Source organism: Theobroma cacao, chromosome 2 (genome assembly GCF_053813885.1).
Source record: "Theobroma cacao isolate CCN51 chromosome 2, ASM5381388v1, whole genome shotgun sequence".
NCBI lineage: Eukaryota > Viridiplantae > Streptophyta > Magnoliopsida > Malvales > Malvaceae > Theobroma > Theobroma cacao.
Genome location: NC_142640.1, coordinates 1,269,144 through 1,406,512, shown reverse-complemented (window position 1 = coordinate 1,406,512; position 137,369 = coordinate 1,269,144). Strand labels below are relative to the sequence as shown.

General features: G+C 34.7%; 8 protein-coding genes, 4 long non-coding RNA genes and 3 pseudogenes across 19 annotated transcripts; 4 read left to right on the top strand and 11 right to left on the bottom strand.

The window, feature by feature from the left end:
• Positions 1 to 2,186: 2,186 nt before the first annotated feature.
• LOC18607208 (uncharacterized) lies at positions 2,187 to 5,922 on the bottom strand. Of its 5 annotated transcripts, none has more exons than XR_001926858.2 (6): positions 5,483 to 5,915; positions 5,299 to 5,392; positions 4,726 to 4,846; positions 3,126 to 3,408; positions 2,903 to 3,020; positions 2,187 to 2,265 (listed from the first exon to the last, which is right to left on the bottom strand). It is a non-coding gene; the product is annotated as an uncharacterized LOC18607208 (long non-coding RNA). The 5 variants fall into 5 exon arrangements; XR_001926860.2 differs by having other exon boundaries at positions 5,627 to 5,915; XR_001926859.2 differs by having other exon boundaries at positions 4,691 to 4,846; positions 5,299 to 5,922.
• Positions 5,923 to 24,166: 18,244 nt separating this feature from the next.
• LOC108660590 (uncharacterized) lies at positions 24,167 to 25,515 on the top strand. Its single transcript, XR_001926381.2, has 2 exons — positions 24,167 to 24,952; positions 25,085 to 25,515. It is a non-coding gene; the product is annotated as an uncharacterized LOC108660590 (long non-coding RNA).
• Positions 25,516 to 34,284: 8,769 nt separating this feature from the next.
• Positions 34,285 to 36,085, top strand: LOC18607203 (uncharacterized). Its single transcript, XR_001926418.2, has 2 exons — positions 34,285 to 34,550; positions 35,721 to 36,085. It is a non-coding gene; the product is annotated as an uncharacterized LOC18607203 (long non-coding RNA).
• Positions 36,086 to 40,821: 4,736 nt separating this feature from the next.
• On the bottom strand, positions 40,822 to 44,061 carry LOC18607202 (uncharacterized protein At5g49945-like). Its single transcript, XM_018116354.2, has 3 exons — positions 42,958 to 44,061; positions 41,446 to 41,649; positions 40,822 to 41,342 (listed from the first exon to the last, which is right to left on the bottom strand). Exons 1-3 carry the CDS (start codon positions 43,957 to 43,959, stop codon positions 41,112 to 41,114), a joined length of 1,437 nt encoding a protein of 478 aa, XP_017971843.1. The 5' UTR covers positions 43,960 to 44,061; the 3' UTR covers positions 40,822 to 41,111.
• A 1,216-nt stretch (positions 44,062 to 45,277) lies between these two features.
• Positions 45,278 to 45,610, bottom strand: LOC148763902 (aspartate--tRNA ligase 2, cytoplasmic pseudogene; annotated as a pseudogene).
• Positions 45,611 to 45,644: 34 nt separating this feature from the next.
• Positions 45,645 to 47,182, bottom strand: LOC18607201 (aspartate--tRNA ligase 2, cytoplasmic pseudogene; annotated as a pseudogene).
• Positions 47,183 to 48,831: 1,649 nt separating this feature from the next.
• On the bottom strand, positions 48,832 to 49,901 carry LOC148763901 (uncharacterized; annotated as a pseudogene).
• Positions 49,902 to 52,974: 3,073 nt separating this feature from the next.
• LOC18607199 (uncharacterized) lies at positions 52,975 to 54,165 on the bottom strand. The gene is made up of 2 exons (XM_007041236.3): positions 53,641 to 54,165; positions 52,975 to 53,563 (listed from the first exon to the last, which is right to left on the bottom strand). Exons 1-2 carry the CDS (start codon positions 54,049 to 54,051, stop codon positions 53,066 to 53,068), a joined length of 909 nt encoding a protein of 302 aa, XP_007041298.2. The 5' UTR covers positions 54,052 to 54,165; the 3' UTR covers positions 52,975 to 53,065.
• Positions 54,166 to 55,018: 853 nt separating this feature from the next.
• On the bottom strand, positions 55,019 to 74,487 carry LOC18607198 (RNA helicase family protein). Of its 4 annotated transcripts, none has more exons than XM_018116018.2 (35): positions 74,116 to 74,484; positions 73,885 to 73,990; positions 73,602 to 73,792; positions 73,373 to 73,426; positions 72,622 to 72,772; positions 72,122 to 72,537; positions 71,633 to 71,851; positions 70,585 to 70,696; positions 70,082 to 70,273; positions 69,532 to 69,611; positions 68,640 to 68,762; positions 68,381 to 68,467; positions 67,644 to 67,744; positions 66,848 to 66,905; positions 66,434 to 66,499; positions 65,829 to 65,911; positions 65,507 to 65,690; positions 64,980 to 65,126; positions 64,797 to 64,898; positions 64,548 to 64,700; positions 64,343 to 64,447; positions 63,295 to 63,435; positions 63,085 to 63,174; positions 62,946 to 63,002; positions 61,758 to 61,841; positions 60,994 to 61,092; positions 60,762 to 60,902; positions 59,280 to 59,350; positions 58,515 to 58,584; positions 58,341 to 58,433; positions 57,371 to 57,577; positions 56,633 to 56,725; positions 55,964 to 56,086; positions 55,690 to 55,779; positions 55,019 to 55,492 (listed from the first exon to the last, which is right to left on the bottom strand). In XM_018116018.2, exons 1-34 carry the CDS (start codon positions 74,410 to 74,412, stop codon positions 55,699 to 55,701), a joined length of 4,377 nt encoding a protein of 1,458 aa, XP_017971507.1. In that variant the 5' UTR covers positions 74,413 to 74,484; the 3' UTR covers positions 55,019 to 55,492; positions 55,690 to 55,698. The 4 variants fall into 4 exon arrangements, with proteins under 4 accessions (XP_017971507.1, XP_017971508.1, XP_088659828.1 ...); XM_018116019.2 differs by having other exon boundaries at positions 55,019 to 55,351; XM_088803702.1 differs by having other exon boundaries at positions 55,019 to 55,351; positions 73,602 to 73,789.
• Positions 74,488 to 76,654: 2,167 nt separating this feature from the next.
• Positions 76,655 to 77,005, bottom strand: LOC148763900 (putative B3 domain-containing protein Os08g0157700). Its single transcript, XM_088803265.1, has one exon. It carries the CDS (start codon positions 77,003 to 77,005, stop codon positions 76,655 to 76,657), a length of 351 nt encoding a protein of 116 aa, XP_088659391.1.
• Positions 77,006 to 78,980: 1,975 nt separating this feature from the next.
• On the top strand, positions 78,981 to 79,941 carry LOC18607196 (WEB family protein). The gene has a single exon (XM_018115092.2). The coding sequence runs from the start codon at positions 79,085 to 79,087 to the stop codon at positions 79,796 to 79,798; it is 714 nt and encodes a 237-aa protein (XP_017970581.1). The 5' UTR covers positions 78,981 to 79,084; the 3' UTR covers positions 79,799 to 79,941.
• A 1,055-nt stretch (positions 79,942 to 80,996) lies between these two features.
• NFU2 (NIFU-like protein 2) lies at positions 80,997 to 83,805 on the top strand. The gene is made up of 4 exons (XM_007041228.3): positions 80,997 to 81,295; positions 81,375 to 81,486; positions 81,982 to 82,292; positions 83,438 to 83,805. Exons 1-4 carry the CDS (start codon positions 81,209 to 81,211, stop codon positions 83,624 to 83,626), a joined length of 699 nt encoding a protein of 232 aa, XP_007041290.2. The 5' UTR covers positions 80,997 to 81,208; the 3' UTR covers positions 83,627 to 83,805.
• A 15,536-nt stretch (positions 83,806 to 99,341) lies between these two features.
• On the bottom strand, positions 99,342 to 104,951 carry LOC148763899 (uncharacterized). The gene is made up of 2 exons (XR_016024772.1): positions 103,443 to 104,951; positions 99,342 to 100,330 (listed from the first exon to the last, which is right to left on the bottom strand). It is a non-coding gene; the product is annotated as an uncharacterized LOC148763899 (long non-coding RNA).
• Positions 104,952 to 105,031: 80 nt separating this feature from the next.
• On the bottom strand, positions 105,032 to 106,373 carry LOC148763898 (uncharacterized). The gene has a single exon (XM_088803851.1). It carries the CDS (start codon positions 106,335 to 106,337, stop codon positions 105,324 to 105,326), a length of 1,014 nt encoding a protein of 337 aa, XP_088659977.1. The 5' UTR covers positions 106,338 to 106,373; the 3' UTR covers positions 105,032 to 105,323.
• A 14,282-nt stretch (positions 106,374 to 120,655) lies between these two features.
• LOC148763897 (uncharacterized) lies at positions 120,656 to 122,839 on the bottom strand. The gene has a single exon (XM_088803920.1). It carries the CDS (start codon positions 122,828 to 122,830, stop codon positions 121,913 to 121,915), a length of 918 nt encoding a protein of 305 aa, XP_088660046.1. The 5' UTR covers positions 122,831 to 122,839; the 3' UTR covers positions 120,656 to 121,912.
• Positions 122,840 to 137,369: the final 14,530 nt, after the last annotated feature.

Sequence of the window (137,369 nt, the reverse complement as noted above, 5' to 3'; positions counted from 1 at the left end):
GGAGAAAACATTTAGTCTCTGATTAAGGTACAACCATTAGAAAGGTAAGAACAAGTTAATGGGTTTTCTAGAAAGTTTCTGTTGATATTAACAGGTTGCAGAAAATAGTTGATGAAGTGAGATATAAGTAGATTTATAGGGAGATTAATCACTTTGTGGATGTACTCGTTAAAAATAAGTGTGAATTAATTGAATATGTTCAATGTATGTGGATTAATAGTTCAAATATAGATATTATCAGACTTGACATGATCACGGAGTTTGGATGATGGGACGCATTTTTCATTTAAGCCTTTTGCAGACTATGTGTATGGCCAACCCCATTTTTTTTCTCTACCATTTTGCCCCCAAATCTAATGAGGGCTGGAGAGGGCCCAAAGCAGGTTCAAGACAGATTAAAATGATAATGACGTCACCTCAAACAAATGAAACAGACGTACAAGGCTCTTGCAAGTCAAAGGAAGATAATGCAACCACTAGTCAAGACCCGATGATCAAGAATAGAAAATGCATTTGCCTTCTGACTAAGATACAGATATAGTACGAAGGGTAAGAACAAGAATAAGAATCAATAAAATTCAACAAATCAAAATAAAATCCTTAAACTGTAATTTGTTATAACACGTTGATATTTAAATTAACTTTTCATCTTTGTATTTCGTCACATATAAATAAAATTTTTATAAATATGTTTCATTATTTCTCTCTCTGCCTGTCGCCTTGAGTGAAGAGACACTTATTTTCAATCGTGGTATACATCGAATGTTATATATCAAAGTACCTTTGCAGCCTTTTAGACAGTACCGACCATATCCGATCTTGATGTGACAAAACATTAAGGAGTCGGTGATGTTGTCGTGCTTTAAATCGCGCGTTCACGTTCGTAGCTCGCTCGAGTCTATCGTTTTTGAGGTCAAAAAGAGTCAGAGAAAGTACCCAGTACCCTGCTTCCCTACCCCTCTCCCTCTTCCGGTTAAAAACCTTCATATATTCTAGTTGAATATATCTAATTGAAATAAAATTATCTTAAATATAAAATATTTAAATAATTTTGATTATATAAAAAAAAATATTAATCTTATATATTATTTTTATTTATTTATATTTTACAAATTATATTTTTATATTTAATTTCATATTTCTATTATCAATATTTTTATTGTTAATTGAATTTAATATATTAGATTTTTAAAATTTTTAACTCTTATTCTTCTATATTTAGCCCTCTTAACAAAATTTGACTAACTCCGCCCTTGGTATTAGCATTCACCAACTGTTGAAATAATCTTATTGTAAAATAGTTGTATACATTATTTATCCATACTAGATTAAAAAAAAAGGGGTAAAAATTTTAGAATTATTTCTTGAGTTGGTAAAAAAAGTTGCCTTAAAAAGACAAAAGAGGTTAATTCACGTGAACATTCTATATGGGCCCAACCCCGAAAGCTTTACTATTTGGACCAAACTAAGACAGTGGGGCCTAATCAGGTTTTACGTGTTTGGATCAATTTAGGAACATTCATGTATCTTGATTAATTCTTTTACCGTTGGACGTAAAATTAAGTTATAATGTTTGAAATCTTTTGTGAATTATTTTAAAAAAATTAAATAAATATTTATTTTTATTGTATTTGTTGTTGTATTTTTTAAAATAAAATAAATTTTTATGATTAATAACTGATTAATTAATTGTAATTAATGAAAATATCTTTTGTTACTTTATACTCACATAATGATAACACACTACAACATTTTTCACCTTTGGCTGCAAAAAAAATTGCAGCTATTGGTGAAAAATGTGCAGCCTTAGGTTAAGGCTGCACATTTTCTAAGTGCAGCCTTAGCCAATGCATGGAAAAGTATGGCTGCACTTATTTATGGGATTCAACAGCAAAATTAAAGTGTAGCTGTATACTATATGACTACAATCTTAAATCATATGGTAGCATATAAAATGTGTTTAGCTATAAAATAGAGACACATATAACCTTCTAATATGCAATAAGTTTTATGATAGAAACAAAATGCTCACAAACCATAAAGTGTCTCTAAAATCAAATTGCAGCAACTAATACCTCAAACGTCAAATGTCTCAAAAACCATTTTCAACTTGGAACATGGACCCTCAAGGTCTTTACAACGTGTACAATATGGGGTAATCTCTCTTTCTCTCTTTTTCTCTCCAATTTCTCTTTGTACATATTTGTTTGTCCCTTCTCCAACCTAATAAAACCATCTGACATTGCAGTTCCCAACCTTCCTTACCTGTAAAGATTAATTTGCAAGATAATATTAATTTGCAAGTAATTCATAATGTAATATGAGACAAAGCATACTCACTGACCAACGAACAAAAATTTATTTGTGCTCTTTGATTTGATTTGATTTGATTTGAAAACAAAGCAAAAAATGGAGAAAAAAAAGAACATAGAAAACTGCTAAAATTATAAAAGATTCATTATTTGTTCTCTTTCATATCTAACTCTCTTCTAGCATGGTACTACACAAGTTTCAAATGATGCATAGTTTAACATTGGAGATTGGAAAGCAAAAAAGGTGTCTTATGTTTTAACATCTACGATAAGGCCTCCTATGAATCAAATATAGCTTGAATGCATGCTATCTCAATGATTCTAGAGTAACTATACTAGATATCCTATAAATCCAGCTTACACATAGGAGCCCTTAACTCCAAGTTTTAACATCACATTGCCATTAGTTTTAAACTTCTAAAATTGTTACTTTTCTAAAACAAAAATTAAAAAAAAAATCCAAAACTCCATTCATGTATAAATTATGCAACACTTTAAGAATTTTAATTAAATAATAATTCAAAAAGCAGCACAAAAATCCTAATATGTCTAGCCATGAACAATCAATTAATTAACATAAAATGACTTACAGGATTCATCAAGAGTAGCATTTGGAATCAATTCTTCCAAGTATCTTGTTAGGCTCATTTGTTCAAAGTTGTGCTTTTATTCTTCAAAGAGAAGTTGAGGAACATTGACTTCCACCATCTAAAAATAAATAAAAATGCAATCATAAATCGTAAATCTTAGATCATATGACAAATTAGAACCTCAAAATTGTAAAAACTCTTAAAGTGATTGCAAGTAACTAACCTTACAAATCTGATTTAGAGATATATTATCAAATATTTGGTGTTTGATTATTTGTTCCATTTCTTGGCAATCGATCAATGATGATCGATTAAGCTGTAAATTGTTATAATTAAGTAACTAAACTTGAGAATTGAAAGAAAATAAAAAATAGTTGCAATAGAAAATAAAAGTTTCCCTTTTGATGTCTACTCTTCAATGACTCCAAGGCCTTGTGAATGTCCTCCTAGAATCACAGTCTTTTATCACATGGTGAAAAGGCATCCATTTGAAGTGTCCCTTTTGACTGCAAAATCAATCAATTTCAAGATCTTTGATAAGTATTTAGATATTCCACCACAGTAATCTTAATTGTCCACAACAAACAATCATGAGATCAGGACGTTCAAGATAGTGGAACTTTTTCCATAAAGTGCTAAATGAATTGGCACTATTTATATCATTCGACATCAATATCCCAGCATTCAGTAAATCACCATATTTTCAAATTCCAGTCATATGTATCAAATAATTCAACAAGAAAACTTCTAAGACTCCTCAAGAATAGCATATTTAGTGTTTGTGCCTTAAAAATTATAGAGAGAATACCAGATGAAACAAGAAAAATTTGAGTGTAATACTCTAATATTGACCAGAGAAGAAGACATATCATGCTATTACATAGTTGCAACAATGCCTACTTATATTCAGCAAGCATATAAAACAGGTTGCAGTCACAACAATACTCAAAATGAAGACAAATTGACAAATTAACCTATGACCACTAATGTAAGTTCTCCTAAATAGATAAAAACAAGTTCTTTTGCGATGAAGGACAAAGAGGAACTGTAACTGCCATCTCCAAAGCAAGAAAGCAAAAGCAAAACCAAAAACAAAAACCCTCTTATTATCTCTCTAAAATCTAAATTAATAGCAATAAGGCATATCTTTTTTTTTTTTGAAAGATGAGTTTTTATTATAGATAAGCTGTAATGCCATGGGGAGTCTCAAACGTGGAGGCTCCTGTTAGCATAAAGCTATCTTGAGAAGAGCCTGTTCTGTACAATTACAAAAGTAGCAGCTGCTCAAGGAGCACTTGGTAGCATCTCAGCACGTATAATCTCAAAAAACAAGCATAGTTCTGAATAAAACCCCTAAACAAAAGTCTAATACTAGTAAAATTCAACCAGAGTGAAAAAAGGTGAGTAGCCTATGTGGCCCAGACCGACAAACTCCCTAATCGAACAAATGAATTATTCTAGTTGAAACCCCTGCGAGTCTTCAAAGGTAGGCAAACAGGGATAATGCCAAGAAGCCTCCAAGAGCAATCATCCCTCTATTGTTATAAGGCATATCTATTGTTATAAGTTGGACAAAACTCATTCACGAACCAATCTGGGTTTCAGCAGAAAAAAAAATCCATCGTAATTCATGGACTGAAAACACATACTTATTCCTTAAGGTCAGGTTTTACATGACAAATTCATGCCTTTAAAAGACAGTTATCGTAACACTTGATTGACACATGACTCAGTAAACATGCAATATAACAGACAATACACGGTACTTATATCTACAATATAACATACCAGAAAAAGGCGGAGGAAGAGAGAGAGAGTCATACATGAGGGCAATCATATCTGCAAGGCCATCAATAAAATTGTAAAGAACACCAATGTCATACGTTATGTTTTGAGTTGCTGGGTTGAGCTTTTTAAGTTTCCTTTCATATAGTCCACGTATACCTGCACACGGCAAATAATATATACTGTTAAAATTGTCAAATCTTTTAAATGATGGAAAGGAAGAAGAGAGGGGATTCCATCTAGTGCATCATATTGAAACCACACAAATTCATTTCCTCTTAATGCAACTCAGAAATATAAACAATTTTGGACATACATTCTTGAGAAAAAAAGACATATGCACAATCAAATCTAAAAATCATTCTCAACTCCACAAGCCAACTTCCAAAAGGTATAGTCCATTGCCTGCAATAGAAGCTATTTTCAAGAAAACTAATGCAATAGGAACTCTATAAAATGTATGAAATGTATATGTATCCTATCATAAAGCTCACTTTTGATTGCTTTGATTTCCACCTCCAAACCCCTATTCATAGCTTGACTGATAAAATCATAATATGAGCAACAACAAAAACAAAGATAATATAAGCAACAGTAAACAAAAAGCATACTGTCCATAGCTTGACTGATAGAATCATAATCCACAAACGTTCTAGGTGCTCTGTTCTGCGAAGTTTGCATCAAAACAATGGTGTGCCTGTTTGCCTAAATCATCACACAAAATAAAAAAATGGGATTAAAAAACACACAACTAACCATATCAATCCCATATCAATCCAATAAAAAAAATATTACGATTGAAATAGGTTCAATGTCATTAACATGCCAGCAAGAATCAAATCAATGAACAATCAAGTCCTACAAAAGAAATCTTAAATCGTGTAATAATAATTAAAAAAAAAAACAGAGATTTGAGAATCGAGTGCCCTGTTTTTGTACCAAAAGGGGTCACATTTGACAAAACCCTAGTTTCTTGGGGAAAAGAAGATAAGATTAAAAAGGTAAGATTTTTACAAGCAAAATTAGCTTAATTAGGAAAAGCAATGAACGAAGGAAGTAGAAAAGAAAAGAAAGAGGTTTTAGAGAGGAGAAGTGCGGCGAAGGAAAGGGAAAGATTTTGGAAGAAAAGAAAGAGGTGCAGAGAGATAGAAGGGAGACAGATGAAAAGAAAAAAATGTTTTATTCATTAATTTTCAAAAAATTTATTTTTGATAACAGGGAAGAAAAATTCGAAAACTAAAAAAAAAAAAAGGGGTGAGTAAAGGAAAAGAGAAAGAAAGAAAGATATTTTTCATTCTTTGTGTTTAGTATGAAAAGTGAAAAATAGAAAGAATCAAATAATTGATATTTTTTTAATTTAGAGAAAAAGAGAGATTGTAAGATGTAAGAGATAATTTTTTTAATTAAATTTTTTATGAGCTGCAAAATAAAAAATGCATCTAAATTTTAAAATCCAAATACTATGACAAATTCTTTAAATACAAAAATAAAAGTGCAGCTAAAATTGCGTAATTAAAATCGGTTTCTGTTGTAGTGACGTGACACAAATGTAGAAATTGAAAAAGGTCATATTATTGTATTATCATGCTATATTAATATTATTATAATAATATATTAACAAATTATATCAAGTGATATAAATTTGATAATTGATATCTTAACTAATATCGATTAGTTGAGCATTAATCATAATGGATTATTTAGATCAAAATAAAAATATAAAATCTTGATTGATCATAATAAAAAAATAAAAAAATTTTAAAATTTTTTTAAAAATTTATGCCTAAAATTAAAATCCACCAAAAGCTAAATTGTTTCTTTTCATGGTCTTTAGCATATGGAAAAAGGCATCAATACAGGCTAGTAATTCTTAGTAATACTGATGCCATTTTTTAAATAATTTGCGAGGCAGAAAGGAGCCTTAGTTCCTTCCTGCTATTTCTAGAATTGCAACTAATCCGAACGTTCTAAATGGGTTATCCTCCCTCGGGAAACGATTTGGAAGGTGTAATTGGACATGGGGGATGACCTTATGAACGGAAATCTCTTGTTATATTCATGTCACATCATTGAATTTTTTTAATTAATTGAAAAATTAAAATTTTATTAAATATTTATACAAAAAAGTAAATTTTTTTTAACGCAATTTTTTCTTTTAACAAATTTATCAGATAAAATGATAAAAAAGCCAATATATTGTCAAACTTTTTGAAAGATTACTATAACTTCCATAAAAATCTCATGAAATAAATTAATTTTTTCTTTGGCAATGTCAACCTAACATATTTTAACAAATATTTCCAACAAAGATTTCATCAAACAATTAGTCTCATCAATTTTTCTATAACATACAATTGGATAAACAGTAACTAAGAGAGTTCAAAATAAATAAATTAAATCTGCAAAAGAAAAATGAAACTTTAAAATCATGGGAAACTAGAATCAAATAGTATTAAAAACCAAATGAAGAGGTACAAAATAAAAAATAAAGACACCACATTTGCATAAAGAAATTCAAGTCAAAATGACTAGCAAAGTTGGGTGAGTTTTTAATTTTTGGTAATATTGAATTGTTGATGTGTTATTTTTTTTATCATATACCTATTCGAAAATTTTCAATAATTCATTTTTTTTATGTTTGATCCAAACATTTTATTTGTATTATTTATTTATTTTGTTAAATACATAGTAAAATGAAAAAAATAGTGTAACTTCTTTATTTATTTATTTGTATTTATGTGTTTTTTCCATGCGGGTCAAAAGCTGTTTTGTGAGAAGGAACGCAGGCAATTTCCGATGTGGCCGTCATAGGTCGAGTGCACGCGGTTATTTCATCCGAACAATGTTCGCTGGACGCGGCAACGACCAAAGTCAATAACTATGTCTGTCGATTCATAATTCAAATATAGATATTATCAGACTTGACATGGTCACGGAATTTGGATGATTGGATACATTTTTCTATTAGCCTTTTGCAGACTGTGTGTATGGGCCAACCCCATTTTTTATCTCTACCGTTTTGCCCCCAAATCTAATGAGGGTTGGAGAGGGCCCAAAGCAGGTTCAAGACAGATTTAAAATGAAAATGTCGTCACCTCAAACAAATGAAACATACGTACAAGGCTCTTGCAAGTCAAAGGAAGATAATGCAACCACTAGTCAAGACCCGATGATCAAGAATAGAAAATGCATTTACCTTCTGACTAAGATACAGATATAGTACGAAGGGTAAGAACAAGAATAAGAATCAATAAAATTCAACAAATCAAAATAAAATTCTTAAACTGTAATTTGTTATAACACGTTGATATTTAAATTAACTTTTCATCTTTGTTTTTCGTCACATATAAATAAAATTTTTATAAATATGTTTCATTATTTCTCTCTCTGCCTGTCGCCTTGAGTGAAGAGACACTTATTTTCAATCGTGGTATATATCGAATGTTATATATCAAAGCACCTTTGCAGCCTTTTAGACAGTACCGACCATATCCGATCTTGATGTGACAAAACATTAAGGAGTCGGTGATGTTGTCGTGCTTTAACTCGCGCGTTTCACGTTCGTAGCTCTCTCGAGTCTATCGTTTTTGAGGTCAAAAAGAGTAAGAGAAAGTACCCAGTACCCTGCTTCCCTACCCCTCTCCCTCTTCCGGTTAAATCGAAACCTTCATATATTCTTTGCTATAAAGCTGAAATTCAGCCTTCGACGACCGTAACGCAGCAAAACTGGAGAAGAAATAAAGCACTTCAATTTAGTGATTCAATCCTTGGGTTAACCAGTGACTGAGCTACGAATATGATGCAGTGTGATCAGAAGATGCTAATCGAGCAGCTCTTGGTGGGTCTGACAGTACTAGCGAAGCAAGTTGGCGAGGCGGTTGATCAGGCCAAATCGTTCAGGGTATACCGCGGGGAGATGGAAAAGCGAGTGGTTCAACTCTCGCAAATGCTAAACAACCTGCTCTGCTTCATCACCATGGATCCGATATTGTTTACTTTGAACGCAATTGATTGTGTTATCAGAGAGGTCTCCAAGATCCTTCAGGAGGCCTTAACCCTGGCCTGCAAGTGTAGACGCAAAACCATCGTTTGCCGACCCTTCACCGGCACGAAATCAAAATTAGCAATATTACGTGATATAAATTTGACAAATGATATCTTGACTAATATGAATTAGTTTAGCATTCATCATAATGGATTATTTAGATCAAAATTAAAATATAAAATCTTGATTAATCATAATAAAAAATAAAAATTTATTTAAGCATTTTTAAATAATTTAAATTTTTTCTAAAATACTATGCCTAAAATTAAAATCCACCAAAAGCTAAATTGTTTCTTTCCGTGGTTTTTAGCATCTGGAAAAAGGCATCAACACAGGCTAGTCATTCTTAGTAATACTGATGCCATTTTTTAAATAATTTGCGAGGCAGAAAGGAGCCTTAGTTCCTTCCTGCTATTTCTAGGATTGAAATTAATCCGAACGTTCTAAATGGGGTATCCTCCCTCGGGAAAAGATTTGGAAGATGTAATTGGAAATGGGGGATGATCATATGAACGGAAATCTCTTGTTATATTCATGTCACGTCATTAAATTTTTTTAATTAATTGAAAAATTAAAATTTTATTAAAGATTTATAAAAAAAAGTAAAATTTTTTTAAACGCAAATTTTTCTTTTAACAATTTTATCAGATAAAATGATAAAAAAACCAATATATTGTCAAAATTTTTGAAAGATTACTATAACTTCCATAAAAATCTCATGAAAAAAATTTATTCTTTTACAACTTCAACCTAACATATTTTAACAAATATTTCTAACAAAGTTTTCATCAAACAATTAGTCTCATCAATTTTTCTGTAACATACAATTGAATAAATGGTAACTAGGAGAGTTCAAAATAAGTTAATTAAACCTGCAAAAGAAAAATGAAACTTTAAAATCATGGGAAACTAGAATTAAATAGTATTAAAAACCAAATGAAGAGGTAAAAAAATATAAAAAAAAATAAAGATACCACATTTGGATAAAGAAATTCAAGTCAAAATGACTAGCAAAGTTGGGTGAGTTATTAATTTTTGATAATATTGAATTGTTGATGTGTTATTTTTTTATCATATACTTATTCGAAAATTTTCAATCATTCAATTTTTTTTATATTTCATCCAAACATTTTATTTGTGTTATTTATTTATTTTGTTAAATACATAGTAAAATGAAAAAAATAGTGCAACTCATTTATTTATTTTGTATTTATGTGCTTTTTTCCGTGCGGGTCAAAAGCTCTTTTGTGAGGAAGGAACGCAGGCAATTTCCGATCTTGCGGCATCGGTCGAGTGCACGCGGTTATTTCATCCGAACAATGTTTGCTTGACGCGGCAACGGCCAAAGTCAATAACTATGTATGTGGATTAATAATTCAAATATAGATATTATCAGACTTGACATGATCACGGAGTTTGGATGATTGGATACATTTTTCTTTCAGCCTTTCTCAGACTGTGCGTATGGCCCAACCCCATTTTTTGTCTCTACCGTTTTGCCCCCGAATCTAATGAGGGTTGGAGAGGGCCCAAAGCAGGTTCAAGACAGATTTAAAATGATAATGTCGTCACCTCAAACAAATGGAACATACGTACAAGGCTCTTGCAAGTCAAAAGAAGATAATGCAATCACTAGTCAAGCCTCGATGATCAAGAATAGAAAATGCATTTACCTTCTGACTAAGATACAGATGTAGTACGAACTACGAAGGGTAAGAACAAGAATAAGAATCAATAAAATTCAACAAATCAAAATAAAATCCTTAAATTGTAATTTGTTATAACACGTTGATATTCAAATTAACTTTTCATCTTTGTATTTCTTCACATATAAATAAAATTTTTATAAATATGTTTCATTATTTCTCTCTCTGCCTCTCGCCTGGGTGCAGAGACACTTATTTTCAGTCGGGGTACATATCGAACGTTATATATAAAAGTACCTTAGCCGCCTTTGAGACCGTACCGACCATTTCCAAGCTTGATGTGACGAAACACTAGCAACTGGTGATGGTTACTGTCTTGTCTTGCTTTAAATCGCGCGTTTCACGTTCGTAGCTCGCTCAAGTCTGTCGTTTTTGAGATCAAAAACAGAAAAGAGAAAGTAACCAATGCCCTGCTTTTCAACCCCTCCCCCTCTCTCGGTCAAATCGAAACCTTCATTCCTTCTTTGGCTATAAAAGCACAAATTCAGCCTTCGACGAACATAACCCAGCAAAACTGGAGTAGAAATAAAGCACTTAAATTTAGTTATTGAATCCTTGGGTTAACAGGTGAGTGAGCTACGAATATGATGCAGGCTGATCAGAAGATACTAATCGAGCAGCTCTTGGTGGGTCTGATAGTACTAGCGAGGCAAGTCGGCGAGGCGGTTGATCAGGCCAAATCGTTCAGGATATACCGCGGGGAGATGGAAAAGCGAGTGGTTCAGCTCTCGCAAATGCTAAACAACCTGGCCTGCTTCATCGCCATGAGTAAAATATTGTTTAACTTGAACCCAGTTGATTGTGTTATCAGAGAGGTCTGCAAGATGCTTCAGGAGGCCTTAACCCTGGCCTGCAAGTGTAGACGCAAAACCATTGTTTGTCGACTCTTCACCGGCACAAAATCAAAATTAGACACCACTCTCCACAAGCTCTACCACCTTTTAGACGTCTCTATCGAATCCATGAAGTGTCTTCTTATCTTGTACAACCCCGATTTCGGCAGCTCCTTTGATGAAATCTTTCTCTCGTTTCCTCAATTCCTCAGCAACGATTCATCTACTCTCTCGGCCTGGTCTTGCATGGTTGCAGAAAAATTGATTTGGCAGCTAGCCCCATTGCTGAGTGAAACTTCTCCACCTGAGCTGAAAATATGTTGTGCGGAAGCTTTATCGATGCTTAACGTTGGGAGTGTTCTAAATAGTAGTAGGATGATAGACGAGACAAAAAAATTAATGTTTTGCTTGGCTAAGTTGGTGGAAGCGGAGGATGGTGAATTCCAGTACAATTGCTTGATGATTATAGAGGAAATCACTGCCGCAGCCGAATCAGATCTCGATCTTCGATGCAAAACATTTAAGACCAGTTCTCGTGGTGCAAAGGCTATTGTTGAGCAGCTCTTAAGGGTGATTAAAGAATCAGAGGATCACCCTAAACTGCAAGTTCCTGCCATCAAATCGATCGGTTCCTTAGCGAGAATTTTCAAAGAAGGAGAAAGTCCTCATATGATTAGTGTTTTGGTGTCGCAGCTTGTCAATGTGCACCAAGAAGTGGCAACGGAAGCTATCGTTGCTTTACAAAAGTTTGCCTATCCAGGCAGTTATTTTTGCAAAGAGCATTCAAAGACAATGATCGAGTTCAACGCTGTAAAGCCTTTGATGAAATTGCTGAGCGATGGTGAAAGGACACAGCAGCTGCATGGATTGGTGCTTCTCTGCTACCTGGCCGTGAATACTGATTACAGCGCTGCTATGGAAGAAGCCAGGGTCAGGACTGTCATTCAACAATTAGTAACTAGAAAGGGGAGTCTGCACAGGTACGTAGTTTCACAGCGTCCCGAGTTGAAGGAATTGGTACGCAAGGCCTTGTGGTATCTGAGACTGTATTATAAATACTAAAGAGAATGTAGTTCATCAAACGTAGGCAGCATTAGTATTCACTTGTGTAAATATTAACAATATTATCGTATGATACGGATGCTTGTTAGTTGGTACTAAATTAAAGAAACTCCCCATTCCTGATAAGAATCCTAACGCCAAATCTCCACTGTAATCAGAAAGATCATCTCCTCCCCTGACAGTTTTAAGATCTCGTGGCATTTGTTACTACCATAATCCACTTCCCTTGGCATTTTATAATCCATCTCCCTCTTTCTGTATCTCCCCATATTAATGAGCAAAGCAGGGTCAAAGGACCAAGTACGTGAACCCAGATGATTACTGCTGCAACACCAGCATGTTTGAAACAAAGTCATCATCAACACAAAACTGAGCTAAGCTTGGTGTGGATAGCGATTCTATGTTCTCAACGTGGTGGTGACTTTCACTGTTGTGTTTTACAGTAGCTTAATGCCGTTGATTATACGTTCCCCTTCTTATGTATTTCGTTTGGCTTGGTTTAGATGGGATATATGAGCTTTACTGCTGTAATCATCAATATTTTGGCTTACTGTTGTGTGTGCCAATACGTGTTATCAGGTGCGATGACTGTGTGGGTAGCTATAAGCTATAACCATCACTGTATCTTTCAGTGCTTTATATACATAAAGTCCCACGTTTTGGCCGAGAAAAATAAAAAAAACACAAAACTGAGCCCACAATACTGCTTACACCAAGCCATTGGGAGCATACGATATCCGAGTGGTACTACTTAACTATTGACAAATCTGGTCAACTTCTTGCTTTTTGTGCTAAAAAGAAAAATAACGAGTACCCATGTTGTATAAATGTGAACCAAATTAGATTCCGGATACCTGTGCATATCCAAAGCTCCAATAATTTTCACCAAAGCGGGTAGGCGGTTGCGAGACGGATTTGACAAGGCGGTGTGATGACCTGAAAAATTATCTTACAACAAAGAATGTGGCCGACTTGGCCCTCAACGACAAGGAATGAGAACGTGAAAGACGCATGGCTTCCTAATGAATTTACAGTTTTATAACTAACGATATCAGGAAACAACCATTTCTGCATAGGATAAGTAGGCAAATTTCTAATAAACATGGGTCAACTTGTTGATGGGTTGAAGTTTACCAAGTACTTTCCTAGTTGAAAGAAAATCATTATACCTTGCTGCTGAGATTCAACTTCATGCTCAAATATAAAAAAAAAATAAGAACAAGATTTAAAGATTGACAAGTTACTCAATTAGTTCAATATAGCAGCCAAGAATATGAGAAATTTTAGGAACATGGCAATGGTAATCAGATCAGCCCACCCCCAAGTAAAATCATTTTGGTTTCTTTGCTTCTCAACTAGTTTCAAGTCTCAGTTGTATTAAATTATTTTATGATTTTGTTTATTTATGGTAAATTTTGGAAAAAAAATAAAAAGTGAATAGTAAAAATGATGTAACAAAAAATTTTCTTTTGTTTCATAGAAAATTTCCAAATTTAAGGTTGACGGATCATTGAGGGGCAAGCCTGGCGCTGCCAGCATCGAAGGCTGATATTGTTTTGTTGATTGTTCTTTAAGTCAATTGGCACTATGGACTCTAATCTTACAGAACTGCTCGTTAATCCAAATGCGGTTAACTGGATTTTACATGCACAGGCAATTCCATGGAGGATGAGGAATTTTATTCTTCAAGCCTTAAACTTCACAGCTGGAAAGATGGAAAATTGCCCACATTGTAAGCTCGGCAAACGAGATGGCAAACGACCTTGCCAAATCGGGAGTTCAACGATCACAAGATCTCTTGTGGGTCATTAGCTAACGTGACGGTCTTGCTTTTGCAGCTTTCTTGAGGACTGTCTGCTTTCTGTTCTGTTATAGATGAAAATCATTCAGAAAAGAGAATTGAGGAAATGGGGGGCTCAATACCAAAACTGAACTATACATGCATTGCCTTGCCTTTATCTAGCTCTGTCCTTCTATCTTATGATTGCCATTATAGATTTGTAGTTTATCCAGTTCTGTCCTCTGTCTTGCCTTGTATTGGACATCCCGGCTACATTTGATGACATAAGGATGAGCATATTCCAGGCCGAAGCAGAATGGATTGATGGCAAAGGTTAGTAACCATTTTGAGGAGCGGATGGCATTAACAAAGATAGCTCTTCTCAAATTATTTGCTTTGATTTGCTTCAGAATCTCTGAGTTTTGCAGACTTATTGCTTTTTTCTTTAGCTTTTAGGCTGCCTCTTTGCTGCCTTTGTTGGGAATGCCCTTAAGGTTACAGGAACGAATTGTACAATTTCTTGATTTTGTCTATGTACTGGGACTAACAGAATCAAGTGCAGCAGCCGCAGTCACAGTCAGAGTATCTAGTACACCAGACGCAAATGCTGCCAAGTCAACAGAACAAGTATCCAATGCAGCAATTGGTGCTTCTTGTGCTTTTCCACTGATAGAGAATAGGTGGGTGCTTCAGGCTTTGGAGCATGAAAATGAAAGGAAAAAAAACCAGAATACTGTGTTTTAATCATCTGTATACAATATGTATGATGCCAATATAGCAAGCAACTAGGAACCTGCTTGGTATTTCCCTATGAAAACAACAAGATCTGGCTGCAAACAAGAAATAATAGCAAATGCTAATTAGTTTACCACAAATCTACAGGGAGGCGAGGCAAACTTTTCCGCTGACTCTCTCGCAAAGATTGGAGTGGACAGATCGACCATGTTTTGCGCATGCTGGTGAGAAGGCCTTGAATTGCTGCAGCCACCAGTGAAGCTGATTTCACTGCCGACCTCTGTTTTGGAGATACCTCCTCTGCCCAGTTTTGTCAGAATTGCTGTGACTATCTTGTCCTCGCAATCCCGAGTGCTACGAGCAGGCCACCTTTTATTTATTTCTAGTAAATCAAAATGCTGTATTTATTCTTTCTTTTGAGTTCTGGTGTTTAGTGGCGATTGTAATGACAATTGTCCATTTCATTTCCTTGGTCTGTAAGGCTGCTTCAGCTTACTTTTATTAACAATATGAACTTGTTTCAGCCAAAAAAAAAAAAAGTTTACCACAAAAAAGAAAAAAAAAACTTGTATAAAGAACTCACTGATCTAGGATGAAATAACCAGATTAGCTGAATGGCAACAAGAATATAGTCAACTCAACAAAGAAAAAAAAAGACTAATCTCCTCAATTAATTAGCCTGTCCTATAGCAAAGTTGATCAAATTCCCTCCAAGGATACTGATGTTTTGTTAAACTAAAAATATTTATTAAGCAATCGAGATGTTACAAAACTAACAAATAGCCAGCAAATCAAAGAATAAAGTACAGGGATGAACTGATAAAACCGTCTAACATAAAGACCAAGCACCAAAGAACTACAACACAACCTCTACAATACTTGTCAAAAGTTACAATATAGCTCCCAAAAACTCCAGCTAAGATGTTGCAAAGAACGGAAGCAATCAGACCACATCAAAACCATCACAATATGGGGAGCATCCACCATATATTGATATATGTCTCTTATTAAATCTGCTGGGAGTAAAGTCCCAATTTCCTGAGGACGTAGATAACATAGTTTTTAAGAATGTTATGCTCTTTATGGTTCTAGCTATAATAAAACCAAAGAAAACCAGAGAAGAAGAGCTTGAGAAGACGATGAAGCAAGTCAGTGAATTGTAAACTGAATTTTTCATTAATGCAATCAATCATTACAAAGGTTTATATACAAAACCTCTCAACCAATAAAAAAGCTGATTTCTTAACTAACTATACAACTAACAACTAACTTGAAAAGTAATTTATAGCACAGTTAAACTTATTAGTAAACTGTGATTCTTAAAATTACACCGTCTTACATAAATATTACACGTGTATTGTCCTTCTTCCACTCTTCTAAACACAAGAGTTCTGATTCAACTAAGTCCTCAATACTCAGAAACTCTGTTTTATCAATCTGGACTTCAATAACGTCTTCAATGTTTAATACTTCCCCTCAAGTTGAACTGTGTATGTTATGCACATATGACTTGGTCATAAGTATGTGAAAAACTCTTGGCTATAGAGCCTTTGTGAACAAATTTGCAACTTGTAATACTGTGGACACATGAATAGGTTCAATCAATCCAGACTTGACTTCTCTTATGAAATGGCAATCCATTTCAATATGCTTAGTTCTCTCATGTAATACGGATTTTTGCATATATGAATGGCAGACTGGCTATCTATGTATAGTTTTATGGCTGTTGAATTTTCAATTCCAGAGTCAGAAAACAAATATTTCAGTCATATCACTTCACAACATGTAGCTACCATTGAGCGATACTCTGCTTCAGCAAAACTCCTTGCAACTACAGATTGTTTCTTACATTTCCAACTTACCAAAGAATCACTAAGAAAAACACAGAAACCTGTTATTGACTTTCTTGTGTCAGGATACCTGGCCCAATCACTATCCGAATAAGTAGAGAGTTGCAAATCAGATTTGGAGCTTAACAAAATTCCTTGTCTTGGTGACCCTTTTAAGTATTTCAACACTCTATATGCTGCCATAAGATGTACCTGACCTGGTTTATCCATAAACTGAGATAAGCTTCCTAATGAGTTGCCGATATAGTGTTGCATCTGCTAGTTGTTCATCATCAGTGGCCTTTTCTAATTTGTGATTATAATCAATAGGAGTTGAAACTGGTTTTACACCAAGAAGTCCATGCTCTTCCAACATATCCAAAGCATACTTTCTTTGGCAAATTGATATACCCTCAATTGACCTTGCTAATTCAAGTCCAAGAAAGTACTTAACTTCTCCAAGATCTTTTAGCTTAAAATGTGAACTTAGATAAGTTTTGACGTCCATTGATAACTGAAGATTATTGGAATCAATGATTATGTCATCAACATAAACCAGCAGTGTTACAAAACCACCATTATCTGTATTTAAAGTAAACAGAGAGTAGTATGATAAAGACTGGTTGAATACATACTCTGTTAATGCTGTAGTAAATTTTGCATTCTATTGCGTAGAGGCCTATTTTAATCCATACAAAGATTTGTGTAATTTACAAACTAACTTAGTATTAGGAAGATACTCCCTCTTGACTTGATAACCAAGTGGTAAAGACATATACATTTCTTCATCAAGGTCCCCATTAAGGAAGGCATTATTTATATCTAACGGAGACAAAAACCACCCTTGAGCTGCTAATAAGGCAAAAAAAAGCCTGATAGTTACCTGTTTAGCAATAGGACTAAAAGTCTCTTAATAATCAAAACCTTCAATTTGACTGTATCTTTTTGCAACCAAACGAGCCTTGAACCTTTCTGTACTACCATTTGCCTTCATTTTAGTTTTGAAAACCCATTTACAACCAATTGCATGAGAATCTACAAGCAGGGGAACTACACTCTATGTGCCATTATCCTCTAAGGCTGTTAGTTCAGCAGCCATAGCCTCTTTCCAATGATCATAGTGAATAACTTGATGATCAGTAGTAGGTTCATGAAGTTGAGATAAAGAAGCAGTGAAAGATTTGTGTTTGGAAGATAACTTGTTAGAAGATAAAAATTGTGCAATCGGATAAGATGTGACAGAATTTGAAGAAGAAGGCAAATGAACATCATAAATTTATAAGTATTTAGACAATTTCCTAGTTCTATCACTTTTTCTAGGAGGTATAGAATCAACATGAATAACAGAACAATAAGAAGAAACAGATTCAGAAAAGTAAATTGTAGAGTTAACATGTTTGCTGGAAACAGATTAATCAATTGGATTTGAAGGAATTTGAAGAATTTGAATTTTCAAGTATGTCTAAAGGATCAAGAGGAGAAGTTGAAGATGTGGAAGCATTCATAAGTGCATGGACAGAAGAAGGCATAGGAACAGTATCAAAAAAATAAAAATTAGACTCATACACATAAGATGTTTGATAAAATGCATGATCAAAAGAAGTCTGCTGATAAGAATGAAAAGGGAAAACATGTTCATGAAAAACTACATTTCTTGAAATGAAAACTTTGTTAGCATCAAGATCATAGACCTTATAGCCTTTGACATCATTAGGACATCTTAAGAAAATACACTTACTTGCCCATTTGTAAAGTTTTTTCCTATGTTGACTAGGAGTCAAAACAAAACATAAACTACTAAAAATTCTAAGGTGATCATAGGAAAAAGGTTTTTGGTACAACAATTCATATGGTGTGCAATTGTGAAGAGTTTCGCTAGGCATCTTATTTATAATATGGACAACAGTGAGAACTGCATAACCCTAAAAAATGAAGAGGAACTGGACACTGATGCAATAAAGCTCTTATGTCAATTGAGATGTGTTGATATATCCTTTCTACTCTACCATTCTGTTGAGGAGTTTCAACACAGGTTAAATGATGAACAATTCTTGTTTTTGCATAGAAATCAATAAGATCAAACTCCTTTCCATTGTCTGTTCTCAAAACTTTGATATAAGCATTGAATTGAGTTTTGACAAAGTTATAAAAATTTGAAATGATAGTTGAAACATCAAATTTACATTTCATCAAGAAAATCCAAGTAAAACGTGAGTAATCATCAACTAGGGTGAGAAAATATTTTTGATTAGAAACAATAGGTATTTCATAAAGACCCTATGTGTCTGCATGAACAATTTCAAAAGGTCTAACACTTGTTTGTGCATGCACAGGAAATGGTAATTTTCTCTATTTTGCCATAGAACTAATTTCACAAAGCAAATGCTTAGAACTATGAACATCAGAACAATGTTTGTTTATTACATTTATTCTTTTTATTGGTGCATGACTTGACCTGAAATGCCAAAGATCAAAGCTAGGATGCACAACTATACAATTGTGAATAGAAGAAACATTGATTAATGAAATGTTCTTGTCAATACTATGTTTTGACAGAGCTTGTTCATCTTCATTAATCTGCATGAAATACAACCCTGAAATGACCTTAGCTACCCCAATCACCTTCCATGAAACTAGATCATGAACAACACACAAATCATCAGTAAACCAAACACAATTCTTTTGTGAACCAGTAAGTTGACTTATTGAGAAGAGATCAAACCTCAAATTAGGAACACACAAAACATCTGTAAAGTAAGAAATGGTGTAAGTTGAATAGTTCCTACATAAGAGACAAAAGCTTTAGCTTTGTTTGAAAGTTCAACAAAGCAATTAGATACTGATGTTGTAAAAACAAAATTATCCAAGGTATAAGAAATATGATTTGTTGCTTTTGTGTCTACAATCCAAGAATTGTGTTTAATCATGAATTCTGTCACATTTTTGTATTTGGATGGAAGATTACTCTCAATGTTAAAGCAGACATGACCAAAGATAATACCTGAAAAAGCAGAGTTGACTAGAGAATGTTTGTTTTGTTGATTAGATGTAAAGGCGGATGCAGAAGTAGAACCATCCTTACCTTCATCATTACTTGTTGCCTAATGAGAGACATCTGAAACATTGTGCTATTTCCAACAACCTCATCTTTTTATGCAAATTGTTTTTTATCCATTATTGTAACACTATTCACTAACTTGCCTATCTTATAAACATTTTTACCTTTGTTGAACTTGAAATCCTTTGGAAAACCTATCAGTCTATAACACTTTTCTTTTGAATAACCCTTCTTATTACAATGTGAACAAATCACTTCCTTTTTTAATTTTTTCTTTTCATCAAACACTATTGTCATAGCAGCAAATTCCAAAACTAATTGACCTTGTATCAAAAGAGTTCTTTGTGTTTGCTCCCCTAAAACCAAGTTGTAAACTTTGTCCAAAGTAGGTAGATTATGTTTGGTTGGCGGAATAAACAGGAATAGAATAGAATAGTTATCATGTGAGAATAAAATGAGGTGGGAATAAAGTAGAATAGTTATTACTTAGTTTGGTACGACAAAGGGAATAGGACATGAATAAATATTATAACTTATTGTAATGTTTAATTGGTAACAATAATTTTGGAATAAGAAAGGAATAGAAAATAAAAAGACAAAAACACCTTTTATTATTTATATGACTATTTATTTTTATTAGATTTTTTTAAATATTAATAATCTAGAATTTAATTAAAATATTAATAATTAATAATTTAAATATTAATATTTAATTTAATTTAAATATTATTATGATTAATTTTTATTTATTTTATTTTTTAAATATTAATAATTGATAATTTATTTAAGATATTAATAATTGATAATTTAAATATTATTATTTTATTTATAATTTAATTTTTTATAATTTAAAAATATTAATATTTTATTTAATTTAAATATTATTATGATCAATTATTTTATTTTATTTTATTTTTAAATTAATAATTGATTATTTATTTAAAATATTAATAATAGATAATTTAAATATTAATATTTTATTTAGTTTAAATATTATTATGATTAATTTTTTATTTTATTTAGTTTTTTTAATATTAATAATTGGTATTGTATTTAAAATGTTAATAATTGATGATTTAATTATTAATATTGTTTATATAATTTAAATGATATTATGTTTATTTATTTTTAATTTATTTTGTTTTTAAATAGGAATAATTTATAATATATGTTATTAATAATTGATAATTTAAATATTAATATTTTATTTAAAATTTAATATTAATATTTTAAATATTAATACTTTATTAAAAGTTGGAATCGATGAGAGAAGGAGGAGAGAGAGAAAAATAATATTTTATACAAATAAAGTTGTAATTTTCAAACTTATAAAAGGTATTTTTGTCTTTATCATTTTTTGAGTTTATTCCTCAATCATGGAATAGCTAATACCATGGGAGAGGGTGGTATTAGCTATTCCTTAGTTTTGGATGATTTTGGAGAATAGTCATTCTTATGGAATGGCTATTCTATGGACTATTTTTCAACCAAACAAAGGAACCAAAATTCCTTGAGAATAAGTCATTCCCCTAACCAAACATGCTAGTATAGGATTTAGTATAATGATCTGTGACCTTCTAGCATAATAGGAATCATTAAGGCCATTTAAGAATCTAAAAACCATATATTTTTTATACTGATTTGAGTATTTCTTGAAGCAATTAGGATTGCATTTCCCACACTCACATTGTGGCAGTGGTTTACAGTTCTTCATCTCTGCCCAAATACTTTTCAATTCTATGAAATAATATCTGCATATATTGTTCCTTGAGTGGCATTCCCTAGAGTGAATTATGGGTTGCAGACCCTTGTGTCATCAGGTTGTAAGAAGTTTTTTTTTAGAATACTTCAAATTTTAGTAGCAGGATCCATATAAAATATGGTTGACGTTATTGGTAGAGTGACTGATTCTAGGATCTGGGCTACAATAAAATTGTTACATCTAGTCTATGAATCAAACAAAGGATCTGTTACAGTGGGCTTTCTAATGGTTTCATGGAGAAAACATAGCTTATTTCTAATCGAAATGGCTAAAACAAAAGATCAACTCCATGGAACATAATTGTTGGTACTAAGCTTAAGAGTAATAACCATTGAACTAGAATGATCTGATTGATGCAAAAAATAAGGTGATTGTGGATCTAGAGTCGGTGAAATTATAGTTTTAGAAACTGTAGATTCTTCCATCGAAATTAGAAATTTCAAGCTCAAAATTGAAATTCAACAGATATTCCTAAAAAATGGAAAACAAATCACTTACTGATTAAAGATGTGTAATGAGAAAATCAGAATCCCTAACCTAATTTTCTCTGATACCATGATAAAACCAAAGAAAACTAGAGAAGAAAAGCTTGAGAAGACGATGAAGCAAGTCAGTGAATTGTAAACTGAATTTTTTATTAATGAAATCAATCATTAAAAGGTTTAGATACAAATCTCTCAGCCAATAAAAAAGTTGATTTCTCAACTAACTATACAACTAACAACTAACTTGAAAAGTTATTTATAGCACAATAAAACTTATTAGTAAACTATAATTCTTAAAATTACACCATCTTACATAAATGTTACACGTGTACTATCCTTCATCCACTCTTCTAAACACAAGAGTTCTAATTCAACCAAATCTTCAATACTCAGAAACTCTGTTTTATCAATCTGGACTTGAATAACATCTTCAATGTTTAATAAGCTAGATAACTCACTTTAACATCCTTGGCGCCCACCATCCTACTAATCAAAGGCCCCACAAAAGATTGCAAGTTTCCAATGTTTGAACAATCGAATATAAAAGACTTTGGTTATATATGCCACTGGCAGTATTGAGCTAGTTTTCACCACCTCGCTTGTTGCTTTCTTCCATAATCATTTGAACTTTTCAAATGCTTGATAGGCCGTTGTGCTTGATAGTGCGTCATGCTTTGAACTTTTGGGCATGAAATGTTGTATAGATGTGAAGCAAATTAGAATCCGGTGGCACATCCAAAGCTCCAATATTAAACAACTAGAAGTCGTGATCATTGACTGCGAGGCTTATATACTTTCAATGTTTGATTCTAATGGGCTGTTTCAGTTTAGTGGGCGGTTTCAGCTTCACGGGCTGCATTGACAACGACAAACAGCATCGACGACGAGCTGGCGGGCGTCTACGTGGAATAAGCATGTGAAATACGCATAACGCTTTGTATTGAATTGATTCTACGCATTATTTATTAAGAAGAGAGGGGCAATTTTTTGGTGGGGGTGCACTTTCACACTTGGACCAACAGAAAACCAATGGACGTTGTTGCTGAGTGGAACATGAGTTATCGACGTGTCAATGAGTGGCTGTTGATTTCTGACAGCAGCGAACATAAGTATATAACCGATTTTACCGTTTTAGCCCTCAAACTTTTACACTTGGAGCAAAAGCTGTCTAATGGACGCTTATCTCGGAGAAGATAATTATTTTGTTAACGTAGAAAACTATGTCACTAGGTTTCCAATTTCCAGGCACCAAATGCTGATTCCCCCAATGGAAAACGTTTTACCATTTACCCTCGATCTCTTTTGGGATTTACAATGCTGGACGTAGCTCGTTTGTGTATCTATATGTAGCAGGATTCCTACCACTATCTCTTCCTAACCTAGAAGTACTAAAATTTTCAGACAGCCTTTTCCCACCAGCCACCATGCCTCAAGCAAAAAAGATGTTCTCAAAGTCACTGACTGACACTGACATAAAAAAAAGGTTGGCGATCCCGGTAAAAATCCTGCCTTCCTTACCAGATTTCAATAGAAGCCATGCCGTGACAATTCCCCTTATGTATGGCACAAAGATGTGGCCAATTGTCTGCTCTGTCCGCAAGAATGGGTACAAGAAACCTGTTTTCTCTCGTGGTTGGAGAAATTTTGTTATTTGCAATGATTTCCATGTTGGCGAGGAACTCACCGTGTACAAAGTGAAAGATGAAGCAGGCGCTTTCCACTATAGGGTTGAAGTGGAGAAGCCAGCCACACCATCCGCGGCCCTTTCTGCTGGGGCTCTTTCTTCAAATCATGAGATAGATAAAACCACTGGCACAAGCCGCACAAAAATCGGCAACTTTAGGCACAAGCAACAGCAACGTCGTAAGGCTGATGCACCAGTCAAACAGGAGGGAGCTTTCATGGAACTAGCCGATGCTGCAGCTGATGCACCGGTCCCTTTCGTTGATCATGTTATTGCCAAACCACCTGGAGGGATATTTGCCACTAGTGTGATTGATGAAGCGCCTAGTAACCCTCACTTCAAGCTTGAACATGAGACAGAAACGAAGTTGGGTATTTGCATTACCATGGTGCGTGAACCACCGCTCCATGCATGCTATATGACCAAAGAAGAGAGAGACATCAAGGCGCCCTTTGATCTCAATGGGGGTGGTTCACTGGCCGCCTATTGCACTAGTCAAGCTGTTGGAGAAGCATATTCCACAAGTACTGGAAGGGTTAGCTTGGACTTGGTTCTAGGACAACCCAGTCCATATGACGGAGTAGCGAATTTAGATCTGACTTTGGCACAGCCCGTTGCCGCTACGATAGACGGCAGTGTTTGCTCACTCAAAACCATGGTAGGAAGTTACGAGTTCAAAGAGAGATAGAACAGCAGTACGGGAGCTTCTCCAAGCCTGTCAAGGTGGAGGGTCATAGTCCAAAGTGAATTCTGCTGAATAAGGCCTTCTGTTGATCAGTCCAATTTCGTATTGTCTCGTCTTGTTTTATCTCCCGCTACCATTTAACTATAGTTTCTGGAGAATTGGGTTGTGGAGAATAATGAAGGAGTAATTTTAACATACTTTACATGCTTTTTAATCTTTTGGGTTCTGTTTTTTTGTTTTATTATGTTTTCCATGTTTATCGTATTATATAGTAATAATTGTAAACTTGTGAGTTAAGGATCTACAGTTTTGGTTTTTTCTAAGAGTTTTTGTTTTTGTTTTTTTTTTTTTTTTTGAAGATGATTGGTTTCTTTCTTTGCAGGTGGAGATGATCGATTAAAGTAGCTGTTTGATTTCATATTTTATGATTTTATTAGCCCTTAGGGGCATTGAAAAGTCCCATAAAGGACTTGGTTTTTTTTGTCTTTCTCAAGCCCAAGTCGTTGCCCACCCGTTGACCTGCTTTTAAAGCTCATCCCTTGATCCTTAAAGGGAGCCGGTGGATTAATCAGATCCAACATTATTGTCAGTTCGTCGGCCGGTAAAACTCAACCCTTTCAACAGGATATGGAGCTAACTATCTTGTTATTTCAGCCTACATCAGTGAGTTCTCCATACAAGTTCTTTTTTGTTGGTAAACTAATTAGCATTTGCTATTATTTCTTGGTTGCAGCCAGATCTTGTTGTTTTCATGGGGAAATACCTAGGTAGCCAAATACCTAGTTCCTTGCTCCAAAGCTTGAAGCACCCACGTATTCTGTATCAGAGGAAGAGCAGAAGAAGCACCAATTGGTGCTTCTTGTGCTTATCTTCTAACAATCTCATTCATCTTGCCAAATAAAAATTATGTAGCAGATTAATTACTAGTATAGTTTTGTTGAATGATCGAATTTCAATAGTTTCGCTTGTTGATGTTCAGTTCCATTTTTATTTTCCTTTTTTACTTTGAGTAATTTCCTAATTCTCATTGTGGTAATAGTGATTCTCTCATAAGCACAAGGCGGATCTAAAATTCATGGATTAGTATAAATATTGTATGCTTCAGCTGTTTTTATTTACTAGTACCTTTGTAATTTTAGATTAAAGATTCTGTAATTTTTGTTTGATTAATGCCTTTTTGCTACTTAATTTTTCATTATTTACTTTCTGGGTTTTCAAAATTTTCTACGGAACAAAAGAAAGAGGTAGTGGAAAACAAAATCATAACTCAAACAATTGACAATTGAAACAAGCAAGAAACCAAAACTTGACTCATGCTCCTGTTTTATCCAAAACTGTTGGAATTTGGTTTGATATGGCTTGTGTTTTAACAGAGTTTTCCCAAACAACAGTGTGTTTATAAACTGCCACTTGCTCTGTTCTATCTACATGACAACCTGTGTTGCTACCGCTGCCATCTTATGTTGTCTGCCCCTGTCAGTTTTATGTGCATTTTGAGAACATATTGATGCTGGTGTTATTTTCCGTGTGATCTACATTGTAACATTGTGCTGTTGCTGGCATCTTATTTCTGGCACTATGCTATGGGGCTTGCCCACTCTGTATTCTGGCTTCTGATCTTCTCCGGTATTTGGTGTACTTTGCTATTTTACCCGAACTCTGAAGGAGCTTGCTTGACTGCATGATAAGCTATCTCTCTAGCAGAAGCCTTCACCCCAGCAATGAAAGATGCTGTATGATTATTGCACTGCTGTATTCTTCCCAGGTGGCATTTTTATGATGTTTTATACACTCTCTGCCCGATGTTGGCTGTTACGTATTTCACTATTTCCAGGCAGCTATGTACCGGGGGATGCCTTCTCTTTCACTGATTCTTTGTTGATAAGTCTTATCAAATTTCTGGTACTCAATAAAATTCTACTGTTGACTCGGAAAAAAAAGAAAGCCCAAAATTTACTTGGCATGAGCTGATCTGATTACAATGCCATGTTCCTAAATTTTCTCTTATTTCTTGGTTGGTGATTTTGGGCTGATTGAGTACCTTGTCATGACTTTGTTGAATGTTCATCTTTACAGTAATTTTTTTTTAATTCTTCTTTTTTTTTATCAATTAGTTATGATGCACGAAGGGTTCTTCCTTCTCTTTTTTTTCTTTTTGTTTTTGGCTAAGCTATAACAAACTAAGTTTCCCATTAACATCAACTTTTATACATTTTAATTTTTTAAAGACGTCCAGTTGCTTCTTAATTCATAACAAGTAATTTTTTCTCAGCAATTCATAACAAGTAATTAGATCACAATTAGATAAATCATTAAGTTGGTAATTTAATAGATATAATAACCATAAAACTAAAATTAAATTGTGCAAATAACCGAATAAAACAAATATTACAGTTGAGGAGTGGAATTGGTGAAATGGATTTGAAAGCAACCGGGATTGGTTGCACTTGCGGTTAGTGCCCAATCATCAAACATGTTGAAAATGAACAAAACTGGTAAGGTACTTTGAACGGATTATTTGATGCAGTCCAATGATGGAAGTGTCTTTGTCTCCTTCTAGAAAGAAACTGATCGAAATGAATTTTTGATGACTAGATCGAAATGCCTTTCTAGAACAATGGTAAAAGCCTTTCGGGAAGTGTCATGTCTGCATTTCTGCTATGTTTTTACCCTGTGGAAAAATTAGATTCCAAGGGTATCAATTGCCACGAATCTAATTTGTCCATGCTAAACAGGGAAGAAATTTATATTTTAAAATATTATCACGTTATTATGTCAATATCACATAATATTATTATGTCAGCATGTTAAAATTTATCAAGTCAATGTTAATGCAATCACTTTTAATCATAAATATTAATGATATTAAAAAATTAAAATATTTTAATTTTCAAAATCGATAAATTAAATTGATTAAATTTTAAGTATACAGATTAAATTAATGAAAATACATGAATCAAAATTAATTATAAGCCAATGTTATTTAAAAAAAAGAGAAATTATAAGCAAATGGTGGAGTTTCTACTGTCCATATCAAACAACGCTGGTGGCACCAAGGTAACAGTACTTAGCTGACAAATTTATGCAACAAAGAGTCAAGTCGACTAGAGGCAACGTACTGGGTGTGAACACAATCTCAAAAACAAAAAGGTAACTTTGCTAGAGAAAGGTTCAATTGAGGTCAGAAAATCAAATAGTGGACTCAGAAAGCGACTGGAATACGTTGCCCGTGTGGCCGGTGCCCAATCAAAACCCACCTTGACTGTGGAATTGAACAAAAACTATCAACCACACGCATTGGTCAGGGCCTTTCCGGATGTCTGTCTTTCTGCTACGTTTGACCCTTTGAATAAGAAATTTGTCTTGGAGAAAATTAAATTGAACGGCATCATTACTATGAATCCTACGCCTAGCCCGAGCTATAAGTTTGCTTATGATCAATGGGTAATTGGAAAGAGATTACCATGAGTCTTGGGCTTCATTCCAGAATAATGCCAACCTTTTTTGCCTGGTTACTTAATTTGAACCAGGTGTTTGGACGATGAAAGAAAAAATGAATTAACCGGAGGAATAGTCTCATTCCATTTACAAGATACCAAAAATGACACGCAACTATAGGATTTGGCAATAAAATTTTTCGATGACAACACCAACATATCTGACCGCACACAAAAAAAAAAAAAAAAACAAGAGCAAAGTGAAGGGTTGAAACATTACTAGTTAGTCAGTTAGTCTTAATCTAGTCTAGAAAATTAGGAAAACTCATAACCAATCAAATTGCAGTAGTTGACTATTATGATTAATTCATAGTTTCTTAAGCAAAAAGGTAATATATAACTCCTTTTATAAAATTTTAGTTATGTTATGGTCTTGATGGTTCTAGATAAAAATAGAAAAGGTGCAGATGTCTTTAATTTTGGCATGGAAGCAGTTAGCCAAGTGAGAATCATCATCCTCACACGGCATCGTGAATAAAAAAATATTCCATATTTTACTATCAATTCAAAACGGTTGTCAGTTCGTTTTGGAAGTTTACGGAATTGAGCAACCGTTTATTTTGTTTCAAAGAGAGCAACCCTTTATTTAATGAAATCTAAAATGACTTATAAAAAAAAATCGAAATAAGTGCTAGAAATTTGAACCTGCTTGATTGATTTGGAACAATGGATATAGACAACGGTGGAGCTAGAATATGTTTAAAAAGGAGGCCAAACAGAAAAAAACACTAATAGTTAAAAAAAAAAACTTTTATATATTATTTAATTCTTAATTATCTAAAAAATTAAATAAAACTTACAAGACAATGAACATACAAAAAGATCTTTCAGGAGGCTTAACCCTGGCCTGCAAGTGTAGACGCAAAACCATCAGTTTGCCGACTCTTTACCGGCACAAAATCAAAATTAGCCACCACTATCCACAAGCTCTACCACCTTTTAGACGTTTCCATCGAATCCATGAAGTGTCTTCTTATCTTGTACAACCCCGATTTCGGCAGCGCCTTTGATGAAATCTTTCTCTCGTTGCCTCAATTCCTCGGCAACGATTCATCTACTCTTTCGGCCTGGTCTTGCATGGTTACAGAAAAATTGATTTGGCAGCTAGCCCCAATGCTGAGTGAAACTTCTCCACTTGAGCTGAAAATATGTTGTGCGGAAGCTTTATCGATGCTTAACGTTGGGAGCGTTCTAAATAGTAGTAGGATGATAGACGAGACAGAAGCATTAATGTTTTGCTTGGCTAAGTTGGTGGAAGCGGAGGATGGTGAATTCCAGTACAATTGCTTGATGACTATAATGGAAATCACTGCCGTAGCCGAATCGGATCTCGATCTTAGATGCAAAACATTTAAGACCAATTCTCCTCGTGCAGAAGCTATCGTTGAACAGCTCTTAAGGGTGATTAAAGAATTAGAGGATCACCCTAAACTGCAAGTTCCTGCCATCAAATCGATCGGTTCCTTAGCGAGAATTTTCAAAAAACGAGAAAGTCATCACGTGATTAGTGTTTTGGTGTCGCAGCTTGGCAATCTGCACCAAGAAGTGGCAACGGAAGCTATCGTTGCTTAACAAAAATTTGCCTATCCAGGCAATTATCTTTGCAAAGCGCATTCAAGGACAATGATCGAGTTCAACGCTGTAAAGCCTTTGATGAAATTGCTGAGAGATGGTGAAAGGACACAGCAGTTGCATGGATTGGTGCTTATCTGCTACCTTGCCGTGAATGCTGATTACAGCTGAGGCTATGGAAGAAGCCAGGGTCAGGACTGCCATACAACAATTATTAACTAGAAAGGGGATGCCGCACCGGCACGGTGTTTCACAGCATCCCGAGTTGAAGGAATTGGTATCCAAGGCCTTGTGGTATCTGACATTGTATTATAAATACTAAAGAGAATGTAGTTCATCAAACGTAGGCAGCATTAGTATTCACTTGTGTAAATATTAACAATATCATCGTCTAATACGTATACTTATTAATTGGTACTAAATTAAAGAAACTCCCCATTCCTGATAAGAATCCTGACGCCAAATCTCATCTGTAATCAGAAATATTATCTCCTCCCCTAACAGTTTCGAGATCTCACATCATTTGTTACTACATAATCCACTTCCCTTGGCATTTTATAATCCATCTCTCTCTTTCTGTATCTCCCCATATTAATGAGCAAAGCAGGGTCAAAGGACCAAGTCCGTGAACCCAGATGATTACTGTTGCAACACCAGCATGTTTGAAACAAAGTTATCATCAACACAAACTGAGCTAAGCTTGGTGTGGATAGCGATTCTATGTTCTCAACGTAGTGGTGACTTTCACTGTTGTGTTTTACAGTAGCTTAATGCCGTTGATTATAAGTTCCCCCCTTATGTATTTCATTTAGCTTGGTTTAGGTTCTTGAGGACTGTCTGCTTTCTGTTCTGTTATAGATGAAAATCATCCAGAAAAGAGAATTGAGGGAATGTGGACTCAATACGAAAACTGAACTATACATGCATTGCCTTGCCTTTATCCAGCTCTGTCCTTCTATCTTATAATTTCCATTGTAGATTTGTAGTTTATCCAGTTCTGTCCTCTATCTTGCCTTGTATTGGACATCCCGGCTACATTTGATGACATAACGATGAGCATATTCCAGGCCGAAGCAGAATGGATTGATGGCAATGGTTAGTAACCATTTTGAGGTGCGGATGGCATTAACAAGGACAGTTCTTCTCAAATTATTTGCTTTGATTTGCTTCAGGATCTCTGACTTTTGCAGACTTTTTGCTTGTTGCTTTAGCTTTTAGGCTGTCTCTTTGCTGCCTTAGTTGGGAATGCCCTTAAGGTTACGGAAACGAATTGTACAATTTCTTGATTTTGTCTATGTACTGGGACTAACAGAATCAGGTGCGGCAGCCGCAGTCACAGTCAGAGCATCTAGCACACCAGAAACAAATGCTGCTCAGTCAACAGAGCAAGTATCTAATCCAGCAATTCGTGCTTCTTGTGCTCTTCCACTGATAGAGAATAGGTGGGTGCTTCAGGTTTTGGAGCATGAAAATGAAAGAAAAAAGAAACCAGAATACTGTGTTTTAATCATCTATATACAATATGTATGATGCCAATATAGCAAGCAACTAGGAACTTGCTTGGTATTTCCCTATGAAAACAACAAGATCTGGCTGTAACCAAGAAATAATAGCGAATGCTAATTAGTTTACCGCAAATCTACAGGGAGGCAAACTTTTCCGCTGACTCTCACACAAAGATTGGAGTGGACAGATCGACTATGTTTTGCGCATGCTGGTGAGAAGGCCTTGAATTGCTGCAGCTACCACTGAAGCTGATTTCACTACCCACCTCTGTTTTGGAGCTACTGCCTCTGCCCAGTTTTGTCAGAATTGCTGTGACTATCTTCTCCTCGCAATCCCGAGTGTTACGAGCAGGCCACCTATTATTTATTTCTCGTAAAGTGGCATTATTTGATGATAAATCAAAACGCTGTATTTATTCTTTCTTCTGAGTTCTGGTGTTTAGTGGCGATTGTAATGACAATTGGCCGTTTCATTTCCTTGGACTGTGAGGCTATTTCAGCTTACTTTTATTCATAATATGAACCTGTTTGAGCAAAAAAGAAAAAAAAATGTATAAAGAGCTCACTGATCTAGGATGAAATAATCAGACAATTAGCTCCATATCGAGTTGAAATTAGCTGAATGGCAACAAGAATATTGTCAACTCAACAAAGAAAAAAAGACACTAATCTCCTCATTTAATTAGCCTGTCCTATAGCAAAGTTGATCAAATTCCCTCCAAGGATACTGATTTTTTGTTAAACTAAAAATATTTATTAAGCAATCGAGAGTTTACAAAACTAACAAATAGCCAGCAAAGCAAAGAATAAAGCACTGGGATGAACTGACAAAACCGTCTAACATAAAGACCAAGCACCAAAGAACTACAACACCACCTCTAGAACACTTGTCAAAAGTTACAATATAGCTCCCAAAAACTCCAGCTAAGATGTTGCATGCAATCAGACTATATCAAAACCATCACAATGGGGAGCATCCATCATATATACACCGTATTAAATCTGCTGGGAAGTAAAGTCCCAATTTCCTAAGGAAGTAGATAACTTAGTTGTTAAGTATGTTATGCTCTTAATGGTTCTTTCTAGATAACTTACTTTTTGGCAGGCAAACATCCTCGGTGCAAGCAACCTCTCTATACTAATCAAAGGCCCCACAAAAGATTACTAATTTCCAATGTTTGAAAAATCGAATATAAAAGACTTGATTATATATGCCACTGGTAGGGTTCAGCTAGCTTTCACCACCTTGCCTGTTGCTTTCTTCATAGTCATTTGAACTTTTCAAATGCTTGATAGGCCGTTGTGCATGATAGTGCGTTGTCCTTTGAACTTTTGGGCATGAAATGTTGTATAGATGTGAAGCAAATTAGATTCCGGGAGCACATCCAAAGCTCCCATATTAAATAACTAGAAGTCGTGATCATTTATTCCGTGGCTTATATAGTTTCAATGTTTGATTCTAACAGGCTGTTTCATTCTAGTGGGCGATTTCGTCTTCAGTGGGCTGCATTGACAACGACAACTAGTGCCCTTTGAAAAAAGAGATGAAAACGTCGCATCGACCACGAGCTGGCGGTCATCGACGTGGAATAAGCATGTGAAATATGCATAATGCTTTGAATTGAATTGAATCTACATTTTTGGTGGGGTGCACTTTCACACATGGACCAACAGATAACCAACGGACGTTGTTGATTTCTCAATGCAGCGACCACCAGTATAGAACCGATTTTACCGTTTTAGCCCTCAAACTTTCACACGTGGAGCAAAAACTGTCTAGTGGACGCTTATCTCGGAGAATATAATGATTTTATTCACGTAGAAAACTATGTTAGTATGTTCCAGTTTCCCAGCAGCAAATGCTGATTCAAGCAATGGAAACCGTTTTACCATTTTAGCCCTCGAAAGTGTTCCATCTCTTTTGGGATTTTCAACGTTGGACGCAGCTCGTTTGTGTCTCTATATACGGCAGGATTCCTATCACTATCTCTTCCTAAACTAGAAGTACTAAAATTTTCAGACAGCCTTCACCCACCGGCCACCATGCCTCCAGCAATAAAGATATTCTCAAAGTCACTGACTGACACTGACATCACAAAAAGGTTGGCGATCCCTGCAAAAATCTTGCCTTTCTTACCAGATTTTAATGGGAGCCATGCCGTGACAATTCCCCTTATGTATGGCACAAAGATGTGGCCAATTGTCTGCTCTGTCCGCAAGAATGGGTACAAGAAACCTGTTTTCTCCCGTGGTTGGAGAAATTTTGTTATTTGCAATGACTTCCATGTCGGCGAGGAACTCACCATGTACAAAGTGCAAGATGAAGCGGGCGCTTTCCACTATAGGGTTGAAGTGGAGAAGCCAGCCACACCATCCGTGGCTCTTTCTGCTCGGGCTCTCTCTTCGAATCATGAGATAGATGAAACCACTGGCACAAGCCGCACAAAAATCAGCAACTTTAGGCACAAGCAACAGCAACTTCGTAAGGCTAATGCACCAGTCAAACAGGAGGGAGCTTTCATGGAACTAGCCGATGCTGCAGCTGATGCGCCGGTCCCTTTCGTTGATCATGTTATTGCCAAACCACCTGGCGGGATATTTGCCACTAGTGTGATTGATGAAGCGACTAGTAACCCTCACTTCAAGCTTGAACTTGAGACAGAAACGAAGTTGGGTATTTGCATTACCATGCGTGAACCACCGCTCCATGCATGCTATAAGACCAAAGAAGAGAGAGACATCAAGGCGCCCTTTGATCTCAATGGGGGTGGTTCACTGGCCGCCTATTGCACTAGTCAAGCTGTTGGAGAAGCATATTCCACAAATACTGGAAGGGTTAGCTTGGACTTGGTTCTAGGACAACCCAGTCCATATGACGGAGTAGCGAATTTAGATTTGACTTTGGCACAGCCCGTTGCGGATATTCGATAGACGGCAGTATTTGCTCACTCAAAACCATGGTAGGAAGTTACGAGTTCAAAGAGAGATAGAACAGCAGCACGGGAGCTTCTCCAAGCCTGTCAAGGTGGAGGGTCATAGTCCAAAGGGAATTCTGCTGAACAAGGCCTTGTGTTGATCAGTCCAATTTCGTATTGTCTCGTCTTGTTTTATTTCCCGCTAGTATTGAACTATAGTTTCTGGAGAATTGGGTTGTGGAGAATACTGTAGGTGTAATTTTAATATATTGTATATGCTTTTTAATCTTTTGGGTTCTGTTTTTTTGTTTTATTATGTTTTCCATGTTTATCGTTTTATATAGTAATAATTATAAACTTGTGAGTTACGGGTCTACAGTTTTTGTTTTATTATTATTATTTTAAAGATGATTGATTTCTTTCTTTGCCAGTGGAGATGATTGATTAAAGTAGCTGTTTGATTTCATTTTGTATGGTTTGATTAGCCCTTAGGGGCATTGAAAAGTCCCATAAAGGACTTAGTTTTTTGGTCTTTCTCATGCCCAAGTCGTTGCCCTCCCGTTGACCTGCTTTACTGCCTCCTCCCTTGATCCTTAAAGGGTTCCGGTGGATTAAATAAAACCAACTTTAATGTCAGTTCGTCGGCCGGTGAAACTCAACCCTTTCAACAGGATATGGAGATAACTATCTGGTTATTTCAGCCTATATCAGTGAGTTCTCCATACAAGTTCTTTTTTGTTGGTAAACTAATTAGCATTTGCTATTATTTCTTGGTTGCAGCCAGATCTTGTTGTTTTCATGGGGAAATACCTAGGTAGTCAAATTCCTAGTTGCTTGTTATGGATGATTAAAACACTATATTCTGGTTTTTATTTTCATATCCTTGCTCCAAAGCTTGAAGCACCCACCTATTCTCTGTCAGAGGAAGAGCAGAAGAGGCACCAATTGCTGCATTAGATACTTGTTCTGCTGACTTAGCCGCATTTGTTTCTGGTGTGCTAGATGCTCTGACTTTGACTGCGGCTGCTGCAGTTGATTCTGTTAGTGCAGCAGCAATTGGTGCTTCCTGTGCTCTTCTTCTAACAATCTCATTCATCTTGCCAAATAAAAATTATGTAGCAGTATTAACTAATTAATTACTAGTATAGTTTTTTTGAATGAGCGAATTTCAATAGTTTCTCTTGTTCATGTTCAGTTCGATTTTTATTTTCCTTTTTTAATTTGAGTAATTTCCTAATTCTCATTGTGGTAATAGTGATTCTTTCATAAGCACAAGGCAGATCTAAAATTAGTGGATTTGTGTAAATATTGTATGCTTCTGTTGTTTTTATTTACTAGTACCTTTGTAATTTTAGATTAAAGATTCTGTAATTTTTGTTTGATTAATACCTTTTTGTTACTAATTTTTCGTTATTTACTTTATGGGTTTTCAAAATTTTCTACAGAACAAAAGAAAGAGGTAGTAGAAAACAAAATCATAACTCAAACAATTGACACTTGAAACAAGAAAGAAACCAAAAATTGACTCATGCTCCTGTTTTATCCAAAACTGTTGGAATTTGGTTTGATATGGCTTGTGTTTTAACAGAGTTTTCCCAACCAACAGTGTGTTTATAAACTGCCACTTGCTCTGTTCTATCTACATGACAACCTGTGTTGCTACCGCTGCCATCTTATGTTGTCTGCCTCTGTCAGTTTTATGTGCATTTTGAGAACATATTGATGCTGCTGTTATTTTCCGCGTGATCTACATTGTAACATTGTGCTGTTGCTGGCATCTTATTTCTGGCACTATGCTATGGGGCTTGCCCACTCTGTATTCTGGCTTCTGATCTTCTTGGGTATTTGGTGTACTTTGCTATTTTACTCAAACTCTGAAGGAGCTTGCTTGACTGCGTGATAAGCCACCTCTGTAGCAGGGGCCTTCACCCCAGCAATGAAAATTGCTGTATGATCATTGCACTGCTGTATTCTTCCCAGGTGGCATTTTCATGATGTTTTATACACTCTCTGCCCGACATTTGCTGTTATGTACCAGGCGATGCCTTCTCTTTCACTGATCCTTTGTTGATAAGTCTATCAAATTTCTGATACTCGATAAAATTCTACTGTTGACTGAGAAAAAAAGAAACCCAAAATTTACTTGGCATGAGCTGATCTGATTACAATGCCATGTTCCCAAATTTTCTTATCTCTTGGCTGGTGATTTTGGACTGATTGAGTACCTTGTCATGACTTTGTTGAATGTTCATCTTTATACTACCTTTTTTTTTAATTCTTCCGTTCTTTATTAATTAGTTATGATGCATGAAGGGTTCTTTTTTTTTTCTTTTTGCTAGGTTATAACAAACTAGGTTTCCCATTAACATCAATTTTTATACAATTTAATTTTTTAAAGACGTCAAGTTGCTTATTAATTCATAACAAGTAATTTTTTGCTCAGCAATTCATAGCAAGTAACTATATCATATTTAAATAAATAATTATGTTGGTAATTTAATCGATATAATAACCATAAAACTAATATTAAATTGTGCAAATAACCCAATAAAACTTTCACAAATTTGCTTCAAGTGAAAGAAAAAAACCAAGAAGTTAAAGCTGACGACAATTCGTACATACCATATATATCCAATGAACAAATATGTTTGAAAGAGAAATGAATAAGGCGTAAGCAGCAAGCCGAATGAGCTAAGCAAAGCTGGCAATCTCTTTAATTTATTTAATATTCAACTCTATCGGGCGATGGGCGTACGTGAACCCCAAAAAGACCCTTGCCTCTCGCGAGTCACCCACACCATCTGTCGATACATTCCCAGTTTGCACAAAACGATGGCACGCTCGGGCTGCTGATCAGGAATCTACTCTGCACCAAGTACGTAGTTAAACTCATCATTGGAAGCAAAGCAAAAATAGAAAAGAAAGAAGTTTCTAATCTTCTCCTTAACATCCGGCGCTTGTGGCAGAACATGTTTTTCTAGTAAAACACAAATTCATCATCCTGTATGTCTTATTTGATCGATGAATCTTAATCAACTGTACTGGTGGAGCCAAGAGTCAAATCTCAATTAACAGCAGAAAATTTTCAAATTTGTGCAGCAAAGGGTCAAGTCGACTAGAGGCACTTTTTCTGGATGTAATTGAATCTTCTGAGGTGAGGAAAGGCACTCACCTTTCCTAGACATTATCTTGGACCACAATTTCTTCTACATTGAGCATGGACAAATTGGATTCCTAGCTAAAATCGAAGTACCAACATTTATCTTAAACCTTTAACCCTTAAAAATTGAATTATATACGAAACTTAATAAATAATATAATTTATAAATAAAATAATTAAAATATATCGAAGAAATTCAAGGAGAGTACCACAACCACATGAATCAAAATTAATTATAAGCCAATGTTATTTCAGAAAAAAAAAAGAAGAGAAATTATAAGCAAATGGTGGCGTTTTCTACTGTCCACATCAAACAATGTTGGTGGCACCAAGGTCAAGTCTAAAAATTAACAGCACTTAGCTGACAAATTTGTGCTGCAATGAGTCAAGTCGACTAGAGGCAATTCACTGGGTGTAAACACAATCTCAATAACAAAAAAATAACTTTGCTAGAGAAAGGTACAACTGAGGTCAGAAAATCAAAATAATGGACTCAGAAAGCGACTGGAATACGTTGCACGTGTGGCCGGTGCCCAATCAAAGCCCACCTTGACTGTGGAATTGAACAAAAACTATCAACCACACGCATTGGTAAGGGCCTACCCGGATGTCCGTCTTTCTGCTATGCTTGAGCCTTTGGGATAAGAAATTTGTCTTGGAGAAAAATTAGATTGAACGGCATCATTACTACGAATCCTACGCCTAGCCCGAGCTATAAGTTTGCTTATGATCCATGGGTTATTGGAAAGAGATTACCATGATTCTTGGGCGTCATTCTAGAATAATACCAACTTTTTTGGCCTGGTTACTTAATTTGAACCAGGTGTTTGGACAATGAAAGAAAAAATGAGTTAACCAGAGGAATTGTCTCAATCCATTTACAAGATACCAAAAATGACATGCAACTATAGGATTTGGCAATAAAATTTTTCGATGAACACATCTGACCGCACAAAAAAAAAAAAAAAACAAGAGCAAAGTAAAGGTTAAAACATAAATAGATAGTCAGTTAGTCTTAATCTAGGCTAGAAAATTAAGAAAACTCATAACCCATCAAATTGCAGTAGTTGACTATTATGATTATAGTTTCTTGAGCAATAAGGTAACAGATAACTCCCTTTTTAAAATTTTAATTATGTTATGGTCTTGATGGTTCTAGATAAAAATAGAAAAGGTGCGGATGTCTTTTGATTTTGGCATGGAAGCAGTTAGCCAAGTGAGAATCATCATCCTCACACGGCATCGTGAATCAGAAAATATTCTATATTTTACTATCAATTCTAAACGTTCATCTGGAAAACTTTTGTTCTTTTAGGAGGTTTGCGGAATTGAGTAACTTTTTTTTTATTTTTTAAAAAGAGCAACCCTTTATTTAATGAAATCTACAACGACATATCAAAAAAATAATCGAAATAAATGATAGAAATTTGAACCTGCTTGGTTGATTCGAAACAATGGATATAGATTGATTGAAAAACTTTTGTTAAAGATTGTGGACTTGATCAACCCTCTGTTTAATGAAACCTACAATGATTTATCACAAAAAAAAATTGAAATAATCTATCATAATCTAAACATGGTTGATTGATTCAAAAGAGTCGATGTAGACTGATTGAAAAACTTTTGTTCCCTTTAGAGGGTTGTGGAATTGAGTAACCCCTTATTTAATAAAATCTACTATGATTTATATAAAAAAAAAATTCCGAAACAGCCCATAGAGATTTGAGCTCGGCTGATTAATTTGAAACAATCGCTGTCTCTTAGACGTGCCTCACTCCTCGATTCATTAATCTGAGCTGCGTCACATATTGCATTCAAAAAAGTCATTTTCACGTTCGAAGTAACACTTCGTGTTTGAACATACCAGTAAAAAATTTGCTAAGTTAAATAAATAAATATATACTATATAATAATCCAAAATCGATATTAGGATAACTACAAGATTAACTGCCTAATTTGATTTTTGTTGAATGATTGAATTTCAACAATTTCTCTTTGATCTTTTTCTGAATAAGTTAACTGCTCGTAGAGCTTATTTTATTTTAATGTCTTGTTGATGTTGATGTTCATATCCATTCCTTTTCCAATTTGAGGAATTTTTTTTTCTGGGTGTATAATTCTTTCAACCGTCAGAAATTATTTTGGAGATAGTATTAATAGAAAAGTCATCTGGTTCGTCAACAATTCAGGTAGTTAACCCAATATTGAAGCATCCTATGTATGTTGCCAATCACTTGCAGTATGGTGGGCTTACAGATGTTTCTCCATCTGTTCTTTTTTCTTTTCTTTTCCTTTTTTAACAATTGATTAAATCTGTTATCTTCTTAAACGCTTTGGTCAATTAGTTACTGATCTAAAATTGTTACACTCTCCGCTGAAAAATCAGAGATTCCTCTACTGTCAAGTCAAACTCGAAACCATAAGCAAACCAACACGAACCCAAAATCAACACCATGCAACCCACGTATCCATCTTGTCTACTCCCCTTTTTGCAATACGTTGGAAGTGTTTTCACAAGGATTAAGCAGATACTGAATAGTAACCATTTGGCTCAGAAGGATTGCAGTCATCTTGGACTCAAAGATGAGTTTCTTGGTGATTGGAAAACAGAATTTTCATGGACTACAGTTTGTTTGAACAGGAAGCCTTTGTCAGTCAATCTTGCCAAGGTTTGCCTTGAGACTTGAGTGCTTACATGCAATTGTTTCATATTCGGAGGGAAAAGGAGAATCCACTCTTCATCAGAAACAACACACAAGAGAAGAAGATCAGATGTTCTCCTTAACATCGTTCCGGCGCTTGTGGCTGAACATGTTTTGCTGGCTTCTTTTTTTAACTGATCACCAATAGTCAAAACAAAGTGATCATCCCTATTGGACTGGAGATATCTCAAACCAGTCAAAAGAATGGATTGGAAATGGTGGAATGGATTTGAAAGTGACGGGGGTTCATTGCACGTGAGGTCAGTGGCCAATCAAAACCTACAATATCGACTGTTGAAACTACACTCATTTGATTCAGTCCAATGATGGAAGTGTGTTTAATTTTCTCCTTCTAGAAAAGAAAACCATCGAAATGAATTCTTGATGATTCCATCGAGAGCCTTTCTAGAACAATTATCCCAATGGTAAGGGCCTTTCGGGAAGGGCAAGAAGGCTTTCTCAGAGAAAAAAAATTCAATTGAAAGGTATCATTGCTGCGACTCCCTAATGTAAAGGAAACTTGTGCTCCAAACCAGCGCCTAGCCCGAGCCAAGTCGCACTTGTCTAGAGCTATAAGTTTGCTTCTTGTCCATGAAAAATTGGTAAGAGACTACCCTCATACTTGGGCTTGATGCAATGAAAATAAAAAATTGGGCTGCTCTCCAAGGGAGATATAGGCCTAGTTAATTTTAGGACTAGGGAGGCTAAGCCTCTTACAAGCCTTAGCATCAAGCCTGTTAGTCCGTATTGCTAAAATTGATTTTTTTTAATCTCAATTTTAATGAATTTAACGTTATATTTTTATTAATAATCAATTTAAGATACCATAATAATGAAAAGATTATTTTTAATTTATATGACGTGATATTTTGACGATGACCCATCATGCTAATGTGGATTAATTTATTGATTTCTTGATCATCAATTTAAAAACATTTTGAAAATCAATACAAAAATAATTATTTTTAATAGCACCTTAAATTAGCAACGTACATGTGATATAAGTTAAAAGAACATTCGTCTTCTCTGAAAATTTTCATTTCCTGAGTGCCCAACTGACGACCATCTAAGATTGGCTTCACCATTGTAAAACTACTAGCAAGAGGGAAACCAAGGAAATAATCAGGAACATCAAAATCATTTCTTGATAATAATTGCTCCAAACAATGCTGAAATGTCATCTATGGAGGAAAAGTTTATCAAGTTTCTGAAGCACTGTCTTGGGCTTCATTCAAAACCCACAATGTTGTGATGTTGGAGAGTAGCTAACGTAATGAGAACTAAAATACATTGCTGTGAGGATATAGAAACCAAGGAACTAAAATCCTGCAAATGCCAATAACACCCAACTACAGTAAGGATTCATATTAATAGAGTCCAGCCGGGAGCCTATAGAAAAATGAAAACATCTAATGCCCACGGGTCATCTTCATTCTTGGCATTGCCTTCTTCATCTGACGAGTACGATCTTTGGCTTCTTTCTTGCGAACCGCATCTGCACTGAGCTTTGCCTCAGCCTCCTCTAACATTTTTTTCCTCTCTGCCTTCTTTTTCTGCAAGGCTTCTTGCCTAGCATTTTGAAGTTCTTTGTATGCCTCTTGAGCAGCCTTCGCTCTAGCTGCTTCAGTTTTTGATCGAGCCTGTAATAGGAGAAAAAGAAAAAACAAAACAATTTTAAGAATATTATGAAATTGACATATTGTATAATTTTTTTTAGCATAAAGAAACTTCCAGCTGACCTACCTGTGAGCTGAGCTTGTATCGGCCAATTAAATCAATGTAGTATGGTACAAGAGCCACCAAGCGAGTCATGTCAGCCATGCGGTTGGCATCAGGAAGACCAAACTTGAACAAAAGCATCTTCTTGTGTGTGCCAGGATGTTGGTCTGAAAAATGCATCGAAATGAAATCCTTTCCATATTTCTCAAAAGCTTTGTCACCAAAAACCTGCAGGTTATCAGTAACAATTGATTAAGCACATGTAAAAAAACAACTGGTAGAGCCGTCAAGCAAAGTTGGAGCAAATCTTAGTAGAACAAATATAAGGTAAAAGCATAATCATCAAAAGGCCCAAGAAGGTAGTATGAACCACAAAAGGCACTAGACACCATGGTCATATCATCTTCAGTAAACTTGAATGTAAAGATAATGGATGTATGGGAAATCCCTAAGACAAACTCTGCTACAAGTTCCCACCCATCCAGTCCACAATCAAGAAAACTCCTGCTCCTAACCACCATTGAGTCCATGAACGAAAATGACGGGAGGAAAGAAAGGGCATTGACCATACAAGACTAGGAAACTAACAGAGAAGAAATCCTTGATAAACTCGTCACAAAAAGTTCTTTAATTACAAAGTGAAATCACCAGCAAATTAAGCACCAACATGTCATTTAGCTACTAATGTAGCAATGTTCTCTCAGTTCCATCCAACTAACAGAAATACATGTTTGAAGACTCATTAAAGTGACTGTTCATCATCTGCCCCCTCAAAACATAAAATCACATGAAAATCCTATCAGTTGGTTCCCACTTACCATGAACTATTGCACACAACCCACTTAGGGTCTTTTAATAAGCACAAAGGACTCCCATCCGCACAAAGGAATGACAGCAACAACTAAAAAGGTTATGAATTCCATTGATCAAAATAGGCTAACAAACCTGCCAACTCAAACTAGGTGTTTATACAAATTTACTTTAAGCTAAAAGATATGCCCTTAAACATTCTGCACTTATCATAAAATCAGGTATTATTCATGTCAGCACTGACTTCTTGGAAAAATAGCCAATTTATTTTTTATATGCTTGCCTCTAAATCTGATATCTGCTAATCTGCTAAAGTACCCTGATGCTAATACAAAGGATCCTATGGCACTAAAGAATCACATAGTGTGTGAGTACAACAAGCAGCCCTGTGCAAGCACAGAGAAGATTATTTCATAACATAAGATATAACAGATGAAAAGCTATAATCTACTCTACCACTTTCAAGGACTAAAAATCTCATCATCCAACATCACAGAAATAAAAACATAACAATTTAAATTAAAATCAAAACCTGTCACAAACAAGCACCAACTACACTACTGCATTGGTTCCCCAAAAGATGCACTTTCTTTACCATCAACCAAAATCTCATAGTTCAAACAAATCATAATAAATCCAATCATGCAACAAATTAACATATAAAAGATTTCATTAAATCAAATCAAGATCTAGATCAGAAGTCAAAAGTTTGATCAACCAACCAACCTGCTCAAGTACAGCCTCTGTGATCAAATCCCCAGCAACCTCCTTCGATTCAGAGATCACCGAGAGTTCCTCTGCCACCCATTTCCTTCCACTAGGATTCGCCACCAACCCAGCAAACCTCTGCAAATCTCTAACCTCTTTTTGCATCCCTTTTGCCGCCTTCTTCTTTGCCATCGCAAAAACCACCTGGTCCATCGCTTCCTCATTCATATAAACCTCAAAACTAATCTCATCCTTACATGGGACCACCAAATTAAACAGTTTCGATATCAAATCGTGCCTGCTCTTCAGCTCCATCGTTGCTAACAATCCCTGGCAGTATCTTCGTCCACTGGCATAGAATTTGAACACGTTTTGCCCTTCTTTTAACAGTAACGGCGAGTCCTCCGCTTCTCCCACACCCAAAAGACTGAAATTTTTCTCAAAGATTGAACCTTTTGTCGCAAATTTCGCTGCCCATGCCAACGCAAGGTTCTCGTTTTCACGTTTACCAGTGAAGTAGTTGATTACAAAGGCAATCAAGAAAGCCCCGCAAATAATCTCCACCGTAAAGGACTTCTTCGAAACAGCAGTTTCTTGGGGTTTTGGGGTTGTCTTTGGATCTGAATCATCGGGAGTGGCATTTTCAGTAACTTTTGGAGGTTCAGGTGGCGGTTGTTCAACGGGTAAGCCCTCGAATTCATCCTCATCCCAGTACTCGAAAGTGGTAGTGGATGGCTTCTGAAGATCCGATTGGGGCAGGGGATCCGAAGTGGGAACCGGGTTCGGATCGGGATTGGATTGGGTTTCGGGATCTGGGGTGGGCTGTGAGTCGGACTGAGTTAAAGGAGGCGATCGGATCGCGTGGTGGTCTAAGGGTTCTTCGTCGACAGCGTCGTCGTCCTCGGCATCAAATCCTTCGAAGTGGGAATCAGCTAGGACATGAGAGAAAGATAGATGGGTGATGAAAAGACATAGGAGGAAAAGCAAGTGGAACAAAGAAAAGGATTTGCCTTTGTTCATTTTGGAGTGGTTTGTTTTTTTCCCTTCTTTCTCCTTATTTTCAGAGGGAAACGAGCATACCTGTGCTTGCGGTGGGCCGAGGAACGAAGACTAAGGGTGAAGGTAATATTAATGGAAGACGGCTGATAAAACATCATCCAATCTTAGCTATCCACGCACTCGGATAAACCATCCTAATTGTACTTTGCTATGTTTGCCTCTCCCTACTAAACACCTACAGCAATGAGATTATGCAATAAATACCATGCATAACTTTGATTTTAGTTAGTAGAAGCAATTTTTTTAATTAAAAAAAGAAATTCGACTTTTTTAAAGAAAAAGCAAGAAATTTGCCTTTTGCATATTACATTTACATGAACTTTTGAGTTGAAAAATTAATTCTTTTCTATTATATATTTCTTCTCCTTAGGTTAATGTCATGAGTTCATAATTTCAATTTAAAATATATGTTGTTAAGTGAAATAAGACGTTTTATACTATTCTTCCATTCATAAAATAGAGAGATTTGTCTTATTTTGAGTCTAATTGGATTATAATATATTTAAACTTATTTCAACTTTAATATCTTTTACGAAAAAATCTCATATTATGAATAGTTAAGTAAATCCTAATACTATTTGTTACTAGTTTACATTTTTAACTCAAAAAACATAATCATCAAATAGAGACAAATCTGTATTTATAATATAAAATCCATCTCTTTTCTTATTTATGTTAAATATGTGACATGAATGGGTGTTTATAAGACTGTTTTAAAAAAAGTCAATGTTTTCATTTTTTTTAATTTATTGTTTTCATTAAATTTAATAGAATATATAATTACAAGGCATCAATAACAATTTTTCTAAACAAATAAACAGCTTGATCAATATAAATCGATAGACACAAATTAAAACTTTCTTTTTTTTTTTCTTTTTGCCAAGTGATGGAGATTAGAAAATAGAAACCAAGAATCAACACGAAAAGCTTGTTGCCAATCTGACCATGCGGATTTCAGCCTTCTGAATCCAAAGCTCAATCGAGTTACAATCATGAATGACTGCAACAACAAGTACTTGCAGCCATTGATAATACCCTTTAAACTAGCTTGAGTTGAACAATTTTTAACTCAATTATTTATCTTCAATTTTTCTTCGATTTAGACTGTATAGAAGGGATTCTTTTAAGACACAGAGATACAGTGTTACAACAAGTAAAATAAGATGCTGAAGGTGATGAAAAGAAAATTTAAAACAATTCCTAAAGTATTAGTGTTTTAACATGCCAAACATTTTTCAAAGATAAAAGCAAAAAATAAGAATCCTGCTGGAGCAATGCTCTAGAACATCTTCAGGGGGGCAAGTCTTCGAGGGTCACGAGGGAAAAGTGGAGTTTTGCGAATGTTATCCAGACCACAGAACAGCATCACTATACGCTCCAGTCCAGCTCCAAAGCCACCATGAGGACCAGCCGGACCATATCTGATAGAATCAATATAGGTTGATATTGATATTGTATTGACATCAATTCCACATGCCTGTGCACGTTCTTCCAACATCTCTGGTACATGGATACGCTGGGCTCCTGAAATTATCTCCTCCCCTCGAATGAAGACATCAAATGATTTACTATAAAGGGAATTATCGAAGCAAGGCATGGTGTAGAATGGCCTTACAGCCCAAGGATAGCGATGCAAATTATAGAATTCAGTACCATACTTCTCCAAAACTAGCTGACCCAATTTTCTCTCCGCATCTGTATTTAAGTCCCCAAGAGGATCAACTTCCATACCAGCATCCTTCAGCATCTGAACTCCTCTTTCAAATGTAAGTCGTAGGGTTTTTGGCTTGTACTTCAAAGGTTCAAAGGGATACTGCCTCCCCACAGCTTCAAGTTCCTTCTCACACCTCTCATTCAAACTATCAAATATTGTAACAAATAATCGGTCCACAAGGTCCATCACCTCAGCGTAGTGCTTCTTAATCCTCATTTCAACATCAAGACCCGTAAACTCACACAAATGCCTATGAGTGTAGGAATGCTCAGCTCTAAAAACGGGGCCGATCTCGAAAACCCGTCTTTGTTCACTACAGATTGCCATTTGCTTGTGAAGTTGAGGAGACCGAGCCAGACATGCAGGTTGCCCGAAGTAGTCAAGCTTAAAAACAGCAGAACCACCTTCACTAGAGCCTGCTGTCAGTTTTGGGGTGCAGATTTCAACAAAACCCTCAGATAGCAAGAACTGCCTGAATATCTGCAGAATTTTTCAACTTGTTTGAGAAGCCATTTACAAAGTTTAGCAACAAGATGCATGTGGGAATTAAAGTAAGCAAATAACAATAAGCTTCAGCATGGAGACCACATAATATAGGGTGAATGAAATTAAATCAACCATCACATAGTGAAACCACTCTCATAGTTCAACTTGAAGAACTTAAAACTTGAGAGAAATGCATTTCAAAGCATATCCAGACCTATTAAATTAGAAATGTTGCAGACACAATAACATGCATCAATTATTGTAGTCATATAATTTTAAAAAAGAAAAGGTCATAAGATTAGCAAAGACTCGAAGACATACATTAAAAACTTGGACTCGGATGCGGATAATCCCTTGATTAGCAGAGGTTTGAAGTTCAATAACCCTCTAGTCCAAACGTGTATCCTGATTGACACGAGGAAGTTGCTGTCCAGCCTGTAGTAGATTAAACGATGAATAGACATATGGTTGAGAATATTAATATGTATAATATATTGAATCCCAAAATAAAAAGGCATGAATGCAAAGAGGTATATAACATACTTGCAAAGCATTTGCAATTTCAACATCACTTCGAACAGCATCCTTAATAATAATGGGTAAGTTGGGCATGGCTTTAGTCACACAATATAATTTTCTGACTTGAATTTCGACCTGCTGGGTGGTTCCCTTGATGGGATTCCTTGGGACAGATACCACACCGATTACATCTATTATGGTCCCTCGGTTAAGTCCAGCTACAAACTTCAGCATTCGACGACTCACACCCGCTGATTGCGGTGCAGCCAAGCACTGGACAGTGAATAACTCCTCCCTCACCACCAAAAAGGCCATATTCTTCCCCATCGGTCGTGTTGTCTGGGCTTGCCTCCGTATTAGCACCTCCTTGTCCTTCAGCTCCCGGGTAAGGGCTCCAACTGCAGTCCAATCCATGGAGGCCACGGATCGGCTCCAATTGCCAGCATCGGCTTGGGAATCGGACATGAGCTCGGGGAGAGGGACGTCCCCACAGTTAGAGGAATGGGGGTCCTCCTCCTCAACGGAGAAGGAAGAAGCCGAGGAGGCCAAGGAATCCTGTCGACGACGCAACTGCTCCAGATTAGCAGCTTGTTTTTTGGTGACTTTCTTGCTCAATTGCTTCTGTTCCGTTTCCAATGATATGATGATGATGTTTCAAGGTTTATATGGTTTATGTCCTACTCAAATACAAAAATAGAGAATAAGTTACACTTTAAAAAATGTTATTATTACATGTTTGGTCTAAAAACATATTGTTATAGTTGAAAAAAGTTATTACACTTTTAATTCCAAGAGTTTATATTGTAGTGAAATAAAAAGAAGTAAGTTACATGCTTTAACAGAAGATATTACACACTAAAATTTTAGCAACAAATGTTGCATGTCAAAATCAAAACTTCAACATCAAATATTATACGCCAAGGCCAAAACTTCATCACCAAATATTACACATCAAAGACAAAGCAAAAAATGTTACATATAAAACTTCAGCAATAGATGTTACATACCAAGATCAAAATTTCAGCACCCAATGTTACATGCCAAAGTCAAAACACCAATGTCAAAACAGAAGATTTTACACGTCAAGATCAAAACTTCAATACTAGATGTTACATATCAAAACTTCCTGCTTCTTATTGATGTTACACATCAAGACATGAATCACTTCGTTACGTGCTAAGGCATGCTCTACCAGACTTGAATTATTGAAAAACTCAATACTAATAAACTCAAGAACCTCTTGTTACTCATCATGCCATACTTTTTGGTTTATAAATAGACAATAGAGAGTTTTGTAAATATAAACTAATAAATTTAAGAATATGTTATTACTTTCCATGTTATATTTTTTGGTCTGTAAATCGACAAATATTTGACAAGATGACGAGAGATAGAAAGACGGTAATAGTGGTAAAATTAGAGACAACTGGATAACGAGAGAGAAAAATAGAAAGTAACAAATGGGTGGAGAAAAAAATTGAGAGCATTTAATTTATTTGAAATAGTTTTAAGAGTATTTTTATCATTTTATAATTAATTTTGGTTAAAAACAGTTAAATTTATTTTTATAGTTATTCTTGAAATCGCCTTATTAGGAAATTATTCTTCACAATTTTTTTTAAAAAAAAACAAATATTTTTCCTAATAGGTTTAGAGTTTAAGGTTAACAACTAAAGATAGTTACAGCCTTATTAAACCTTTGTGGTAACTGAAACATGCATCTAATACTGTTTGGTCGGCTTACATGATATAAGAATCAGCGTCCCTCTTTATAAACTAGGCTTTACATTATTTGTTCTATTATATCTGTCAATCACTTCGGGACCCAGAGTGTTTTCTTTGCAAAAGTCTTAGGTTCTTCCTATCGTGATTGCCATGATGCTGATGCTGAGTTGTTCCTTCAGATCCTCCTTGACACTTCTCTTCAATATTTATTTAGTTTTCTTACTTATCGAATTACTAGTGTACTTGTCCAAAATCCAAGTAGGGCAAAAGAAAAGGAATCATCTGTATAATATATATCACAGATAAAATTTTCAAAGTCTATAGCTAAACAATGCTGTTTAAATAGTGGAAAAAGATTAAAAATTTGTAGATGGCAGCAGCTCTGCCCCTTACTGTTGTTACTGAGCTGGTGTTAATGGCTGATCCACGTTTGCTTGATTAAGGGTAACATCGCCCCCATCTTGATCCGTCCTGGATTCCCCTCCATCCTCATTTGGCTTCCCCACAAATTTAGAACACAACATACCAAAACCGAATATCATAGGCCAAACACAGAATTTAATAGTGGCAGCATGATGTCGACCGTACAAAGAATAATTAATTGTTGTAACGATACACTGAGCTATAGCACAAGCCAATCCAATCATTTCCGTCAGTGTACCGAAAGGCCTGTTACTTGGAGGAGGTGGATGATAAAACCACGGTATTCTTCCAGTACTACTGCACCTCCATGTGATTTTTTCCTTCCTACCTCTGCAGACAAGCTCAACAAAGCAAACAAGCATTGATGTGAGGGATATTAACATCACAATGAGAACATAATCCTCCGATGCAATCTGGTCCAAAACAGCTGAAGGAATCTCTAGGAGGAAGTTGGCGAGGGCAAGCTGAGTCCCGATAGTATACTGCAGGAAAGGGAAACCAAAAGTAAACATCTTGGAAGAGATGGAATTAATAATTTAGCTTCATAATTACATGTAGTATGATAGTACGTAGATAACTTTATTTGTTTCGGTTAAGTTTCGACCTTTGCTTCAAAAGTAGATAAGCAATCTCTGCGGTGTGCCTGATCATGATGGACGTCGTCGACGGCTGTATTTGCTTCGATCTCAAACTGGTTCTGCTGAACTACAACAAGCTCAGAGCCGGTATTTGCTTCAGCAGCATTTCCTATTAGCATCTGCTGTTCTTCACCTTCTAAATGTCCATTATTATTCGACAGCCGTCGATTGTTTCTTCTGGCAACCATACAACCCAGAAAAGTAAAAAGAAAAAGAGAAATAACAAAAAGAAAAAAGAAAGACTTGATCGTCGCTGCTTTTTGTTCTTTGTCCACTTGAGTCGTCACTAAAAAATCTCGGTCAGTAAATGTGAGGGCCTTCATTCCTGGAACAGCTTCTCTGTCTACAATGACCCCCGCCTCTAGAAAAAACTTCGAAAGCTTCGCTAGAAATGCCATGTCGTTGGATTAATGTCGTCGCTGGTTTACTTCTGTTTGCCACTATTAAATAGTAATGGAGTCCAGAAAACGCGTTATTACGAAATTTCGTTGCATGTTCAACAGGTAGGAACCGCAGCACGCAGCATGCGGGTGATGCATGGCCTGACCGATAAGCCAGTGACACCTCTGTTTCTGTCAATATCATTGTAGTTGTCCCATCATCTTCTCATATTATACTTTAACCCCTCCCTGGCCTGCTGTGCCCTTATATTTTATTTCGTGTTTCCTTAGATTGTTAGAATTTAAATACATGATCAGCTTGAATTTTTAGGACAATACTCATTGGACTATATATTTAATAAAACCTTTTAAAATTTAAATATAATAATTATGTATTTTCTTATAAATTTAAATTATATAAATAATCATTGCTCAGTTTAATGCTAATCGTAATTGATTCCAAGTTTTAAGATTCAATACTATTGGGGGATTAATTATTAAGTGGATCACTTCCTTGTTTACCCAAAACATTCTAAAAGTCAACTATAGTTAGGTGTCTTAGAATTCAGAAAAATATCAATTAAGGTGGATTGAATTGTCCTTATTAAAATACTCAAATATCTGGTTCATTAGTACATGATCTCCTTAAAATAATATTCGAATCTCTTTTTTTTTAAATCTAAAAAAACTATAGCTTATTAAGATTTAATCATGTACGCAAACCACAAAAAATTCAAACCTAGAAGTTCAAAAATTTTCTTTATCTTTTTCTTCAGGTATATAAACCAAAAACGTAAACTTTGAGTTTTAAAATCTTATATTTATTATCGATACATGTTTTCCTGAAATTAGTAAAATTTAGTATAATTTAATCAGCGTATTTATGAGCTACCTTTTATTAAATAAATTAGCTAGGAGCCCCTAACCTAAATTTGTTATTTTCATCCATTATTTTTATGATTCACATCTATGGAATATGTAAAGCAAATTCACTTATCATTAATTAATTTTACATTTTAAAACTAAATATATATATATATATATATATATATATATATATATATATATATATATCAATGTGTATGTATGTGTTTAAACTATTAGTACAAGATTATCATTCTTTATATTAACAACAAAACTTTTAAAACTCAACAAATAAATTTATATAATTGAGACATATTCATTTAATAAATATATATATGAATAATCGATTCAATGCTAAATTTATATCTCTTTATTCAAAGAGTCGAGTGTGCATTTCTCTGCCCAAAATAAAAAGGCATATTGGAGTATTACTATCTAAAACCAAACCAAATTACTTTTCGACCATTTCACCAAAGCTTTCTAGCCTTCTGCCTTCTCTTTTATTTCTTTCTTCAAATGAACCTTGTTTTTCCACTCTATCCTGTATCCTAAATGCTTCTTTCATTTAATATTTTTACGTAAAATAAATAACCATTGACTTAGCACTTTTATATCTTAAGATCACCCCATAAAACACTGGTAAAAGTATTCCTAATTGAAGGAATCTCTAGGAGGGAGTTGACGAGCTGAGTCCCAAGAGTACATTTCAGGAAAGAGAAACCAAAAGTAAACATCGTGGAAGAGATGGAATTAATAATTTAGCTTCATAATTAATTACATGGTAGTATATATGATAGTAGAGAAAATTATTTGTTTCGGTTAAGTTTCGACCTTTGGTTCGAGAGTAGATAAACAATCTCTGCGGTGTGCCTGATCATGGTGGACGTCGATGGCTCTGTTTGCTTCGATCTCTAACTAGTTTTGCTGAATTACAACAAGGTAAGTATTATAAATTGGAAGACGGCTGATTAAAGATCAACCAATCTTAGCTCTCCACGCACTCGGATAAACCATCCTAATTGTACTTTTTCATGTTTGCCTTTCTCTACTAAACACCTACAGCAATGAGACTATGCAATACAAACCATGCATACCTTTAATTTTAGTTCGTAGAAGCAATAGTTTTTTTTTTATTATTAAAAAGAAATTCGTTAAATATAAAATTTTTTTTTTTTCATTTTATATTTTTTTCTTATATTAATGGCACATGTCCATATTCCCAATTCAGAAGATATGTTAGTTAAGTGCGAGATTATTTTTTGCAAGGGTTCTTTCATTCCTAGAGAAGAAGGATTCATATTGGTCTGGACCTAATTTGACCCTGGTGTATCTTAACCTACCTCAACTCTAGTATTTTTCATGTGAGGTTCCATATCAATGAATATTTGAAAAGATTCTACTATCAAGATTTTATACTTTCAATTCAAAAAATATGATAGTTAAGTGGAGAAAAACTCTCATTTATAAGTTCAAGATTCATTCAAACTGACAGAGATTTGAAATAGAAATAAAGAATCAATGCAAAAAGCATATTGTTGCCAACGTGACTGTGCGGATTTGTGTACATACGCTCAAACTGAGAATTTATCTAAAGCTGAAAACATATGTTAACGTCTTTGGCGGTTTTGCTAAAGAGGCTGGAAGAGAAAGAGTCAGGTGGCGGTGGGGAAAGGGGAAATTCCTTGGTTTAATTTATTGCCCATGTACCTTCCCTGGAACTATTGGATTGATCTGTGCCATCTTTCCCATTAGAATAATCATTTTGGCTAGTCATCTTTCATTGCTTTTTGGTTCTGTTGTTTTTTAAATTTCTAAAGGGATCAGGCAATAGTATTAGATTTTTTTATTACTGGCAGGGACGAACTCAATAATTTTTTTAAATAGTATCATAATTAAAATAATAATAATTAAAAATATTAATAAATTCATTAACATCATTATAATTATACAAAATTTTAACATAAATAATAAAAATTTTAGACACTTCAATGGTATCGTCCAACACCACTTATATCAATCCGGTCCGTCCCTAGTTATTGGTGTCTCTTATCTTAATTTTGTTTCCTACTCTTTTTCTTCTTTTTCACATTTTCCAGGATCTATCTCTCCATCTTGACCCCGTTCTCATTTGACTCTGTCGTCGTTTGGCTTGACTTAGTTGTCTTACATATTTAATTACTATTGTTGTCCAAAATCCATAGGAAAGGAATTAAAACCAAAGCCAAAATTTACAAAGTTTAGCTTAACAATGCTGTTTAAATAGTGGAAAAGACTGCAAAAATTTGTAGGTCGCAGCAGCTCTGCCCTTATTGTTGTAATTAAGCTAGCGTTAATGGCTGATGCACATTTGGTTGATCAAGGGCAGCATCGCCCCCATCTTGATCCGTCCTGGCCTCATTTGGCTTCCCCATTAATTTAGAACACAACATACCAAAACCGAATACAATAGGCCAAACAGATATCTTAATAGGGGCTGCATGATTTCGAAGGCAAAAAGAATAATTAATTGTTGTGACAATACACTGAGCTATGGCACACCCCAATCCAATCATTTCCATCAGTGTACCGAATGGCCTGTTAGCTGGAGGAGGATGATAAAACCACGGTATTCTTCCTGTACTACTGCACCTCCATGTGATCTTTTCCCTTCTACCTCTGCTGACAAGCTCGACGAAGCAAACAAGCATTGATGTGAAGGATATCAACATCACAATGAAAACATAAATAGGCTTATTCCCTGATGAAATCTGGTCGAAAACAGCTGAAGGAATCTCTAGAAGGAAGTTGATGAGGGCAACCTGCGTCCCGAAGTTACACTACAGGAAAAAGAAACCAATGTAAACATATATAATAATTTAGCTTCGTAATTACATGTTTCGATTAAGGTTTAAACCTTTGTTCCGAGAGTAGATAAACAGCCTCTGCAGTGTGCCTTATCATGACGGTCGATGGCTCTGTTTGCTTCGATCTCAAACTGGTTTTGCTGAATTACGACAAGGTCAGCGCCAGTATTTGCTTCAGCAGCATTTCCAATTAGCATTCCTTCTATATTTCCATTGTTATTCGGCAGCCTTCGGTTGTTTCTTCTGGCAACCATACAACCCAGAAAAGTAACAAGAAAAAGAAAAATAAGAATAAGCAAATAGACATACGTGATGGTCGTGGCTTTTCGTTCTGTGTCTACTTGAGCCGTCACTGAAAAATCTCCTTCAGCAACCGCAAGGGCCTTCGTTTCTAGGAGGGATTCTCTGTCTGTAATGGCCAACGCCTCAAAAACCCTTGAAAGCTTCAGTAGAAATGACATGTCGCTGGTTTAACGGATATCCAGTCAAACGAACTATGGTTTAAACTGTTAGGAGAACACAAAAAAGAGGAATTACAAAGGGGAAACACCCTTATTTTATACGTTTAGCTTCCGCAATATTCCACTTTGATTCTAGAAAACGCGTTGTAGGAAATATCCCTGCACTTCTAACACACTTTGATTCTAGAAAACGCGTTTTAGGAAAGATCCCTGCACTTCTAAGATTCTTCTGATCATTATTTTAACTTCAAAATCTCTTTTTTTTCCACCCATGGAAAAGATCCTCATTACCATGCAGATGATGCATTTTTGACCCATAAAGGCAGTGACACCTTCTTACATTATAGTTTACTTTGTGCGTCCTCTATTGCTGATTTCTTGTCTCTGCTATTACATGAACAGACAAGAAGCACCAGAAAATAAAACAAGAAATACTCTCTCTCTCTCTATATGAACTCATTTACCCAAACATTCTTGAAATCAATTATAGCGATGTATCCCAGATTAACTAAGAACAATTCCAACTAATTACGTTAAATGAATTGTCATTACCTGGACAATATCACACGCAAACCACAAAGTCCAAACCCTGAAGAGTTCAAAGATTTTCTATTTATCATTTTATTTTTCAGGTATATAAACTTTTGAGTTTTGAGATCTTATATTTATTATAAATAAAATTTTTTGACCCTACATTTTTGTTCCTACCATTTGGTAAAATATCATTTGGTGAATTTAATTATTTTTTTTATGAATAGGCTTACCTGTCATAAATCGATAAATTGAACCCCTAAACGACAAAAACATAAGATCAAAATAATATTACTCTTTGGTAAATATAAGATAATTACACTTAGCATAACAAATTTCAACTATATCCAATTGTTAATTATATCTTTGAGAGAACAAGGAATTTATTTATTTCTTTGTATAAAAAGAAGAATATTCAAATAAACACCGGTCAACATAGCTAAATACGAAATTAAGATTTCAAAAGTATAAACATTAGTTTCATAGTTCAACTAGGAAAAATTGGTCTTAACTAGCAGCATCAAAAGAAATGTTCCACATCTTTTTAACTCTAACCACATCTCATTCAACAAGAAGGCTCATTGTGATTGGCTGATTGTAATATTATTTTTTTTTGAATAATTTTAAATTTGTTGTTACATCATGTAAATATTATATTTTTACTTGCATCTCAATTAATTTTGCTAATAGATATCATTCAACTGCTTTGGTTGCCCCCGTTGTAAATCCGTCACTGATAGCAACCTGATGCTTCCTCGAAGAACTGTGTCTGCCCAGCCAACAAACAAACGAAAAAAAAAAGAAATCACTTCCAGTTCCCTTCAGATTCAGATAGGCAGCATCACGAAACAAGTTACAAAAAAAGCATGTCTTTCTTGATGATCCAGACCGGTCTAAGCAAGTGATAATTCTGTGTAAAGTCGCACATCAATTTCAGATGAAGATAAAATATGAGTTCAACTTGCTTTAGCTGTGAAGATTCTCATGCACAATGAGGCAACAAAGTCACGATGAGAAAGTCGTGCATGCATACATGTGCGTGAGCGAGCAGAGCAAATAAGCCACATACTCTAGCTACATTATGAAACTGAAAGCATGATCACATACCTGCAGTGCTCAACTATTTAGAGGTTTGTCTTCTTCTAACAACAAATGGATCATAGACTTGACTACCTCATTGTCTACAATAGTTGCATTCTACAAGAAAAAATTAAAGAAAAATGAATAAAAAGTTATGCATCATTACAGACACAAGCTTTGCCAAGGAAAGACAATTAACCAATGAAAAACTTTAAAATTATAATAGCGACAGAATATGGTTAGATAACAAAAAAACATGATTCAAAGAATATGGTTAGATAATAATCACATGCAATCATACCTCTGGCTTTTTAATCAGCTCCTTCAAAATTGAATGAAGAGCTGATCTAAGTTCCTTACACAAGACAGCAGTTTGAGCTGGCGCTGTCAGCTTCAGCCATCCATCTATTGCAACCAATCCAGACTGTAAAAGAAAAAGGTTAATCCCCAACCAAGAAACTACAAACAGACAGGGACCATCAGATAAAACAAAAATTTTAGGTAAGATAAAACAGTACTATTTGGTCCAACAATCATACTGTGACAAAGTATAAATATCGGGAAATGAAAAGCTTCACTTTCTAGGTTGGTTTCTCTTGTTAGGAGTGTCATGAGCAAGTGTCTGCAGTAAGTTGAAATAATAGAGAATAGTGGAGAGAACAGGTTCATCACAGAGCGTACACAAGGATTCTTGAAAGCTTAAGGTGGAATAACTGTCGTTGTCAAAAAGGACTGAGTGATTTTGAGTTGTTAATCATAGATCTTAGAAAGTTAGCAAGCATACTATTAACATTGTAGGATATCAAAGACAGTAAAATGGTACTTAAAATGGTTTTGATATTCTGAAAGAAATACGTAAGCCAACAGTAGTCAAAGATAAAACAACCCATAAGATGATTCCATCAAATTTTAACAGAATAAGCAGAAGAAATTCACGTGTTTTATGGCTATTAAGGATTAGAGAAAATACCTGATGCTGAATGTTAATTAAGCCACCAAACAGCAAAATAGAGAAGGGAGAAATGACGGTAGTATCTCGCAGAAATACCTTGTTGGTTTCAACCTGCAAATGTCAAAATTAGATTGCAATCTAAAGCACATTGAACAAGGAGATTGACGCCTAACAAGTTTTTCTTTCTCTTCCCATTTATAAACAATGAAGATTTTCAAAGGAGGAAGGGTAAAAGTGAATCTCACCATTTTTCTTCCATTTTGAGGTTAAGCACAAACATAATCATCGTATGGATATCTTAAAAATGACATAAGAACCTAAAGAACAACATCCCCCTCTATATTGTGACACATAATTGAAGTCTGGATTAGTTTGTTCTTATTTATCAAAAATACTAAAATTGCACAACACCAAGATTATGCAACATGAGGCTGATGAAGTACTAAAACCAAATTCGCATTTCCAAACCTGATTTTGATTTTTTTTAAAAAAAATCTGAATCAGATTAAACATGAGAAAACCATCTAAATCACTATTATGAACATATGCCTATTAACATCCAAGAAACTTCTTAGATTGACACTATATATGATAACAAACAACTCCAGTAACTGTATAAAATTCAGACTATTTTCGTTTTTTTTTTTTTTTAAAAAAGACCTAATCCTTTACATTAGCCTCTGTTAAGCTAGTTCTAGCTCTGCATAGGAAATGGTCACGCAATGAATTAAAGCCATCAATTAGAAGTGTACATACCTTTTCAAGGAAGACTATAAATGGGTGTTGAAAGGCTTTTAAGCTACTGTTGATTGAAGAAGGATGTATATGAACCTCGCGTCTTCCGTCATACCAGACTGGATGACCCTTTGTTGCAGGACTGTGTTTAAGTCGGCTGAGAGCTACTCCAGTAATGCCCAGCTCAGTGGCAGCCACATTGGGATATAAACCTGCACATAATATTGCCTTCAAAGATAGTATTAGAACTATGTCCGGAATAAGATGCAGTTATGTGGATGTAATCATCATTTGCTACACAAACCTCACTTAAGTAAAGAATAATGCTTACAGCACATGATAATGCTCATAAGTCAGTAGATGAATGTGCACACGTACTAAAGGTCCAAAAGCAAAATCAATAACAGCTCAACTCATGATTGGAGGAAATTCAGATATTTCAAGTCCCTTCTCAAAACATCGAATGCACATCAGCTGAAAGGTTGTTCTATATTTATTATGAACTTACAGCTATGTAAACTTACAGGAAAAGTTGTGATTTGGCATCCAAGAAAACAAAACAGAACTTCAGTGATATCTAAAGAGAGGAAAAATGCAAATAATAATAATAATAATAATAAAAGACGCTCCCAGTTTACAATGGCTAGTATAGGCTGGCTCTAACACACACTTGTAGAGAAGATATGACATCAATTGGGACAAATATATATGCATAACTGAACATATAATAGCCCCATCATAAATTAAAGATGTTTAAATGAAAGAGGTACAGTATAAATGAGACTAGGAGACCATAGTCTGTCCACAAAGGACAAAAATTGTTCATAAAGTTCTGAATGGATGACATATCATCAAGACAAATGAAGTGATTAACGACAAAAACATGACCTCTGCCATAACATAAGACATATGCAAAACTGCAAAAGTGGCACCAAAATAAAATTAATTCAAAAGCAATAGACACAAAATGAGCAAATATATTTATAATTACCTTCACAACAGCAGAATGGTGTGAATGCCTATTGAATGGTTGTGAGTAATTAGAAAACCACATATCAAGATTTTCCTTCTTTTTAGCCCCAATCTGTAATATGAGAAGGACAAAACATATACTGCTTCAAATGGTATAACAGTCGTGTAAATCAATTGAATCAAAGAAGCATACCTGATAATTCTTTGGAAGATTGATGAATCCTATATCTGCTAACAGCGTTCCAAATTGTATTCTCATGTCTCTGAAATTTTAAAAACCGAGTCAAGAGCCAAAGATTAGCTGCCAAATTCAAAAAAAAAGAAAAAGAAAAAGGCAACTAGGTAATTACTTGAGCACATATTGTCATGATATAATTGGTTATCTTTTGGTGTGAATGCATAGATACAAACCATTATCTTACTAGGAAATTTAAAGTAGGCAATTTGATAAGCATCTAAATCAACATCCCACAATCCCCCAGTGGCCCTTGGAGCAGGGAGGGCCAGAAACAACTATCGCACTGATTTGCTAGCTTCAATGCCCTAGATAGAGTGCCATGACAAATATGATAAAAGCAATATACTCCTTTCCCTTCCAAGTGGGATCAAAAGAGCTAGTAACTAGTCAAGACACATAATAACCAAAAAGTAGAAACACAGACAGCATCACATATTTCGTAACTGCAAATTTGCAAAGATACCACAACCGAGAAGGCAATACATCATGTCACCATTAACAACTTAAGGAGTTACACAAAACTTAAAAATTATTACATGCAATTTGGAGTATGCATTCCATACTCATAAAATGACACAAATAGAGTAACAGATGTTGCCAAAGAAATACAACAGCTAAGAAGTATCCCAACACTGGGTGGGTTATCATCCAAATGGTATGCAAATAACAGAAGTATTCCCGTAAGGAGGGAAGGAGAAAAGAGAGAACTAAAAAATAAACCTTATCATGTACATAACTGAACTGCTTAAAAAGTACTTGTTGCAGAACTGCTTGGCAGCATTTACACCTTTCTGCAAAATTAGAAATTTGACATATTAGTAAATAATGTCATTTGAAGAGCCATCATAAGATGTATTATTAACACCCATTAAACCAAAAGCATCATAATACAGAGAACTGCCATCAGTCCAGATATAGAAAAGACTTGCTCTCCCTCTCAATGCTGATGGATGAAGGTTCTAGATATTAGAGTGCAGATCAGTCAGGGTGCCATTTACCAAATAAGTCAAACATTTCTTACACTGTAACCTTCATTTTTTTTGGGTAGTTTTTGATTAGCATATGGTCAAGTAGAGATTAAAAAGAAAAAGAAAAGGTCAAAAACAAAAAATCAGAACTTGAGAAAAGTGCAGAAACATAAAACAAATATTAACAACAACTTTGTGAAAAAGGATAAAGGAAATATATTCAGCAAGAGATACTTGATCAATAGAATTGATAATAGGAAATATGGGGTTGGAGAAGTTGGTTTGATAATTTCTTGTGAAATTGCACATCCTATGCACCATTTGTGGCAATAGGGGCTGATTACTTGCATTGGTTCTTTCTACACCTAATCAATGCTCATCAACACCAAACTTAGAATTGATTCAGCAGTACAATGTTGTGAAGGTGGCATGCTGCATTTAAGATCAGTGTTGTTAAGGTGAGCCTAGGTGCTAAGGCAGAGCGCCAGACAACAAAAGCACCTCAGCATATGGCGAGGAGCATTTGGTCAAGCACACGACTGGTACGCCTAGGCGTGCTTTCTGTAAGGCGGTAGGTGCAAAAAAAGCCCACCTGATTGAACTTCTCTTTTATTTCTTTATGTTAATTTTTTTCATTAACTGTACCTTCAATAGTAAAAAGAGGGACATCAAAGTCTACTTCTCAAATTTCAAGTATTCAACAACAACCTTGGGATCATAGGAAATCATTCATATTGGCCAAAAACAAAAAATGGAAATTTTGCATGTTCTGTAGGAAAATGATGGACCACTCTTTAGAGCTTAATATCAGAATTATATATCTTAAGCTTATTTTATACACACACACACATACAAAAACATACACATATATACTTCGCCTTACTTCACTCAGGCAAGTGCTCTTTTGTGCATTGCGCCTCGGGTAATATAAAGGTTCAAGCACCTAGGGTGCGCTTTGTGCCCTTGAAAACACTGTTTAAGATGGCAAGTTGACATCTTTCCTATCTGAAGGGGGTGAAAATACAACAGTTTGCAGTTATGGTAAATTCATTTATGGTGAAAATACACTGTTTAAAGAAACCGTTTTCATCTTTCCTATCTGAAGGGGGTGAAAATACAACAGTTTGCAGTTATGGTAAATTCTCATTTACTTTTCCTGGCAAAGCAGACCATCCTGATCATTTTTTCTAAAAACTAATGCTTGCCAACAAAACCAAGGCAATCATTCACTAACCTCACGTAAAATCTTCTCCCACTTCCTATATGCGACCATCATTAGCAAGTGGTCAGACTGCCTATCACCATCATTTGAATCACTCGAGCCATCGAGCTTATCACTTAATAAAGCCAATTTAGCTCTTTCAACATTTTGCTTCTGCAATATAAAAACAAAACAATGCTAGTAAGGCGACTTCTTTCTTTTCTCAAAGCAGGAACAACATAACGCAGTACAAAAATAAAAGAACCTCATCTTTAGGATACAAAAATGGAGACTTATAGCTGAGAAATGCAGAGATTGATAGGATGGGCGATAAGCAACCAAATATTCCACCATACAGCAGCATCTGCACTTAGGCCAAAAACAATTTAATAAATTCTGGTCCAATGGAAGTTCTGTTAACGCAACAAAAGATTGAAATATTTTTGCATCCATGTTATAGAGAGAGGAAAAAAACAAACTACTCATACTCTTTATGTTTCATTCAAAATAAATTCCAGCAAACAAAAGGCGGCAGTTATAGTCAAGGGTTAGACAGTTGGAGTTCAAATACAGCAAGCATAAATTGACTCAAAATCAATGTAAAATTTTCAGATTTGGCTCCTCTCTTGGTCTCGTGACAGAGAAACCATAAGTTACACTCTAGGTTCAATTTTATTATGTTTGTCACTATTCTCAAGTGCTTTTGATCTGTACCTATCTCCCATAACCGTTCCTTCTATCAGGAGGCAGATTTAATTAATTTTTAACAGTTCTTGATTCACAAACGTATATCATGCATATCAGAATAGGTATAAATTTCATTCTAAGAAAGCAGAGTAACTATTTTAGAAAAAAACAAGTTCATGGCAATGAGTTCAAACATAATAAAAGGTATTCAGAAGATACACAAATATCATTTACAACATTTACCAATTCACAGAATTTTTTAAATGAAGTGCAAGCCAAAGTGATTATATTAGCATATATTTTCAAAAGAATAAAAGAAGAAACAAAATTTATGAAATACACCTTTCCGATCAATACATCTACAGGAAGCTTTGCCAAATGATGCCCAAGAGGTGTCAACTCTTCATCTCCCTCAATAGCACCAACCTGAAAAATAAGCTCCTATTAACAGCTAGTCATAAAACTCCACAGGCCATCATTTGCCAACTACCAACAACAACTAAATCAGCCATGAGTATATTATAATCTATTTTAGGCTCCTACTCTGCAAAGTAGAACTACTCAAAAATGCTGGTTGAGTGGGATGATAGTATGTGCAAACATGAAGGACCATAAACAGGAAATATATTAATCAAGTAATCACAGACTGCAGGGGATCATGACAAAAAGAAGCCCAAATTAAGAGATGGAAATCAGCAGAAATTATTGTACTTCTGAAAGTAACTCCTAGAATTAATGATTCACAAACTGGTCTTTTGTTTTCCACTTTCATTGCATCATTCGGTCAATGGAAACATTTAAGTGAACCTCATACAATAGGAGTCAGAAAGGGCTTGACATTGAACATGGGCATGGTTATTGAAATACCAAGATCCCCAAATAATAAGCTGCATTTCCAAAATATATCAGAAAAAATGACTTTCCAGGCATAAGATTTTTTATAAAATTTGATACATCATAATCTAGTATTTTTACATGCATTTAGAGGCATGCATGATTAACAAGGGTCCTCCTTGTATGGCTGAGAAACATAAGAGTAGTTAGACAGTATCTCACTCTTTAGTTAACAGCTATGCCATGCTTTATTCCTGTGGTGATGATCCATTTTTTCATTTTTGTTTGTTACCCCTAGCATGGGTTTTCAATGAAATTAAACTAGGCCTTGACAGGAACATCTTCAAAGCACTCATTTCCACTCTCCTCATCTTTTTTATATCTCATTAACAGTTTAAATGTTCATGCTTGGGAAACAAACACAGTTTATATGATTAAATTCAAAAACCATCCAACAACTTCCAGGCACCATTTGTGTGCCAGTAAAAAGATAAAAGAACAAGGATTGGCTTTAGAAGACCATGACTAAAATTAGCAATTTAATCTGCTATTGATACAAGAGAGCTAAAGCAGAAAAACGATAACCACCATCCAAATAACTAAAAAGAAACTATCGTTCACACAACTACCATCCAAATAACTGACAGATTCTATACAAACAACCAGATTATTATTGGTCAAAGGATGAAAAGTTACCTCATATAACAATGAAATAGCAGAGTTCATAGCTTCTTCCTTGGGCGGCTCTAAAGCCTGAAATCAAAATATAAGCAATTAGAACAGTGAACAGGATAACAACAACGACAAGATATTTTCTGTAAAGATACATTTGTACCTTGGATAAAAAAGGTTTTATGTGACCAAGGCTCAGTAGCTTAATTTGTAAACAAAGCTCTACTAAAGGCATCCGAAGCATTTCAGGAACCTTGATTATAATGAAAAAAAAGAAAGAGATAAGATTTGGGACAATAATTAAGTAATAAATAAGTTATAAACCCTGGCTACTTACAAGCACAGATATATATGTTAGTAATGGAGAAATTACCTGATATGGGCGCATGAGCTTTTCAAATCTATGCTGTGTGTACAAGCAAAAGCAAATTCCAGGCTTAACACGACCAGCTCTTCCTCGTCGTTGCTTAGCATTCGCTCGAGATATCCAATCTTCAACCATGCTTGATAATTTCTATAGCAACCATTAATAAATTAAGGGCTGAACCAACAACATAATTGAAGGGAATCATGCATAACGACTCAAGACACTGTTTTCTTTTCTTCAATAACCACCCAAAGGAGATAAAAGCATAGAAACAAGGCTTTACTTGATAACTGAGGCAAGATGCTAGACAATAGCATTCATTCCCTTCCAATAATTTCTGCTCTCATTTGCTGCATTTAAATCTATTTCGTTTCTTTTTTTTTTTTTTTGTGCCAAATTGATATCAGTATATAGTAGAGAACCAAAGGGAGGAAAAGAAAAAAAGAAAAGAACATAAACTTTCAGTCTATGCTTTTCCAATATAACACAAGCATTACCAACTACACCCATCTTTCCCCCAATTTTATATGACAAGTCATAAAAACTGAACAACTTCTCAAGTCTAAAGTGAAGGACCAAAGCAACAAGAATGAAACCACAGCATTTTAGGTCCGTGGACCTAGCAACCATATGATGTTTATTCCTGTTGAAACTTTTTTTTTTAAATACTCACATAGAACTAGAGTACTACAAACTTAGATATGTCATTAACCACCGAAGTTGCACAACATGACATCTAGCATAAGCTTCTTATGACATAGAATTTCTGTTTTATCTCACTGTGCCTTTAGTCAATGATAGGAAGCAATTATACAGATACTCTATAGCCAAAATATTTTAACTTAATGTTTTTCACAGTAAAAATACTAAAAATGATTTACTTCAATATAGCCAAACAAAAATTAATTAAGCCTAAGATTCTTTGAGCAGCACCTTTTTTCAGCACTTCCTTAACAACATAGAAAGTGCCAGACTCAAACCATTTGCACCCCATGCAACATAAACATCAGCAACCAAGGATAGTAGTAGACTTTAAAAATATAAAAATGCAAACCTTTTGAGGATTATAACGATTCTCCTTATGCTTTCCACAGTCAATCACATACACCACATCATCAATTGTTATACTGGTCTCTGCAATGTTTGTTGCTATAATAACCTGGAAAATTGAAATGTATTGAAATTAGAAGTTAAATAAGTCTTTATGTTGAAAGTTCTTATAACAAATGAAAATCCCAAACACAAGTGAAGAAGCCTACCTTACGTATGCCATTGGGAGGATTTAAAAAAACCTTTTTCTGCTCACTTGATGCTATTGATGAATGTAGAGGCAGAAGCCAATCTGAAGATGGTCCACCAAATTGATAAGAAGCAGCTAACCTATCAAGTAGTGTATAAATTTCTACAACTCCCTGTTATACCATGAAATATGTATCAATCAAATATAGAAATAACAAAAATCCAGAAGTACAAGATAGACTGACAGCAAAGTACTTAGGATAGCTTACTGGCAAAAAGATGAGTATGGCACCTTCGCCACATGTTTCATCTACATGACACACCAAGTATTCAAGCAGATCATAGTCAATGACATCTTCATTCAGTCTTTTCTGTGTTAAAAAGTTGTCTATTACACATCCAATCATTAAGGAAAAAGAAGAAACCATGCCATATGTACTCAAAGAATTTACCAAATTTTTTTGTGTTTGCTCACTATATGATTGATAACTACTTGAATCGTAATGTGGATTTACATAGTCCTCTGAAAGCAGGGAATCATCACCCCATGCCGACAAGACAAGATTTTTCTTTCCTCTACGATTGTTCACAGAACCACTCTGCAGCAGAATGCAAGACTTCATTACTTTCATGACGAAAACCAAGATAACCCTCCATAACATACTCATAAAACATCAAATTCATCAATCAGGTGATTTAAAGCACCATTTTATACATTATGCTTAAAAAGCATAAGCTAGCTAACAAAATGTGTGACCAATGAAAAACGAATATCAAATGAGGAAGTAATTGAAGTATCAATGTAAATCTAATAATTCGCACACCTAAACTCAGCTGGTTTTATAAGTACAGTCAAGGCATGTCCGCGATCACACAGTCATCACATACTCATTTATTTTTCTTCATTTTTCAGCTCCAAATTCCACAAGCAGTTAGCTAACACCCAGTAAGAATAATATGAAACCAAAATTTTAATTACCATGTCCTTTGTGGATGTTTCATATCTTAGAGAAGCAGGAGAATCTGAAGCAAGGTGATAATTGATACTTTCATATATATCCTCAAGAAAGCAAGTTGTCACTGCATGTGTCCGGCCCTGTGCAGTAATCACCGGGCAAAACCCAAAATATCTCGAGAATAAATCAGAATCAACCGTTGCAGACCTAAACATTAAGAGCATAATTCAAAAACCAGGAGAAAACGAAAGTGAGGCCAGGATGAAAGTCAAGACAAGCTTACACAAACCAGACTAATGAGTAAGGCATAAACTTTTACAACAAACTAAATATAAGCAAACATACATAAGAATAACTTTCAGTTTGGGTGTGCCATGGGCAGATTGCTTCTCAATCAGGTTCTTCAAAACAATGAGTAGAAAATCACCCTGTTTAAGGAAAAAGAAACAAGTCAGCTTCATTTACCAAAGTTGGACTTGATATTTCAGTCTTCATTGAAATTTGTTGAAGTTGATACCATCAAAAAATAATTTAGTGAATTAAATAAATTGACTAGCCATGTGTTTATGGGCAGATTGCTCCTCCCTCACACATTCTTCATGACTTGACTAGCCCTTCAGAAATGAACTTGTGATTTTTTTTTCTTTTCTTGAATGGCAGAAAGTTGTGATTGTTACAACTTACAAATGATCTCAACATAACTCCCGGATTAAAAATTTTGTTTGCTTTTATAGACACAAGAACTAAAAACCAAATAAAAACTCTTGCATGAAGTGCTGCAAATTAATTTATTTAAAAAACCCTGCTATGAATGTCAATCACAGAAGGACTTTGCAAACCAAAAAAGAACTTACACGCCATAGGTTTTAAAAACCCTTTTTATTTGTCAAACAACACACATAAGAATCCACCTGAACTAACTGTAGTTGACTTCAAATTCATCCACTTACCAAAAGAGACCGTTCATGTACTTCATCAACTATGATATGACTAACACCAGTCAGGCTTTTATCCCCCTGTGAATATTGAAACAAGACAGCAGAGAAGAAGTTCAGGGAAAAAGGTTAAAAATTAACAACAAACTGCATAATCTAATTTCTTATGGGAAGTTGCCTAGATGCTAATTTTACCAAACATATATTGCGATAACCTGATTCAAACAAAAAATTTCTGACATAGCCACTCAATAGTTCCACCTAAGTTTCTTGAGATAAAATACATAACCAAAACTACCAAACGAGACTATAGTTCAAAGTATAAGCCTTGAGCTACATCAACATCCATAGGAGCATAACATTATATAAATTAAAATTTTCTGTATACTTATAAAGAATCAATCGTCCACATAAATGACAAGGACCTACCACAAGTTTCCTCAAAAGAATACCCGTTGTACAAAAGAGAAGCTTTGTTTTCTCATTCCTAGAAAATACAGCAAAGGTAAGAAGGAGAAATTTGTTATTTAAGCAAAAAAAGCACATTAGTCTTTTTGAAAAAAAAATTAAAAATAGCCCTTTATAAAATTGAAAATGACAAGTGGGCTATATACTTTTTACAAAAGAAAGTGAAAACGTAAAACATAGCAAGACAAAAATGAAGCTTAAAAAATTAATAGCAAAAATATTTATCACCTTAAGGAATGACCAAGCAATTCAAAAGCCAATGAAACATCATTATAAATCAACATAAATGAAAATGTCAGCAACCACTAAGGTATTTAAAGGGCCACATGAAGGATTGCGGAGAATTCAACAAAAGGAGGCAGTAAACCAAAGGTAATATTTTTCAAGCTCCTCAGTCAAGCAACTATCTTTAGCCTCCCTAATCTTCAGTACATCATCAGGCACTTTGCAAAATCAGTCAATGATAAAATAAAATTGTACATAAAAGCATGCAACATATAACCCCTAAATTGTGAGCTTAGAAAAACATGCTCAAACCACAATCTGACACCAAATAGATTGCATTAAGAGAAAAAAATCAAGAAAAAAGTTTTAAGCATATAGACAAAATTCAGCATTGCAGCACATTTTTGACAGCGGATCACTACAATATTTTCTACTTTCTAGAAATGAAATGCAACTTATCCATTAGTTATGATGATCGAAATTAGTACATTCTTAAAACTATGTTAAACCAATGAGATCAGGACATGAACACCTTGCATTGTCAAGACGGACTTGATAACCAACCAAAGAACCATTAGAACCAGGAGACGGTTCACAGCGCTCATCGGCAACTCGCTCTGCAACAGAAATTGCCTGCAATATAATAGGGAAATCCACACAGTACTTTTACAATATATATATGGAAACTTCAACGAAATTTACAATTAAGCAATAACAGGGCTATGACTAAATAAATTAAAAAGAGTGCCATATCAATAAGCTCTGCAGAAACCATATATTACTTTTGATTTCCTAGTTGTAATATTAGACATGATGCATTCTCCTTTATCAGTGGTAATATGCTCCCCCAAAATTCTTTGCTCCAATTTCTAGTTGAACAGACATTTTAAAAGTACTGCATATCCATTCTACAAAATTCACATAGGTGAAGCATATTATTTGTGACTTGACCAGCATTAAACACTCTCATATTATAATTAGCCTTTCAAGTATTTCTTTTCTTTGTGGAAATACAGCCGAATTTCTTATGTTCTTCATATTGCATTTAAATCATCAATGAAAATCTTAGGCCTTCAAAGAGAATATAAGGGAGAAGATCAAAGAGAAAGCTGGACAGAATTAACTCTTGATTGGGATTTGAAAGAAAAAGTGAGAGAGAGAGAGTAATGAGAAACAGTAACAGAGCAGGAGAAAGGATAAACAAAGCAAGTATAAAAAGGTGCAAGAAATATTACATATTAAGCTGGTATCTACATATTATTCACCCACCGCTATTCTCCTTGGTTGCGTGCACACGATATTACAATGTCCACCACGTCCTGATTCAATCATATCATCCAAAATAAATTGGGGAACCTACATTCAGGGAATGAAAAATATAAGGCTGATTTTAGAAGAAAGGAGAAAGAAAAAGAAATTATTAATGCAATAAACCAAGCAAAAGCATGAAATTCTAGTTAAGCAGGTCATGAAGACTAACAAAAGATAATGGTTTGCACCAAAACAAGAGAAATATACAAGTATAAACCTGAGTAGTCTTTCCAGATCCTGTTTCACCACAAACAACAAGAACATTATTCTCCTTTAGCAATTGCAAAATGTCATTTTTCAACCCAGCAATAGGAAGAGCAGCTCTAGTTTTCAACATCTCCTGAAAAGAAAAACAAGTATAGAACTTTTAACAACAACAGTCAAATCCATTCCATGGTACAGAGCATCATTACAAGAATAGGCATCATGTTTACATGAACAAAATAAAATGCTCAACAACATAAATGACATTAATTAATAGTGAAATAACCTTGATCACTGTTAACCAAAGGTGAGATAGTAGACCACTTAAGGCCAGTAGAATGGCTCTCAACTATCAAGTTTGAAATAGAATCCTCAAACCACAGAATTTTAGATTTGAGAATTATACAAGTCCAGCTATAAGAAACTACAGCAAGAATTACATGCAGAAGTTTAAAAACCTACAACAAAAACCATATCCTCGTAACTTCTCCTGGCATAAATGCATCAGCAAATTCTGACACATTCATGTACAAAAGAGATTTATCATATGTAAAACCATGTACCCCCCCCCCCCCCCCCCCCCCCCCCCTTCTTCCCCTCCAACAAATACAAAAGCTAAACTAAATCACCACATGTTATATTTCAGCAAGCGCTAACATTTTCATACAAAGGAAGAACAAGAAAACCACCAAGCTTCCAACTCATTTTAAGTAGTTTTCTGCTCTACTTTGCAAGTTGTGCACATGTAAGCTGGTAAACTTCATAATACTCAACTGCAAATACTAAGTTTAAATTGCTTCAATGCGATAAGAACTATTTATCAGATCCGACCAGCCAAATTTCATATGATATGCAATTAAAAAGCAACAATATCAACAGGGTAGCAACCGGAAGAATACACCAACCTTGTATTTCTGTGTCTTCTTTCTATTTTCTTCTTCCTGTCTCAAATACAAACTTTCCACTTCTTTTGCATGGCTTGTCCCTGATATATGACGTGTGAAAATTGAAGAAATTATTATGATGCCATAATCAAAATATTACTGTTTCTCTTCAGCTCAAATTAAACCCCAATACCCTGTTCTACAATCTTCATAGCAATCTATCCAGTATTTCTTCATTTAGTTGAGTATGAGAGCACATCTACAATTTCCCAAACAATATCTAAAAATTTCATGAATGAAATATCCAGCTTAATTCCTATTCAATTCTAACTACTCTGCATAGATTCTTTCAGGAATGGATAAAAAAAAAAGGCACTTCCATTGGAGGAAAGAACAGAAAGAATGAACATAAACTTTCAAGAAAAAGAGAAAAAGAAGAGACCATGCTATGCAAAGACAGGACAATAAAAGAAAAGGTTAAAATGCCTAAACCATTTTATATTCCCTATCAGCAGCAAATCTGACCAAAATAATTCAAAGTAAATGACCAAATTAGAATACAAGAACATACTTTCAGCTATTGGATCAGCTACAGCAGAACTCAAGGTTTTATTTTCTTCAATGTAGGGCTTTTGGAACTCATCTAAAGCAGATTTATTATCACTAGGAGCCTTTAATCTGGAATCATCAGCATTCAACAACCAATCCACAAAACCAGCCCTTCGATCTTCCTCACTGTCTTCTATTTTGGTCAAAGATTCCCCTGAAAGTATTCAAATATTTTAAGAAACGTTAACAGCAGCAGCAACTTGGTTTCAGCAATCTGATACATATCCTTTGTTTTACTACTATTTTTTTTCTTTAAAAGTAAAAGTCCTTATGTGGTATTGATAGAAAACATCAACACAAACAAACTTTTTTTTGCTAACAACACAAACAAACTAAACCAGTAGAATGGAAGAGGATACAGCACAACATTGAAAAAGATGCCATAATAACATTTGCATAAATAAGACAAATTATAACAGAGTTCTTTTGCATTTCTGAATACAACATAGTTGTCTAAACCATCACCTTCTTTCCATCGAAAACTGAGAGAAGAATAAGGCTCAGTGACTACAAGTTGAATGGGTAGATCTGGAAACAGCTGACAAAGAGCATATGCTGCAACTCTATTTTGTGCATCCTGTAACAGAAAAATACAAGCAGCAGCTAAATAAACATTATTACATATTTTATCCATAAGTCACACATAATTGACTGGATAAGAAAGAAAAAGGAACAAGTTCACATTCAGTCATATACCCATTCTATGAGAACTAACATATGAACACAGCCTTAAAAGAACAGAGGCACCATAGATGGAGGAAATGAGGCAAAGGGACACAAATAAGCCTGGGAATGGTCAGTCCAAAAAAAGCAGGATATAACCTAAAATCATATTCGCGGTTATCAGCTTAAATTATAAGAACACTGTTGGTAACGCCCTCCCATGCATCATGCTCATAAGAAGTTATTTAACAAATCAGTAACAAAATAGTTTTCACAATAATAAATAAATATTGAAAAAGAACAAGAGAAAGTGGTGACTGCTACTAACGTGAAATTAGTATGTCTACTAAGCATCTGAGACCATTTATTCATCAAAACATCATAGAAGGGCGTAATAAAATGAGTTTTAGTGCCTGCCTTATATCCAATTAAAAACCAATAAATGCTGTCAATCCATAGACAATCTAGAAAAGAACATTTCAAATCCATTGCTATAATCACTATTCTTGAAGAGAAGTGCCTAAAAATATGGTTGATCGTCCTGAGGACCAGACACCACCAAACACAGTAAAAAAGTCTTAATTCACCATTAACTTAATGGGAAAAAACATGTTTTTTATTTGTTACATTTGCATGCTGCATAAGTCTGTATATCTGCATTAAAAGATAGCTAGTTATTTATCCAAGTTTCTAGGATCTAGAATTGAATGTAAGAACTAAGTACTTTCCTCAAAAAGTTCTCCAAGAATGTTCATCTTCTAATTTGTTTGACACCAGTGGCATTGTACTGAACATTCTTAACCACAGTATCTCAAATTATCAGCATGAAGCCATAAGGACAAACGAGTACCTCAGCTGATTCAAAAGCTTCTTGCTCATGAGGAAGCTGAAGGGTTATCAGCCCCCCAGCTTTTCGACTCTTGCCCCTCCCACTAGCTTTACGCAACACGCTAACAGAATAGGCAAAAGTTTTACCTTTCCCAGGCATTTTATTAAATTTTGGTGCTTCCCACCCTGATCTTTGACATAATTGATGAAGAACAGCCTTAGGAATCTTTTTTGGTTCCCCCTATTATATCAAAAAAGAAGTCAGAACATATTCCAATAAAACAAGGGCCAAAATTAAATATTTAAAGTTTGGAAGTGGATCAATGATGGCACTAAAAATTGAAAACTACAAATAAATAATCATACTGAGCAGCTTTCTAAATAAGTCACACTGCAATTTGACACTCAGATATATAAAGTTATGGGAGATACATGCTAAGTCCCAGAAAATGCATTATTATCAACAACCGGTAATATTAGCCTCACAAGATCATCACAAAATGGATATTACCTTCTTCCAGATTCCATCCAATTTCTCCAAATTTTTCTCACTGTATAATTCTTTCATCTTTTCTTTCTTCTGCAATTTTAGTACTTCAGAAAGCAGAGCATCATTAGTTGAATCATCCTCTAAGAAGAAATCACCAATCTCCACATCTTCTGACATGTTTTCAGAGACAACTTCTTGAGCAGGTAACAAAGAAGGAATAGATTTGGTGGAAAACTCTTCAGAGGACTCTGTATCATTCACATCATCTGTTGCTTCACCAAAAAACATAACAGAAGCTGCTGAATCACCTTCTTCATCACCTAAAGATATTACCTCAGGGTGCTCTGCAGGGATGGACCTAGTTAACATGCCCTCAGACACACAAGCAGATGCACGTTCATACAAAAAATCTGATGCTAAGATATCATCTGATAATCCTGTTTAGTAAATTAAACAACTCATTATGAAAATATCAAGTGACAAATCTTTTAAAATAAATCATAAAAGGAACTAAAGTTGACCTAAAGCAGACAGCTCCTGCTTGAGTTTGCGGATTATATTGCCTGCCTTTTCCTGGCCCTTTTTATCCCCCCTTTCCTTGGCATTTGTAGCTTCTAATCGTGCTGCATGGTATTCTTTTGCGATAACATCATAAGGCCTTGGTCCAGAGACCTATTAACAAAAAGAACAACATAAGAATGAAAATGAGCCTTGTCTAAGGAAGTACCTAAGCTTAAATGTAGCACTTACCATGAAAAAAAAAAAAAGAGTAAATAGATTTCCAAGTCTAAACTTACAAATAAATTGCCAGTTTACCATCCCTATATAAAAGGGTAAAGTTTTACAACAAAGACAACAAACCAGTGCACAACAAATTCTAGAAGCTGCAACAAGAATATTAGATGATTGAAATGTTATTCATCAAGTGGGACTCCTTAACCATATTAAGCAATTGAGATTAGTTTTCTATCCCCCAACAAGATATATTAAACACATGCATCATCTAAAAAAGAAAGAGAATGAAAAACGAGTCATATTTAATCCCTGGTGCTAATATGTGAAGGCCAGTGCATCCAAAGCTCTCCTTTCAAAGCCACACAGAGAAATTTGCACAATCCTTTCACTATTCATTACATCCCTACTACCTTCATCACAACCAAACAACAAAAACACACACAAACAAAGAGAGAAAAAATCTCATGCACCTTTGATTATTTTCTATATTCTAAAACTGAGAGATCGAGAAAAAATTGAATAAGATGTTTGCAATACCTCCTTGACAGAATCCTCATCACTTGTTTCATCTTCCCAAGTTTTAGATTCATCCTGCAAGACAAAAACTATTTGCTAAAACCATTTTAAACAAATTTCAAAAAAAAAAAAAAGCATTATCATCAAAGGTAAATATATTTCAATAAAAGAAATCCTTAAATCCAAACAGCAGAGAATAGACTAAAGTCAGTGAATACTATGCCATAAACAGTTCATTCTATTAGCTTACCTCTTCCTGCTGTTCCATATATTGCCGAATCCAATCAGCTTGCGATGGTTGGCATGTATTTAGAGAATTCTCATCCGCACTCCCCTTGGTTCTAACAGAAAGTCCTTGTAAGTTTTCCTTAATCCTCGTCGAAGCGTCCACAGAAGGAGTCCAATCTTCATGTTTAAATGATATAACACTGATAGGCCCTACTAACAGAATACATCACATGATACAAACATCAGTTCCCAGAAACACCAAGCATTGCATTTGATCGTTAAATTTATTAGAAATTCATATGTACCTCCATCTGATTGAAAAGAAGTTCCACTAGAAAACTTCAAAGGAAGCTCGTTTTGAGGTAAGTTCAAGCATAACCAATCAAGAGCCGCCTCAAAAGTAGCGCCATCCTACTCAATATAAGGATGCCAACTGCTCGATCAATATATTCATAACAAAATACGATAATATTGAAAATAAACTCAAATTTCATTTCCTATTTTTTTTTTAAATAATAAGAATTAAATGATATAACCTTGAGAGAAGAGAGAGCGAATTCAATTTGATCATTAGAGAAACCTTCGCAAGAAAGCTTCTCGTAAACGGCTTTAAGCTTCTTCGCCTTTTGGGGCTTTGAGAGAGAATCTTGGACCGGATTCGAATCGGTTTGGGATTGGGCAGAGTGGCCGGAATTGAGTAAGAGTCGACGAAGGCGGTTCTCGTTCTCCGCCGATATCTGGAGGCGCGGAGCCGACGATGACGCTTGGCTGGCTTTCGATGATGAATTAGGTTTCCTGTTGCTTTGCTTCTGTGGCTTCTTTTTAGGAGCCATTTTTTTCCCTTCCCTTCCCCTTTTTGAAGGTTTCCCCCCTGAGAACCAGAGATGGCGTTTTATTGCCGTGAAAGAGAGTGGGAAATAGGCTAGTCATTTTTTTTTACAAATAATAAATAACAAATGATAATAATATCTAAAACATTTAATTCAAAATTACTATTAATCAGTCATGAGGTGCTAATTTATTAACCACTTAATTACCAATTAATTAGCCTTCTCACGCACGAGAAAATGAGCAAATGAATTATCTCATAATCTTTCGCGTTCAACCAAAGTATAATCTCGGTCATGATTAAGGTCAAGCTCAGTACAAACCAGTTAAGCAACATAAATGAGGGCTTTAAAATTTAAAAAAATATATTAAAATAAACCATAGTAGATTAGTTCTCCCTCTGTTTTTTTCTTTAAATGTTTATATTTTTAATTTTTATAAAAATTAATATTTTTTAATATAAAATTTTTCAAAATTTATAAAAAAAATTATAATATAAAAATAAAAATATTAGATATTTAAATATTTAAGAAAAAATTAAATTGCCAATATCAACAAAAGAAGATGAATAAAAAAGAAGTAAGGAAAGAAGTACAATTTTGTACATTCATAGCTAAATTATAAAATATTAAACACAAATGGTTTATTCTTTGTCATGATTTACATTTGAAATCATAGCAACAATATAGATACGTACGTACTTCCCTCTAAATAAATTAACAAAAAATTTTAAATAAATTTTTATCTTTAATTATATTTAATAAATTTTTTTATGAATAAAATAAAATTTTTATTATTAATAATTTATTAATTATTATTAATCAAAATATCAACTCATGTGATATGCTATCGTATTGTAACAGATGCTAATATGATGTAATAGCCACTACGTCATATTAAAATGTTACTCAACTCTGTGTGATTTGGGGATTTTCACCCACGTAATATTAAAGTGTTGCCTAACCTTATGTCCGTGCAGCTTAAACTCTAAAATATAATTTAAGTAAGTATACAAATCACGTATTATGGATCGAAACTTAAATTTAATTTCGTATTGCTTAAACTTTAAAAATAGAGTTATCTTATCTTTCATGGATAAAATTCATACTCATATGGTCATAAGTTTAAAAATAGAATTTAAGTAAGCTTATAAATTACGAATTTATATTTTTAACTCAAAATACATATATGATAGACTATAAAAAATTTATATTTATATATTTAATATTTATCTTATTTTTTACTGATATAATATTCGTATATGGATATAAAATAATAATAATATTTTAATTAAATTATTAATCATAAAAAACATATTTCATCAAAATAAAAATACATCAGCTTAATTAAATACGATAGAAAAACAAAAATTTATGGGACAGGTGCCTTTCTGTGTTTTGTCACATTTGGGGGTGGGTGAGTGTGGATGTTTTCTTTACGGGGTGGACGGAACGGCCTTTTTCTCTCCTTATCAATGGCTCCTTCTGTCGGTCTTGGGACGCTCCTTTTTCGGGTTGTAAGGGTTCTCCTTTTCGGGCTGTAAGGGCTCATTCCTTTTTTGAGCTTTTTTTTTTTTTTGGTGAAGGGGTGGGGGATCTTTCTCTCTTGAAGGGGTGAGTGGGGGGCATGGGAACTGGATTGTCGCGTTCCTGCTCAAGGGGGTATTCCTTGCAATGGGGTTCTGTTTGCGAGATCCTTTTTGTTTGCTCTTCTCCTTTGTCACCTGTAGTTTGGTCAAGGAAGTTAAGGGAATTTTAGTTATCCCCTCAGGTCTTTCCTTTAGGTTTGTCTTCCTTCTTTCTACGTTTAGGACTATGCTGTCTATGCTTTGTTAAATTTAATGGATTTAATTATATTAATTTATAAAAAAAAAAGAAAAAGAAAAGTGAAAAAGAGTAAAAAACAAAAGAGAAAAGAAAAGAAGAAAAAAAAAAGGACTATGCTGTCTACGTTTAGGCTGTGCCGGGGTTTCGACTGGAATGATTCAGTTGTTGGATTGGAAGTTTTTCGGTCTGGGCAACATAGGCTCCTCACTTATTTTATCACTCTGACTCATCTTTCAAAAAAAAAGAAAAAAAAATTTATTTAATTTTTTTTAAATAGTTTAAGAATTTTAAGTAAGATTTACACAGAGTAGAAGTCACGATTTACACAAACAGTAGACACTTAATCATTAACACGGCTTTAACATAGAAATCATGGTTATTTATTTACATGGAAATGAACAGAAAGCTCCAAGCATCATCTTCATCCGTGAGCGGGTGCATAACCAATGATAGCTCCAAATACCTTGACAGGTTTCTTCACTTTAATCATGTACTCTCCTCCTGGTTCACCGTAAAACTTGATCTTATCACTCACTTCAAGCTTATTGCTCCTCACAAATTCAACCCAACCTCTAAAAACAACAGGCTTCAGATATTTTCCTTTTCGGATGGAGCACTGAAGAGGCCACACTTTCCCACTTTCATCTATAGCCCGAAAGTTCACTGCATGGCCACCTTGGAAGCACGGGAAGGACTTCAGATGCTTAGTGGGAATCGACAATCTCTTCTCTACGTCGGTCTTAGTAAGAATTTTGGAGAAGATAATCGCCATTGATACTACTGTTTTCTTCTCTGCAAATGAATCTGATTTTATAAGTGGCATGGGAAAGCATTCTGAGCTCAAAAGGAGACAAGTTTGTAGTTTGTCCTTAATGTTTCCTACAGCCAAACATCTGGATTTGTCTCGATTCAGGGAGGATATTCTGTTCTTCTGCATGAACAAATTTTTAGTATAAACACATCGGAGTCGTTAAAAGACTGGTCAAAACCATTTTGTCGTTTGATCATCATATGAATTTGTTTGAAGCTTTTGTATTTTACCCAGGAAGAAGGAAAGCCCAAAACGCACATCTTATCGTGAAAAGGATTGGTTGTAAGCATCTCAAAGTTATTGATGGAACTATACATAAAGAAAATATATAGCAATGCTATTGTTAATTTAAAACTAGTGTAACTACTTGAAAGATAAGACAAGCTTGAGAATATTAGTCTTCCAAATTCTTTGCGACCGGCCGCGTTTCTAAACGGATAATAAGTACTTGACGAAAGCCAGCTTAAGATTAAAACTATTATAATAAATTTAAGGCATAATGATAAAATAAAATAAACCATCTAAAATTCTTACTATTTTATTTAAAAGAGTCCATGAATGATGGGAACTTTGAAGGAAAAATATAATTAATTCAATGTAATGGTATCGACGTTTGTCATATCATAGTACGTGATTGTTCCAAAATCAAGTTATTATTTTAAAAAAATATAAAGAATTAAGGGTTTAATTATTTTTAATAAAAAATGAAAATTTAATTATATTTCAACGACCTACTTTATATGTTTAAAATTAAGAATTTTTTATCCTTTGATCCGCCTTGGTAGCTTTCGGTAAGTGTAAAAGGTTGGTCAATGGATTAGAATTTACTTTGTTATAAAAGCTGCAATTAAGTTGGATGCTCTGGACATTATAAAAAAAAGGGCTTTAATGCTAATAGCCATCCCATTACTCCAATGGCAGAATGAAAATTACCCTTTTTTTTGGCATGCTTACTGCTTGGGGGTTTTTTACTACCAAAGATTGTCAAATGGAAGAGCTTGTTAAGCTATGCAGTACCAGTTAGTAAGCAAAATTATTTAGATTTTAATTTAAATTTATCTCGAATTTATAATAAAAATATCTAAAATTAATCTTGTACAGGGATCCTTATTTGTAAGTAAACACTAATTAAGCTGCTTAATACGTACACCAAACCACACTTCAAGTTCACCTTCGTGAGAAGCATGCAAACCACACTTCAAAGTACTCCAAACCACACCAAACCAAACGTTGAAATTTATATTATAAAAAACATTTCAATATATTAAACTTACCTTATATATGATGCATGATATGATAGTATGTAATTTTGGAAATTAATACCATAGTTTCAGTGAGTTACTTATAAATCAAAATCTGTAATATTATTTTTTTCATATATACATCAAATATTATAATATTAATTTTTTTAGTAGTTTAATACTTTGTATTTAGCAATTACATTTCATTAAATTCGTGAAGTGGTAAGACAATAAAGCTCGTCCTTTTACTATTTAAGAGCTCTCTCTCTCATGACATTGCCGACGTTAATCATATCTTTGCCCAAGCAATTGACCTCCATGAACAGATTACAATGGAAGAGGTACTTGTTCAATTAGCAACGACTCTAGTAGTTTTCAACAGTCTTCCTTTTGTGTTTAACTTACAGTTCGGCGTTGTGTTATCTTCTTCCAGGATGTGACACAAACAATGATTCCCTTTAATCTGATTGACTCACTGATCATTGCAAATTACAAAGCACCTAAAAGCAGCTTCAAAGCATGGGGTCAGGGGCCGTCTCCCTGATGCGCCGCACGTGTGGCCGGACGTGACTGTTACCCCTATTGGTTAACCAGTCCACTTCACGTACCCCCTAGGCTTAACCTTCAAACAACAATCTGCTCATTTCCATATCTCCCCTCCTTTACCTTTCTACCTCTCTCTCTGCGTGATATTTTGTAGTAAAAGCAAAGAAATCTCAAACCAAACTCGTTATCAAATATTCCCACTCCCTCTTCTCCATAGTCCCATACGCAAAAACTCTTTCATTCTCTAGGTACTATGGAAACCCAAGCTCCTATTCCGTCTCCAAAGCCACCCAAAGACTATCGCTCCAACGTTGACACTTCGCGCCCTTTTCGCTCTGTCAAAGAAGCGGTCGCAGTTTTTGGTGAGCGCCTTCTCGTTGGGGAGATATACACTCCGAAGTCTTACACTTACAGCCGCCCTCCTAGCCAAGAAATCACCTGGTTTTCACCAAGTCCCCAAAGCCGTAAAGAACATGATCACGAGGAGAGTAACCATCAAGGAGTTCTGGACACCTTGAAGAAACTCGAGGCTGAGCTGCAGGAAACAAAGGCGGACCTGAAGTTGCTGAAGGAGAGAGAATCCGAGACAGAAATAGCGTTGGCTTCTCTTAACGCCGAACTTCACAAGAACATGTCTAAGTTGGCTCAAGCTGAGGCGGCGGCGGCTAAAAGTGCAGCGACGTCGACGTCAATACCAAGAACCGTGAGTTTCGATGTGGGAAACGGAGAAGACATAGCGAGAGAGGAAGAGCGGAGGAGGGAGTTGAAGAAAAGAATGGAGAACAACCCAACGTTGTCTCAGATATTGAGCTTCGGCGAGAAGGAAGGATACTTCGGGGGCAAAAGGGAGAGAAAGATGATGAAGAAGAAGCCCATCGTTCCTCTCGTGGGAGATTGGCTTTTCAAGAAAAAAGGATCGCCTACTACCCTTCACAACCCTCTCTTCTCATCTCCTCAAATGTACTGAATTAAAAGACAAAAGGGTTCGATGTTTTCACAAAGTGTTTGTTTTATTTGGTTTAATTTTCTCTCATATTTCGCTTTTATGGAAGGTTTGTTCGTATTTGTCCAATGTAATTAAACAAATTCATGTTTCATGTTAAAAAATAATGTGCTTCTCTACTTCTTGGTAAACCAGGCAATCCGCCTATGATCTACCAGTATTACGTTTTATCACTACTTGAAAAATTTCGACAAATTTGCAACTAAAATTTGACGAAATAGATATTGATACATTATCGATAGAATTTTGACGAAATTTTATATATACATACAATCAAATCAAAATATAATATTATCAATAAATCAATTATCAAACCAATAAATTGTTTATATACAAGTATAAATTTTTTTTAAAGCATAAAATATTTTTTTTGCGAGGTGAAAATTGAAAGGATAACTCCAATTTATAAATATTCATAAAAAAATCTTTTATTCTAATTTTATTGGCCTTCATTAAAATTTTATTTTCTTAGATACTTGATAGCGAAAATTAGAAAAAAAACGTAAAGATAAATTCCATTAAATGCACATATAATACAAAAAAAAATGATGAATTATATTATAAATTAGGCTTTATCAAAGCATAGCACCAAAAGGAAATAAGAGAATGTTGTTTTTCATTTAAAAAATTTTGAGGTTGAATAAGGATCATCTCGACATAAACTATTTGAATCCAAGGCAAAACTCAAAATTCAATCAAATTGACTAATTAGGTCATATAGCTTTGACTCATATTCAAATTTTGATTTTTTTTTATTTTTTTTAAAAGAATAAGGTTTTTTTTTTATCAAATTTTAAAGTAAATTTCACTTGCTTTTTTGTAATTTTAAATTGTTTTTTACATATCATACGGTATTCTTTTTTTAGTTAATTTTTATAAATAAAATTTTTTTGAATGAGTTATATAGTTAAATTTTTAATAAAATTATTAAAATATTTTTAAATTTGAGTATAAATAAAAAAATTAATTTATAAATTAATGATATTTTGATAATTTTGTTACTAAATAAAATTATTGATTTATAACATTTTTTTGAAACAAAATTTATTATTAAAAGATAAATTAAAAAAAAGAAAAGAAAATGAAGAAGAAAACTTTAATTTGTAGAAGCTAACTAGATGCTGAGCTAAGGGCTCTTGTCAGCTTGCGCTTGGAGGACCGAAAAGCTTCAAATATCCCCCACCGCACAATCACCGCAAACATAAAATTCATTCCTAGATTCCAGCCAAACATCATCTGAAACTCGTTCAAACTAGAAATCCACCAGGAAAATTTTTGAAGTTTAGAAACGAAAGGAGTGATCAATCGCAAATTTGTTTTGATTACTTATCAGCTTTATCCGTCCAAATCAAATATTTTTTGATTGATTTGGAGATGCAAGCCGTGGTTGTTAGTCCAACATATTGCTGCAGGGCCCATCAAACCCTAGAACCTTCCTGCTCTCGTCCCACGACTACCAAGGTTTGTTCTCTCTGCTATCTTTTTCTGAAAATTTGATTCGAATTTTCGAGATTGTGATAATAATTTCTGATATGCCCAGCCCTCGAGCTTCTTTGGCACCAGAGTTTCTCTCGCGAAGGGGCGTAATCCGGCGCGGCGCAGTTCATGGCGTTGTGTGCGGATTCGATCACCTGCTCTCACGCGGAGGACAGGTCAGTTTCTTTCCTTTCCGATTTGTTTGTTCTAATTTTAGATTAATTTTGAAGCCTGTTACCTCTAATTAGTTAGGGAAAAATCATTCGTTACAGCTTGAATGTTGAAATGTTATCTCTCTTCACCTAAAGAGCATAGTTGGAGCTGGCTCTTTTTCATTTATTGTTTTTCAATATTTTATTTTATCAATATATATGTAGATTGCTATTGCTTTATTTATTTATTTTTCTTTTAAATTCCTGCAAATGATTATGTTAAAAACTAGAGTTTATTGCTTTCGACAATTAGATGTTTAGTTTATCTGCATATGCAGTACGTGAACAATTTTTAACATGTTCAGCACATGGTTTATGAATATTTTTTTGAATAATTAAATACCTATTTGATTTAGATGGTCATAGATGCAAATATCTTCTTCCTATTTTTCCCTTTGAATTGTTGGATCGTTTAAGGTGTTCTGAATCTATAGAAGCTTGTTTTGTCGGTTCTTGCAGTTGTCAAGGCTGTAGCTACTCCTGATTCAGCCTTGGAATTGCCACTAACAGCAGAGAATGTCGAAAGTGTGTTGGATGAAGTTCGACCATATCTCATTGCTGATGGGGGGAATGTGGCATTACATGAGATTGATGGCAATGTTGTAAGGTTGAAGCTACAAGGAGCGTGTGGCTCCTGTCCGAGTTCTGTTATGACAATGAAGATGGGTATTGAGAAACGTTTAATGGAAAAGATACCTGAAATTGTTGCAGTGGAACCGATAACTGATGAAGAAACTGGCCTTGAGCTGAATGAAGAAAATATTGAGATGGTAATTGCAGCACAGCCTTATTAGCTCTAAATACTTATATTCTCCTTTCATCTCTACCATATATGGAAACCTGCATCTTGCTTCACATTTTATACTTTTACTAAGAAAGAATGATTGACAGAGTAAGTCAATATGGTGAAAGCATAAGTGATCTGTTGATTTTCTGAAGACCAACTAAATAAATGGAACCGACTGGCTGGGAAAATGAATCTAGAGGATTTGAGGATGCAGACTGGATTTGAGCTCTGTAGTTCAAGACTTGTTACAATTCTTTGATTGTTTTTTTCCCCTTTCTTCTAGTTGAGGGATAATACCTAAGGTTTTGGTATTGAAAAAGAGTACTAATGAAGAAACCTCAATGAAAATTTTCACTGATTCTTAAATCATGTGAACAAGTTTCTAAACCATCCATAAGGTTTTAGAGTTGTAAGGGAAAGAGTACCAATGGAGGAAACTAGGTGAAACTTTGCAGTAATAATCTCATCACTGGCAAACATCTTTTGAATTCATCCCTTGAGTTGACAAACATGAAAAATATGTTTATTGTGTACCGTATCTGGCATTCCAATTTAATCACCATATTAAATCATTTCTGTAGATTAATTAATTGAATTGTGGCAGCCAGGCGAACCTTCTTTTCAATTTTATTGTTTCCTAGTTCAAACTTTCACTGGGTTCCCAATCAACATTATCCTTGTGCTGTTGATTCTTGCAGAACTGAGAGTAATTTAGATTTCTAGGATAACTTTTGATGCCCACTTGCTCTAAGTTTAACATATTTCTGTCCTAGTATATTGCTTGAATTGGCCATCCTCCGTTTCACCTGAATGAGTGTAATTGTGTTTACATATGGTTTAGGCTTTTTGTCCTCTGTTTAATTTTCTCATTCCTTCCATTTGGCTTAAATCCTTAGTCAAAGTATGGCATTGTTTTTTATTGTTGATTGGCCCTATTTTCACTTCTATTTATGGACATATATTCTTCTAGCTATGTGGCTGCATCTTTGCCACTATTTACCGTCATATAGAACCCAAAATTGAAGTGTAATCATTGGTATTAATAATAAGATATCGTGCACTTGCATATCATGTTGTGAAGAAATTAGAAATACATTGTTAACTTATTGTGCACTTGTTTATGTTCAGGTGCTTGAAGAAATTAGGCCCTACCTTGTCGGGGCAGCGGGTGGTTCTCTTGAATTAGTTGCCATTGAGGAGCCAATAGTGAAAGTTCGAATCACGGGTCCAGCAGCAGGGGTCATGACAGTTAGAGTGGCTGTTACCCAGAAATTGCGAGAGAAAATTCCAGCCATAGCCGCTGTTCAACTTCTATAACTTGCATTCAAGTTCTCATTAACGATATTGCTCTCAAAGAAAAACCTGTATGAATAGTGGAATCCTGGTGTATAGTTTCTGATATATATATTTAGTTGGATGCCAGTGTTAAAATAAAAGTTTTCAGAATTCTGTTACAGGAATATAGGATGAAATGATGAAAACCATTTTTGTCTGAATATCGGACTCTCGGTACCCAGTTTCTATTTTTAATGACACTATATATCATGACACCCCTTATCAGAAAAGAAGAACAGGCAGAAAAATAGTAACAGAGGACCAGGGACAAGATCTTGAGCATTTGCCGATAAGCTTCCAACAAGGACAGCAGTACATTAGTAAATTGCTTATGACTGTTTTGCCAATTTATAGCATTCTAGTGCATGGATGTCTTTATTCTTCTTCTTTGTTTTAATTCCTGCAGTCGGCTCAGCAATATTGTCGACAGAGACCTATCGAAGTTCAACTTTAGCAATACGGACTAACAGGTTTGATGTTAATTAGTACATCTCCGGCTTGCTAGAGGTTTAGGATCCCAATTCCTAACAATGTAAAGCATATATCATGAAGGTGAATGAACCCGAGTTTAAACTTGTGCAATCAGAAGACACTGTCTCAGTCCATTTATCCCGTTCTAATATAAATATGCTCCTAGTTTTGGCTAGGTATGTCATGATCAAAACTTATGACAATTGACAGGCACCAAGAAAAATAACAATTGAAGGAAGCAATATGAGATGTAAATTACAGCTTAAACATCTTTAGTCTTCTAGAGAAAACGAGGCTAAAGAAGTCACTGATCACTGATCAAGATGGGGACTGGGGCACTTAGATTGGAAAAATGTCGCCTACGCGAGGCATATTGGTCTGTATTCATATTGTCTAACATGCTTTAAATGCTCTGAAAGCTTCATGGATTGACTGGTCCTACAAGTTGTCGCACACTCAAAGAGAGAGAGAGAGAGAGAGAGGTGAAACGGTGTTTGACTAATGTGTGGTTTTGTTGTTACCTTCTTTGTTCACATTCGCAACGCTTTTCAGTTTCTTTGTTCATATTTAACGTAATATAAACTAGAGAAACTATAGTAGGGGTACATGGTAGAGGCCCAACTTTTTTCTTTCGCCTTCTTCCCATTCGTTTTCTATGAGAAAGATGACTAGACTCTCTCACCGAAATTTTGTCTATTTCTCACCTAAGATTGTCGAGATGAATTTCCATGGCCTCTGTCTCTGTTTCACAGCTCTCTGACCAGGGGCACGCGGATAGAGCTTCAATATTGATCATTTGTAATTTCTAGCAGATTAAAAGACTTTTAGACTCTTAATTCGCATCTCAATTGCTTGTTTTAATTGTTATCGTTTCTTGGAGCCACTCATACCTTGTTGTACGTGTTTTCGTCAATCACATACGTAAGGTGCATGTACAGTTTGGCGAGGAGCAAAATATAATATATTTTACTCGGAGAATTTCCGTTGAGTAATATAACAAGCATCTACTTTAATGAAGAATCATCTTTGTTGCCCAAAAAGCAAAAAGAAACAAAAACTGTAGACCCTTGGCTCACAAGTTTATATCTTACTCTATTATATGATTTACATCAACAGCGCAATAAAACAAAAAACAGAACCTTAAAGATTAAAAAGCATATTGGATATTAATATTACTCCTATAGTATTCTCCACAATCCTAATCTAGATTAAAAAGTAACGGGAAATAAAAAAAGACGAGACTATACGAAATTGGACCGATCAACACAAGGACTTATTCTGCAGAGTTCACTTTAGACTATGATCCTCGACCGTGGTAGGCTTGGAAAGCTCTAGCACTGCGTGACCAAATACGGTGCTTCATGTCCTCTAGCGAGTATCGACAATGGACTGCACCAAAGTCAAATCTAGATTCACTGCTCAGTTATATGGACTGGGTTGTCCCAGAACCAAGTCCAAGCTAATCCTTCCTGTACTCTTGTAATATGCTTCTCCAGTAGCTTGACTAGTGCCAAATGCGGCCAGTGAACCACTTTCATTGAGATCAAAGGGAGCCTTGATGTCCCTCTCTTCTTTGGTCATATAGCATGCACGGGGCGGTGGTTCACCCATGCCAAAGATCTCCATTTCTGTCTCATGTTCAGGCTTGAAATGAGCCTTGCTAGTCGCTTCACCACTAACACCAGTCCCAAATATCCTGCCAGTTGGTTTGGCAATAACATGATCAACGAAAGGTACTGGCGCATCAGCTGCAGCATCGGCTAGCTCCATGATAGCTCCCTCCTGTTTGACCAGTGCATCAGCCTTAAGCGGTTGCTCTTGCTGGTGCTTAAAGTTGCTGAATTTTTTGGGGCTTGTGACAGTGGTTTCATTGACCTCATGATTCAAAGAGAGAGCCCGAGCAGAAAGAGCGACGGATGGTGTGGCTAGCTTATCCACCTCAACCCTATAGTGGAAAGAGCCCGCTTCATCTTGCACTTTGTACAACGTGAGTTCCTCACCAACATGGAAGTCATTACAAATAACAAAATTTCTCCAACCACCAGAGAAAACAGGTTTCTTGTACCCAGTTTTGCGGATAGAGCAGACAATTGGCCACATCCTTGTTCCATACATAAGGTGAATTGTCACGGCATGGCTTCCATTGAAATATGGTAAGGAAGGCAGGATATTAGCCGGGATCACTAACCTTTTTTTGATGTCAGTTTCAGTCAATGACTTTGAGAAGATTTTTATTGCTTGAGGCATGGTGGATGGTGGGTAAAGGCTGTCTGAAAGTTTTACTACTACTAGGATAGGAAGAGAGAGCGGTACTAAATCCTTTTGATATGAGCTATATATATAGTATGCACAAACCGGATGCATCAAACGTACTTACATTTAGCGTTTCCTTTTAAAGGAATTCATGCTAAATCCAATAAGAGATGGAAGAGTTTTCGAGGGCTAAAACGGCATAAAGAATTCATTATATGTCACATCATCATATCAAATGTCACATCATCAAAATATAACACGTTAACGATAATATCATTATTGACGTCAACGATGATCATGTCATCATTAACGTCATCATTGATGATGTTATAATTGACTTCAACGATGATGTTATCTTTAATAATAAAATTGAATGTCGTTAAGAAAATAGATTAAATTGACGTAATTTTTAAAATTAAAAAAATAAATTATTTTAATTTTGAATAAAGAGATTAAATTGAATAAAATTAAAGAGTGCAGATATAAGAGTGGTCTTTTGACCAATTTTAATTTGGCAAGATAAACGTAATGGGGATGAGAATATCAGAAGAAGAGCACAAGCTGCACTTGATACAACTGCTGCTAGGTCAGCAGAACAGGTATCAAGTGCAGCAATCGGTTCTGCTTGTGATCTTCCTCTTATAGAGAATAGGTGGGTGTTTCAGGCTTTGGAGCGTGGATATGAAAAAAAAAAAAACCAGAGCATAGTGTTATATGCTAGCAATACCGTCCAGGTGTCCATTGGTTTGTTTTTGGTTCAAAGTGTGAAAGTGCTAACCTACCAAAAAAAATTGCCCCTCTTTTCTTGTCAGAGGAGGTCGTGAAATCGTTAGGGGTAAGCGTGTAAATCTCATTACAAAGATTCTTTTTTTCTCAAATAAAAGCAATCATTTACAAAGAATTATGCCTATTTTTTTTTTTTTGAAAAGCAAAGCATTATGCTTATTAATTTCACATGCTTATTCCAGGTCGACGACCGCCAGCCATTGTCAATTCTTTGTTAAGAGTTGAAAAGGTCAATTTCATTTTTTGTTTAGGAGTCCTAACAATTGATGTCGGGCACCAATTTCCTTTTGGTAGTATTATCTTTTTCCATAACTTGATTTGATATGTTGTTACAATTATTTTATTTTTTTAGCTCAAGACTTGATATGACACCTCTTGTTCTTTTTATAAAAGGTTATCGTTGTGGATTCAGCAGAGTAGGACTTCCGGATGCAATTGCATTCACAAACATAAAACAGAAAATGCCATTTCTCCTCCCAAATTCACATAATTCAACAGAGGAAAAAGACTACTTTTTGAAAGTTGACGGTTAAATTTGTAAAAATCCATTTTCAAACGTCATCCGTATGTACAAAGTCATGACATCGCCTCTATTTGTTTAATATTTTGGAGCTTTGATCAATCAAAAAGGATAATTGGAGAGCTTAGTATACGGAATCTAATTTGCTTCACATTTCAATGCCAAAAAGTTCAAAGAATAACGTACTATCAAGCTCAAAGGCCCATTAAGCACTTGAAAAGTTCAAATGATAATCGAAGAAATTAGGAACAAGAGAGAGGTGGTAAAGGTAGCTACACTTTACGGTGGCAATTGGCAGTATTTTATCTCTGATTCGAGGGTTCAAAGCTACACAATGTATGGCATGTGATTAGTAGAAAGTTTGCTTGCACTAACGACGATGATGATACCATCAATCTGCTAATACCTACTTGCACTAATGCCCCCTTCCTTTCTAAATGCAAGTGGTAAGTGGTAACTAAGTTTATCTACGTCCTCAGGAATCTGGGACTTTACTTCCCATCTGATTTATTCAGGTGTATATATTATATTACTTTGGATGTGTCAATATCCTTCCAAAAGGAACTCATTGCTCAAAAAGAGACTATCAATTGATCCTAACAGTCTACGTTGCAATCCTTTTAATTTGCTTTTGTTTTTTGTTGGTGTCCGGTCTGGTCTTGTTGTCATGGGAAAATTCCATAGTTGCATGCCATTTTTGGCATCTTGTAAATGGAGTACGACAATTCCTCTGGTTATTCATCGTTTCTCTCGCTGTCCAATCGACTGGTTCAAAGCATCGTTTTTTTTTTTTAATATTAGTCTTGAACATATTTTGTCAAATGAAGTTGTTAACTAACTTTACTAAAGGACAGACTAATCAATACAGGATATTAGTATTCTTTTTTCTTTGTTTTATAAGCTAGCTAGATCCCGTTTGAGTTGACAATCAACTAGATTCGTACTTGCTTCCTATAAAAATTATAAGCTTCCTTTTTATATATATCTTTAAAATTTGTCCTTTATAGATGTACTACAATTGCTGCCATTTATAAGGTTGGAACTATTCAAGCAGAAATTGTAGCTATACATACTCCTAGAGAATTAAGATCCTAATTAAAAATGGAAACCCAAGATTCTAGCTAATTTTGTTAGGGCAAGCATTATTTTCCTTTTTAGAACAAAAAGTAAAAAGTTTTATCAGATTTGTCAACAGCTAAGTAATAGTAATTAGATATCTTATTCTCCCAATAGTTTGATGTAAGTAGTTTTAAGTACATAGTAATAGTATTGTTAAGAATTACTTGCACACTACTCTTTTTTTCATTTGATAAACACCATCACAAGAGCTGAATTAGTTTTTGGTTGATTATAATCCAATGAAATCTAGCTTAATTAGAAGACAGTTGAGATATTTCAAGCTAATATTTGAATTTAAAGGTTTATTAATTATTGAATCAGACTCAAAGTTATGATTTCTTGCATATGTGATAAGGGATAAAAGACATGGATTTATCGGTACATATTCAATGAATTTGACTACGGGTTAAAAGAAATTGAGAATTTAGATTTTGTGCACATCTATTAGAAATTAAATATTTTTATCAACTCATATAAAATTTAAAATAAATAGAAATAATCGTATAAAGTTTGTGAATTAACATTTCATGTAAAAAAAGTTATCTTAATCAACTTACTATTCATTGATAAAGACAAGTTCATATCTATGAAATCCACTTCGAGCTTGATATTAGAAATTAAGCAGTTCTTTTATTGTTTATGGTTTTCACAATTCAGATTCTTATACATGTTTACTTATTTATATGTCAAAAATTTCATCTTAATTTACTCTTCTTGGTCTATACAGATGACTTTTTGCATCAGCGTGTAAACAAATTCTCACTTTAAATATTTTGGTACACTAATTTTTTTTTTTTGGATGTTGAGGTTAGATCAACATTACAAGCAAGTTTTTATCACAGCACAAGTACATTAAAGATGTTTGTTTTTCTTTTACAGAAATTAGACGTGGATAATGCTAAAGAAGTCATTACACCAATGACTACCAGTGTCGAATCTCAATTGAAAGATAGTACTGTTGCATTAGATCAAGCTCAGTAGAAGATCAACATCTGACAGAAGTTTAGCAATTGAAATTCAGCAGTAGCAGCAGACAATTCCAAGACTAAATCAACAAATCATGTAGATATGCAGCAAGCTCAGAAGACAAAGTTTAGAACAAGCTAATCACAAGATTTTCAATCTGTTCATATTAGATCATCAAATCATACTTCACATCTTTTTATTGTTTGATGAGAAGGGAGATATGCAAGGATGATAGAACATGGGACAAGGAAATTAGAAATGTCAGGTAGACAAAGCAATACATAATCGGATTTTTTGCCCTTTTTTGTTTAATTTCCTCTTTCCTTCCATTTGGCTTAAATCCCTAGTCAAAATATGGCATTGTTTTTGATTGTTGATGGCCTGTTTTCACTTCTATTTATGGACATTTATCACTTTAGCTATGACCTTTGCTGGGGCAGCAGGCATTTCTCTTGAATTTATTGCCACTAAGGAGCCAATAGTGAAAGTTCGTCCAGCAGCAGGGGTCATGACAGTAAAGAGTGGCTGTTACGCAGAAATTGCGAGAGAAAATTCCAGCCATTGCCGCTGTTCAACTTCTATAATTCGCATTCAAGCTTTCATTAACAATACTGTTCTCAAATTTAAAAAATTGCTTGCTAGGTTTGTTATACCTGTACAAATAGTGGAATCCTGGTGTATAGTTTCTAATATATATATATATATAGTTGGATGCCACTGTCCAAATAATATTTGGGAATTCAATTACAGGACTGTGGGATGAAAAGTTGAACACCATTTTGGTCTGAATATATATTGCACTCCCCTTCTCAGAAAAGAATAATTAACAAGCAGAGAATAAAAAGCAGCGGCCAGGAACACGATCTTGAGCACTTGCCAATAAGCTTCCGATCGAAAAGGAAAGCAGTAGAGTAGTAAATTGTTTATGGCTGTTTTGTCAGTTTATAACATTCTGGTGGATGGATGCCTTTCTTCTTCTTCTTTTCTTCTTTGTTTAAACTTACCCCGCAGTCCGCAGAGCAATATTGCCCACGTAGACCTCTGGGGATTCAACTTTAGCAATACGGACTAACAGGCTGAGGTTAATTGGTCCATACCCGGCTTGTAAAGGTTTAGGCTCCCAAGTACAAACACTAACTGAGATGCTAAAATCCCAAATGGAGAAAGTGAGAGGAGTCAGCTGACTAAAAAATTAAGCCCTGATCGGCCCAAGTTTGTATTTTCCTTGAATGAAGCCCAAGTACATCATGGTAGAGACAGCACACTTCCATCATTGGACTGAATCAAGTGAGTGGAATTAATAGTTTTGTTCAATTTTCAACGGTCAATGTGGGTTTTGATTGGCCACTAAGCACACGTGCAGCGTATTCCCAGTTGCTTACGAACCAATAAAACATCTTCTGCCACAGGCCTCGGATGTTAAGAAGAACATCAGAATCTTCTTTCTTTTCTATTTTTGCTTCGCTTCCAATGTTGAGTGTAACTACTACGCACTTAGCTGTGGAGTGGATCCCCCAGCAGCTGCAAGCTTGCCATGGTTTTGTCCAAATTGGGAATGTTTCGACAGATGGTGTAGGCGACTCGCGTGGGGTAAGGGTCTTTTTGGGGTTCATGTACGCCCATCGCCCCATATAGTTGAATATTAAATAAATGTAAGAGATTGCTAGCTTTGCTCAGTCCATTCGGCCTGTGACTTGCCTTATTCATTTCTCTTTGAAACAATATTTGTTCATTTGATATATATGTTAAGTATGAATTTGTTGTCAGTTAAACTTCTTGACTTTTCTCTTTCGCTTTGAAGCTCTTTCATGCAAATTTGTGAAAGTTCTATTTCTGGCAGAACATGAACCCCAAACCACAACTAATTAACAAAGAATAGAAGAATTAATCCCTAACTTCCAGAAAGATGAACATTCAACCTAGTCTTGACAAAGTACTTAATCGGTCTAAAATAGGCAGCCAAGAAAATGCTATAATTGTAGATCCATTAATTGACCAAATTAACCATTTAAGAAGATAAAAGATTTAATCAATTATAAAAAAGAAAACGAAAAGAAAAGGTAAAAGAAGAGATGGAAATTTTAAACTAGAAAACCTTGTAAGCCTACCATAGTGCAAGTGATTGGCAACATATGTAAGATGCTTCAATATTGGGTTAACTACTTGAATTGTTGACAAATCAAATGACTTTTCTACTAAAATTATATCTCCAAAGTAATTTCTGAAGACAAAAAGAATTGTACATAAAATCGAACTGAACATCAACAAGAGATTAAAATTAAATACGCTCAGCGAGTAACTAATTAGTTGATACTACTGTATTTGGCAAGCTAAACGTAAGGGGATGAGAATATCAGAAGAAGAGAACTAGCTGCACTTGATACAACTGCTGCTAAGTCAGCAGAATAAGTATCAAGTACAGCAATCGGTTATTCTTGTGCTCTTCCTCTGATAGAGAATAGGTGGGTGTTTCATGCTTTGGAGCAAGGATATGAAAAAAAAAAAACCAGAATATGGAGCTTTAATCATTCATAGCAAGCATCTAGGAAATTGGGTAGCTGGGTGTTTCCCCAAGAAAACAACCAGAAATAAAGCAAATGCTAATTAATTTACGAAAAACAAAACAAAATCACCTAAAGAACTCACTGATTTGGATGAAACAAGCAGATAGTTAGCTCCATATCATGTTGGAAAGGGTTGAATTTTGCCGACCAACGAATTGGCAGTAGAGTTGGATCTGATTAAACCGCCGGAATCCCTTTGAGGATCAAGGGAGAAGGCAGAAAAGCAGGTCAACGAGGTGAACAACGACTTTGGCTTGAGAAAGACTAAAAAACTAAGTCATATTATATGGGGCTTTTCACTCAAATCAAAAAGTGAAATCAAGCACTACTTTAATGAATCATCTCCACTGGCCAAAAAGGAAATCTATCATCTTTAAAAATACCAAAAAAAAAAAAAGAAAAAAAGAGAAACTTAAAAGGAACAAAAACTGGTGACCCTTAATTCACACGTTAATTATTATTACTGTATTATATGATTCATATCAAGAACATATAATAAAACCAAGAACAGAACCCAAAAGATTACAAAGCATATACTACTCGTACAGTTTTCTCCACAATCCAAATCTCCAAAGGTAGCAGGATAAGAAACTCTAGTAGCGGGGAAATAAAATAGACAAGAGAAACGGAGTCGATCGGATTGATCAACACAAGGACTTATTCAGCAGAGTTCACTTTAGACTATGACCCTCGACCATGACAGGTTTGGAAGAGCTCCCGCGCTGTTGTTCTAGCTCTCTTCGGTCTCATAACTTCCTACTGTGGTTTTGAGTGAGCAAATACAGTGCTTGGAGTATCGGCAAGGGCCTGCGCCAAAGTCAAATCTAAATTCACTGCTCCATTATGTGGGTTTCGTTGTCCCAGAACCAAGATAAGCCTTTTTGTGCTTTCGGAACATGCTTCTTCAGTAGCTTGACTAGTGCCAAAGACGGCCAGTGAACCACCCCCATTGAGATCAAAGGGAGCCTTGATGTCTCTCTCTTCTTTGGTTAGATTTGGTTGTCCCAGAACCAAGTCCAAGTTAAGGCTTACCGTACTCTCGGACGCATTGAGATCAAATGGAGCCTTGACGAGCGGTGGTTCAACCAAGCCAATACCCATCGTAACGCCAAAGAACTTCATTTTTGTCTCATGTTCAGGCTTGAAGCTAGTGTTTTTAGTCGCTTCATCACTCACAGCAGTCCCAAATATCATGCCAGGTGGTTTGGCAATGACATGATCAACGAAAGGGACCGGCGCATTGGCTGCAGCATCTGCTTGCTCCATGGTAGCTCCCTCCTGTATGACCGGTGCATCAGCCTTAGGCAGTTGCTCTTGATCGTGCTGAAAGTTGCTGATTTTTGTGCGGCTTGTGCCAGTGGTTTCATCTACCTCATGATTCAAAGAGAGAGCCCGAGCAGAAAGAGCCACGGATGGTGTGGCTAGCTTCTCCACTTCAACCCTATAGTGGAAAGAGCCCTCTTCATCTTGCACTTTGTACAACGTGAGTACCTCGCCAACATGGAAATCATTGCAAATAACAAAATTTCTCCAACCATCGGAGAAACAGGTTTCTTGTACCCAGTTTTGCGGACGGAGCAAACAATTGGCCACGTTCTTGTGCCGTACATAAGGTGAATTGTCACGGCATGGCTTCCATTAAAATCTGGTAAGGAAGGCAGGATTTTAGCCGGTATCGCCAACCTTTTTTTGATGTCAGTGTCAGTCAGTGACTTTGAGAAGATCTTTGTTGCTTGAGGCATGGTGGCTGGTGGGTGAAGGCTGTCTGAAAATTTTAGTACTACTAGCTTAGGAAGAGATAGTTGTACTAAATCCTTTCGAAATCAGCTGATATATATAGATACAGAAAGGAGATGCATCTACTGTACTTAGCGTGTATTTTATTTGGCGTAAGTCGGCTCCAAGCGATCAGTATTATGTAAGTCGGCTCCAAGCGTGCATTTTATTTGGCGTAAGTCGGCTCCAAGCGTTCATTATGAGGTGTAAGTAGGGAAGAGTTTCTGTTATTTAATTGACCTCTTTTTTTTGAAAGTTAGTATTTTAATTGACTTAATGTGCTCGCAGTTTGGTTTGTAAAAGAACATTCTTGTATTGTCCACTTTTACCTTTAGCCCTTTCTCTTTCAAGGAATTCGTGCTAAATTCCATAGATGGAAGAGTTTAAAATGTAAAAATGGTAAAACGATTCCCATCCGCGGAATTGACATTTGGTACAAGAATTGAAAAAGCTTTTGTTTTGTTGGTGTGCAGTCGGCCCTTGTTGTTGTCATGGGAAAATTCCTTGCAAAATCTTATAGTTGCTTGTCATTTTTGGCACCTTGTAAGTGGATTAAGACAGTTCCTCTGGTTATTCATCGTTTCTTTCACTGTTCAATAGCCATGTTCAAAAGCTTCGTTTCTTTTTAATTTTGGTCTTGATTTATTTTGTCAAGTGTAGTTGTTAACTAACTTTTCAAAAGGATAGGCTAATCAACTTGATTTATTCTCTATGACCAGAGAATAAGAACCGTTCCAATTTGATGCAGAAAACATCATGAAGGCCTGTTTGATAGCCAGCACTTCTGCTAGGTTAGAATCTCCCATCCCTATTGACTTGGAAAACATCATTTTGGTCTCACCTGCAGAGTTTCTAAGGATCCCACCAATTCCAGCTTCTCCTGGGCATCCACTAGCTGCCCCATCCACGTTAAACTTCATAGAACCATCAGCAGGATTCGTCCACTCGACCTTAGGTCTCGTCTTTTAGATTTTCTGTTATTTAATTGACCTCTTTTTTTTTTAAGTTAGTATTTTAATTGACTTAATGTGCTCGCAGTTTGGTTTGTAAAAGAACATTCTTGTATTGTCCACTTTTACCTTTAGCCCTTTCTTTTTCAAGGAATTCGTGCTAAATTCCATAGATGGAAGAGTTTAAAATGTAAAAATGGTAAAACGATTCCCATCCGCGGAATTGACATTTGGTACAAGAATTGAAAAAGCTTTTGTTTTGTTGAGTTGACAATATTGTTGTTCCCATTCAGCTAAATTCATTTTTGCTTCCTATCAAAATTCTAAGCTTCCTTTTTATATATAAATATCTTTAAAATATTTGCTTTTTATGGATGTACTATAATTGCTTCCATTGATAGAGTTGGAGCTATTCAGGGAGATATACGTTCACCCAGAAAATTAAGATCTTAGTTAAAAATGGAAAACCCAAGATCCTAGCTAATTTAATTAAGGTAAGCATTATTTTCCTTTTTAGAACAAAAAGCAAGAAGTTTTATCCAATTTGTCAACAGTTTAATTAGCAGTTTTGTGAGCTCAGATAGAGATTTTACTGAGCCAAAAAAAAAAAAAGGATATGGTAATGATAATGGTAATCCTTTGGAACACACAAGAACATATTAACAGTATTGCCAAGAATTACTTGCACTATTCCTTTTCATCTGATAAAATACCATGGAATGATAAAAGACTTAATCAAGCTTAATTAGAAGACTGTTGAGGTATTATGAGCTAATATATGGATTTAAAGGTTGATTATTGAATTATTAGACTCTTAAGCTACGATTTCTTGGATCTGTGATAAGGGATAAAGGTCATGGATTTATTGTCAAATGTTCAATAAAATCGACTGCTGTTTTAAAGAAATTGAGAATTCAGATTTTGTGTATCTATTGGAAAGTAAATGTTTTTATAGACTCACTTATCAAATTTAAAGTGAACAGAACTGAAATGATTTTTGCATAATAATAGGAGGGAGTTGTTAAATATTTTACTTCTGTTTTGATATTGAACTGAAATCTGATTGTCTTTACCATAGTCTCAATTATATATCACTCCCTGATATCTAATTAGAAGGAATAAAAAACTTAATCAGGATACATGAATGTTCCTAAATTAACGCAAACACCTAAAACTTATTCGGCAGCATTCTCCTAGTAATTAATTGGCTCGGCCTAAGATAATGTAGATATAAATTTTCAAATATCATCCCCATCACACCGTCTTGTTTAAATCCTTCACTCTACACCAATGGCTATTAGTGTCGAATTGCAATTGAAAGATAGTACTGTTGCCTTAGATCAAGCTCAGTAGAAGATTAGTAATTAAAATTCAGCAGTAGCAGCAGACAATTTCCAAGACTAAATCAGCAAATCATCTAGATATGCAGCAAGCTCAGAAGACAAAGTTTAGAACAAGCAAAGCAAGGCAATTCAAATGAAATCCTAAGTCTGCAGCGGCTCAATCTTAACAGATCACAAGATCCTCAATATGTTCAGATCATATTGAAAAATTATACTTCACATTTGTTTATTATTTGATTTCTGTACACAACTGATTGATCAATATGAGGCCAATTCAATAAAACTATCAATTCTCAAATCATGCCAACAAGTTTCTAATCCATCTACAAGGTTTTGAAGTTCTAGGTGAAAAAGTACCATTGGAGGGAGGAGACCAAGTGAAGCTTTACAGAAATAATCTCTGAAGAAAATAATGACTAAAACTTTTGTGTTTGATTTCTGGAAGAATTATTTGAAGAAGCTAAGAGAGCTTAAGCAGGAAAACAGAGAAGTAACTGAGCTTAAATCTTTTGGATCCAAAGGACACAGATCCAAATTCCAAAACTTATATTTATACTGAACAATTACAAACTTTCCTCATAAATCGGATCAAGAGGAAAAATCTCCTTCACGTTTAGCGTCGACAAATTGGATTCGTAGGGCAATGATGCCGTTCAATCAAATTTTTTTCTCTGAGAAAACGTTCTTTTTTCAAAGGCTAAACACATTGCCGAAAAGCAGACATGGCCCTTCCAGAGAGGCCTCTACCATCGTCTATTATTGGACTGAATCAAATAATCCGTTCAAAGGAGTTTCACAGTGTTGTTCAATTCATCATGTTTGATGATTGGGCATTATCCAGTTGCTTTCAAATCCATTTCACCAATTTCACTCCATTATTTTGACCTTTTGACCTCAACTCCATTATTTAGATTTTGTGCATACCTATTGGAAAGTAAATGTTTTTGTAGGCTCACATCAAATTTAAAATGGATATAAATAACCGTATAAATTTTCTGAATAAACATTTCTTGCCAAAAAGATTCACTTAATCAACTCATTATTCATTGATAAAGACAAGCTCATATCTATGAAATCCATTGGGAGCTTGATATCAGGAATTAAGTATTTTTTTTATTGTTTATGGTTTTCGCAATTCAGATTTTAATGCATACTTACTTATTTATATGTCAAGAATTCTATCTTAATTTACTTTTCTTGGCCTATATAGATGACTTTCTGTATCAGCTTGCAAACAGATATTCACTTAAAATATTTTGGTAACACTGTTTTTTTTTTTTTTTTTTGGTGTTGAGGTTGCATCAACATTTAGAAGCACGTTTTTATCACAGCACAAGTTCATTAAAGATGTTTCTTTTTACAGAAATTAGACGTGGATAATACTACGTGTCTACACCGATGGCTACAAGTGTCCAATTTCAATTGAAACATTGTACTGTTGCATTAGATCAAACTCAGTAGAAGATCAACATCTGACAGAAGTTTAGCAATTGAAATTCAGCAGTAGCAGCAGACAATTCCAAGACTAACTCAGCAAATCATGTAGATACGCAGCAAGCTCACAAGACGAAGTTTAGAACAAGCTGATCACAAGATTTTCAATCTGTCCACATTAGATCATCAAATCATACTTCACATGTTTTTGTTATTTGATGAGAAGGGAGATATGCAAGGATGATAAAACATGGGGCAAGGAAATTCGAAATGTCATGCAGACAAAGTAATACATAATTGTATTTTATGCCATTTTTTGTTTAATTTTCCCTTTCCTTCAATTTGGTTTGAATCCTAAATCAAAATAGGGCATTGTTTTTTTATTGTTGATTGGCCTGTTTTCACTTCTATTTATGGACATTTATCACTCTGGCTATGAGATTTGTTGGGGCAGCAGGTGGTTCTCTTGAATTAGTTGTCACTGAGGAGCCAATAGTGAAAGTTCCTCCAGCAGCAGGGGTCATGACAGTTAAGAGTGGCTGTTAGGCAGAAATTGCGAGAAAAATTCCAGCCATTGCCACTGTTCAACTTCTATAATTTGCATTCAAGCTTTCATTAACAATATTGTTCTCCAATAAGAATAAAAAAGAAATTGCTTGCTAGGCTTGTGAAACCTGAATGAATAGTCGAATCCTGGTGTATAGTTGCTAATCTATATAAATAGTTGGATGCCAGTGTTAAAATACTATTTGGGAATGCAATTACAGGAATATAAGATGAAAAGTTGAACACCGTTTCGGTCTGAATATATATTGGACTCCCCTTCTCAGAAAAGAATAACAAGCAGAAAAAGAAAAACAGCGGCCAGGAACAAAATCTTCAGCATTTGCCAATAAGCTTCTGAAAAGGAAAGCAGTAGAGTAGTAAATTGTTTATGGTTGTTTTGTCAGTGTTAGATGAAAGAGATTGCTAAGCTTTGCTTAGTCCCTTACGCCTGTTACTTGCCTTATTCATTTCGTTAATTATTTCTCTTTGAAACATATTTCTTCGTTGATATATAAGGTATGTATGAATTTGTTGTCAGCTTAACTTTTTGATTCTCTCTTTCACTTTTAAGTTTTTTCCATGCAAAGAATCCAACTGATCTATTTTCATCTTTTACCTTAACTCTCATAAATTGTCACATATTTATATTTTTTTTCATTTTTTTAAAAGTATTAATATTTTTATTATTAATTAATACATATTTGATTTTAATTTTTTTTTGTTGGAGTTGAAAAACGAAGATAAATCTGAAGAGTTTTGTGGAAGTTTCAAGCTATTTTTATTAACAAATAAAAGCTGTACACCAGAGTATTTACTCTGTTTTCATCATCTAACTAACTGAAGTAAAAAAAAAAAAAATCACTAATTAACTAATATTTACAATTTAGTAAACACTAAATGTAAAAGTAAAAATAAAAAACACGAGCTTTCTTTTGTTTCTTATAGAGCATGTGATTTACACGTGCTCTCTTTTCTTTTTTTGGATTCCCAAGTTCTTCAACCCAGTCGAGATTTTCTCTCTTGATCCTCAACTATCAGCTCCTTATCAGGTTGATACTCCCCCTGAAGATGTACATGTATGTTAATAATGTGCATCTTGTCAAGCAGTCTATAGAAGTGCCTTGGTCGCATAGCCTTACTCAATAAATCTGCAACTTGTTCATGAGTAGAAATATGGACTGGCTCGATTATCTTTGCAAGCACTTTCTCCCTAACAAAATGACAGTCAATCTCTATGTGTTTAATACACTCATGGAATATAGAATTCCTAAAAATATAAATCGCTGATTGATTGTCACATGTAGTTTTACTAGAGTGTCTTGAGGAAATCCAAGATCTATCAAAAGATTTCTTATCCAAATGATTTCACAGGTTGTTGAAGCCATTGACTTGTACTCAACTTCAGGTGAACTCCTTGCAACATTCTGTTGTTTCTTGGATTCCAACCTGCTAGAGAATTACCAAGAAAAACACTCTATCTTGTTACAAACTTTCTTATATCTGGGCAACTTGACCAATCATTGTCACAATAGGCAATGAGTTTCAAATTTGAATCAGAACTCATTAATATCCCTTGCCTTGGAGATGTTTTCAAATATTTTAACACCCTGTGAGCTGCATCTACGTGATTTTCAGTTGGTGCATCCATGAATTGAGACAATATTTGAACAGCATATGAAATATCAAGCCTTGTAAAGGTCAAATAAAGTAATTTCCCTATCAGTTGCCTGTATCCTGTGGCATCAACATCAACCAACAGGGCAACAAATTCACCTTTGTCTGTAATTAAAACCACATTCCAAAAGTGTAGAAGTGAACTTTGAATTTCATTGTCTTGAAGCTTGTTTGAGTCCATATAGGGATTTATGCAGTTTGCATACCAGTTGCTGCTTACCAAGTTGATGATACTCCCCCTTAATAGAAAACCTTGATACTCCCCCAATACGCTCATGTGACAGCTTGATTGTAGGATGAAGGTTCAAATGTTTGAGACAAGGCAGAAATGAAGGCTTTATATTTGGGTGACAATTGATTACTAAACAAATAATGAGTGATAGGATATGTTGTAACATGACTTATGGAAGAAGGAAGATTTACTTGATAAGCTTCTAAGTACTTAGGAGTATGTTTAACTTTAATACTTTTCCTAAGATTAGAATTAAGATTAGCAAAATGCAGTGAAACTGAAAAAGCAGAATCTGAAACAGAATGGGAAACAGGTGAATTTTGCAAGGAAATAAGAGTTTCTGATGTAAAAGCAATGTCATTATGTAAAGAAGGTTGAGAAACAGGTGACTCAACAGATAATGAAGCAAGTGAAGAAGAATTAACATAATTGAAATAAAAAAAAATCAAACATTGGATCATGCATACCAATTATTTGAGGAAATGTAAAATGATATGTGGTATGCTTTATATGTTGAAAAGAAAGGATGTGCTCATGGCAGATTACATTCTTGGAAATGAGTACTTTATTTGCATCAATATCATAGACCTCAAAACCTTTTGTGCCATTTGGATAACCTAAAACGACACATTTACTAGCCCTTTTATCAAACTTAGTTCTATGTTGTACTAAAGTTGATGCATAACACAAATTACCAAATACCCTTAAATAGTTATAGCAAGGTGGTTTATTATAAAGACATTCATACGGGGATTTATCATGAAGAAGCCTAGAGGGTGTTCGATTTATAATGTGTGCTATTATAAGAACTGCATTTCCCTAGAATTTTAAGTGATAAACTTGACTGATGTAAAAGAGCTCTGGCTACAACAAGAAGATGTTGATGTTTACGTTCAACAACACCATTTTGTTTAAGAGTTTCATTACAAGACAAATGATGAACAATACCTGTGGAATTAAAAAAATCACTAAGCCTAAATTTATTACCATTGTCTGACCTAATGCACCTGATTTTAGTTGAAAACTAATTCTTAACAAGATTGTAAAAATACTGAACAATGACAGATACTTCAGATTTATTCCTCATAAAAAAATCCAAGTGAATCTTCTGAAATCATTAACTGAAGTAAAAAAATAATGATGACCATCAAGAGTAGGAATGCTATATGGTTCCCAGATATCAAAATGAACAATTTCAAACGCAGAACTAGTATTGGTAACATGAATAGGAAATGGTAATTTTTTTTTTGTTTAGCTAAAGGATAGACATCTCATATCAAAGTATCAGAACAATGAATCTCAAGATATTTTTGATGTAACACATTTATTCTGTTTGTAGGTATATGATCAAGTCTAAAGTACCAAAGATCAAATTGAGTTTGAATTGTTTTACAATGATTTGCAAAAACAATAGAAGAAAAATTTACAATTTTATCAAGACTAAACTTTGACAAATATTGATCATCTTGATTGTCTTGTATGAAATATAGGCTAGAAGAGACTTTAGCAACCGTAGTCACTTTCCAAGATGTGAGGTCTTGAACAACACAACACTCATCAGTGAAAATGACACAATTCTTCCTAGAACTTGTTAGTTCGCTCACTGAAACAAGATTGAATTGAAAAGAGGGTGCACAAAACACATTATGCAATACAACAAGAATGTTAATTCGACAGTTCTTATATGCGTGACAATAGCTTGAAGATTGTTAGCTAGTTGAACAAAGAAATTATAAACAGGATAAGCATGAGTGAAAGTTTTTAAGGAACATGAAATATGATCAGTTGTTCCTGTATCCATTATCCAGGAATTTGGTTTAACCAGGATGCTATGAGTGCATTTATCTTTAGTGGAAGTATTCTGAGCTATACAAGAACAAAAGTGGTCAGAAAAAATACCTGCAACAGTGGAATTGACTGATGAAGAAGTTTGCTAAGCGTTTGACAGAATACCTCAATTAATTTCAGAATTGTCAACATTAAGGAGCGCCATTTTCTTTTGAAGTTGTTGCTTTATGATAGACATCTGGGACATAGAATTAGAACCACCAAACTCCTCTTCTTGGCTTGGCTATGTTGTTCCTTTTGCAGATGAAGTTGAACTAGTAATAGCAAAAACAGTATTCACAAAAGAATTCTATTTCTCAAAGCTTCCTTTGTCCTTATCCTTTGTAAACTTAAAGTCGTTAGGAAAACCTATCAGTCTAAAACATTTTTCCTTTATGTGTCCCTTTTTGCCAGTGGTTGCAAGTTATATTTGGTTTTCCTTTCCTCTTATTATCAGCAGTCACTACCATTGCAGATGACTCAATCAAAGGATTAGATTGCAACAAAAAACTCCTCTAGTTTTCTACTCATAGAACTAAATTGTACACCTTATCTAAAGTGGGGAAAGGTTTCATGACAGTGATTTGAGTTCTGAAAGCTGAAAATGTATCATTTAGCCCATTGATAAACCTGACGACCATATCTTTCTTGTACTAGTCAAAATACTTTTTATTACATGCTGAGTTGCATTTCCCACACTCACTTTGTAGCAAGGGCCTGTAATTCTTCAACTTTTCCCAAATACCTTTAAGCTCAGTGAATTATGAATCTACATATCTATTGCCTTGAGAAACATTACCAAAATTATATTGGAGGTCACAAACCCTCGTGTCATCTGGTTGAGTAAAATTTAGCTTTAAAGTATTTCAAAATTCGGCAATTGAATCCATGTAAAACACAATGGAAGCAATAAGAGGTGTTATTGATTCTAGGAGCCACGCTGAAATTAACAACAAATCTATGGCCTAAACAATGGATCAATGGTATTTGGTTTAGGATTGGTTCCATCTATAACCTTACTTTATTCTAATCGAAAGAGCAAGTATGAACGATCTACTCCAAGCTACATAGTTGTTACATGTGAGTTTAAGAGTAATCACAACCGATCCGTGATGATCAGTGTGATGTAAGAAATAGGGAGATTGTGAATCTTCAATGGCAGATGTGGTATTTTGTTGAATAGTCAAACTATTCATTTCTCAAAAAGCAATCAAGAATCTCAACAAAAATAAGCAAGAATCACCAGAAATCAACAAGAAATGATACTAAACAGGAATTAAACCTACCTTAACCGAACTTTCAATCATCAATTAAAGAAAGGGATCAAGAACTCATACCAGAAACCCCAGTTCCTGCTCTGATACCATGTTGGAGTTGAAAAACGAAGATAAATCTGAAGAGCTTTGTGGAAGCTTCAAGCTATTTTGATTAAGAAATAAAAGCTGTACGCCAGTGTATTTATACTTTATTTTCATCAACTAACTAATTGAAGTAAAAAGAATATTTAACTAACTAATATTTACAGTTTAGTAAACAGTAAATGTAAAAGTCAAAATAAATAACACATGTGCTTTCTTTCTATACTTATAGAGCATGTGATTTGCTCGTGCTCTCTTTTCTTTTCTTGAATTCTTAAGTTCTTCAACCCAATTGAGACTTTCTCTCTTGATCTTCAACTATCAGCTCCTTATCAGGTTGATTTTTTTTTTCGAAATATGGCAGGAAATGAGAGCATATAAAGAAGTAATCCTAACTTTTGCAAAGAAAACATTCAACCTAGTTTCGACAAGGTACTCAATGAGTACGAAATAGGCAGTCAAGAAAATACTCGTATTATTAGATTCATCAATTGACTAAATTAACCACTTAAGTGATAAAAGATTTAATCAATTATAAAAAAAAAAGGAAAAGAAAAGAATAAGTAGAACAGATGGAGATTTTAAACTAGAAAACCTGTCAGCCCACCATAGTGCAAATGATTGGCTACATATCTACTTGAATTGTTGACAAATCAGATGAATTTTCGATTAAAATTATCTCCAAAGTAATTAATGGAGGCAGAAAGAATTGTACATAAAATCGAATTCAACATTAATAAGAGATTAAAATTAAATAAGGTCAGTGAGTAGTTAATTTATTCAAAAATAGATAAAAGATAAATTATGTTGAAATTCAATCATTCAACAAAACTCTAATAGTAATTAATTAATTAGTTGATACTTTTGCATAATTTGAATTTGGTAAGATAAGCGTAAGGGATGATGAAAATATCAGAAGAAGAGCACAAGCTCCACTCGATACAACTGCTGCTAAGTAAGTAGAACAAGTATCAAGTGCAGCAATCGGTTCTTCTTGTGATCTTCCTCTGATAGAGAATAGGTGGGCTTTTCCTGCTTTGGAGCATTGATTTGAAAAAAAAACAGAATATAGAGTTTTAATCATCTATAGCGAGCAACTAGGAACTTGGGTAGCTAGGTATTTCCCCATGAAAACAACAAGATCTTAGATCTGGCTAAAACCAAGAAATAATACCAAATCCTAATTAGTTTAACAATAAACAAAAAAAAAAACTCACTGATTAGGATGAGACAAGCAGATAGTTAGCTACATATCTTGTTGGAAAAGGTTGAATTTTGCCGACCGACGAATTGGCTTTAGAGCTGGATCTGATTAACCCACCGGAATCCCTTTGAGGATCAAGGGAGAAGGCAGAAGAGCAGGTCAAGGAGGTGGCCAACGACTTTGGCTTTAGAAAGACTAAAAAACCAGTCTTATTATATGGGGCTTTGCCCCTAAGGGCTTTAATCAAATGAAAAAAAGTGAAATCGTGCAGCTACTTTAATGAATTATCTCCATTGACTAAAAAGGAATCTATCATCTTTAAAAATACCAAAAAAAAAAAAGAAAACTTAAAAGGAACCAAAACTGGAGACGTTCAACTCACACGTTTATAATTATTACTATAATTATATGATTAACATGAACAACATAATAAAACCAAGAACAGAACCCAAAAGATTAAAAAGGATATACTAGTACAGTGTTCTCCATAATCCAAATCCCAAAAAACTGTCAAGCTCGTTAAAAAGTACTGGAAAATAAAATAAGACAAGAGAAACGAAAGTGGACTGATCAACGCAAGGACTTATTCAGCAGAGTTCAGTTTAGACTATGACCCTCGACCATGATAGGCTTCGAAAAGCTCCCGCACTGCTGTTCTAGCTCTCTTCGATCTTGTAAATTCCTACTATGGTTTTGAGTGAGCAAATACGGTGCTTCGAGTATCGGCAAGGGGCTGCGCCAAAATCTAAATTCACTGCTCCGTTATATGGATTTGGTTGTCCCATAACCAAGTCCAAGTTAAGCCTTCCAGTACTCTCGGAATATGCTTCCTCAGTAGCTTGACTAGTGCCAAAGACGGCCAGTGAACCACCCCCATCGAGATCAAAGGGAGCCTTGATGTCTCTCTCTTCTTTGGTTAGATTTGGTTGTCCCAGAACCAAGTCCAAGTTAAGCCTTCCCGTACTCTCGGACTCATTCAGATCAAATGGAGCCTTGATGACCGGTGGTTCACCCATGCCAATACCCATCGTAATGCCAAATAACTTCATTTCTGTCTCATGTTCAGGCTTGAAGTGAGCCTTGCTAGTCGCTTCATCACTCACAGCAGTCCCAAATATCAGGCCAGGTGGTTTGGCAATAACATTATCAACGAAAGGGATCGGCGCATTAGCTGCAGGATAGGCTAGCTCCATGTTAGCTCCCTCCTGTTTGACCGGTGCATCAGCCTTAGGCAGTTGCTCTTGCTCGCGCTCAAAGTTGCTGATTTCATTGCGGCTTGCGCCAGTGGTTTCATTAACCCCATGATTCAAAGAGAGAACTCGAGCAGAAAGAGCCACGGATGGTCGGGGTAGCTTCTCCACTTCAACCGTATAGTGGAAAGGGCCCTCTTCATCTTGCACTATGTACATGGTGAGTTTGTCACCAACACGGAAGTCATTGAAAATAACAAACCTTCTCCAACCCCCGGCGAAAACAGGTTTCTTGTGCCCATTTTTGCGGATAGAGCAGACAATTGGCCACATCTTTGTCCCATACATAAGGTGAATTGTCACGGCATGGTTTCCATTGAAATCTGGTAAGGAAGGTAGGGATTTAACCGGGACCGCCAACCTTTTTTTGATGTCAGTTTCAGTCAGTAACTTTGAGAACATCTGTATTGCTTGAGGCATGGTGGCTGCGGGTAAAGGCTGCCTGAAAATTTTCTATACGCTGCACAATGAGAAACTAATTTCGAAACAGGCTCATGTGCATATATACAGAAAAGAGATGCACTGTTTAGTCCACGTGGACCGCCAAAAACCCAAGAACCGTCCATCTCTTCTTAAGAAATTCGTTTTCTCACGAGAATGATGATATCTCAATCATGATATCGTTAGGGTTAACATGTCATCTACCAACCCTAAAACAGGCGAGCGCAAAAATGTCGACTATACTTCCATGAGTTTTAAGTATTTTATTATCTAGAAGAAGGAAAAAAAAAAAGTACATTTTTCAACCGTTTCACAGAAGAAGGATTGGACCACGGAGAAGAAAAAAAAAAGGCCGCTCAAAATTAAGAAAGAAAGGTGCGTTTGAGAACTTGTACAACTAATCAAAATCTTTACTATCTTGACAAATAATTTCTTTCATTAAAAATTAATAAATATATTGAAAATATAATTAATAAAATTATTAATGTAATGATATTAATATATATAAATTAAAAATTATTAAATTATTAATTATATTTAAATAATATAAATATCATATTATATTATAAAAATATATAATTACTATTATATATATTTTTAATATAAATGTATTTACTTTTTATTTTATATTAACATTACAAAAATTATAACTTATAATATATATACTTAAAGAGAGTCTTTGAGTTTAGAATAGTTTTAGAATGTAACTATTTTTTTAATTTCATGTAATTAAAAACAAACTCTTATAGTTAATTAAATTAATTCATTAAACTATGATCATTAATTAATTTGAAATATTTTTAAATATATATACATTATATATATTGAGTTCATTTATAAGAAATATAATTACTATATTATGTATATAATACTTTTATTATATATATACTTTAAATATAAATATATTTACTGTCTGTTTTATATTAACATTCAAAAATTATAACTTGTAAAATTATTAATTATAATATATATATATATATAGACACTTTATAGTATATAACTTATAATGTCTTTTAACACATACACTTTATATTATAAATTACGTTCATTTATGAAGAAAATAATTACTATTATATAAATTAATTACTAAATAATATATATTCCTTTGTTTATATAAATTTATAATGGAATAAACTTAATTATCTAAAAAGAAGTTATGAGATTGAATAGTTTTGAAATTTAGCTATTTTTTTTATTTCATGTAATTAAAGACAAATCTATATAATAAATTAAATTAATTAATGAAATTATAATTATTAATTAAATTGTAATGTCTTTTAATATCTATACTTTATATATATTGAGTTTAGTTATAAGGAATATAATTACTGTTATATATACACTAAAATACTTTTAATATATACACTTTAAATATAAATATTTTTATTTTTATTTTGTGTTAACATTATAAAAATTATAACTTATAAAACTATTAATTGTAACATATATATATATATACACTTTATAGCATATAACTTGTAATATCTTTTAACACATACACTCTATGTTATATATTTGGATATTATAGTATATACACTAGTTGTTTGGATATTTATTTTTAATTATTTAAGTTTACGTTATTGTTGTTTGGATATATGTGTTTGGTTATTTAACCTTATGTTATTTGTTTGGATCTTTGTGTTTAGTTATTTAAGTTTATGTTATTGTTTGGATATGTGTGTATAATTATTTAAGTTTACGTCATTGTATGGATATTTGGTTTTAGTTATTTAAGTTTATGTTTAAGATTTTTATTTTTGATTATTTAAATTTAAAATTTATTTTTTGTGTTTTTATTAATTTAATTAATAATAAATTTTATGAAATACTTAGAAAAATATTATTATATATGTATATGGTTCAGTTGAGGTAATTGAATACTCATGAAAAAAATTTTAATAATTTTTTTATCTAATCGAGTTTTTAAATGGATTACAGTAATTATAAGATAATAAAAATGTAATGTAGTTAAGATTAAGATAATAATTTTTAAAATTATTCAGATAATTAATATAATTTAAATAATTATTTTTTATAAAATCAAAATTTAAATATCTCAAAATTAATGAGTATCTTACCGTTGATAATCTTACGCGCAATCCAACTAAAAACCAACCCAGAGGTCCCAAGGACTCCATTCCACGTGCTTATCTCTAACCATACTTATTTAACTTTTTATTAAAATTTATTTATTTCGGGGGAGAAAGCCAGTCAAATTTCAACGTAATTAGCACTGGTAAAACGACCCCAGTGGGAGTGACTACGTGGTTCAATCGCATCCGTTTATACAAATCCACATCACACGAAACTTAGTGCTGCTTTTCTCCCCAAACATCTCACACGATATTTTCACGAAAAAACCTCAGCCCCAATATCTGGTAAAAAAAGACCCCACAAATCTCCAGACCACGCGACAACTCGACGCTATTAATTGTTACCAAAGGAATCTTGGACCCGAAAATAAATGTTAAAACTCAATAAACTAAAACTAGTTCAAAAAAGAGAAAATTTTCTTTTTTATTTTTTTTTAGTGTAACGAAAATTGAGAAATTGACAAGATATTTGTGCGGGTGACCAAAGTCAGAGCCCGCAGTCCAAATACGCCCGCAAAACGTCCTATCGATAACTATTTTTAATGGAAACTTCTTTACTTGACACTTGGCAAGCAAGAAAAGAAAGTAAGGATAACGTTGCCATTGGCCATTGCCACTTCTCTATCCTAGGCGTCATCTTCACGCTCCCTACCTCCTCAACCACAAATCTCATATTCTTTCAATTCAATTTTTCTTTTCTTTTTTGTCTTTTTCTCCCTCCATGTTTTCTTTCCCCTTTTTCAACATGTAATTTAAATCTGATCACATCTGCATAAGTTTATTACCACTAAATTACTACAAAGTTTTTTACAATTATTAACATATTCAAAATTTTAACATGTTAAACAATTATTAACATATTCAAAATTTTAACATGCCAAGAGCCAATTATTTTGTGAGAGGTTCACTTCTAGATGAAATGATATTTATACTAATTTAACTATTTTGAGCCTTGTCAATCTTATTTCCTAAATTTATTAATAATATAAAAAAATTCTCGACAACCAAATAAATGAAATTCAACTAAATCTAAAACATGAACTTGTTTACTTACATGTCAATTTTTTCTTTTATGATAGTTATTTAAAGATACACGAATAGCATAAAATTTTTAAAGTGAGTGTTTTCAAAGTTTTTTACTTCATTCAATAGCTAAAAAATATATTTCCTCTTAAACACAACATTACTGGAATAAACCATTTCAAATCTATCTTATCATAAAAATTTATGAGCATAAACAAGAAGAAAAAGTTAAGAGAAAAATGAGTAGTAAAAAAAAGTATTATAATTTGTGCAATTACATTCTTTTGCTTTAGCATCAACAAACAAGTACATAGCTGATTATACAGCTTTAAATCACTAAATTAATTTGACTATGAAAAAAAATAAAATACTCACATGCATTTTAGATCACTAAATCAACTTGACTATGGAAAAAAAACACTTACATGCATGTGGGTGCCTTATTTAAGCTAATAAATAATTTAAGGTAAGCTTTTTATAGCAAATTGGAAATTGAAAGTTATGACTAACAATTTGTTATGTTTAAAGGGAAATCCCAAAGGGTTTTTGGCTTGACATTTGATAAGGTTCTTGATTCGACACGTGGTTGATGATGTGGGCTTGAGGTCTAATGGGACTGGTTTGTGGTTTGGTTTTTGGGCGTGAGCTTGAGGTATAAGGCTAAGTTTGGATTAGATTTTTTTCCTCTCACGATTGATATTATAGATTTTCTTTTACTTTTTATATATGAGTATTTGTAAAAAATAATTTTTCTTTATTCCATTATTTATTACTCTCATATCATTTTTCAGTGTTAAATATAACTAATGTAAATGGATATATATCAGCTAACTAAAAATAAGGTTTTGAGAGAGATTAAATTATCACATATTCTATTTTTAAAGTGTTAAATATAACTAATGTAAAATGGCATATTAGCTAACTAAAGATAGGGTTTTGAAAGAGATTGATTTACTATCTATTCTATTTTTTAGTGTTAAATGTAACTAATGAAAAGCGGTGTACATCAAGTAATTAAAGATAGAATTTTAAGAGAGATTGAGTTATTACATATTTTAAGGTGTGTTTTTGTATGGAAGCACTATCACAAATACCACAATGATGGCTATTACAACAATAGTTATATATTTTATAAAATAATATTTTGTATATGTTAATGTACATCAATTATAGATATGATAATATAATTACTATTGTACATCTATTTCATAAAAATTTTCTTGATTTAATTAAAAAAAATTTACCATCTTGAACATTTCGCACGAGTAACAAAACTCGTATAAAGTAAAGGAGCATCTCTGTTCCTGTGCTAACTTCCACCATCATTAACGTCTTCTTTGAAGATAACACCCAAACCCTAATTGTCTTCCGATTTTCCTCCTCCTCCGAGAAAAATCAATTTCTTTCGTCTTCCTCATTCAATCAATTTCATTTACTTTCCTCTTCCTTGAATCTCTTTTCTTAAATTTTCTTTTTTTCGTTTTAAGATCTGCATGGTGAAGTTCTTTTTCGCAACATGAATTTTGCTGCATTAAATTAACAAGAAAAGAAATTTTAAATTTTAAATCTGTTAAAAAAAATCTTCTTCTGAAGGGTCGGCTGGAAATTTCGAAGTTTAGGGTAAAAAGAGGGTGTTACTCCGGTTTTGATTAGGGTCTTCTCCTGCTTCTTTTTCTTTTTCAAATCTACTTTTAGGCTCCCAAGTGCTAACACTGACTGAGATGCTAAAATCCCCATTGGAAAAAGTAGGTTGGGTCAGCGGAATGGAAAAATTAGACCCCTATCGGCCCAAGTTTGTGTTTTTCTTGAATGAAGCCCAAGTATCACGGTAGAGAAAACACACTTCCATCATTGGACTGAACCGAATGAGTGGAGTTAATAGTTTTGTTCAATTTTCAACAGTCAACGTGGGTTTTGACTGGCACGGACCGCACCTGCAACGTATTCCCATTTGCATTCAAGCCTACTTCACCACCATTTGCTTATATATATACACATTTGAACGAACATATGATCCATGTGGTTGTGGTGCTCTCCTTGGGTTTCTTCAATACTTTTCAATTACTTTATCTTGTGAATTCTGTTGTTTTATTAGTTACTATGCATAAGATTTTGAGATTTAGGGTCTAAAAGTTTTTGATTGGTTTTATGTTTTTGTCGTCCTAGAGCTCTATAGTTGAATAATGTATGTACTTAATGGTTTAATTTAGATTTGTGATTAGAACAATCATGTGCCAGAACCTTGCATTTATTTTGGATTCTAGAGTGATACTTGTGGAAATCTTTGTTGATTAATGTATGTCCCTAACTAGGCGTACGCATTTAAGACAAGCAACGTACGAAATGGCATGTAGGGTAACGAATTTGCTTTGAGTATTTGATCAGATTATCAGAAAAACATAAAAAAGAACCAATAAAACATGTTCTGCCACAAGCCCTCGGATGTTAAGGAGAACATCAGAATCTTGTTCTTTTCTATTTTTGCTCTGCTTCCAATGATGAGTTTAACTACGTACTTAGCTGTAGAGTGGGCCCCCCAGCAGCTGCAAGCGTGCCATGGTTTTGTTCAAACTGGGGATGTTTCGACTGATGGTGTAGGTGACTCGTGCGGGGTAAGGGTCGTTTTGGGGTTCAGGTACGCCCATCGCCCGACAGAGCTGAATATTATATAGATGAAAGAGATTGCCAGCTTTGCCTAGTCCATTCGGCCTGTTACGTTCCTTATTCATTTCTCTTTCAAACATATTTGTTCATTGGATATATATGGTAATTATGAATTTGTTGAATATTAAGTATGACTTTTCTCTTTCACTTTAAAGTTTTTTTTTATGCAAATTTGTGAAAATTTTATTTGTGGCAGAACATGAACCCCAAACCACAACTAATTAATTAAAAATAGAAGAATTAATCCATAATTTCTACAAAGATGAACATTCAACCTAGTCTTGACAAAGTACTCAATCGGTCCAAACTATGGTAATTATAGATCCATTAATTGACAAAATTAACCATTTAAGAAAATCAAAGATTTAATCAATTATAAAAAAGAGGAAAAGAAAAGAAAAAATATCGAATGGAGATTTTAAATGAGAAAACTTGTAATTCCACCGTAGGGCAAGTGATTGGCAATATAATTACTGGAATTGTTGATAAATCAGATGACTTTTCTATTAATATTATCTCAAAAGTAATATTTATAAAAAAAAAGAATTATATACAAAATCAAACTAAACATCTATAAGAGATTAAAATTATACAATCTCAATGAGTAGTTAATATATTCCGAAAAAGAGAAAAAATAAACGGTTGAAACCCAATCATTCAACAAAACTCTAATAGTAATTAATTAGTTGATATTTTTGCATAATTTTAATTTAGCAAGATAAACCTAAGGGGGATGAAAATATTAGAAGAAGAGCACAAGAAGCACCAATTGCTGCACTTGATACTTGTCCTGCTGACTTCGGTCCTTCTTGTGATCTTCCACTGAAAGAGAATATATAGGTGGGCTCTTCATGCTTTGGAGCATGGATATGAAAAAAAAACCCAGAGTATAGCGTTTTAATCATCTATAGCAAGCAACAAGGAACTTGGATAGCTAGGTATTTCCCCATGAAAGCGACAAGATCTGGCTGCAACCAATAAATAATATAATAGCAAATCCTAATTATTCGACCAACCCAAAAAAAAAAAAACTCACATATAGAACTCACTGATTAGGATGAAACAAGCAGATAGCTAGCTCCATATCCTGTTGGGAAGGGTTGAATTTTGCCGAGCGACGAATTGGCATTCGAGTTGGATCTGATTAACCCAGCGGAATCCCTTTGAAGATCAAGGGAGAAGGCAGAAAAGCAGGTCAACGAGGTGAACGACGACTTTGGCTTGAGAAAGACTAAAAACCAAGTCTTATTATTTGGGCCTTTTCTTTAATCAAATCAAAAGTGAAATCATTCAGCTACTTTAATGAATAATCTCCATTGCCCAAAAAGGAAATCTATCATCTTTAAAAGTACCAGAAAAAAAAAAAAGAGAAACGCAAAAGGAACCAAAACTGTAGACCCTCAACTCACACGTTATAATTATTACTATAATATATGATTAACATGAACAACATAATAAAACCAAGAACAGAACCCAAAAGATTAAAAAGCATATACTACTCGTACAGTATTCTCCACAATCCAAATCCCCAAAATCTGTCAACCTAGCAGGATAAGAAAAATAGTTAAAAAGTACTGGGAAATAAAATAAGACAAGAGAAAGGAAATTGGACTTATCCACGCAAGGACTTATTCAGCAGAGTTCAGTTTAGACTATGACCCTCGACCACGATAGGATTCGAAAAGCTCCAGCACTGCTGTTCTAGCTCTCTTCGATCTTGTGACTTCCTACTATGGTTTTGAGTGAGCAAATACGGTACGTCGAGTATCGGCAAGGGGCTGCGCCAAAGTCAAATCTAAATTCACTGCTCCGTTATATGGATTTGGTTGTCCTAGAACCAAGTCCAAGTTAAGCCTTCCAGCACTCTCGGAATACGCTTCTTCAGTAGCTTGACTAGTGCCAAAGACGGCCAGTGAACCACCCCCATTGAGATCAAAGGGAGCCTTGATGTCTCTCTCTTCTTTGGTTAGATTTGGTTGTCCCAGAACCAAGTCCAAGTTAAGCCTTCCCGTTCTCTCAGACTCATTCGGATCAAATGGAGCCTTGATCAGCTGTGGTTCACCCATGTCAATACGCATCGTAATGCCGAAGAGCTTCATTTCTGTCTCACGTTCAGGCTTGAAGCGAGCCTTGCTAGTCACTTCATCACTCACAGCAGTCCCAAATATCATGCCAGGTGGTTTGGGAATAACATGATCAACGAAAGGGACCGGCGCATTAGCTGCAGCATCGGCTAGCTCCATGGTAGCTCCCTCCTGTATGACCGGTGCATCAGCCTTAGGCAGTTGCTCTTGATCGTGTTGAAAGTTGCTGATTTTTGTGTGGCTTGTGCCAGTGGTTTCATCTACCTTAGGATTCAAAGAGAAAGACCGAGCAGAAAGAGCCACGGATGGTCTGGCTAGCTTCTCCACTTCAACCTTATAATGGAAAGAGCCCTCTTCATCTTGCACTTTGTACATCGTGAGTACCTCGCCAACATGGAAATCATTGCAAATAACAAACTTTCTCCAACCACCGGAGAAAACAGGTTTCTTGTACCCAATTTTGCGGACAGAGCAAATAATTGGCCACGTCCTTGTGCCGTACATAAGATGAATTGTCACGGCGTGGCTTCCATTGAAATCTGGTAAGGAAGGCAGGATTTTAGCCGGGATCGCCAACCTTTTGTTGATGTCAGTGTCAGTCAGTGACTTTGAGAACATCTTTTTAGCTTGAGGCATGGTGGCTGCTGGGTGAAGGCTGTCTGAAAATTTTAGTACTACTACTTAGGAAGAGATAGTGGTCATAAATCCTTATGAAATCAGCTGATATATATAGATACAGAAAGGCAATGCATCCCAAGAACTTATTGTATTGTCCACTTTTACCTTTAGCCCTTTCTTGTTAAGGAATTGATGCTAAATTCCATAGGAGATGGAAGAATTTCAAGGGCTAAAATGGTAAAACGATTTCCATCGGCGCAATTGGCATTTTATAGAATTAAATGCGGATATTTTCCACGGTCAATAAAATCATTACTTTTTACCTACACCGTCCAGTCGGTGTTTTGTTGATCCAAAGTGTGAAATCCAAACCCACCAAAAAACTATTTACCCCTCTCTTAATTCCTTCACTTATCACATGCTTGTTCCACGTTGACTATTGCCGGCACGTCGTCATTTTCAATTCAGCAGAAATGCCCCTTCTGGGCGTCAAATTCGTAGGATATGACAAAAAAAAAAGATTAATTTATGGAAGTTTTGTTGTACACAAGTCATCACACGCCGCATTAAATCCTTCTTTGCAAGGCAAACTGGCTTTGCTCGCCTCATTAAGCCGCTTTTGTCAACAATTTCTATTTGTTTATTAGGGTGGAGCTAGCTAACTTTGCATGTGCACATGTTTGCAGAATCTAATTTTCTTCACTTTTCAATCCCAAAAAGCTCAAAGAATAATAAGCACTAGAAAACTAAGTTCAAATGATTATATATTGAAGAAATTAGCAACAAGAAAGCTGGTAATTGGTAAAGCTACCTAAACTTTAGTCTTGCCGGTTGCAATTTGGCAGTATTCTCCTTTTGTTTTTGAAGAGTAGTTTTTTATCAAGCATTCGATCGTTCAAAGCAACTCAATGTATGGCGTGTGATTAGTACAATGTTTGCTTGCACTATAACGAGGATGATGATGATTCTATTAATCTGTTAACCATGGGCGGACCAATGTTGAAGAGAGTGCAAAAAGATTTAGTTTTAATAATATTTATCTATGGTTTAGGGTAGTTAATACATTAATGAACTCATTTTTTTTATAATTTTATAAGGAGTGAGGTCAAAGACTTCAAATAAAAGTGATTTATTAAAAAGTAATTTATATATTAATAGTTAAACACTACGTTGAAAGATAAAATTTTATTTTTATAATTTAAGATTTTATTAGAAAAGTCAAAATTTAAACTACTCTTTTTGTTAAAAAATTCAAATTATTCCTCTTCTTGGTCTTTAGTTGTGTTTTTCACTCTCTTAAAACAACTTATCTAGGCTTCAATTGTAAGTAATTTTAACCTAAATTAAGTTTTTAAATGCTTCATATCTAAATATTTTTTGATTAATTTTATATTTTAGGTTCATAATTATAATTTAGCTAATAAAAAATAGTATTGCATGTCAAATAATATATTAAAATTATGATTCTTTCTTTTTTTTAATTTATTTAGTAAATATATTGTTTTATTATTTAATTTTTCTATTTAACTTTATGTGGTTTATGAATGCCTATATTTAGTTTTGATAATGAATAGAAAAGTGACATATTATTAATTAGTTGTTGAACCTGATAATTTGCTATGTAAAATAATATTTTATTTAATTTTAATATTTTAGTAGTAATTTTAGATGAATGATTGTTTGATGACATATATAGAAAAAGATGTATTTAATAATGTTTTTACTAATGATATCATGCACTGTTTTCAAAATATGAAAAATAATTGTGGACAATTATAGTTTTTTTTTTTTTGCTAAGCGGACAATTATAGTTATCTTAGATATTTTTATTTTTAAGTATTAAATGAATGTACTGAATTTACATTTTTTAATTTAATATTAAAACTTATAGTTTATGAATTTTAGCATATTTATATTTTTTAATTATTATTATTTTAATTATGACATCATTAAAATAAATTTTTGGATCGGCACCTGCTACTAACACCTACTTGCACTGATGCCTTTTTACCGTGCTATCATGAGGTAAAGTTACTCTAATTACAACTGTTTGCTTAATTGGGTAATGTTGGATTGATTGTGAGAGTTTTTTTTTTTTTGCTCAAAATTGTGTTTAACTCTGTGTTTAGATCATTGGAATTATATTACTTTTTACGTCATTGAAATTATTTTTATTGTTTTTAATAAGATGTGATTCAAGTTATGACTCAAATCTGATGCAACAAACATTGGTGGATTTCTAATTCAAGTATCTTTCAATTTGGCTGCCCAACTAATAGAAAATTTTTATGGTTACACATCATATAAAGTTTTTGAGCTAACAAATCAAAAATATAATCTACTTCCTTTTCATAATGTTTTAACTAGGACAAGCATTATTTTCCTTTGTGGAACAAAAAGCAAGAAGTTTCATCAGATTTGTGAGCAGTTAAGGAGTACTAATCAGATAGCTTATTCTCCCCATAGTTTAATGTAAGCAGTTTTGTGTGAGCTCAGATAAAAAAAAATGATATGGTAATGATAATGATAATCCTTTGGAACACACAATTAAATGCAAAGTAATAGTATTGCTGAGAATATTTGCACTATTCCTTTTTCTCATATGATAAATACCATCACAAGAACCGAATTAGTTTTTAGTTGATTTTCATCCAATGATAAAAGATTTAACCAAGCTTAATTTAAAGATTGTTGAGATGTTTCGAATTGATATTTGTATTTAAAAGTTGATTATTGAATTAGACTCATTAGCTATGATTCCTTGGATATATGATGAGGAACAAAGGTCACGGATTTATTGACACATGTTCAACGAAATCAACTGCTGTTAATTTAAAAAAAATTGAGAATTTACATTTTGTGCATATCTATCGGAAAGAAATGTTTTTGTAGATTCACTTGTCAATTTTAAAATGAACAAAATTCATATAATTTTTGCATAATAAAAGAAGGGGTTTATTAATATTAAACTCAAATCTGATTAGTAGTCACAATTATATGTCACTTCCTAATATTTAATAAAATTTATCTGATTAATTAAAAGAAAAAAAAAGACTTAATCAGGATACGACATGAATGTTTCTAAATTAACACAAACACCTAAAACTTATTCGGCAGCATTTTCTTAGTACTTAATTGGTTCGGCCTAAGGTAATGTAGATATAAATTTGCAATTAAATCAATTTCAAATGTCGTCACGCCGCCTTGTTTAAATCCTTCTTGCAACCGCCAACCCGGTCAGACGTTGAAAAATATTATATATAAGCCGCTGTTGTCAACGATTTCTATTTGTTTAATATTTTGAGGTTTGATCCATTTGAAAGAATATTAGAGCTTTCAACACGGAAGCATCCGGCATCTAAATTGCTTCACATTTATACAACATTTCACGCCAAAAAGTTCAATTTGTTTAACGCAGTCTTCACTGATGAAGACAAGCTTCGTCATGTGTGCAAGTGACACAGACACAAGGTTAATTATCTATGACATCCACTTCCAGCTTGATATGATCCGACAATTGCAAGACTAAATCAGCAAATCATCTAGGCATGCAGCAAGCTCAGAAGACAAAGTTTGGAAGAAGCTGATCCCAAGATTTTCACTCTGTCCAGATCAGATCATCAAATCATTGTTTTTTTTTTTTTTGAAAATCATCAGTTAAATTATATTAGGGTCAAAAAGGTCCAAAAACAAGCATGATGGCTGCACAAAAAAAGCCATTGCCCGTACGGGGCTACCAAGTACAAGCTTATATACACAATCAAGCACCGCGAGAACACAATCCACCAGGAGTTCTGGAATGTACAGTTCAAAAAACCAGAGGAATAAAAGGGAAGACGTAAAACCAGTAAGCACAAACCAGTCGCATCATTTTTTGTGCACAAACCCCGAGAGAACATCAAATCATACTTCACATCTTTTTATTGTTTGATCAGAAGGGAGTTACTCAATGCAAGGATGATAGAACATGGGGCAAGAAAATTAGAAATGTCATGCAGACAAAGTAATACATAATTGGATTTTATGTCGTTTTTTGTTTAATTTTCTCTTTCCTTCCATTTGGCTCGAATCCTTAGTCAAAATATGGCATTGTTTTTTATTGCTGAAGGCCTGCTTTCACTTCTATTTATGGACATTAAGTTATCACCCTAGCTATGAGCTTCGTTGGGGCAGCAGGTTGTTCTCTTGAATTAGTTGCGACTGAGGAGCCAATAGTGAAAGTTCGTCCAGCAGCAGGGGTTCATGACAGTTAAGAGTGGCAGTTACGCAGAAATTGCAAGAGAAATTTCCAGCCATTGCCGCTGTTCAACTTCTATAATTTACATTCAAGCTTATATAATTGGATCCTAGTGTTAAAATAATATTTGGGAATTCAATTACAGGAATGTAGGATGAAGAGTTGAACATCATTTTGGTCTGAATATATATTGGACTTCCCTTCTCAGAAAAGAATTGCAAGCAGAAACAGAAAAACAGCGGCTAAGAACAAGATCTTGAGCATTTGCCAGTAAGCTTCCGAAAAGTAAAGTAGTAGAGTAGTAAATTATTTATAGTTGTTTTGTCAGTTTATAGCATTCTGGTGGATGGATGCCTTTTTTCTTCTTCTACTTCTTTGTTTAAACATATCCCGCAGTCCGCAGAGCAACATTGCCCGCATAGACCTTCGGGCATTCAACTTTAGCGATACGGGCTAACAGTAACAGGCTGATGTTAATTAATTAGTCCATACCCGGCTTGTAAAGGTTTAGGCTCCCAAGTAGTATCACTAACTGATACCCCAATTGGAGAAAGTGGGCTGGGTCAGTGTGGTGCTCTCCTTGGGTTTCTTCAGTACTTTTCAATTATTTTATCTTGTGAATTCTGCTGTTTTATTAGTAATTATACATAAGATTTTTAGGGGTCTAAAGTTTTTGATTGGTTTTATTCTTTGTTTTCGTAGATCTCCAAAGTTAAACTATTGTATGTACCTAACCAGGCCTTTACAGCAAAGACAAACAACGTATGGAAGCGAATGTCGAGTTTCCAATAAGGATATGATGAATGTGTTTCACCAATAAAACATGTCCTGCCACAAGCCACGGATGTTAAGGAGAACATCAGAATCTTCTTTCTTTTCTTTTTGTGCTTCTTTTGCTTCCAATGATGAGTATAACTACGTACTTTACCTGCGGAGTGGATCCCCAGCAGCAGCGCGCGTTCCATCGACAGATGGTGTGAGTGACTCGCAAGGGGCAAAGGTTCTGTTTTGGGGTCCACATACGCCATCGCCCGATCGAGTTGAATGTGAAATAAATGAAAGAGATTGCTAGCTTTGGCTAGTCCCTTAGGCCTGTTACTTGCCTTATTCGTTTCATTAATTATTTCTCTTTGAAACATATTTCTTCATGGATAAGTTATGTCTGAATTTGTTGTCAGCTTAACTTCTTGATTTTTCTCTTCCACTTTAAGTTTTTTTCATGCAAAGAATCCAAATTATTTGTTCTCATTTCTTGCCTCATTTCGTATTTTAACTCTCATAAATTATCATGTGTTTATATTTTTATAATTGATTAATAGATGTTTGATTTTAATTTTTTTTCTTTCCAAATGTGACAGGAAATGAGAGCATAAAAGAATTAATCCCTAACTTCTGCAAAGATGAACATTCAACATAGTTTTGACAAGTTACTCAATCGGTCCAAAATAAGCAGCCAAGAAAATACTCTTATTGTTAGATCTATTAATTAACCAAATTAACCATTTAAGAAGATAAAAGATTTATAATCAATTACAAAAAAAAAAAGGAAAAGAAAGAAAAAGAAGAACAGATGGAGATTTTAAACTAGAAATCTATAAGCCCACCATAGTGCAAATGATTGGCAACATAACTACTTGAATTGTTGACAAATCATATGACTTTTCTATTAAAATTATCTCCAAAGTAATTAATGGAGGCAAGAAGAATTGTACACAAAATCGAATTGAACATTAATAAGAGATTAAAATTAAATAAGGTGAGTGAGTAGTTAATTTATTCAAAAATAGATAAAAGATAAATTATGTTGAAATTCAATCATTTAACAAAACTCTAATGATAATTAATTAATTAGTTGATACTTTTGCATAATTTTAATTTGGCAAGATAAACGTAAGGGAGGATGAGAATATCAATAGACGAGCACAAGCTGCACTCGATACGACTGCTGCTAAGCAAGCAGAACAAGTATCAAGTGCAGCAATCGGTTCTTCTTGTGATCTTCCTCTGATAGAGAATAGGTGGGTGTTTCATGCTTTGGAGCAAGGATATGAAAAAAAAACAGAATGTAGAGTTTTAATCATCTATAGCGAGCAACTAGGAACTTGGGTAGCTAGGTTTTTCTCCATGATAACAACAAGATCTTAGATCTGGCTGCAACCAAGAAATAATACCAAATCCTAATTAGTTTACCAATAAACAAAAAAATAAAAACTCACTGATTAGGATGAGACAAGCAGATGGTTAGCTCCATATCTTGTTGGAAAGGGTTGAATTTTGCCGACCGACGAATTGGCATTAGAGTCGGATCTGATTAACCCACCGGAATCCCTTTGAGGATCAAGGGAGAAGGAAGAAAAGCAGGTCAACGAGGGACAACAACTCTGGCGAAAGAAAGACTAAAAAAACAAGTCTTATTATATGGGGCTTTTCAGTGACCCTAAGGATTAATCAAATCAAAAATTGAAATCAAGCGGCTACTTTAGTTAATAAAACCAAGAACAGAACCCAAAACATTAAAAAGCACATACTACGCGTACAATATTCTCCACAATCCAAAACTCCCAAATACTGTCAAGCTAGAAGGATAAGAAACTCTAGTTAAAAAGTGGCCGGAAATAATATAGAAAAGAGAAACAAAATTGGAGTGATCAACACAAGGGCTTATTCAGCAGATTTCACTTTAGACTATGATCCTCGACCATGACAGGCTTCGAAAAGCTCCCGCACTGCTGTTCTAGCTCTCTTTCGGTCTTGTAACTTCCTACTATGGTTTCAAGTGAGCAAATACGGTGCTTCGAGTATCGGCAAGGGGCTGCGCCAAAGTTAAATCTAAATTCACTGCTCCGTTATATGGACTTGGTTGTCCCAGAACCAAGTCCAAGTTAAGCCTTCCCGTACTGTCGAATATGCTTCTTCAGTAGCTGGACTAGTGCCAAAAACGGCCAGTGAAGCACCCCCATTGAGATCAAAGGGAGCCTCAATGTCTCTCTCTTCTTTGGTTAGATTTGGTTGTCCCAGAACCAAGTCCAAATTAAGCCTTCCCGTACTCTCGGAACCATTGAGATCAAATGGAGCCTTGATGAGCGGTGTTTCACCCAAGCCAATAGCCATGGTAATGCCAAAGAACTTCATTTCTGTCTCATGTTCAGGCTTGAAGTGAGCCTTGCTAGTCGCTTCATCACTCACAGCTGTCCCAAATATCATGCCAGGTGGTTTGGCAATAACATGATCAACGAAAGGTACCGGCGCATTAGCTATAGCATCGACTTGCTCCATGGTAGCTCCCTCATGTATGACCGGTGCATCAGCTTTAGGCAGTTGCTCTTGATCCTGTTGAAAGTTGTTGAGTTTTGTGCAGCTTGTGCCAGTGGTTCCATCTACCTCATGATTCAAAGAGAGAGCCCGAGCAGAAAGAGTCACGGATGGTGTGGCTAGCTTCTCCACTTCAACCCTATAGTGGAAAGAGCCCTCTTCATCTTGCACTTTGTACATGGTGAATTCGTCGCCAACATGGAAGTCATTGCAAATAACAAAATTTCTCCAACCACCGGAGAAAACAGGTTTTTTGTACCCAGTTTTGCGGACAGAGCAGACAATTGGCCACATCCTTGTGCCATACAAAAGGTGAATTGTCACGGCATGGCTTGCATTGAAAGGTGGCAAGGAAGGCAGGATTTTAGCGGGGATCGCCAACCTTTTTTTGATGTCAGTGTCAGTCAGTGACTTTGAGAAGATCTTCTTTGCTTGACGCATGGTGACAGGTGGGTGAAGGCCGTCTGAAAATTTTAGTACTACTAGCTTAAGAAGTGATAGTGGTACTAAATCCTTTTGAAATCAGCTGATATATATAGATACAGAAAGGAGATGCATCCAAAGTACTTGTTATGTTGTCCACTTTTACCTTTTAGCCCTCTCTTTTTCAATTCATGCTAAATTTCATAAGAGATAGAAGAGTTTCGAGGGCTAAAGTGGTAAAACGCTTTCCATCGGCGGAATTGACATTTGGTAGAATGAAATGAGGCAAGTTTCCACGTCAACAAAATCATTATCTTCTTAGCTATACCGTCCATTGGTTTTTTGTTGGTCCAAAAGTGCAAACCTACCAAAAAAAAATTGCCCCTCTCTTCTTCAGAAATTCCTTCACTTATCATATGAAGTTGTGATATCGTTAGGGGTAACTCATTCCCATGCATTTATGCATATTTCACGTGCTTATTCCACGTCGACGACCGCCCACCTCGTTGTTAAGTCTTTTCTGCGACCGAAGTTATCGTTGTCAATTCAGTACAGTAGGACTTCTGGATGCAATTTCAGTCACAAACACAGAGCAGGAAATTCCCTTTCTGGCCCCAAAATTCATACGATTGGAAAGAGAAAAAGACTACTTTTTGCAAGTTTTGAGGGTTAAATTTGTAAAAATTCATTTTCAAACGTCATCCCACACCGCCTCGTTAAACATTGGAAAGACATATGAGCCGCTTTTGTCAACCATTTCTATTTGTTTAATATTTTGGAGCTTTGATCAATCAAAAAGGATGATTGGAGAGCTTTGCATGTGCACAAGTATCCAGAAACTAATTGCTTCACATTTCAATGCCAAAAAGTTCAAAGAATAGCGCGCTATCAAGTGTAAAGGCCCATTAAGCACTTGAAAAGTTTAAATGATTATGGAAGAAATTAGGAACAAGAGAAGTGGTAAAGGTGGGGTTTGGGTGACTTTATGGTATAGCCGACCCTAGAAGTGATAAAGGTAACTACACTTTAACCTTGCCGGTGGTAATCGGCGGTAGTTTATCATCTGATTCGATGGTTCAAAGCGACTCAATGTATGGCATGTGATTAGTAGAAAGTTGCTTGCACTGGTGAGGATGGATGATGATACTATCAATCTGCTAATGCCTACTTGCACTAATGCCCCCTTCCTTTCTAAATGCTAGTAGTAACTAAGTAGAACCATAAAGGACATAACATACATAAAATTGAGTTATCTACTTCCTGAGGAAATTGGGACTTTACTTCCCACCAGATTTAATAAGTTGTATGTATATTATATAACCTTGTGTTATCAATGTCCTGCAAAATGAACTCATTGCTCAAAACGAGACAATCAATTGATCGTAAAAGTCTACATTTCAATCCTTTTACTTTGCTTTAGTTTTTTGTTGGTGTCCGGTCAGGTCTTGCTGTTGTCATCGGAATATTCCTTGCAAAATCCTATAGCCGCATGCCATTTTTGGCATTTGTAAATGGATCTAGACAATCCCTCTGGTTATTCGTTGTTTCTTTCACTGTCCAATCACCTGGTACAAAGCATCGTTTCTTTTTAATTTTAGACTTGAATATATTTTTTCAAATAAAGTTGTCAACTAATTTTACTCAAGGACAAGCTAATCAATTGGAGTTGACAATATTCTTGTTTCCATCAGAGACGGTCTAATAAATTCAAAGATTTAAAACGAAATATTCAAATGAGGTTTTTTTTTTTTGAAATTAAAAAAATATTATTAAAATTTTAATTTTTTAACTTTTTGAGATGCAAAATTTTTAATTAAACTTTTATCATTAAGTTTTTTTAATATTTCTTTTTCAATTGATAATATAGTCAATCTATTTAATTTTTCTTGAGACATTATTGATATTAAATAAAAGTTTATTAATTTTAATTTTGAAAAACTTCTTTCTCCTGAAGTAACACTTATTGGAATTGTTAACATTATTCTAGAAGCAATATATGCATTTGAAAAAGAATCGAGTCTTCTTGTATGATTAAGTATGCCAATTGGACTGTTTTCTTCCTATATAATTTCTTTTAAAATTTTTAACTCTGAAAATAAATCTAAACCATTAATATCAGAATAGTTATTATATTTTAAGGAATATTCAAGATTAAGGCAATATTCTTTCAAAATATTATCGTATAATGACTTCAACTTTTTACTGCTATATAGAAAACAAAAAAAATAATTGATTTTATAAATAGGAAAAAAATAGCTATTGGAAATCATTAAATGAGTTGATTGAAAATAACAAAAATAAGTGAGAAAAAAATAGCTTTTGGAGATAATTAAGTACATATGACCGTTAGTTGATTGAAAATAAGAGAATATAGTTGAGAATTAATAACATTCTAGAAATAAGAAAGTGATAGAAAATTGAGATTTATTAAGCACATAATTAAAAAAATGAGAGAACAAAAAATTTTATTAATTATTTTTTACTTTTATATATTATTTTAATATAATTAATTATATTATAATTATTATAAAATTATAAATCCTCCTTAAATTTGGCACCTCTTTAAATTGGGGGCCTAAAGCCCTTACTTGGGTGGCGTCACCCAAGGGCTGGCTGTGGTTCCCATTCAACTAAATTCATATTGGCTTCCTATCAAAATTATAAGCTTCCTTTTTATATGTAAATATCTTTAAAGTTTGCCTTTTATGGATATTCTACAATTGCTTCCATTGATAAGGTTGGAACTATTCAAGCAAATAAAGTAGTTATACATACACCCAGAGAATTAAGATCCTATTTAAAAATAGAAAACCCAAGATCCTAGCTAATTTAGTCAGGGCAAGCATTATTTTCCTTTTGATAACAAAAAGTAAGAAGTTTTATCAAATTTGTCAATAGTTATGTAGTACTAATCAGATATCTTATTCTCGTAATAGTTTGATGTAAGCAGAATTAAGTACATAATAATAATATTGCTAAGAATTACTTGCACAGTATTCCTTTTTTCATTTGATAAATACCATCAGAGGAACCGAATTAGTTTTTGGTTGATTTTAATCCAATGAAATCGAGCTTAATTAGAAGACTATTGAAATATTTCGAGTTGATATCTGGATTTAAAGGTTTATTATTGAATTGGACTCAAAAACTAAGATTTTTTGAATATGCGATGATGGACAAAAGTCATAGACTTATCGATACATGTTCAATGAATTCTATTGCAATTTGAAAGAAATGGAGAATTTAGATTTTGTATTCAATCAACGGGAGAAAGGAAATCTTGTGGATACAATCAGAACTTGCTTAGTAAAACAGACAACCAACCAAACCAAGCAAGAAAACGAAATCAACAGAAGGACCAAAAAACCAGAAGCAAAATAATAAACACCAAAGACAAAGAACAACAAGCAACAACAGTGAAGAAGACACATCAACAGAACACTCTATTTTTGTAGACTCACTTATGAAATTTAAAATAGATAGAAATAACCGTATAAATTTTGTGAATAAACATTTCATGCCAAAAAAGTTCACATAATCAACTCGCTATTCATTGATAAAGACAAGCTCATATCTATGAAATCCACTTCGAGCTTGATCTTAGGAATTAAGCACTTCTTTTATTGTTTATGGTTTTCACAATTCAGATTATGATGCATGCTTACTTATTTATACGTCAAGAATTCTATCTTAATTTACTTTTCTTGGTCTATATAGGTGACTTTTTGCATCAGCTTGTAAACAGATTCTCACTTAAAATATTTTGGTACATTGATCTTTTTTTTTGGGTGTTGAGTTTAGATCAATATTACAAGCATGTTTTTATCACAATATAAGTACATTAAAGATGGTTTTTTTTTTTCAGAAATTAGACGTGGATAATACTAAGTCATTACACCAATGGTTACCAGTGTCGAATTTCAATTGAAAGATAGTACTATTGCATTAGATAAGCTCAGTAGAAGATCAACATCTGACAGAAGTTTAGCAATTGAAATTCCGCAGTAGCAGCAGACAATTCCAAGACTAAATAAGCAAATCATGTAGATGTGCACCAAGCTCAGAAGACAAAGTTTAGAACAAGCTGATCACAAGAGTTTCAATCTGTCCAGATTAGATCATCAAATCATACTTCACATCTTTTTATTATTTGATGAGAAGGGAGATATGCAAGGATGATAGAACATGGTGCAAGGAAATTCGAAATGTCATGCAGACAAAGTAATACATACTTGGATTTTATGCCCTTTTTTGTTTAATTTTCTCTTTCGTTCCATTTGGCTTGAATCCTTAGTCAAAATATGGCACTGTTTTTTTATTGTTGAAGGCCTGCTTTCACTTCTATTTATGGACATTAATTATCATTCTAGCTATGAGCTTCGTTGGGGCAGCAGGTGGTTCTCTTGGATTAGTTGCCACTGAGGTGGCTCTCCTCTTCTTCGCTTAAACTTACCCCGCTGTCCGCAGAGCAATATTGCCCACATAGACCTTTGGGGATTCAACTTTTAGCAATACGGGCTAACAGTAACAGGCTGATGTCAATTAATTAGTCCACACCCAGTTTGTAAAGGTTTAGGCTCCCAAGATGTAACACTAACTGAAACCCCAATTAGAGAACGTGGGCTGGGTCAGTGTGGTGCTCGCCTTGGGTTTCTTCAATACTTTTCAATTATTTTATCTTTTTAGGGGTCTAAAGTTTTTGATTGGTTTTATTCTTTGTTTTCGTAGATCTCTATAGTTAAATTAATGTGTGTACCTAACTAGGCCTCTGCAGCAAGGACAAACAACGTACGGAAACGCATGTCAGAGTTTTCGAGTAAGGATATGATGAATTTGTTTCAGCAACAAAACATGTCCTGCCATAGGCCCCGGATGTTAAGGAGAACATCAGAATCTTCTTTCTTTTCTTTTTGTGCTGCTTTTGCTTCCAATGATGAGTATAACCACGTACTTTCCCTGCGGAGTGGATCCCCAGCAGCGGCGCGCGTTCCATCGACAGATGATGTGAGTGACTCGCGAGGGGCAAAGGTTCTGTTTTGGGGTCCACATACTTCATCGCCCGATAGAGTTGAATGTGAAATAAATGAAAGAGACTGCTAGCTTTGCCTAGTCCCTTAGGCCTGTTATGTGCCTTATTCATTTCATTAATTATTTTCCTTTGAAACATATTTCTTCATTGATAAGTTATGTCTGAATTTGTTGTCAGCTTAACTTCTTGATTTATCTCTTTCACTCTAAGTTTTTTTTCATGCAAAGAATCCAAATTATTTGTTCTCATTTCTTGCCTCATTTCGTATTTAAACGCTCATAAATTATCATGTGTTTTTATTTTTATAATTGATTAATATATGTTTGATTTTAAGTTTTTTTCTTTCCAAATGTGACAGGAAATGAGAGCATAAAAGAATTAATCCCTAACTTCTGCAAAGATGAACATTCAACATAGTTTTGACAAGTTACTCATTCGGTCCAAAATAAGCAGCCAAGAAAATACTCTTATTATTAGATCTATTAATTGACCAAATGAACCATTTAAGCAGATAAAAGTTTTAATAATCAATTATAAAAAAAAAAGGAAAAGAAAAGAAAAAGAAGGACAGATGGAGATTTTAAACTAGATAACCTGTAAGCCCACCATAGTGCAAATGATTGGCAACATAACTACTTGAATTGTTGACAAATCATATGACTTTTCTATTAAAATTATCTCCAAAGTAATTAATGAAAGCAAGAAGAATTGTACACAAAATCGAATTGAACATTAATAAGAGATTAAAATTAAATAAGGTGAGTGAGTAGTTAATTTATTCAAAAATAGATAAAAGATAAATTATGTTGAAATTCAATCATTCAACAAAACTCTAATGATAATTAATTAATTAGTTAATACTTTTGCATAATTTTAATTTGGCAAGATAAACGTAAGGGAGGATGAGAATATCAAAAGAAAAGCACAAGCTGCACTCGATACAACCGCTGCTAAGTATGCAGAACAAGTATCAAGTGCAGCAATCGGTTCTTCTTGTGATCTTCCTCTGATAGAGAATAGGTGGGTGTTTCATGCTTTGGAGCAAGGATATGAAAAAAACAAAACAGAAAATAGAGTTTTAATCAGCTATAGCGCGCAACTAGGAACTTGGGTAGCTAGGTTTTTCCCCATGAAAACAACAAGATCTTAGATCTGGCTGCAACCAAGAAATAATACCAAATCCTAATTAGTTTACCAATAAACAAAAAAAAAAAAAAACTCACTGATTAGGATGAGACAAGCAGATAGTTAGCTCCATATCTTGTTGGAAAGGGTTGAATTTTGCCGACCGACGAATTGGCATTAGAGTTGGATCTGATTAACCCACCGGAATCCCTTTGAGGATCAAGGGAGAAGGAAGAAAAGCAGGTCAACGAGGGACAACAATTCTGGCGAGAGAAAGACTTAAAAAACAAGTCTTATTATATTGGGCTTTTCAGTGACCCTAAGGGATTAATCAAATCAAAAATTGAAATCAAGCAGCTACTTTAGTTAATAAAACCAAGGAAAGAACCCAAAAGATTAAAAAGCATATATTACGCGTACAGTATTCTCCACAATCCAAAACTCCAAAAAATTGTCAAGCTAGCAGGATAAGAAACTCTAGATAAAAGTAGCCGGAAATAATATAAAAAAGAGAAACAAAATTGCAGTGATCAACACGAGGACTTATTCAGCAGAGTTCACTTTAGACTATGACCCTCGACAATGACAGGCTTCGGAAAGCTCCCGCACTGCTGTTCTTGCTCTCTTCGGTCTTGTAACTTCCTACTATGGTTTTGAGTGAGCAAATACGGTGCCTCGAGTATCGCCCAGGGGCTGCGCCAAAGTTAAATCTAAATTCACTGCTCCGTTATATGGACTTGGTTGTCCCAGAACCAAGTCCAAGTTCAGCCTTCCGGTACTGTCGGAATATGCTTCTTCAGTAGCTTGACTAGTGCCAAAAACAGCCAGTGAACCACCCCCACTGAGATCAAAGGGAGCCTTGATGTCTCCCTCTTCTTTGGTTAGATTTGGTTGTCCCAGAACCAAGTCCAAGATGAGCCTTCCCGTACTCAGGGACCCATTGAGATCAACTGGAGCCTTGATGTCTCTCTCTTCTTTGGTTATATAGCACGCATGGAGCATTGGTTCACCCAAGCCAATAGCCATGGTAATGCCAAAGAACTTCATTTCTGTCTCATGTTCAGGCTTGAAGTGAGCCTTGCTGGTCGCTTCATCGCTCACAACGGTCCCAAATATCATGCCAGGTGGTTTGGCAATAACATGATTAACGAAAGGGTCCGGCGCATTAGCTGCAGCATCGGCTAGCTCCATGGTAGCTCCCTTCTGTATGACCGGTGCATCAGCCTTTGGCAGTTGCTCTTGATCGTGTTGAAAGTTGCTGATTTTTGTGCGGCTTGTGCCAGTGGTTTCATCTACCTCATGATTCAAAGAGAAAGCCCGAGCTGAAAGAGCTACGGATGGTGTGGCTGGCTTCTCCACTTCAACCCTATAGTGGAAAGAGCCCGCTTCATCTTTCACTTTGTACATGGTGAGTCTGTCACCAACATGGAAATCATTGCAAATAACAAAATTTCTCCAACCACCGGAGAAAACAGATTTCTTGTAATCAGTTTTGCGGACAGAGCAAACAATTGGCCACGTCCTTGTGCCGTACATAAGGGGAATTGTCACGGCATGGCTTCCATTGAAATGTGGTAAGGAAGGCAGGATTTTAGCGGGGATCGCCAACCTTTTCTTGATGTCAGTCTCAGTCAGTGACTTTGAGAACATCTTTGTTGCTTGAGGCATGGTGGCTGGGGGGGTGAAGGTTGTCTGAAAATTTTAGTACTACTAGCTTAGGAAGTGATAGAGGTACTAAATCCTTTTGAAATGAGCTATATATATAGGATACACAAACTGGATGCACCCAACGTACTTACATTTAGCCCTTTCTTTTTAAGGAATCCATGCTAAATCCCGTAAGAGATGGGAAGAGTTTCAAGGCCCAGAATGGAAAAACGATTTCCATCGGGGGAATTCTGCTATGGTCGGTTAGTTTCCACCTCAATAAAATCATTTTCTTCTCAACAATACCGTCCATTGGTTTTTTGTTGGTTCAAAGTGTGAAAGTGCTAACCGACCAAAAAAAATTGCCCCTCTCTTCTTATGAAATTCCTTCACTTATCATATAGAGTCGTGATATCGGTTAGGGCTAAGGGTGTAAATCTCTTTATAAAGCAATTTTTTTTGGCTCAAACAATCATTTACAACGTGATTTCGTTGTCAATTCTTTTTTCCGACCGAGGTTGTCGTTGTCAATTCAGCACAGGAGGACTTCCGGATACAGTTGCAATCGCAAACATAAAGCAGTAATGCCCCTTTCTGCCCCCCAAATTCATATGATTTAACAGAGAAAAAACACTAGTTTTTCCAAGTTTTGAGGGTTAAATTTGTAAAAATCCATTTTCAAATGTCATATGTAGTTGCAAGTCATGACACCACCTTGTTAAACATCGAAAAGACATATGAGCCGCTTTTGTCAACGATTTCTATTTGTTTAATATTTTGGAGCTTTGATCAATTAAAAAGGATGATTGGAGAGCATTGCATGTGCACAAGTATCCGGAATCTAATTTGCTTCACATTTCAATGCCAAAAAGTTCAAAGAATAACGCACTATCAAGCACAAAGGCCTATTAAGCACTTGAAAAGTTCAAATGACAATCGAAGAAATCAGGAACAAGAGAGGTGGTAAAGGTAGCTACACTTTATGGTGGCAATTGGCAGTATTTTGTCATCTGATTCGAGGGTTCAAAACTACTCAATGTATGGCGTGTGATTAGTAGAAAGTTTGCTTGCACTAATGAGGATGATGATACCATCAATCTGCTAATACCTACTTGCACTAATGCCCCCTTCCTTTCAAAATGAAAGTGGCAAGAGGTAACTAAGTTTATCTACTTCCTCAGGAAATTGGGACTTTACTTCCATCAGATTTATTCAGGTGCATATATTATATTACCTTGGATGTTGTCAATATCCTTCCAAAATGAACTCATTGCTGAAAAGAGACTATCAATTGATCCTAACAGTCTACGTTTCAATCCTTTTAATTTGCTTTTGGTTTTGGTTGTTGTCCGGTCTGGTCTTGTTGTCATGGGAAAATTCCATAGTTGCATGCCATTTTTGGCATCTAGTAGATGGAGTACGGCAATTCCTCTGGTTATTCATCGTTTCTCTCACTGTCCAATCGCCTGGTTCAAAGCATCCTTTCTTTGTAATATTAGTCTTGAATATATGTTGCCAAATGAAGTTGTTAACTAACTTTACTAAAGGACAAGTTAATCAATTCAGGATATTAGTATTCTTTTTTCTTTGTTTTATAAGCTAGCTAGATCCCGTTTGAGTTGACAAATATTCTTGTTCCCGTTCAGCTAGATTCATATTTGCTTCCTATAAAAATTATAAGCTTCCTTTTTATATATATCTTTAAAGTTTGCCTTTTGTGGACGTACTACAATTGCTTCCATTGATAATGTTGGAACTATTCAAGCAGATATTGTAGCAATACATACACCCAGAGAATTAAGATCCTAATTAAAAATGGAAAACCCAAGATCCTAGCTAATTTTGTTAGGGCAGGGCAATCATTATTTTTCTTTTTAGAACAAAAAACAAAAAATTTTATCAGATTTGTCAACAGCTAAGTAGTAGTAATTAAATATCTTATTCTCCCAATAGTTTGATGTAAGTAGTTTTAAGTACACAGTAATAGTATTGCTAAGAATTACTTGCACACTATTCCTTCTTTCATTTGATAAACACCATCACAGGAACTGAATTAGTTTTTGGTTGATTTTAATCCAATGAAATCAAGCTTAATTATAAGATTGTTGAGATATTTCAAGCTGATATCTGAATTTAAAAGTTTATTATTGAATCGGACTCAAAAGCTACGATTTCTTGAATATGTGATAAGGGGCAAAGGCCATGGATTTATTGGCACATGTTCAATGAATTTGACTACGAGTTGAAAGAAATTGAGAATTTAGATTTTGTGCACATCTATTGAAAATTAAATGTTTTTGTTGACTCATATCAAATTTAAAATGAATAGAAATAATCGTATAAAGTTCGTGAATTAACATTTCATGCCAAAAAAGTTCACTTAATAAACTCACTATTCATTGATAAAGACAAGCTCATATCTATGAAATCCACTTCAAGATTGATATTAGGAATTAAGCAGTTCTTTTATTGTTTATGGTTTTCACAATTCAGATTCTGATGCATGCTTACTTATTTATATGTCAAGAATTTTATCTTAGTTTAACTTTCTTGGTCTATATAGATGACTTTCTACACCAGCTTGTAAACAAATTCTCACTTAAAATATTTCAGTACACTGGATTTTTTTTTTTTTGGTGTTGAGGTTAGATCAACATTACAAGCAAGTTTTTATCACAGCACAAGTACATTAAAGATTTTTTTTTTTTACAGAAATTAGACGTGGATAATACTAAGGAAGTCATTACACCAATGGTTACCAGTGTCGAATCTCAATTGAAAGATGGTACTGTTGCATTAGATCAAGCTCAGTAGAAGATCAACATCTGACAGAAGTTTAGCAATTGAAATTCAGCAGTAGCAGCAGACAATTCCAAGACTAAATCAACAAATCATCTAGATATGCAGCAAGCTCGGAAGACAAAGTTTAGAACAAGCTAATCACAAGATTTTCAATCTGTCCATATTAGATCATCAAATCATACTTCACATCTTTTATTGTTTGATGAGAAGGGAGACATGCAAGGATGATAGAACATGGGGCAAGGAAATTAGAAATGTCAGGTAGACGAAGTAATACATAATTGGATATTTTGCCCTTATTTGTTTAATTTTCTCTTTCCTTCCATTTGGCTTAAATCCTTAGTCAAAATATGGCATTGTTTTTGATTGTTGATTGGACTGTTTTCACTTCTATTTATGGACATTTATCACTCTAGCTATGACCTTTGCTGGGGCAGCAGGCGTTTCTCTTGAATTAATTGCCACTAAGGAGCCAATAGTGAAGTTCGTCCAGCAGCAGGGGTCATGACAGTAAAGAGTGGCTGTTACGCAGAAATTGCGAGAGAAAATTCCAGCCATTGCCGCTGTTCAACTTCTATAATTTGCATTTAAGCTTTCATTAACAATACTGTTCTCAAATTTAAAAAATTGCCTGCTAGGTTTGTTATACCTGTACAAATAGTGGAACCCTGGTGTATAGTTTCTAATATATATATAGTTGGATGCCAGTGTCAAAATAATATTTGGGAATTCAATTACCGGAATGTAGGATGAAAAGTTGAACACCATTTTGGTCTGAATATATATTGCACGCCCCTTCTAAGAAATGAATAATTAACAAGCACAGAGTAAAAAACAGCGGCCAGGAGCAAGATCTTGAGCATTTGCCAATACGCTTCCGATCAAAAAGGAAAGCAGTAGAGTAGTAAATTGTTTATGGCTGTTTTGTCAGTTTATAACATTCTGGTGGATGGATGCCTTTCTTCTTCTTCTTCTTCTTCTTTGTTTAAACTGACACCGCAGTCCGCGGAGCAATATTGCCCACGTTAAACTCTGGCGATTCAACTTTAGCAATACGGACTAACAGGCTGAGGTTAATTGGTCCATACTCGGCTTGTAAAGGTTTAGGCTCCCAAGTACAAACACTAACTGAGATGCTAAAATCCCAAATGGAGAAAGTGAGCTGAGTCAGCTGACTGAAAAATTAAGCCCTGATCGGGCCAAGTTTGTACTTTTCTTGAATGAAGCACAAGTACATCATGGTAGAGACAACACACTTCCATCATTGGACTGAATCAAATGAGTGGAATTAATATTTTTGTTCAAGTTTCAACGGTCAATGTGGGTTTTGATTGGCTACTAACTACACGTGCAACGTATTCCCAGTTGCTTTCGAACCAATAAAACATCTTCTACCACAGGCCTCGGATGTTAAGAAGAAGATCAGAATCTTCTTTCTGTTCTATTTTTGCTTTGCTTCCAATGTTGAGTGTAACTACGACGTACTTAGCTGTGGAGTGGATCCCCCAGCAGCTGCAAGCTTGCCATGGTTTTGTCCAAATTGGGAATGTTTCGACAGATGGTGTGGGTGAATCGCGTGGGGTAAGGGTCTTTTTGGGGTTCACGTACGCCCATCGCTCCATAGAGTTGAATATTAAATAAATGTATGAGATTGCTAGCTTTGCTCAGTCCATTCGCCCGGTGGCTTGCCTTATTCATTTCTCTTCGAAACAATATTTGTTCATTTGATATATATGGTAAGTATGAATTTGTTGTCAGCTAAAGTTCTTGACTTTTCTCTTTCACTTTGAAGTTTTTTCATGCAAATTTGTGAAAGTTCTATTTCTGGCAGAACATGAACCCCAAACCACAACTAATTAACGAAAAATCGAAGAATTAATCCCTAACTTCCAGAAAGACCTAGTCTTGACAAGGTACTCAATCGGTCTAAAATAGGCAGCCAAGAAAATAATATAATTATAGACCCATTAATTGACCAAATTAACCATTTAAGAAGATAAAAGATTTAATCAAATTATAAAAAAAAAAAAGAAAAGAAAAGGTAAAAGAAGAGATGGAAATTTTAAACTAGAAAACCTTGTAAGCCTACCATAGTGCAAGTGATTGGCAACATATGTAAGATGCTTCAATATTGGGTTAACTACTTGAATTGTTGACAAATCAAATGACTTTTCTACTAAAATTATATCTCCAAAGTAATTTCTGAAGACAAAAAGAATTGTACATAAAATCGAACTGAACATCAACAAGAGATTAAAATTAAATACGCTCAGCGAGTAACTAATTAGTTGATACTACTGTATTTGGCAAGCTAAACGTAAGGGGATGAGAATATCAGAAGAAGAGAACTAGCTGCACTTGATACAACTGCTGCTAAGTCAGCAGAACAAGTATCAAGTGCAGCCATCGGTTCTTCTTGTGCTCTTCCTCTGATAGAGAACAGGTGGGTGTTTCATGCTTTGGAGCAAGGACATGAAAAAATAAAAACCAGAATGTAGAGTTTTAACCATCCATAGCAAGCATCTAGGAAATTGGGTAGCTAGGTATTTCCCCAGGAAAACAACAAGATCTGGCTGCAACCAGAAATAAAGCAAATGCTAATTAATTTACTAAAAACAAAAAAAATTACCTAAAGAACTCACTGATTAGGATGAAACAAGCAGATAGTTAGCTCCATATCCTGTTGGAAAGGGTTGAATTTTGCCGACCAACGAATTGGCAGTAGAGTTGGAGCTGATTAACCCACCGGAACCCTTTAAGGATCAAGGGAGAAGGCAGAAAGGCAGGTCAACAAGGTGGACAGCGACTTCGGCTTAAGAACGACTAAAAAACCAAGTCATATTATATGGGGCTTTTCACTCAAATCAAAAAGTAATATCAAGCAGCTACTTTAACGAGTCATCTCCATTGGCCAAAAAGGATATCTATCATCTTTAAAAATACCAAAAAAAAAAAAGAGAAACTTAAAATGAACAAAAACTGGAGACCCTTAACTCACACGTTAATTGTTATTACTATATTATATGATTTACATCAAGAACATATAATAAACCCAAGAACAGAACCCAAAAGGTTAAAAAGCATATACTACTCGTACAGTATTCTCCACAATCCAAATCCCCAAAAACTGTCAAGCTAGCAGGATAAGCAACTCTAGTTAAAAAGTACTGGAAAATAAAATAAGACGAGAAACAAAATTGGACTGATCCACGCAAGGACTTGTTCAGCGGAGTTCAGTTTAGACTATGACCCTCGACCATGATAGGCTTCGAAAAGCTCCCGCACTGCTGTTCTAGCTCTCTTTGATCTTGTAACTTCCTACTATGGTTTTGAGTGAGCAAAGACGGTGCTTCGATTATCGGCAAGGGGCTGCGCCAAAGTCAAATCAATATTCACTGCTCTGTTATATGGATTTGGTTGTCCCAGAACCAAGTCTAAGTTAAGCCTTCCAGTACTCTCGGAATATGCTTCCTCAGTAGCTTGACTAGTGCCAAAGACGGCCAGTGAACCACCCCCATTGAGATCAAAGGGAGCCTTGGTGTCTCTCTCTTCTTTGGTTAGATTTGGTTGTCCCAGAACCAAGTCCAAGTTAAGCCTTTCCGTACTTACGGACTCATTCAGATCACATTGAGCCTTGATGAGCGGTGGTTCACCCATGCCAATACCCCTCGTAATGCCAAAGAACTTCATTTCTGTCTCATGTTCGGGCTTGACGCAAGCCTTGCTAGTCGCTTCATCACTCACAGCAGTCCCAAATATCATGCCAGATAGTTTGGCAATAAAATGATCAACGAAAGGGACCGGCGCATTAGCTGCAGCATCGGCTAGCTCCATGGTAGCTCCCTCCTGTATGACCGGTGCATCAGCCTTAGGCAGTTGCTCTTGATCGTGTTGAAAGTTGTTGATTTTTGGGTGGCTTGTGCCAGTGGTTTCATCTACCTCAGGATTCAAAGA

Excerpts from the sequence above, each read along its gene's own strand:
- LOC18607198 (XM_018116018.2), bottom strand. The coding sequence starts at position 74,412 with ATGGCTCCTAAAAAGAAGCCACAGAAGCAAAGCAACAGGAAACCTAAT. Across the intron at positions 60,903-60,993 it reads TTTTGTATCCTAAAGATGAG|AAGCAAAATGTTGAAAGAGC; the intron begins GTTCTTTTATTT and ends TTTATATTGCAG. Across the intron at positions 56,726-57,370 it reads TTATAGTCTTCCTTGAAAAG|GTTGAAACCAACAAGGTATT; the intron begins GTATGTACACTT and ends TGACATTTGCAG.
- LOC148763900 (XM_088803265.1), bottom strand. The coding sequence starts at position 77,005 with ATGGCGATTATCTTCTCCAAAATTCTTACTAAGACCGACGTAGAGAAG.
- NFU2 (XM_007041228.3), top strand. The coding sequence starts at position 81,209 with ATGCAAGCCGTGGTTGTTAGTCCAACATATTGCTGCAGGGCCCATCAA. Across the intron at positions 81,296-81,374 it reads CTCGTCCCACGACTACCAAG|CCCTCGAGCTTCTTTGGCAC; the intron begins GTTTGTTCTCTC and ends TGATATGCCCAG. Across the intron at positions 81,487-81,981 it reads TGCTCTCACGCGGAGGACAG|TTGTCAAGGCTGTAGCTACT; the intron begins GTCAGTTTCTTT and ends CGGTTCTTGCAG.
- LOC18607199 (XM_007041236.3), bottom strand. The coding sequence starts at position 54,051 with ATGTCATTTCTACTGAAGCTTTCAAGGGTTTTTGAGGCGTTGGCCATT. Across the intron at positions 53,564-53,640 it reads TATCTACTCTCGGAACAAAG|TGTAACTTCGGGACGCAGGT; the intron begins GTTTAAACCTTA and ends TTTTTCCTGTAG.
- LOC148763898 (XM_088803851.1), bottom strand. The coding sequence starts at position 106,337 with ATGCCTCAAGCAATACAGATGTTCTCAAAGTTACTGACTGAAACTGAC.
- LOC18607202 (XM_018116354.2), bottom strand. The coding sequence starts at position 43,959 with ATGAACAAAGGCAAATCCTTTTCTTTGTTCCACTTGCTTTTCCTCCTA. Across the intron at positions 41,650-42,957 it reads CAGAGGCTGTACTTGAGCAG|GTTTTTGGTGACAAAGCTTT; the intron begins GTTGGTTGGTTG and ends GATAACCTGCAG. Across the intron at positions 41,343-41,445 it reads GATACAAGCTCAGCTCACAG|GCTCGATCAAAAACTGAAGC; the intron begins GTAGGTCAGCTG and ends CTCCTATTACAG.
- LOC148763897 (XM_088803920.1), bottom strand. The coding sequence starts at position 122,830 with ATGCGTCAAGCAAAGAAGATCTTCTCAAAGTCACTGACTGACACTGAC.
- LOC18607196 (XM_018115092.2), top strand. The coding sequence starts at position 79,085 with ATGGAAACCCAAGCTCCTATTCCGTCTCCAAAGCCACCCAAAGACTAT.